Here is a 133,512-nt window from a genome sequence, read left to right as displayed (position 1 = left end):
GAAATGTATCTGGGCCCTTCTCCTTTTATGGAGACCAATCTACAGATATACATATTTTTTTCACAGTCTCCTCTCATTATATATATTGCCGCCCCTTATTACACAGTGCCCCCTCTTTATGTATAGTCAAAATGTATATATATAAAGCGCCGTCCCTTATCACATAGTTCCCTCTTGTTATGTACAGCACAATCCCTTACATATAAGATTCTTGTTATTTTACTTATTTAGGGTATGTGCACACGTTGCGGATTTCCTGTGGATGGATCCGTAGCATTTTTTGCAGTGCAGAAACACAGCCGATCCGCAAGTGATTTACAGTACAATGTAAATCAATGAAAAAAAAACCCCGCTGTGCTGATGTTGCGGAAAATTCCGTGCGGAAACGCTGCGGATTAAAAGAAGTAGCATGTCACTTCTTTTTTGCAGATCTGCAGCGTTTTTGTACCCATTCCATTATAGAAATCCGCAGGGGCAAAAAACGCAGTAAATCCGCAAAAAATCCGCACAAAATCTGCAGCAAAACCGCACAAAATCCGCACAAAAAAAAGCGTCAAATCCGCACCTGCGTTTTCTGCCAAGACATGCAGAATCCGCACAAAAAATTCCTACACCTAATCCGCAACGTGTGCACATAGCCTTATACCTCCCTGTTCTTCATTACATATCGGCCACTCTTGTTAGATATAAACTGAAGTGATGGCTGATGGAGCATGGGAAAGCTTCTTTTGTTATGGATGCGGCTGTCGGACTGGTCTTCTGGTCAGATGCTGCTCCAACAGCCGTCGTTTTACATTTTACAGGAGAGGACACTATGCAATAAAGAGAGGGCTCTGTGAATAACCAAAATAATGAGAATACTCAATGTAAGGGACAGTGCTGTAGAAGACAAGAGATGATACTTTGTAATAATGGATGGTGCTCCACAAAACAGGACGCTATATAATAAAGGATGGCACCATACTTAAATAGAGAGGATTTTACGTAATAAGGGACGGGAGGGTACCGGTACCATAGACGCGATTTCAGGATACAGACACCTTCGAAGCAGTCACAGGAAGCGAGCACTAATAACAGGACACAGGGTCTGGGATATGGGATACTATATCAAACTAGGGATGAGGGGCCTGGCAACATACAGTTGCATACACACAAACCACCTAACATACAGTGGGGGAAAAAAAGTATTTGATCCCTTGCTGATTTTGTAAGTTTGCCCACTGACAAAGACGTGAACAGTCTATAATTTTAAGGGTAGGTTAATTATAACATTGAGAGATAGAATATCAAAAATAAAATCTAGAAAATAACATTGTATAAATTACATAAATGTATTTGCATTTTGCAGTGAGAAATAAGTATTTGACCCCTCCGGCAAACAAGACTTAACCCCTTCACGACATGCCCCGTACTAGTACGGCGCATGTCGTGTCTCCCCCTTTGATGTGGGTTCCGGTGCTGAGCCCACATTAAAGTTGCGACATGGCAGCTGTTATGTACAGCTGACATGTGCGCGCAGTAGCGGCAAATGGAATCGCAATCAGCGGCATTTAACTACCGCTTCCGGTCACGCGGCAAGAAATGAGAGCATCGCCGACCCCGTCACATGATCGTGGGTCAGCGATGCATCAGGATAGTAACAATAGAGGTCCTTGAGACCTCTATGGTTACTGATGCCGGCCTGCTATGAGCGCCACCCTGTGGTCGGCACTCATAGCAAGCCTGCAATTCATAGCAAGCCTGCAATTCAGCTACATAGCAGTGATCTGATGTTCGCTGCTATGTAACTGAGCGGCTCGAGTTGTGCCAGCTTCTAGCCTCCCATGGAGGCTATTGAAGCATGGCAAAAGTAAAAAAAAATGTTTTTAAAAATATGAAATAAATAAAAAAAATAAAAGTTTAAATCCCGCCCCTTTCGCCCCATCCAAAATAAAACAATTAAGAAAACAAAATCAAACCTACACATATTTGGTATCGCCGCATTCAGAATCGCCCGATCTATCTATATATATAATTGTCTAAGGGTTTTTCTGTCTGCCTGTCTGTCTGTCTGTCTGTCCTGGAAATCCCGCGTCTCTGATTGGTCGAGGCTGCCAGGCTTCGACCAATCGGCGACGGGCACAGCATGACGACGATGATGTCATAAAGGTTGCCTCGACCAATCAGCGACGGGCACAGTCTGCCGCGAATTCGCCTCGACCAATCAGCAACGGGCACAGTATCGACGTAGATGTCATAATGGTTGCCATGGCGACGATGATGTCATAAAGGTTGTCTCAACCAATCAGCGACGGGCACAGTCTGCCGTGAATTCTGGAATCATCATTGTCCATATACTACGGGGACATGCATATTCTAGAATACCTGATGCGTTAGAATCGGGCCACAATCTAGTCTATATATATAATTGTCTAAGGGCTTTTCCGTCTGTCTGTCTGTCTGTCCTGGAAATCCCGCGCCTCGACCAATCAGCGACGGGCACAGCGACGATGATGTCATAAAGGACGTAGAAATCCCACGTTTCTGATTCAGCGACAGGCACAGTATCGACGTAGATGTCATAATGGTTGCCATGGCGACGATGATGTCATAAAGGTTGCCTCGACCAATCAGCGACGGGCACAGTCTGCCGCGAATTCTGGAATCATCATTGTCCATATACTACGGGGACATGCATATTCTAGAATACCCGATGCGTTAGAAAAAGCCAAACAAAAAAGCCAAACAAAAAACAAGTGTGGGATTGCAATTTTTTTGCAATTTCACCGCACTTGGAATTTTTTTCCCGTTTTCTAGTACAAGACATGGTAAAACCAATGGTGTCATTCAAAAGTAAGATTCGTCCCCCAAAAAATATGCCCTCACATGACCATATTGATGGAAAAATAAAAAAGTTATTGCTCTGGGAAGGAGGGGAGCGAAAAACGAAAACGCCAAAATGAAAAAGGGCCGTGGCGTGAAGGGGATAATACTTGGTGACAAAACCCTTGTTGGCAGGCACAGCAGTCAGACGTTTTTTGCAGTTGATGATGAGGTTTGTGCACAAGTCAGGTGGAATTTTGTTCCACTCCTCTTCCACTCATCTCTAAATCATTAAGATTTTGAGGCTGTCGCTTGGCAACTTGGAGCTTCAACTCCCTCCATAAGTTTAATATGGGATTAAGGTCTGGAGACTGGCTAGGCCACTCCATAACCTTAATGTGCTTATTTTTGAGCCACTCCTTTGTTGCCTTGGCTGTATGTTTTGGGTCATTGTCTTGCTGGAAGACCCAGCCATGACCCATTTTTAATGTCCTTGCGAAGGGAAGGAGTTTGTCACTCAGGATTTTACGGTACATGGCTCCATCCATTCTAGCATTAATGCGGTAAAGTAGTCCTGATCACTTAGCAGAGAAACACCCCCAAAACATAATGTTTCCACCTCCATACTTGACAGTGGGGATGGTGTTCTTTGGGTCATAGGCAGCATTTGCCTTTCTCCAAACACGGTGAGTTAATGCCAAAGACCTTAATTTTTGTCTCATCTGACCACAGCACCTTCTCCCAATCACTCACAGAATCATCCAGGTGTTCATTGGCAAGCTTCAGACGGGCCTGCACATGTGCCTTCTTGAGCAAGGGGACCTTGCGGGCACTGCAGGATTTTAAACTTTTAGGGTGTAACGTGTTACCAATGGTTTTCTTGGTGACTGTGGTCCCAGCTGCTTTGAGATCATTAGCAAGTTCCTCTTTGTAATTTAAGGTTGATCTGTCACCTTTCTCCAGATCAAGGATACTCCACGAGGTGAAATTTTGCATGGTGCCCCAGATCGATGGTGATTGAAAGTCATTTTGTATCTCTTCTATTTTCTTACTATTGCATCAACAGTTGTCTCCTTTTCACCCAGTGTCTTATTTATGGTTTTGTAGCCCATTCCAGCCTTGTGCAGGTCTATGATCTTGTCCCTGATATTCTTATAAAGCTCTTTGGTCTTACCCATGTTGTAGAGGTTAGAGTCTGACTGATTGAGTCTGTGGACAGGAGTCTTTTATAAAGGTGACAATGTAAGACAGCTGTCTTTAATGCAGGTAACGAGTTGATTAGGAGCGTCTAACTGGTCTGTAGGATCCTGAACTCTTACTGGCTGGTAGGGGATCAAATACTTATTTCTCACTGCAAAATGCAAATAAATATATATAATTTATACAATGTATTTTCTGGATTTTATTTTTGATATTCTATCTCTCAATGTTAAAAATTAACCTACAATTAAAATTATAGACTGTTCATGTCATTGTCAGAGGGCAAACTTACAAAATCACTATGGGATCAAATAATTACTGTAACTATAGGGATTGCTCAGGTACCTCCCTATTGCTGAGGGTGCTTTTTATACAAGATGTCTCCAAGCTAATGGCTGGGAGACACGTGCAAGTGAGCTCACATTTAACTAAATGCCTCCCAGCTGTTGCTAAGAGCATTTACCATGTGTGTGTGCTGCCTGTCTTAGAACAGGGGAGCGCGCGCACATGAACCCTAGGCACACCGTCAGGACACAGTGCAGTGTGGATAGTGGAGGGAGAAGACAAGAGCAGGAGCATGCTGGGACAGAGTCATGGGCCGGTGAGTAAGCTGGTGTCCCTGCATGGAGGAAGGAGGGGACACCATGTCGGGCATAGCGCTACATGCCCCTTTCTCTGATAATTTGTTTTGGTCTTCTGCAACACATGAAAAAAAAAAACAGATTCTACTCACATTTCTCCGCTCCCACGCCAAACGGCGTCCTCTTCTGCAACCGGTGCAAGAGCCACCAGCTGACATCGGCATCCCCACCATCACTCATGTCGTCACTGCCATATGCCCCCCAAGTCATGGACACACCGAAGTCAGATCCTGGACGCAAATTGGTCAGTGGCGTGTACTGCAGCGGAACTGGCGGATCCCTTGTGCTGCAATATATTTCAGCTGAATGCGCATCCGAGGAATATTCGCTGGTGTCAGTGGCCTCACTCCACTTCTGGGCCGGTGCAGCTGCATTAGCAATTTGTCTGGCCCTGGGAATGCCCCGTTAAAGGGCAGAGTAAAGTACTGCAGTGAGCAGGCATCGGGAAAGGTCAGAGAGGCCCAGCGCCTGCGCACTGCAGTGCTTTACGCTGCCCTCAAGAGGACCGATAAGTATGCCTGTGCTGGAGCGTGATGCTGGGAGGGCGATGAAGAAGAAGGACGGTGGTGGTGGCGCAAGAAGATGGGAGGCGCCGGACCCGGACTTGCGACACTGATCGGACCGGACCGCACCCCAGGGTGAGTATAATAAAAAAAAAATTTCTTATCTTTCAGGTCGGACAGGGGGCTTATCTACGGCATTATAGAATGCTGTAGATAAGCCCTGAAAGGCGGTGGCCGTATCTTATATCGGCCAAAACTGCTGACAGGTTTGCTTTAAGTGATATTTACCTTTACACGTACTGTCTACTGTGTCTCAGGTACTAATATATATATATATATATATATATATATATATATATATATTTAATGTAAGTGTGATAAAACAATCAAACTTACGCTAAGAAATGCATGCAGATGAGGCCAAAATATTGATAATTTACCTGGTGAGGAGGAGATTGCGCTAAAGGTAGTAAAGTTGGTAGTAAAGTTGCTAGCATATGATTAGGAATACACTACTCCAGGTCTAAAGGTAGTGACAAATAAATATATTAAGTATATTAAGGTATTGAGGAGCGTAAGTACCTATGAGCGGATGTCTGAAACAATATAAAAGTCTAACAATGAAGGAGTACCGTCCGCATAAATGCACACTCATAAGAAGTGGAGGAGGAATCGTACCTGCTACTGGGTACACACGCGGTAGATGTAGATAGTGTCTGCAGGAGCGATACACGTGAGTGCTGTAGGTTAAATACTTAACTTCGCTTTCCTTGCGGAGGTTAGAGATGCTGACGATTGTTCATGGCGTACTGTCCCGGCCAGTGACAGCCGCCTCTTGCAAGAGAAAGTGTGTAAAGAGCGCGGCGCTCTGTAGTGTTGCAGCTGGCAGGACCTGCGTTCAATTCGGGTCACGTGTCCAGTACGTCACGTGGTGCCCGTCGGCTGTACGGAGCACTTTGGGAGCCAAGAATAACCAATGGCAGCAATGACGCATCTCTTAAACTCCCCACAACTTCCTTCCGAAGCGGCTTCGGAAGGAAGTTGTGGGGAGTTTAAGAGATCAAATATACTTACAGAATTAAACTACAAAATATAAAAACACATATATATGGCAGATACAGATGAATGACAAATGGCAGCTATTTGAACTTTCTTTTCTTGGCTGATCTGTGATGTACAGCTTCTGGGTTGTCTCTCCTCAAGCTCCAGCAATAGTCAGCCATCATATGTGAGACCCACTGGCCTTGATACCATTCTTCCATTGTTTTAATGTCCTGATGAAAACACTCCCCTTGTTCCTCGCTCACATGCCCAAGGATCTCTGGAAAAAAGTCCAAATGGCTGTGTAAATAGTGAATCTTGATACTCATTCTACATCCAAGATTTCGCAGACTCATTAGTAGCTCTTCCACAATCTCTTCATAGTTGTCTGCTTTCTTATTCCCTAGAAAATTCTGCACCACATTACAAAATGCATTCCAAGCTATTTCTTCTGATGCCAAACTCTGTCGCTGAGGCTATTCAGTTTTCACCCAATGCTCTGCTGTAGCTCTACTGTCCCAGTAGCACAGAAAACAAGTGTGTTATCATAAGAAATGGGAATTATGCATGTTCAAAGAAAGCAAAGATATTCTCACATTTATTGGGAGACTAAATGAAAACTAAATTTACCTTAGTGAACCGCATAAACCGGCACTTTTCATACACTACTTATATTTATCATGGAATTCATGAAAATGGGCTATATACCTATAGCACAAAAACGTGATGTGATAGAGAAATAATAAGATCAGATTTGAATTCAGCACCCTCAAATTAGTCTAAAACTGTTCTTAAAGTCCATGCCAGAATTTTTTTTTTTGTAGACCAGTGTAATCTATAGATAGATATATCTATAGAGAAATTTATCTATAGATAGATCTATATATATCCATAGATATATCTATAGATATATCCATAGATATACAGTGGGGCAAAAAAGTATTTAGTCAGTCAGCAATAGTGCAAGTTCCACCACTTAAAAAGATGAGAGGCGTCTGTAATTTACATCATAGGTAGACCTCAACTATGGGAGACAAACTGAGAAAAAAAAATCCAGAAAATCACATTGTCTGTTTTTTTAACATTTTATTTGCATATTATGGTGGAAAATAAGTATTTGGTCAGAAACAAAATTTCATCTCAATACTTTGTAATATAGCCTTTGTTGGCAATGACAGAGGTCAAACGTTTTCTGTAAGTCTTAACAAGGTTGCCACACACTGTTGTTGGTATGTTGGCCCATTCCTCCATGCAGATCTCCTCTAGAGCAGTGATGTTTTTGGCTTTTCGCTTGGCCACACGGACTTTCAACTCCCTCCAAAGGTTTTCTATAGGGTTGAGATCTGGAGACTGGCTAGGCCACTCCAGGACCTTGAAATGCTTCTTACAAAGCCACTCCTTCGTTGCCCTGGCGGTGTGCTTTGGATCATTGTCATGTTGAAAGACCCAGCCACGTTTCATCTTCAATGCCCTTGCTGATGGAAGGAGGTTTGCACTCAAAATCTCACGATACATGGCCCCATTCATTCTTTCATGTACCCGGATCAGTCATCCTGGCCCCTTTGCAGAGAAACAGCGCCAAAGCATGATGTTTCCACCACCATGCTTTACAGTAGGTATGGTGTTTGATGGATGCAACTCAGTATTCTTTTTCCTCCAAACACGACAAGTTGTGTTTCTACCAAACAGTTCCAGTTTGGTTTCATCAGACCATAGGACATTCTCCCAAAACTCCTCTGGATCATCCAAATGCTCTCTAGCAAACTTCAGACGGGCCCGGACATGTACTGGCTTAAGCAGTGGGACACGTCTGGCACTGCAGGATCTGAGTCCATGGTGGCGTAGTGTGTTACTTATGGTAGGCCTTGTTACATTGGTCCCAGCTCTCTGCAGTTCATTCACTAGGTCCCCCCACGTGGTTCTGGGATTTTTGCTCACCGTTCTTGTGATCATTCTGACCCCACGGGGTGGGATTTTGCATGGAGCCCCAGATCGAGGGAGATTATCAGTGGACTTGTATGTCTTCCATTTTCTAATTATTGCTCCCACTGTTGATTTCTTCACTCCAAGCTGGTTGGCTATTGCAGATTCAGTCTTCCCAGCCTGGTGCAGGGCTACAATTTTGTTTCTGGTGTCCTTTGACAGCTCTTTGGTCTTCACCATAGTGGAGTTTGGAGTCAGACTGTTTGAGGGTGTGCACAGGTGTCTTTTTATACTGATAACAAGTTTAAACAGGTGCCATTACTACAGGTAATGAGTAGAGGAAAGAGGAGACTCTTAAAGAAGAAGTTACAGGTCTGTGAGAGCCAGAAATCTTGATTGTTTGTTTCTGACCAAATACTTATTTTCCACCATAATATGCAAATAAATTGTTAAAAAAACAGACAATGTGATTTTCTGGATTTTTTTTTCTCAGTTTGTCTCCCATAGTTGAGGTCTACCTATGATGTAAATTACAGACGCCTCTCATCTTTTTAAGTGGTGGAACTTGCACTATTGCTGACTGACTAAATACTTTTTTGCCCCACTGTATAATACCAAGGCCAATTTTTATTAATGAACAATATGCTTACCGTAATTTTGAAAAAAAAAGGGGGAAAGCCGACGGCAGGGGGCCAATATTTGTAGCCTGGGAAGGGGGTAATAGTCATGGCCACTTCCCAGGCTATGAATATCAGCCTTTACTGACAATTAAAATAGGGGGACCCCCTAAGAAAAATGACATGGGGTCCCCCTATATAATATAGCCAGAAAGGCTATGCAGACAGCTGCAGGCTGATATTCATAGCCTAAGAAGGGGCCATGGATATTGGCCCCCCGGCTACAAATACCAGTTCCCCGCCACCCCAGAAATGGCGCATGTGTAAGATGCACCAATTCCGGGACATAGCCTCTCTCTTCCCACTGCCCTGTAGCGGTGGCATATGGGGTAATAAGGGGTTAATGTCACCTTTGTATTGTAAGGTGACATTAAGCCAGGTTAGTAATGGAGAGGCGTCAATATGACACCTATCCATTACTAATACTCTAGTAGTGAAAGAGTTAAAAAAAGACACAGCCAGAAAAAAGTATTTTAATATTCTTAATTTCACCATACTTACAAGCACTCCTAATTCCTGCATACCCTCGATCGCCTGTAAAAAATAATAAACCGACTGTATACTCCCTGTCCGACGCAGTCCAATTAATTATGAGTGTCCCACGTTGATCTCCCCTATAGAACTGTCACATCAGGAGATGTGACAGCTCTATAGACCTTCAGTGACACACTGACAGGAGACAATGGCTTGTGCATTGCGTCACTGAAAAGGTTACTTTAGCCGGATGATGGGACTACTACTATCCCATCATTGGCTAATGTGTAAATCACTGTCACTGTAGCAGGCATAGCCGGATGGGACATATAGTCTATCGGACGATGCCTGCACAAACACACACACACACACACTGACACAGCCCCGGCAGACCCATGGACAGCTGCGGAGACCCCCCGCACCACCCAGGCAAACCCCTAAACAGTCCGCAGCCCCACAGACTCCCGCACCCAGTACCTCCGACCACGCACACAGCCCCGCCGACTCCGCACACAGCCTCGCAGACCCACACACACAGACACCAAGACCCCGCCTGCACACACAGACACGCACAGTCACCGCCACACACTTCCCTCCCCTCGGGCCGCAGCATTTCTCGCAGGGTGCTCTGTCCGCGGAGCCGGGACACGGTGCCAGAGATCGCGGTATGCGTTCAGTGCTTATGCATACCGCGATCTTCTGGGCCACGATCCTCATCCCTGGATGCGTAACTCTGAAGGGTCCAGACTGCGCAGGTGCGTCACGCTTGCGCAGTCTATAAAGGCTTCGGACAGATTGATGCTCCTAGCAGTATATTATACAGTAGAAATGGAAGGAGTATCATACCACTGCAAATCTACCAAGACCCGGCCGTCCCTCTAAACTTTCATCTCAAACAAGGAGAAGACTGATCAGCGATGCAGCCAAGAGGCCCACAATCACTCTGGATGAACTGCAGAGATCTACAGCTGAGGTGGGACAGTCTATCCATAGGACAACAATCAGTCGTACATTGCACAAATCTGGCCTTTATGGAAGAGTGGCAAGAAGAAAGCCATTTCTCAAAGATATCCATGAAAAGTTTTAAAGTTTGCAACAAGTCACCTGGGAGACACACCAAACATATGGAAGAAGGTGCTCTGGTCAGATGAAGCCAAAATGGAACTTTTTGGCAACAATGCCAAATGATATGTTTGGTGTAAAGGCAACACAGCTCATCACTCTGAACACACCATTCCCACTGTCAAACATGATCGTGGCAGCATCATGGTTTGGGCCTGCGTTTCTTCAGCAGGGACAGGGAAGATGGTTAAAATTGATGGGAAGATGGATGGAGCCAAATACAGGACCATTCTTGAAGAAAACCTGTTGGAGTCTGCAAGAGAACTGAGACTGGGATGGAGATTTATCTTCCAACAAGACAATGATCCCAAACATAAAGCAAAATCTACAATGGAATGGTTCACAAATAAACGTATCCAGGTGTTAGAATGGACAAGTCAAAGTTCAGACCTGAATCCAATCGAGAATCTGTGGAAAGAGCTGAAAACTGCTGTTCACAAATGAACTCCATCAAACCTCACTGAGCTCGAGCTGTTTGCCAAGGAAGAATGGGCAAGAATTTCAGTCTCTCGATGTACAAAACTGAGAGAGACATATCCCAAGCGACTTGCAGCTGTAATCGCAGCAAAAGGTGGCACAACAAAGTATTAAGTTAAAGGGGCTGAATAATATTGCACGCCCCACTTTTCAGTTTTTGAATTTCAACAAAATTTAAAATAACCAATAAATTTCATTCAACTTCACAATTTTGTCCACTTGTTGTTGATTCTTCACCAAAAATTTACAGTTGGTATCTTTATGTTTGAAGCATGATATGTGGGAAAAGGTTGAAAAGTTCCAGGGAGCCGAATACTTTCACAAGGCACTGTTTAGAAGTCTACTTCTAAAGCAGATAGATGAAGCTGCAACCCATAATGAGGTCCTGGTTATGGGGGACTTTAACTATCCGGATATTAACTGGGAAACAGAAACCTGTGAAACCCATAAAGGCAACAGGTTTCTGCTAATAACCAAGAAAAATTATCTTTCACAATTGGTGCAGAATCCAACCAGAGGAGCAGCACTTTTAGACCTAATACTATCTAATAGACCTGACAGAATAACAAATCTGCAGGTGGTCGGGCATCTAGGAAATAGCGACCACAATATTGTACAGTTTCACCTGTCTTTCACTAGGGGGACTTGTCAGGGAGTCACAAAAACACTGAACTTTAGGAAGGCAAAGTTTGACCAGCTTAGAGATGCCCTTAATCTGGTAGACTGGGACAATATCCTCAGAAATAAGAATACAGATAATAATTGGGAAATGTTTAAGAACATCCTAAATAGGCAGTGTAAGCGGTTTATACCTTGTGGGAATAAAAGGACTAGAAATAGGAAAAACCCAATGTGGCTAAACAAAGAAGTAAGACAGGCAATTAACAGTAAAAAGAAAGCATTTGCACTACTAAAGCAGGATGGCACCATTGAAGCTCTAAAAAACTATAGGGAGAAAAATACTTTATCTAAAAAACTAATTAAAGCTGCCAAAAAGGAAACAGAGAAGCACATTGCTAAGGAGAGTAAAACTAATCCCAAACTGTTCTTCAACTATATCAATAGTAAAAGAATAAAAACTGAAAATGTAGGCCCCTTAAAAAATAGTGAGGAAAGAATGGTTGTAGATGACGAGGAAAAAGCTAACATATTAAACACCTTCTTCTCCACGGTATTCACGGTGGAAAATGAAATGCTAGGTGAAATCCCAAGAAACAATGAAAACCCTATATTAAGGGTCACCAATCTAACCCAAGAAGAGGTGCGAAACCGGCTAAATAAGATTAAAATAGATAAATCTCCGGGTCCGGATGGCATACACCCACGAGTACTAAGAGAACTAAGTAATGTAATAGATAAACCATTATTTCTTATTTTTAGGGACTCTATAGCGACAGGGTCTGTTCCGCAGGATTGGCGCATAGCAAATGTGGTGCCAATATTCAAAAAGGGCTCTAAAAGTGAACCTGGAAATTATAGGCCAGTAAGTCTAACCTCTATTGTTGGTAAAATATTTGAAGGGTTTCTGAGGGATGTTATTCTGGATTATCTCAATGAGAATAACTGTTTAACTCCATATCAGCATGGGTTTATGAGAAATCGCTCCTGTCAAACCAATCTAATCAGTTTTTATGAAGAGGTAAGCTATAGGCTGGACCACGGTGAGTCATTGGACGTGGTATATCTCGATTTTTCCAAAGCGTTTGATACCGTGCCGCACAAGAGGTTGGTACACAAAATGAGAATGCTTGGTCTGGGGGAAAATGTGTGTAAATGGGTTAGTAACTGGCTTAGTGATAGAAAGCAGAGGGTGGTTATAAATGGTATAGTCTCTAACTGGGTCGCTGTGACCAGTGGGGTACCGCAGGGGTCAGTATTGGGACCTGTTCTCTTCAACATATTCATTAATGATCTGGTAGAAGGTTTACACAGTAAAATATCGATATTTGCAGATGATACAAAACTATGTAAAGCAGTTAATACAAGAGAAGATAGTATTCTGCTACAGATGGATCTGGATAAGTTGGAAACTTGGGCTGAAAGGTGGCAGATGAGGTTTAACAATGATAAATGTAAGGTTATACACATGGGAAGAAGGAATCAATATCACCATTACACACTGAATGGGAAACCACTGGGTAAATCTGACAGGGAGAAGGACTTGGGGATCCTAGTTAATGATAAACTTACCTGGAGCATCTAGTGCCAGGCAGCAGCTGCCAAGGCAAACAGGATCATGGGGTGCATTGAAAGAGGTCTGGATACACATGATGAGAGCATTATACTGCCTCTGTACAAATCCCTAGTTAGACCGCACATGGAGTACTGTGTCCAGTTTTGGACACCGGTGCTCAGGAAGGATATAATGGAACTAGAGAGAGTACAAAGGAGGGCAACAAAATTAATAAAGGGGATGGGAGAACTACAATACCCAGATAGATTAGCGAAATTAGGATTATTTAGTCTAGAAAAAAGACGACTGAGGGGCGATCTAATAACCATGTATAAGTATATAAGGGGACAATACAAATATCTCGCTGAGGATCTGTTTATACCAAGGAAGGTGACGGGCACAAGGGGGCATTCTTTGCGTCTGGAGGAGAGAAGGTTTTTCCACCAACATAGAAGAGGATTCTTTACTGTTAGGGCAGTGAGAATCTGGAATTGCTTGCCTGAGGAGGTGGTGATGGCGAACTCAGTTGAGGGGTTCAAGAGAGGCCTGGATGTCTTCCTGGAGCAGAACAATATTGTATCATACAATTAGGTTCTGTAGAAGGACGTAGATCTGGGGATTTATTATGATGGAATATAGGCTGAACTGGATGGACAAATGTCTTTTTTCGGCCTTACTATGTTACTATGTTACTATGTATGTACTGTGGTTATCTGTGGGTGTATGTGTGTATACACACAAAGATAACCACAGTGTCACGCCTGCCGCATCTCCTCCCGGCTCCCAACATACTTACCCGTCCCAGCGCACTCCCGATGTGTGTGCGCGTCATCCGACCATTCAACTTCCTGTCTCGTTGCCGGCTATCGATTCTCGTCAGCTGCACATGCGCACTTCACTTACTAACTTCAGCAGCACACGTGCACCTCCTCGGGCTGGGCTTCAGTCGCTCCATTCCTCCTTTCTATGATCCTGGAGGTTCCTGACCTGGAAGTCCTGTGGTACTTTTCCTATATCATGTAGCCTCTCCCCCTGTTCTGTGCCTGTCATTTGGTTTTCACGCTTGATCCAGGTCCCTTGCTTCCCTGCGCTTTTCTGTCTACCTGCCTGTCACTCCGGTATTGTGCTCTGCCTTGTATCCTGTGCTACCCTACCCTGTTACCCCCGTTAGCTCTCCTAGTGCCATCATTCCGTACTTCTCTGCTCTTAGCCTGTCCCGTGTCTCCAGTTTTTCCTGAGTGTTCCTCCTCCATCGTTCCCTGTCGGATCCTTAGCAGTCCTTCCTGTAGTCTCAAGTATCCGCTACCTGTTCCCTCGTCTGCCTTTTTGTCTGTTTCCTACCTCCTGTCCCGTGGTATCAGCTTCCACGGCAATAGTCTCCCCTGGGCCTACCCTGTTATGACCTGGTGGTTAGGACAATAATGGACCTGGTGGTTAAGAGCACAAGGAATGACCTGATAGTTACTAATAATACAGGACAAGCTCTGGGACGTGGGAACTCTGCTGACCGCAATCCCTAATCCTATCACACACACTAGAAATAACCGTGGATTGCTCCTAACGCTCCCTATGCAACTCGTCACAGCCTAAGGAACTAGCTAGCCCTAAAGATAGAAAAATAAAGCCTACCTTGCCTCAGAGAAATTTCCCAAAGGAAAAGGCAGCCCCCCACATATAATGACTGTGAGTTAAGATGAAAATTACAAACACAGAGATGAAATAGATTTAGCAAAGAGAGGCCCGACTTACTGAAAAGACAGAGGATAGGAAAGGTAACTTTGCGGTCAGCACAAAAACTACAAAAAGACAACGCAGAGGGCGCAAAAGACCCTCCGCACCAACTCACGGTGCGGAGGCGCTCCCTCTGCGTCCCAGAGCTTCCAGCAAGCAAGACAAAAATCAAAATAGCAAGCTGGACAGAAAAATAGCAAACAAGAGAAAAACAAGCAGGAACTTAGCTTCTGCTGGGAAGACAGGTCACAAGAACGATCCAGGAGCGAACTAGACCAATACTGGAACATTGACAGGTGGCATGGAGCAATGATCTAAGTGGAGTTAAATAGAGCAGCCAGCCAACGAATTAACCTCGTCACCTGTGGAAGGAAACTCAGAAGCCGCAGCCCCACCCACAACCACCAGAGGAAGCCCATGGACAGAACCAGCCGAAGTACCATTCATGACCACAGGAGGGAGCTTGACAACAGAATTCACAACAGTACCCCCCCCTTGAGGAGGGGTCACTGAACCCTCACCAGAGCCCCCAGGCCGACCAGGACGAGCCAAATGAAAGGCATAAACCAGATCGGCAGCATGAACATCAGAGGCAAAGACCCAGGAATTATCTTCCTGACCATAACCCTTCCACTTGACCAGGTACTGGAGTTTCCGTCTCGAAATACGAGAATCCAAAATCTTCTCCACCACATACTCCAATTCCCCCTCAACCAACACCGGGGCAGGAGGATCAACGGATGGAACCACAGGCGCCACGTATCTCCGGAACAATGACCTATGGAATACATTATGGATGGCAAAGAAGCTGGAAGGGTCAAACGAAATGACACAGGATTGAGAACCTCAGAAATCTTATACAGACCAATGAAACGAGGCTTAAACTTAGGAGAGGAAACCTTCATATGAACATAACGAGACGACAACCAAACCAAATCCCCAACACGAAGTCGGGGACCCACACAGCGTCGGCGGTTAGCGAAACGTTGAGCCTTCTCCTGGGACAATGTCAAATTGTGCACCACATGAGTCCAAATCTGCTGCAACCTATCCACCACAGTATCTACACCAGGACAGTCCGAAGACTCAACCTGCCCTGAAGAGAAATGAGGATGGAAACCAGAATTGCAGAAAAACGGCAAAACCAAAGTAGCCGAGCTGGCCCGATTATTAAGGGCGAACTCAGCCAAAGGCAAAAAGGACACCCAATCATCCTAATCAGCAGAAACAAAGCATCTCAGATATGTTTCCAAAGTCTGATTAGTTCGTTCGGTTTGGCCATTTGTCTGAGGATGGAAAGCCGAGGAAAAAGACAAATCAATGCCCATCCTAGCACAAAAGGATCGCCAAAACCTCGAAACAAACTGGGAACCTCTGTCCGAAACGATGTTCTCCGGAATGCCATGTAAACGAACCACATGCTGGAAAAACAATGGCACCAAATCAGAGGAGGAAGGCAATTTAGACAAGGGTGCCAAATGGACCATCTTAGAGAAGCGATCACAAACCACCCAAATGACCGACATCTTTTGAGAGACAGGGAGATCCGAAATAAAATCCATAGAAATATGCGTCTAGGGCCTCTTCGGGACCGGCAAGGGCAAAAGCAACCCACTGGCACAAGAACAGCAGGGCTTAGCCCGAGCACAAGTCCCAGAGGACTGCACAAAAGAACGCACATCCCGTGACAAAGAAGGCCACCAAAAGGATCTAGCCACCAAATCTCTGGTACCAAAGATTCCAGGATGACCAGCCAACACCGAACAATGAACCTCAGAGATAACTCTACTAGTCTATTTATCAGGGACAAACAGTTTCTCCGCTGGGCAACGGTCAGGTCTATCAGCCTGAAATTTTTGCAGCACCCGCTGCAAATCAGGGGAGATGGCAGACAAAATTACCCCATCTCTGAGAATACCCGCCGGCCCAGGAACACCCGGAGAGTTGGGCACAAAACTCCTTGACAGGGCATCAGCCTTCACATTCTTAGAGCCCGGAAGGTACAAAACCACAAAATGGTACAAAACCACAAAATCAAAACGGGAGAAAAATAGCGACCAACGAGCCTGTCTAGGATTCAACCGTTTGGCAGACTCGAGATAAGTCAAATTCTTGTGATCCGTCAAGACCACCACGCGATGCTTGGCTCCTTCAAGCCAATGACGCCACTCCTCGAATGCCCACTTCATGGCCAACAACTCTCGATTGCCAACATCATAATTGCGCTCAGCAGGCGAAAACTTTCTAGAAAAGAAGGCACATGGTTTCAACACCAAGCCATCAGAACTTCTTTGCGACAAAACAGCCCCTGCTCCAATCTCAGAAGCATCAACCCCGACCTGAAACGGGAGCGAAACATCTGGCTGGCACAACACAGGGGCAGAAGAAAAACGACGCTTCAACTCCTGAAAAGCTTCCACAGCCGCAGAAGAACAATTGACCACATCAGCACCCTTCTTGGTCAAATCAGTCAACGGTTTAGCAACAATAGAAAAATTACTGATGAAGCGACGATAAAAATTAGCAAAGCCCAGGAACTTTTGCAGACTCTTCACAGATGTCGGCTGACTCCAATCATAAATGGCCTGGACTTTAACAGGGTCCATCTCGATAGTAGAAGGGGAAAAAATGAAACCCAAAAATGAAACCTTCTGAACTCCAAAGAGACACTTTGACCCCTTCACAAACAAAGAATTTGCACGAAGGACCTGGAACACCATTCTGACCTGCTTCACGTGAGAGTCCCAATCATCCGAGAAGACCAAAATATCATCCAAATATACAATCAGGAATTTATCCAGGTACTCTCGGAAGATGTCATGCATAAAGGACTGAAATACTGATGGAGCATTGGAAAGCCCAAATGGCATAACCAGGTACTCAAAATGGCCCTCGGGCGTATGAAATGCTGTTTTCCATTCATCGCCCTGTTTAATACGCACAAGATTATACGCACCACGAAGATCTATCTTGGTGAACCAACTAGCCCCCTTAATCCGAGCAAATAAATCAGACAGCAGCGGCAAAGGGTACTGAAATTTGACTGTGATCTTATTAAGAAGGTGGTAATCAATACAAGGTCTCAAAGAACCATCCTTCTTGGCCACAAAAAAGAACCCTGCTCCAAATGGTGACAACGACGGGCGAATATGACCCTTCTCCAAGGATTCCTTTATATAACTCCGCATAGCGGCGTGTTCTGGCACAGATAAATTGAACAGTCGGCCCTTAGGGAACTTACTACCAGGAATCAAATCAATAGCACAATCGCAATCCCTATGAGGAGGTAGGGCACTGGATTTGGGCTCATCAAATACATCCCGGTAAATCCGACAAAAACTCCGGGACTTCAGAAGGGGTGGATGACGAAATAGACAAAAATGGAACATCACCATGTACCCCTTGACAACCCCAGCTGGACACAGACAGAGATTTCCAATCCAATACTGGATTATGGACCTGTAGCCATGGCAACCCCAAAACGACCACATCATGCAGATTATGCAACACCAAAAAGCGAATATCCTCCTGATGTGCAGGAGCCATGCAGATGGTCAATTGGGTCAAGTACTGAGGCTTATTCTTGGCCAAAGGCGTAGCATCAATTCCTCTCAATGGAATAGGATACTTCAAGGGCTCCAAGAAAAAACCACAGCGCCTAGCAAACTCCAAGCCCATCAAATTCAGGGCAGCGCCTGAATCCACAAATGCCATAACAGAATAGGATGACAAAGAGCAAATCAGAGTAACGGACAAAAGAAATTTCGACTGTACCGTACCAATGGTGGCAGACCTAGCGAAACGCTTAGTGCGCTTAGGACAATCGGAGATAGCATGAGTGGAATCACCACAGTAAAAACACAGCCCATTCCGACGTCTGTGTTCTTGCCGTTCAGCTCTGGTCAAAGTCCTATCACATTGCATAGGCTCAGGTCTATGCTCAGATAATACCGCCAAATGGTGCACAGCTTTACGCTCACGCAAGCGTCGATCGATCTGAATGGCCAAAGACATAGACTCATTCAGACCAGCAGGCATGGGAAATCCCACCATGACATCCTTAAGGGCTTCAGAGAGACCCTTTCTGAAAATTGCTGCCAGGGCACATTCATTCCACTGAGTGAGTACAGACCACTTCCTAAACTTCTGACAATATATCTCTACCTCATCCTGACCCTGACACAGAGTCAGCAAGATTTTCTCTGCCTGATCCACTGAATTTGGTTCATCATAAAGCAATCCAAGCACCAGAAAAAACGCATCAACATCACGCAATGCCGGATCTCCTGGCGCAAGGGAAAATGCCCAGTCTTGAGGGTCGCCACGTAACAAAGAAATAATGATTTTCACTTGTTGAACAGGGTCACCTGAGGAGCGAGGTTTCAAAGCAAGAAACAATTTACAATTATTTTTGAAATTCAGAAACTTAGATCTATCCCCAAAGAACAAATCAGGAATTGGAATCCTAGGCTCTGACATCGGATTCTGAACCACAAAATCTTGAATGTTTTGTACCCTTGCAGTGAGATTATCCATACAAGAGGACAGACCTTGAATGTCCATATCTACACCTGTATCCTGAACCACCCAGAGGTAAAGGGGAAAAGAGAGACAAAACACACTGCAAAGAAAATAAATGGTCTCAGAACTTCTCTTATCCCTCTATTGGGATGCATTAATACTTTGGCCACCTGTACTGTTATGACCTGGTGGTTAGGACAATAATGGACCTGGTGGTTAAGAGCACAAGGAATGACCTGATAGTTACTAATAATACAGGACAAGCTCTGGGACGTGGGAACTCTGCTGACCGCAATCCCTAATCCTATCACACACACTAGAAATAGCCGTGGATTGCTCCTAACGCTCCCTATGCAACTCGTCACAGCCTAAGGAACTAGCTAGCCCTAAAGATAGAAAAATAAAGCCTACCTTGCCTCAGAGAAATTCCCCAAAGGAAAAGGCAGCCCCCCACATATAATGACTGTGAGATAAGATGAAAATTACAAACACAGAGATGAAATAGATTTAGCAAAGAGAGGCCCGACTTACTGAACAGACAGAGGATAGGAAAGGTAACTTTGCGGTCAGCACAAAAACTACAAAAAGACCACGCAGAGGGCACAAAAGACCTTCCGCACCGACTCACAGTGCGGAGGCGCTCCCTCTGCGTCCCAGAGCTTCCAGCAAGCAAGACAAAAATCAAAATAGCAAGCTGGACTGAAAAATAGCAAACAAGAGAAAAACAAGCAGGAACTTAGCTTCTGCTGGGAAGACAGGTCACAAGAACGATCCAGGAGCGAACTAGACCAATACTGGAACATTGACAGGTGGCATGGAGCAATGATCTAAGTGGAGTTAAATAGAGCAGCCAGCCAACGAATTAACCTCGTCACCTGTGGAAGGAAACTCAGAAGCCGCAGCCCCACTCACAACCACCAGAGGAAGCCCATGGACAGAACCAGCCGAAGTACCATTCATGACCACAGGAGGGAGCTTGACAACAGAATTCACAACACTGCCCCTGATGCTCCCTGTATAGGGGGTGATCTACTAGGCCAGCTCACCCTTGGGAGGTTCGTTGTCACGGTCCTGCGGGTTCACTTTAGGAGTTCCACTAACCTTACAGTACAGTCACGCCATGGACCCCACTAGTACCCCATCCCCAACCCAAAAGGAACTTGTATTTTTATGGGAGAATCAAACAAGGATGTCCTTCCTGAAAACCATGGAATCCCATCTGTCGGCCCTTCAGACCTCTGATCCAGGGAGCGCTGCCTAGCTGGCCATTCTCCAACAGGAGCTTGCCCAGCAGCGTGATACCCAGGCCTACATCCTTAATTATATGGCATCTGTGGATGACCGTCTTCTTGCCCTTCAGTCCACTGCCTCTGCCTTAACCCAGGCCACAACTCCTCACCCGCTACCCCGTTTGGCAAAACCGCTGCGGTACAGCAGAGATCCCAAGTTGTGTAGGGGGTTTCTTAACCAGTGCCAACTAAATTTTGAGTTGCTGCCACAGCAGTACCCCACTGACCGTGCTAAGGTGGCCTTTGTAGTATCCCATTTAGAGGGGGAGGCTTTGGCCTGGGTAAACTATCTTTGGGAGCGTGATGATCCCCTAGTATTTCAACTCTCCACCTTTCTCGATACCTTCCGTAAGGTATTTGACGAGCCTGGTCGCTTGGTCTCAGCTACGGAGTCGCTCTTTAACCTCCACCAGGGTAAGCTCTCTGTGGGTCAATACATCATTCCGTTCCACACCATGTCTTCCGAGTTAGGTTGGAACAATGAAGCCTTGATGGGAGCTTTTTGGCATGGTCAAGGACCAGTTGGCGGTTCGGGATACTCCGACATCTTTGGAGGACCTGATCTTCCAGGTGACCCGCATAGACTTGCACTTCCAGGAGCATTCCCGTGAGGTCGCTGGGGAGAGAAGATTTCCCCGTGTTCCTCCGGCTACCCGTAGTCCCTCTTGCTCATGCACTGTGACAACTTCGGCAGTTCCTGTTCCAGAACCTATGTAGGTGGACAGACTCAAGCCTGTAGAGCAGCATCGAAAAGAAAGACGCACACAAGGTCTCTGTTTCTACTGTGGCAGTGCATTTCATTTTCTGCGTTCCTATCCTCTGAGGCCGGGAAACGCCTACGCCTAGGACAGGTAAGAGAGGTCTCCCTAGGTGTTTCTGATTCCTCTCTACCTTTGACCCTTTCTGTTCTTTTACTCTTGGGTCCTAAGCATTTTTCTGAATTAGCTTATATTGATTCAGGTGCGGTAGGAAATTTCATCTAGCTCGACGTGGTTAGATGACTTCGGATTCCTGTCAGATCCCTGGAGAATCCTCAGCAGATAGCTTCGGTCAATGGTCAACCCCTGCGGGAGTCTGTTACTCAGGTCACCGAAGAGCTGGAATTACAGATCGGAGCCCAGCACCAGGAGAGGATTGTCTTCTATGTGCTACCCTCATTGTCTCATACGATTCTTCTCTTCTTCTCGGTCTTCCTTGGCTGAGAACGCACGAGCCTACTCTCGACTGGCGGTCTGGGGACATTCTGCATTGGGGACAATTCTGCCAAAATAAGTGCTTGCTTCCTGTCCAGCTAAAGAACTCTTCTTGGCCAACTTCCGTCTGCCTATGTGGCCTTTGCTGATGTCTTAAAATATAGGGAGGCGGAGACCCTGCCTCCACATCGTCCATATGATTGCCCGATCGAACTTGTTCCAGGTTCCACTCCACCTAGGGGCCGGATTTACCCCCTGTCCACTACTGAGACCCAAACCGTGACCGAATATGTCCAGGAGAATTTAGCCAAAGGCTTTATTTGTAAATCTTCTTCTCCCGCTGGTGAAGGTTTCTTTTTCGTCAATAAGAAGGATGGTTCTCTTCGTCCCTGCATCGACTACCGAGGTCTCAACAATATCACGATTAAAAACAAGTACCCACTTCCAATCATTCCGGAACTGTTCGACCGCCTCTGGGGAGCACGGATCTTCACTTAATTGGATCTTCGTGGGGCCTACAATCTCATCCGTATCCGTCCCAGAGATGAGTGGAAGACCGCGTTCAACACCCGAGACGGCTATTACGAGTATTTGGTTATACCTTTTGGTTTGTGCAATGCTCCCGCAGTGTTCCAGGAGTTTGTGAACGATGTGTTCCAGGATCTACTTTATTCTTGCGTGGTGGTGTACTTAGATGATATTCTTATATTTTCTCCAGATCTCTCTACCCACAGAAGAGATGTCCGCCAAGTCCTCTTACCTCTTAAGGTACCGTCACACTAGACGATATCGCTAGCGATCCGTGACGTTGCAGCGTCCTCGCTAGCGATATCGTCCAGTGTGACAGGCAGCAGCGATCAGGCCCCTGCTGTGCTGTCGCTGGTCGGGGAAGAAAGTCCAGAACTTTATTTTGTCGCTGGACTCCCCGTAGACATCGCTGAATCGGCGTGTGTGACACCGATTCAGCGATGTCTTCACTGGTAACCAGGGTAAACATCGGGTAACTAAGCGCAGGGCCGCGCTTAGTAATCCGATGTTTACCCTGGTTACCATCCTAAAAGTAAAAAAAAAAAAACACTACATACTTACCTACAGCCGTCTGTCCTCCAGCGCTGTGCTCTGCACTCCTTCTGCTCTGGCTGTGAGCGTCGGTCAGCCGGAAAGCAGAGCGGTGACGTCACTGCTCTGCTTTCTGGCCGCTGTGCTCACAGACAGTACAGGAGGAGTGCAGAGCACAGCGCTGGAGGACAGACGGCTGTAGGTAAGTATGTAGTGTTTGTTTTTTTTTACTTTTAGGATGGTAACCAGGGTAAACATCGGGTTACTAAGCGCGGCCCTGCGCTTAGTTACCCGATGTTTACCCTGGTTACCGGCATCGTTGGTCGCTGGAGAGCGGTCTGTGTGACAGCTCTCCAGCGACCAAACAGCGACGCTGCAGCGATCCGGATCGTTGTCGGTATCGCTGCAGCGTCGCTAAGTGTGACGGTACCTTTAGAGCGAATCGTCTTTATGCCAAGCTTGAAAAGTGCGCCTTCGAACAGTCTTCCCTACCGTACTTAGGGAATATCATATCAGACTCTGGTCTACATATGGATCCGGGAAAAGTGTCCGCCGTGCTGAACTGGCCGCGTCCTCAGGGGGTTAAGACGATCCAACGGTTCCTTGGTTTCGCCAATTACTACCGCCAGTTCATCCCACACTTTTCCACACTGTCCGGCTCTATTTCCTCTCTAATATGCAAGGGAGCCAACCCTCACTCCTGGTCACCAGCAGGCTGAGAACGCTTTTCAGTCCTTGAAACAAACCTTTGCTACAGCTTCCATTATCCATCGTCCTGAGATTAACAAGCCCTTCATTCTGGAGGTAGATGCTTCTGTCATCGGAGCCGGTGCGGTTCTTTCTCAGAGGTCTTCCTCCAGACGGCTGGTCACCTGCAGCTTCTTTTCTAAGACCTTCTCCGCATCTAAGATTAACTATATTATTGGTGACAGGGAGTTGCTGGCTATCAAATTGGCGCAGGAGGAATGGCGGTATTTGTTAGAGGGAGCAGTACATCCTTGCAAGATCTACACTGACCACAAGAATCTGGCATACATCCGTTCTGCACAAAGACTTAATCCTCGGCTAGCTAGGTGGTCGCTGTTCTTTGCCCAATTTGATTTTGAGCTACATTTTCGCCCTGTCGATAAGAACTTCAAAACAGACGCTTTATCCAGGTCCTTTCTGACAGCCGATATCGAGGAGAAACCTTCACATATTGTGGATCCAAGCAAGGTCATCTTGGTTGCTCCCGTTACTTTGACTTCGTTGCCTCCTGGTAAGACTTTTGTTCAAGAGAGCAACAGGAAGCAAATTTTACATTGGGGTCATGCATCCAAGCTGGCAGGTCATGTCGGTTTCAAGAAGACCCTTACTCTGGTGTCACGATAATACTGGTGGCCATCCCTTCCTCAAGATGTCCAAAGTTTTGTCGTTCCTGTCTGTCCTGTGCCAAAAACAAAGTTCCTAGGCATCTACCCTCAGGTCTATTGCATCTTCCTCAAGCTCCCGACATATAGTGGGGCAAAAAAGTATTTAGTCAGTCAGCAATAGTGCAAGTTCCACCACTTAAAAAGATGAGAGGCGTCTGTAATTTACATCATAGGTAGACCTCAACTATGGGAGACAAACTGAGAAAAAAAAATCCAGAAAATCACATTGTCTGTTTTTTTAACAATTTATTTGCATATTATGGTGGAAAATAAGTATTTGGTCAGAAACAAAATTTCATCTCAATACTTTGTAATATATCCTTTGTTGGCAATGACAGAGGTCAAACGTTTTCTGTAAGTCTTCACAAGGTTGCCACACACTGTTGTTGGTATGTTGGCCCATTCCTCCATGCAGATCTCCTCTAGAGCAGTGATGTTTTTGGCTTTTCGCTTGGCAGCACGGACTTTCAACTCCCTCCAAAGGTTTTCTATAGGGTTGAGATCTGGAGACTGGCTAGGCCACTCCAGGACCTTGAAATGCTTCTTACAAAGCCACTCCTTCGTTGCCCTGGCGGTGTGCTTTGGATCATTGTCATGTTGAAAGACCCAGCCACGTTTCATCTTCAATGCCCTTGCTGATGGAAGGAGGTTTGCACTCAAAATCTCACGATACATGGCCCCATTCATTCTTTCATGTACCCGGATCAGTCGTCCTGACCCCTTTGCAGAGAAACAGCCCCAAAGCATGATGTTTCCACCACCATGCTTTACAGTAGGTATGGTGTTTGATGGATGCAACTCAGTATTCTTTTTCCTCCAAATACGACAAGTTGTGTTTCTACCAAACAGTTCCAGTTTGGTTTCATCAGACCATAGGACATTCTCCCAAAACTCCTCTGGATCATCCAAATGCTCTCTAGCAAACTTCAGATGGGCCCGGACATGCACTGGCTTAAGCAGTGGGACACGTCTGGCACTGCAGGATCTGAGTCATGGTGGCGTAGTGTGTTACTTATGGTAGGCCTTGTTACATTGGTCCCAGCTCTCTGCAGTTCATTCACTAGGTCCCCCCACGTGGTTCTGGGATTTTTGCTCACCGTTCTTGTGATCATTCTGACCCCACGGGGTGGGATTTTGCGTGGAGCCCCAGATCGAGGGAGATTATCAGTGGTCTTGTATGTCTTCCATTTTCTAATTATTGCTCCCACTGTTGATTTCTTCACTCCAAGCTGGTTGGCTATTGCAGATTCAGTCTTTCCAGCCTGGTGCAGGGCTACAATTTTGTTTCTGGTGTCCTTTGACAGCTCTTTGGTCTTCACCATAGTGGAGTTTGGAGTCAGACTGTTTGAGGGTGTGCACAGGTGTCTTTTTATACTGATAACAAGTTTAAACAGGTGCCATTACTACAGGTAATGAGTGGAGGAAAGAGGAGACTCTTAAAGAAGAAGTTACAGGTCTGTGAGAGCCAGAAATCTTGATTGTTTGTTTCTGACCAAATACTTATTTTCCACCATAATATGCAAATAAATTGTTAAAAAAACAGACAATGTGATTTTCCGGATTTTTTTTCTCAGTTTGTCTCCCATAGTTGAGGTCTACCTATGATGTAAATTACAGACGCCTCTCATCTTTTTAAGTGGTGGAACTTGCACTATTGAGACTAAATACTTTTTTGCCCCACTGTACTTACCCGTCCCGATGTGTGTGTGCATCATCCAACCTCTTCACTTCCTGTCTCGTCGCCGGCTCCTGATTCTCGTCGGCTGCGCATTCGCACTTCGCTTACCAACTTCAGCAACGCATGTGCACCTCCTCGGGCTGGGATTCGGTCGCTCCATTCCTCCTTTCTATGATCCTGGAGGTTCCTGACCCGGAAGTCCTTCGGTACTCTTCCTATATCAGGTAGCCTCTCCCCTTGTTCTGTGCCTGTCATTTGTGTTTCGTGCTTGATCCAGGTCCCTCGCTTCCCTGCGCTTTTCTGTCTACCTGTTTCTCTCTCCTAGTGCCATCCATCCATCCTTCTCTGCTCCTAGCCTGTCTCGTGTCTCCAGCTCCTCCTGAGTGTTCCTCCTCCGTCGTTCCCTGTCGGATCCTTAGCAGTCCTTCCTGTAGTTTCCAGTCTCTGCTACCTGTTCCCTTGTCTGCCTTTTCGTGTGTCTCCTACCTCCTGTCCCCGGGTATCAGTTTCCGAGGAAATAGTCTCCCCTGGGCCTGCCACTGGCGCTCCCTGTATAAGGGGTGGTCCACTAGGCCAGCTCACCCTTGGAAGGTTCGTTGTCGCGGTCCTGCGGGTTTACTTTAGGAGTTCCACTAACCTTACACACAGTACACTATATATATATATATATATATATATATACTAGATGGCAGCCCGATTCTAAAGAATCGGGAGTCTAGAATCCATATATACTTTATTTATTCAAATGTAAGAATAATACAATTAATAAATAATAGTAAGAAAGAACAAAAATAATAGGCAGTATATGGAGAAAACACCAAACAAAAGTTCAAAATTGGTGTGAAAATGTCACTGAACCACTTCACAACTAAATATATATAGTTTTGGTAAATGGTATTATCATTTTTTTGACGAAATTCGGCAGGAGCTTGAAGAGCAACGTCACTGGGCCCGCCTCCACGCAGTAGAAACTTGCTGTGAGGTAAAAATTCAAAAATCACACCAAAATGGCGGGCGGAGTGTGTCACAGTACGGCACGTTTCTGATTGGTCGCTCGCAGCAGGCGGCAACCAATCAGACACTGGACACTGTTGACGTCACTTATCTCCGGACATTAGCTCCGGACAGGAAGTTGGCACAAATTGCAGGAAGTAGTATTCTAGGCAATTATATATTATATATATATATATATATATATATACACTGCTCAAAAAAATAAAGAGAGAAGTTAAACAACAGAATATAGCTCCAGGTGAATCAAACTTCTGTGAAATAAAACGGTCCACTTAGGAAGCAACACTGTTTGACAATCAATTTCACATGCTGTTGTGCAAACGGAATAGACAACAGATGGAAATTATTGGCAATTATCAAGACACACTCAATAAAGAAGGGGTTCTGCAGGTGGGGACCACAGACCACATCTCAGTACCAATGCTTTATGGCTGATGTTTTGGTCACTTTTGAATGTTGGTTGTGCTTTCACACTTGTGGTAGCATGAGATGGACTCTACAACCCACACAAGTGGCTCAGGTAGTGCAGCTCATCCAGGATGGCACATCAATGCGGGCTGTGGCAAGGTTTGCTGTGTCTGTCAGCGTATTGTCCAGAGGCTGGAAGCGCTACCAGGAGACAGGTCAGTACATGAGGAGACATGGAGGGGGTCATAGGAGGGCAACAACCCAGCAGCAGGACCGCTATCTCAGCCTTTGTACAAGGAGGAACAGGAGCACTGCCAAAGTCCTGCAAAATGACCTCCAGCAGGCCACAAATGTGTATGTGTCTGCACAAATGGTTATAAACAGACTCCATGAGGATGATCTGAGTGCCCGACGTCCTCAGATGGGGGTTGTGGTCAAAGCGCAACACCGTGCAGGATGCTTGGCATTTGCCACAAAACACCAGGATGGGCAAATTCGCCACTGGCGCCCTGTGCTCTTCACAGATGAAAGCAGGTTCACACTGAGCACATGTGACAAATGTGACAGGAGTCTGGAGATGCCGTGGAGAGCGATCTGCTGCCTGCAACATCCTTCAGCATGACCAGTTTGGCAGTGGGTCAGTAATGGTGTGAGGTTGCATTTCTTTGGAGGGCCGCACAGCCATCCGTGTGCTAACCAGAGGTATCCTGACTGCAATTAGGTACCGGGATGAGATCCTCAGACCCATTGTGAGACCATATGCAGGTGCAGTGGGCCTGTGTTCCTTCTGATGCATGACAATGCTAGACCTCATGTGGCTGGAGTGTGTCAGCAGTTCCTATATGATGAAGGCATTGATGGTATGGACTTGAATCCAATCGAGCACATCTGGGAGACAATACCTCATTCCATCCACCAATGCCACGTTGCACAACAGACTGGCCAAGAGTTCACTGATGTTTTAAACCAGGCCTGGGAGGTGATCCCTCAGGAGACCATCCGCGGCCTCATCAGGAGAATGCCTAGGCATTGTAGGGAGATCATACAGGCACGTGGAGACCACACACACACTACTGAGCATCATTTCCTTGTCTTGAGGCATTTCCACTGAAGTTGGGTCAGCCTGTAATTTGATTTTCCAAAAGAAGAAAATGTAATTTGATTTTCTACTTTGATTTTGAGTATCATTCCAAATCCAGACCTCCATGGGATTTCATTTTGATTTACATTGATCCTATTTATGTTTTATTATTCTCAACTCATTACACTATGTAATGAGTAAAGAATTGCAATTAGAATAGTTCATTCAGTGACATCTAGGATGTGGGATTTTAGTGTTCCCTTTATTTTTTTGAGCAGTGTGTATCAAGTGTTGGGGTACATATGATGCTGTGATTGCTTCTTAATGCATTTTTTGTGGCATTGTGACCACAACCCCATAATTCTGGCAGTTTTTTTTGCTTTTAGAGTTTTTACAGATCATGCTAATTTTAGATTTAAATAGATTGTACTTTTGTGGACACGCTTATATTTAAAAAAAAAGAAAAAAAAATCGCACATCTTTATTGGGGCTCTTTCACGCGTCATTACTTCCTGTATCGCCTGGTGACAGATTCCACACGTACCAGTGACACTGAGCCATTGAAATGACTCTGCGCACATGTCAAGTGTGTTTCCACAGACTGTGTGTTGTGGACGACAGCATGGATCACACAGACCCATTCAAGTCAATGACACGTACCGCACACGGATGCTATCCGTGCAACAAGTATCGGAGCCTGGGAATCAGTGTACAGTTTGCTCTGTTTCCAAGTGCCGAACGCCGCCCTCATCATAGTTCCCAGCACCAGCAGGGGATAATGGTTAGAGTAGTAGTCTGCTCCACCTGTAAAAATAAGGATAAAATTAAAAAAAAATCCTTATACTCACCCGTCCTAATTGTCCCCCTGCAATGCTCATGCCGCGGAGAATGTCGCCTGCAGAGAGCAGGCCCCGGACCTCAGTGACAGGACGCCACTCGCTAAGCACAGCAGAGGTTCAGGGCCGCTGTCCGCAGGCGTCATTCTCCCCGACTCCGCCGCATTACGGGGGATGAGTATAAGGCTAGGGTCACATTGCGTTAGGGCAGTCCGTTTAGCGCATAGCGCTACGGACTGCGCTAACGCAACGTGCAAGCAGCGTTCGCGGTCTGTCACTCAAATGACAGCACATCGCTGGCGCACGCTAGCGATGCGTTCGCCATTACTAGCAATGGCGGCGTTAGCGGACTACGTAACACCGCGTTATGCCACGGTGTAACGTAGTCCGTTAAACGGGGTCACATAACGCAATGTGTGCCCAGCCTAACAGGTGAGTACATGGATTTTAGAAAATAACACAAGTCACACTACAGACTAGGAGGGAGGGCCAGTTCCCAGGAGCTTACAATCTGAGAACATGGCAATGCTAAAAACCTTCACTAGACACCTGCCCGGAGTAAGAAAAGTGGGCAAAGTAGCACTAGGTGCAAGAAGAGCCGGCCTGCCCATCACCAGAACACATGGCGGTTCAGTCAGGGTGATTGTGACACGTCAGTCTGCGCCTTCCCCCCTGCAGGGCTGGGCGCCCGCCCGTGCACGGGGTTTCCCCGCCTGTCCCTGCCAGCCAGCGCAGGACAATGCAGCCGCTGCCGCCCGGGGACCTGTCCCAGCTGGAGCTGGTCGGCTACGGCGGCTTTGGGGTGGTCTACAGGGGGCGCAGCGCGAAGCTGGGGATGGACATCGCCCTGAAGAACACCCTGAGAGATGACGCGTGAGTCAGCCAGGCGGCGGCGGGAGGGCGGAGCCTGGGGTCACGTGTCCGCATCTCCTGCAGTAGTCACCCTCTCGGCTCAGTGACAGGGGCCGGCGCTTTATTAGCCCCTCCCCCAGGACTAGCCATAGTCTCCACCAGGTTACCTGACACTGCTCTTTATGATTGGACACAAGACAACTTTTTTTTTTTAATTTTAATTTTTATAAATGTTTTTTTTTCTGGGCTTTGGTACAAGTATGATTTTTCTCCCCATAGCCACGAATCCTTTATCTTTGTCTCCTCTGTTCCATTTTTACACCTGTCAGACCAAGGTGCGCACTGGTGTCTCCTGCTTTGGTGGTCTCTGGATCCCCTCAATCCATCAGTATAAGGGCAGAGACAGATTGCTGTATTTCTCGTGTGAGAATCTCATCGTAAACCTCGTACTAGCTGTCGGCTCTCTTGTGCCAGGCCAGTGCGTGCAGTGCGATGTCAGGTATCGTCTTTCCACAGGACCCCCTGCCATGCGGTGAACGGGGGCTCTGCCCCATCTTCAGAGGGGCTACGAGACTGCTCCGAGTGGAGGAGCGCTGGTCGCGGCTTTGTCTGACCGGCTCATGGAGGTTACGTGCTCAGGACCAGCCTGCAGCATCTGTTTCCTGGTAGTGATGGCCAGTCCGGCTGTTTTGGTGACCTGGATCATCTTTCTCCGCTTTTTTGGATCCCGATGCAGTAGAAACTGCCCACCTGTAGCTAGCCAATGGCAGATCTTGGTTTAGGTTAGGTTGGTGCGTCCACTGCCAAGTCATACTGGTCATTCAGAAACACTAGAGTGCTCACTTCGATGCTGGCTCCCAATGCTCAGCGAAAGGAGCCAATAGTGCCATATTCACTGGGGTTCCCAGGAGTCAGACGCCAAACTATCAATGAGCTATCCCAATCCAAGAAGTAATAACCCTTTAACCCCTTTACCCCCAAGGGTGGTTTGCACGTTATGGACCGGGCCAATTTTTACAATTCTGACCACTGTCCCGTTATGAGGTTATAACTCTGGAACGCTTCAACGGATCCCAGTGATTCTGACATTGTTTTCTCGTGACATATTGTACTTCATGATAGTGGTAAAATTTATTTGATATTACCTGCGATTATTTGTAAAAAAAACGTAAATTTGGCGAAAATTTTGAAAATTTCGCAATTTTCCAACTTTGAATTTTTATGCAATTAAATCACAGAGATATGTCACACAAAATACTTAATAAGTAACATTTCCCACATGTCTACTTTACATCAGCACAATTTTGGAACCAAAATTTTTTGTTAGGTAGTTATAAGGGTTAAAAGTTGACCAGCAATTTCTCATTTTTACAACACCATTTTATTTTAGGGACCACATCTCATTTGAAGTCATTTTGAGGGGTCTATATGATAGAAAATACCCAAGTGTGACACCATTCTAAAAACTGCACCCCTCATGGTTCTCAAAACCACATTCAAGAAGTTTATTAACCCTTCAGGTGTTTCACAGGAATTTTTGGAATGTTTAAATAAAAATTAACATTTAACTTTTTTTCACAAAAAATTTACTTCAGCTCCAATTTGTTTTATTTTACCAAGGGTTACAGGAGAAAATGGACCCCAAACGTTGTTGTACAATTTGTCCTTAGTACGCTGATACCCCATATGTGGGGGTTAACCACAGTTTGGGCGCATGGCAGAGCTCGGAAGGGAAGGAGCGCCATTTGACTTTTCAATGCAAAATTGACTGGAATTGAGATGGGACGCCATGTTGCGTTTGGAGAGCCACTGATGTGCCTAAACATTGAAACCCCCCACAAGTGACACCATTTTGGAAAGTAGACCCCCTAAGGAACTTATCTAGAGGTGTGGTGAGCACTTTGACCCACCAAGTGCTTCACAGAAGTTTATAATGCAGAACCGTAAAAATAAATCTTTTTTTTTCACAAAAATTATTTTTTGCCCCCAATTTTTTATTTTCCCAATGGTAAGAGAAGAAATTGGACCACAAAAGTTGTTGCACAATTTGTCCTGAGTACTCTGATACCCCATATGTGGGGGTAAACCACTGTTTGGGCGCATGGGAGAGCTCGGAAGGGAAGGAGCGTCGTTTGACCTTTCAATGCAAAATTGACAGGAATTGAGATGGGACGCCATGTTGCGTTTGGAGAGCCACTGATGTGCCTAAACATTGAAACCCCCCACAAGTGACACCATTTTGGAAAGTAGACCCCCTAAGAAACTTGGAAACAGGAACACATGGGCTACTTGCACAGTGAACAAGTCTGTATGATCATGTTCACACACCACCAAGAAACCTGAAGACACAAAAGAGAATAGTAAAACCAAAAACACTCAGTTTGAAAAAATGTTGCAGTAATCCGCAAGTGCTAGTAAAAGATGTAAAAAACAGGGTATTTGGTTGATACGTTTTTTGCAAAAAATGTATACTAAGCTGCTCTACCAATCTTCACGGTATACCCTTATCAGAGCAGTCCTAACTAATGTATGCAATCCCTATCTGATGTATTTAAAAACCTGATCATCTGTATATAACCTGTGTGAACAGGGTTCAGAGAGGAAAAATCCATGTGTGCATACAGGGTAGAACAGCTTTTGTGCAGATAGCCCAAGAGGAGTGGTGGAACTCCCCAGTCTTGTAGACACAAGAGAACAATTATGGAAACAGGAACACATGGGCTACTTGCACAGTGAACAAGTCTGTATGATCATGTTCACACACCACCAAGAAACCTGAAGACACAAAAGAGAATAGTAAAACCAAAAACACTCAGTTTGAAAAAATGTTGCAGTAATCCGCAAGTGCTAGTAAAAGATGTAGAAAACAGGGTATTTGGTTGATACGTTTTTTGCAAAAAATGTATACTAAGCTGCTCTACCAATCTTCACGGTATACCCTTATCAGAGCAGTCCTAACTAATGTATGCAATCCCTATCTGATGTATTTAAAAACCTCCTCTTGGGCTATCTGCACAAAAGCTGTTCTACCCTGTATGCACACATGGATTTTTCCTCTCTGAACCCTGTTCACACAGGTTATATACAGATGATCAGGTTTTTAAATACATCAGATAGGGATTGCATACATTAGTTAGGACTGCTCTGATAAGGGTATACCGTGAAGATTGGTAGAGCAGCTTAGTATAAATTTTTTGCAAAAAACGTATCAACCAAATACCCTGTTTTTTACATCTTTTACTAGCACTTGCGGATTACTGCAACATTTTTTCAAACTGAGTGTTTTTGGTTTCACTATTCTCTTTTGTGTCTTCAGGTTTCTTGGTGGTGTGTGAACATGATCATACAGACTTGTTCACTGTGCAAGTAGCCCATGTGTTCCTGTTTCCATAATTGTTCTCTTGTGTCTACAAGACTGGGGAGTTCCACCACTCCTCTTGGGCTATCTGCACAAAAGCTGTTCTACCCTGTATGCACACATGGATTTTTCCTCTCTGAACCCTGTTCACACAGGTTATATACAGATGATCAGGTTTTTAAATACATCAGATAGGGATTGCATACATTAGTTAGGACTGCTCTGATAAGGGTATACCGTGAAGATTGGTAGAGCAGCTTAGTATACATTTTTTGCAAAAAACGTATCAACCAAATACCCTGTTTTTTACTAGCACTTGCGGATTACTGCAACATTTTTTCAAACTGAGTGTTTTTGGTTTTACTATTCTCTTTTGTGTTTTCCCCTAAGAAACTTATCTAGAGGTGTGGTGAGCACTTTGACCCACCAAGTGCTTCACAGAAGTTTATAATGCAGAACCGTAAAAATAAAAAATCATTTTTTTTCACAAAAATTATCTTTTCGCCCCCAATTTTTTATTTTCCCAATGGTAAGAGAAGAAATTGGACCACAAAAGTTGTGGCACAATTTGTCCTGAGTACTCTGATACCCCATATGTGGGGGTAAACCATTGTTTGGGCGCATGGGAGAGCTCGGAAGGGAAGGAGCGCCGTTTGACCTTTCAATGCAAAATTGACAGGAATTGAGATGGGACGCCATGTTGCGTTTGGAGAGCCACTGATGTGCCTAAACATTGAAACCCCCCACAAGTGACACCATTTTTGAAAAGTAGACCCCCTAAGGAACTTATCTAGATGTGTGGTGAGCACTTTGACCCAATAAGAGCTTCACAGAAGTTTATAATACAGAGCCGTAAAAATAAAACAAAATTTTTTTCCCACAAAAATAAGTTTTTAGCCCCCAGTTTTGTATTTTCCCGAGGGTAACAGGAGAAATTGGACCCCAAAAGTTGTTGTGCAATTTGTCCTGAGTGCGCTGATACCCTATATGTGGGGGAGAACCAGCGTTTGGGCGCATGGGAGGGCTCGGAAGGGAAGGAGCGCCATTTGGAATACAGACTTAGATGGAATGGTCTGCAGGCGTCACATTGTGTTTGCAGAGCCCCTAATGTACCTAAACAGTAGAAACCCCCCACAAGTGACCCCATATTGGAAACTAGACCCCCCAAGGAACTTATCTAGATGTGTTGTGAGAACTTTGAGCCCCCAAGTATTTCACTACAGTTTATAACACAGAGCCGTGAAAATAAAAAAAAAAAATTCCCCTCAAAATTATTTTTTAGCCCCCAGTTTTGTATTTTCTCGAGGGTAAAAGGAGAAATTAGACCCCAAAAGTTGTTGTCCAATTTGTCCTGAGTGCGCTGATATCCTATATGTGGGGGAGAACCTGCGTTTGTGCGCATGGGAGAGCTCGGAAGGGAAGTAGCGCCATTTGGAATGCAGACTTAGATGGAATGGTCTGCAGGCGTCACATTGCGTTCGCAGAGCCCCTAATATACCTAAACAGTAGAAACCCCCCACAAGTGACCCCATATTGGAAACTAGACCCCCCACAAACTTATCTAGATGTGTTGTGAGAACTTTGATCCCCCAAGTTTTTCACTACAGTTTATAACGCAGAGCCGTGAAAATAAAAAATCTCTTTTTTTCCCACAAAAATTATTTTTTAGCCCCCAGTTTTGTATTTTCCCAAGGGTAACAAGAGAAATTGGACCCCAAAAGTTGTTGTCCAATTTGTCCTGAGTACGCTGATACCCCATATGTTGGGGTAAACTCCTGTTTGGGCACACGGGAGAGCTCGGAAGGGAAGGAGTACTGTTTTACTTTTTCAATGTAGAATTGGATGGAATTGAGATCGGTCGCCATGTCGCGTTTGGAGAGCCCCTGATGTGTCTAAACAGTGGAAACCCCCCAATTATAACTGAAACCCTAATCCAAACACACCCCTAACCCTAATCCCAATGGTAACCCTAACCACACCTCTAACCCTGACACACCCCTAACCCTAATCCCAGCGGTAACCCTAACCACACCTCTAACCCAGACACACCCCTAATCCTAATCCCAACCGCAAATGTAATCCAAACCCTAACCCTAACTTTAGCCCCAACCCTAACTGTAGCCTTAACCCTAACCCTAGCCATAACTCTAGCCCCAACCCTAACCCTAACCCTAACCTTAGCCCTAACCCTAGTCCTAACCCTAGCCCTAACCCTAGCCCTAACCCTAACCCTAGCCCTAACCCTAATGGGAAAATGGAAATAAATACATTTTTTTAATTTTTTAATTTTTTCCTAACTAAGGGGATGATGAAGGGGGGTTTCATTTACTTTTATAGCGGGTTTTTTAGCGGATTTTTATGATTGGCAGCCGTCACATACTGAAAGACGCTTTTTATTGCAAAAAATATTTTTTGCGTTACCACATTTTGAGAGCTATAATTTTTCCATATTTGAGTCCACAGAGTCATGTGAGGTCTTGTTTTTTGCGGCACGTGACATTTTTTGATTGCTTTTTATTCCGATTTTTGTGAGGCAGAATGACCAAAAACCAGCTATTCATGAATTTCTTTTGGGGGAGGCGTTTATACCGTTCCGCGTTTGGTAAAATTGATAAAGCAGTTTTATTCTTCGGGTCAGTACGATTACAGCGACACCTCATTTATATCATTTTTTTATGTTTTGGCGCTTTTATACGATAAAAACTATTTTTTAGAAAAAATAATTATTTTTGCATCGCTTTATTCTGAGGACTATAACTTTTTTATTTTTTTGCTGATGTTGCTGTATTGCGGCTCGTTTTTTGCGGGACAAGATGACGCTTTCAGGGGTCCCATGGTTATTTATATCCATCTTTTTGATCGCGTGTTATTCCACTTTTTGTTCAGCGGTACGATAATAAAGCGTTGTTTTTTGCTCGTTTTTTTTTTTTTCTTACGGTGTTTACTGAAGGGGTTAACTAGTGGGACAGCTTTATAGGTCGGGTTGTTACGGACGCGACGATACTAAATATGTGTACTTTTGTTTTTTTATTTAGATAAAGAAATGTATTTATGGGAATAATAATTTTTTTTTTTTCATTAATTAGGATTTTTTTTTTTTTTTTTTACACACTTGGAAATTTTTTTTTTAACTTTTTTACTTTGTCCCAGGGGGGTACAATACAGATCGGTGATCTGCCAGTTTGCACAGCACTCTCTGAGCAGGCACTTGGTAAGCCACCTCCCTCCCTGCAGGACCCGGATCCGCGGCCATCTTGGATCCGGGACTTGCTGCAAGGAGGAGGTAAGAGACCCCCGGAGCAACGCGATCACATCGCGTTGCTGCGGGGTCTCAGGGAAGCCCGCAGGGAGCCCCCTCCCTGCGCGATGCTTCCCTGCACCGCCGGCACATCGCGATCATCTTTGATCACGGTGTGCCGGGGGTTAATGTGCCGTGGGCGGTCCGTGACCACTCCTGGCACATAGTGCCGGATGTCAGCTGCGATAGGCAGCTGACACCCGGCCGCGATCGGCCGCGCTCCCCCCATGAGCGCGGCCGATCGCGCTGGACGTAATATTCGTCCTTGGGAATTAAGGCCCACCCCACATGGACGGAATATTACGTCCAATGGCAGAAAGGGGTTAAGGTATTGTTCAATCAAGACAAGCCCTTTTCATGAGTCTAGGTTTCCAATGGTGTTTTGGTTACACGATGGTCAAGTCTTTCGTGAAGTAACTCACGGGAAATTGTGAAATATTGAGGCTTCGTGATATGTAAAAGTTACCATGGACCAGTGGTCTTACAGCTTTTTCTGGGTCACGGAAGGGCCGAGTGTGGGATCTCCTTGTATTACACTCTTATGTCTCATTTGGGCACATGGCCATGGCTTGTCCTCAACAGACAGTTCATTAAAGGGAACCTGTTACCTCGTTTTGCCACTATAAGATGCGGCCACTGCCTTTCAAGGCTTATCTACAGCATTCTGTAATGCTGTAGATAAGCCCCTTGTCTGACCTGAAAGAGAAGAAAAACAAGTTTTATTATACTCACCCCGGGGGATGGGACAGTGCGGTCTGGTCTGATGGGTGTTTCAGGTCCGGGTCAGGCGCCTCCCATCTTGATGCGATGTCATCCTGCTTGCTTCGTGCCGCGCTCTTGTGCAGGCGTACTGATCTGTCCTGTTGAGGGCAGAGCAAAGGACTGCAGTGCGCAGGTGCTGGGCCTCTCTGACCTTTCCCAGCACCTGTGCACTGCAGTACTTTGCTCTGCCCTCAACAGGACAAATCAGTACGCCTGCACAGGAGCGCGGCACGAAGCAAGCAGGATGACGACATCACATGAAGATGGGAGGTGCCTGACCTGGACCTGTGACACCCATCGGACCGGACCGCCCCCGGGTGAGTAAAATATAACTTGTTTTTCTTCTCTTTCAGGTTGGACCGGAGGCTTATCATTATCTTTACAGCATAAAGGATGCTGTAACTTGTAGCATTCAGGGAGAAAAAGATGTTTCCACCACCAGGAGAAAAACAGTAAAAATGCAGTAACATGACAAGAATCTGCATAACTAATCATATGCTAAATAGTTGCAAGTCACATTTATGTATAAGACAACCAAAACCTAAATTTTTTAGGAAAAAATTCATTTTTTCATTTTCACAGTTCAGTGATATACACTTCTGTGAAGGACCTGTGGGTTCAAGGTGCTCTCCACAAATCTAGATACATTCCTTGACAGGTCTAGTTTCCAAAATGGGATCACTTAATTCCAGCACATTTTGCATTCAAAAAGTCAAATGGCGCTCCTTCCCTTCTGATCCCTGCTGTGCACTCAAACAGTAGTTTCCCCCCACAAAAGGGGTATCAGTGTACTCAGGAGTAGAGATGAACGAATTTGCTCGGGTTCTCTCTTACTCGGCAAGCTGCAGAGGGAACCTGGCTTCCTGGATCATGCATGTGACAGTGATGACAACACATGTATGGAGTGCCCAACAAACAGACTGACCATGCATGTGTCATGACTGTGACAAAGCCACGACACATGCAGCTGCGGCGCCAATCAGGTGATCAGCCAGCGAGATCCAGGAAGCCAGGTTCCCTCTGCAGCTTGCCGGATAAAAGGGAACCCAAGCAAATTCGCTCATCTCTACTCAGGAGAAATTGGACAACAAATTGTATTCTCCTTTTTCTCCTGTTGCCATTGTGAAAAAGCAAAATTTGGGGTTACGTTTTAAACTTCTATGAAGCACCTGGGGGTTTCAAGGTGTTCACCACACATCTAGATACACATCTTGATGGCTCTAGTTTCCAAAATGGGGTCACTTGTGGGGGGGTTTCCACTGTTTAGGCACACCAGGGGCTCTCCAAATGCAACATGGCGTCCACTAATTATTACAGCAAATTTTTCATTCAAAAAGTCAAATGGCGCTTCTTCCCTTCTGAGTCCTGCCATGCGCTCAAACAGCTGTTTTTTCCCCACATATGAGGCATCAGCATACTCAAGAGAAATTGCACAACCAATTTTGGGGTCCATTTTCTCCTGTTACCCTTGTGAAAATAAAAAAGTTGGGGCGAAAGAAAAATGTTTGAGAAAAGTAAAATGTTCATTTTTCCTTCCACATTCCATTAATTCATGTGAAGCACCTGAATGGTTAATAAACTTCTTGTATGTGGTTTTGAGGGGTACAGTTTTTAGAATGGTGTCACTTTTGGGTATTTTTTATCATATAGGCCCCCTAAAGTCACTTCAAGTGTGATGTGGTCCCTAAAAAAATATTTTTTGTAAATTTTGTTGGAAAAGTGAGCAACTTTGAACCCTTATAACTTCCTAACATAAAAAATGATGTTTCAAATATTATGAAGATGTAGACATGTGGGAAATGTTATTTATTAACTATTGTGTGTGGTATGACTATCGGATTTAACCCCTTAACGACCGCTGATACGCCTTTTCATGGCAGCAATTAAGGGTACTTAAACCACAGCTCCGCTGTGGAAAATGTGTACAGCACCACCCAGAGTCAGAATTTCTCTGGGGTCTCGGCTGCTGGCACCAGGCAACAAGAGAAACATTTTCCTATTTTTTCATTTTGATAACTGTGATAGACACTATCACAGTGATCAAAATAAAAAAAGTAGACAAAAACCCCCTTTTTCAACCTTCTTAGAAAGGGAAAAATAATTAAATAATAATAAAGAAAATCCATTTTTCCATTTGGCTATGTGCACACGTTCAGGATTTCTTGCAGAAATTTCCTGAGCAAAACCGGATATTTTCTGCAAGAAATCCGCATGCGTTTTTGACACCTTTTTGCGTGTTTTTTTGCGTTTTTTCCCGGAGCTTCCCAATGCATTAAATAGCAGGAAAAACGCAAAAAATCCAGAAAATTAATGAACATCATGCGTTTTTTACCGCGATGCTTTTTGTCTGCGGAAAAAACGCATCATGTGCACAAAAATTGTGGAATGCATTCTAAATGATGGGATGCATAATGTATGCGTTTTTTATGCATTTTTATAGCGGAAAAACACGAAAAAACCACAACATGTGCACACAGCCTTAGGGTTAGAGTTAAGGTACCGTCACACTAAACGATATCGCTAGCGATCCGTGACGTTGCAGCGTCCTGGCTAGCGATATCGTTCAGTTTGACACACAGCAGCGATCAGAATCCTGCTGTGATGTCGTTGGTTGCTGCAGAAAGTCCAGCACTTTATTTGGTCGCTGGACTCCCTGCAGACATCGCTGAAACGGCGTGTGTGACACCGATTCAGCGATGTCTTCACTGGTAACCAGGGTAAACATTGGGTTACTAAGCGCAGGACCGCGCTTAGTAACCCGATGTTTACCCTGGTTACCAGCGTAAAAGTAAAAAAAAAAACAAACACTTCATACTTACCTTCCGCTGTCTGTCCCTCGGCGCTCTGCTTCTCTGCCCTGTGTAAGCCCAGAGGCCAGAAAGCAGAGCGGTGACGTCACCGCTCTGCTTTCCGGCCGCTGGGCTTACACAGGGCAGAGAAGCAGAGCGCCGAGGGACAGACAGCGGAAGGTAAGTATGAAGTGTTTTTTTTTTTTTTTACTTTTACGCTGGTAACCAGGGTAAACATTGGTTACTAAGTGCAGCCCTGCGCTTAGTAACCCGATGTTTACCCTGGTTACCGGCATCGTTGGTCGCTGGAGAGCTGTTTGTGTGACAGCTCTCCAGCGACCAAACAGCGACGCTGCAGCGATCCGGATCGTTGTCGGTATCGCTGCAGCGTCGCTCAGTGTGACGGTACCTTTAGGCTAAAGTAAGTTGGGCTAAAGTTAGGGCTAGGGCTAAGTTTAAAGTTAGAATTGGGATTAGGGTAAAGGAGTGTGTTATGGTTAGGTTTGTGGTTAGGGTTATGTTTAGGGTTGGGATTAGGGTTAGGGGTGTATTGGGGTTAGGTTTGTGGTTAAGGTTATGGTTAGGTTTGTGATTAGGGTCAGGGGTGTGTTGGGGTTAGGGTTGGGATTATGGTTAGGGGTGTGTTGGGGTTAGTGTTGGGATTAGGGTTAGGGTTGTGTTGGGGTTAGGGTTGGAGTTAGAATTGGGGGTTTCCACTGTTTAGGTGCATCAAGCGGTCTCCAAATGTGACATGGTGCCACCATTGATTCCAGCCAATTTTGCGTTCAAAGAGTCAAATGGTGCTCCCTCCCTTCTGAGCCTGCCATGCACCCAACAGTGGTTTTCCCCCACATATGGGGTATAGGCATACTCAGGAGAAATTGCACAACAAATTTTGTATTCCATTTTCTCCTGATACCCTTGTGAAAATAAAAAAAAATTAGTTCCAAAGTAAATTTTTTGTGAAAAAAGTAAAATGTTAATTTTTTCCTTCATATTGCTTTACTTCTCGTGAAGCACCTGAATGGTTAATAAACTTCTTGAATGTGGCTTTGCGCACCTTGAGGGGTTCAGTTTTTAGAATGGTGTCAGTTTTGGGTATTTTCTGTTATATTGACTCCCCCAAAGTGACTTCAAATGTGAGGTGGTCCCTAAAAAAATGGTTAGATTTTGTTGGAAAAATGAGAAAGCAATGGTCAACTTTTAACCCTTATAACGTCCTAACAAAAAAATGTTTTTTCCAAAATTGTGCTGATGTAAAGTAGACATGTGGGACATGTTATTTATTAACTATTTTGTTTGACATATCTCTGATTTAAGGGCATAAAAATTCAAAGTTTGAAAATTGCAAAATTTTCTAAATTTTCACCATATTTCTGTTTTTTTCATAAATAAACGCAAGTCATGTCAAAGAAATTTTACCACTAAAATGAAGTACAATATGTCATGAAAAAACATTCTCAGAATCACTGGGATCCGTTGAAGCGTTCCAGAGTTATAACAGGGAGCCGAATCCGTTCGCAAGGCACTGTATATTTCGGTCAATATTTAGACCAATTTTTGATTTTTTGTCTACCCCAGCTTTAAACCCTTACTGACCGAGCAAATTTTGTCCTAAATTATGAGGCCAATTTTTTCAATTCTGGCCAGTGCCATTTTATGAAGTAATAACTCTGAAACACTTTGACAAATCCCACTCAGAATCTGAGAATGTTTTCTCATGACATATTGTACTTCTTGAAAGTGGTAATTTTTTTTCGATATGACTTGCGTTTCTTGTAAAATTATTGTAATTTTGGTGAAAAGTTTGAAGAAAAACACAATTTTAAAACTTTCAATCTTTATATAATTAAACCAGTTAGTCATGCGGTATAAAATATATAATAAATAACATTTGCCATATTTCTACTTTACATCTGCATAATTTTTTTTACAGAATTTGATAACAGTACATAACATAGCATTAGTGTTGAATAGGGTTGAGCGACCTTGACCTTTTTAGAGTCGAGTCGTGTTTCGCGAAACCCGACTATCTTAGAAGTCGAGTCGAGTGGAATCGGCCGATTATGCCGAAAAGTCGGGTATCGCCCGAAACACGAAACCCAATGCAAGTCAATGGGGGAGCATAGTCGGCAGTGAGTGGAGGCCAGGAAAACACCTACACTGCCCATTTTAATGGCAAAAACATCCATTCTTGTTACAGAAGCTTGTCAATCGTAATTTAGCTTATAATAATTGGAAGGCATTTGAAATTGGGGGTCATTTGGCTAACGTTGTGGGGGGTAGGGCTGGTTCAAGTAATTAGTGGGCCCAGTAAATCTGGACCACGTCACGGCAGTGGAGCAGGGAGAGGTAAGTATTTCAACTTTGCAAGTGGTGTGATCCTGAGCAAGCAGGGGGGGCCCACTCGTTGGCATTGGCACTGGCACAGGGCCCCTCAAAGTACAGCGGTGTGTTTGCACGGCGGGGCCGCCTCCCACCGGCAGCAACACTTTTGCGTACTATGAGAGGCCCTGTGCCAGTGACGTCGCCAACTAGTATTCCTCCCCCCACCTGATGAAGGAACCTGCACTTTCATCTGCACCTTCCTCTTTGTCCCCGTGTAAGGTGGTATGGTATGCGGGAAGAGGAACCTGACTTTCAGCAGGGTCACAATCTTGCTGTGTAGCGTGCACGGGGAATTTTGCGTTATGGGTCAATGTACCAGCAGACTCATCTATCACTGGCTGGGCAATGGGCAGGATGAGGAGGAAACACAGATATAGGCCCAAAGAATAAAGTTGGCTAAATGCAGTTCAAAATTGGTAACACAGGACTAACCAGGGGGCATTGCAGTGGAGGACAACTGGAATGAGAGGCTGACACAGAGAGTAGGCCCAAATCAGTAAGTAGTCGAAATGCAGTTCAAAATTGGCAACCGTAGTAAACAGGCGGCACAGCTTTGTTCAGTGGAGGAGAACAGCAAGGAGTGGCAGACACCGATAGTAGGCCCCAACCCAACTAGTAGGCCAAATGCAGTCTAACATTAACAACTACTTAACGAGAGCCTGAAAATGGAATTTCAGGACAGGAAACCAGGAGAACAGCAAGGAGTGGCAGACACCGATAGTAGGCCCCACACCAACTAGTACGCCAAATGCAGTTGTTCCATTTAACCACAATTTAATGAGAGCCTGAAGATAGAAGTTCAGGAAAGGCAACCTGGGGAACACCTTGGAGTGGAACACACCATCTCTCTACACCCCATACCCAATTTGTAGGCCTAATGCAGTGTAGCTTCCAACAACTACTAAACGAGAGCCGGAAGATCGAAGCTCAGGAAAGGCAACCTGGAGAACACCTTGGAGTGGAACACACCATCTCTCTACACCCCATACCCAATTTGTAGGTCTAATGCAGCGAAGTTTCCAACAACTACTAAACGAGAGCATGAAGATCGAAGCAATGGAGAGGAAACCTGGGGAACACCTTGGAGTAGAACACACCATCTCTCTACACCCCATACCCAATTTGTAGGCCTAATGCAGTGTAGTTTCCAACAACTACTAAACGAGAGCCGGAAGATCGAAGCTCAGGAAAGGCAACCTGGAGAACACCTTGGAGTGGAACACACCATCTCTCTACACCCCATACCCAATTTGTAGGTCTAATGCAGCGTAGTTTCCAACAACTACTAAACGAGAGCATGAAGATCGAAGCAATGGAGAGGAAACCTGGGGAACACCTTGGAGTGGAACACACCATCTCTCTACACCCCATACCCAATTTGTAGGCCTAATGCAGTGTAGTTTCCAACAACTACTAAACGAGAGCCGGAAGATCGAAGCTCAGGAAAGGCAACCTGGAGAACACCTTGGAGTGGAACACACCATCTCTCTACACCCCATACCCAATTTGTAGGCCTAATGCAGTGTAGTTTCCAACAACTACTAAACGAGAGCATTAAGATCGAATTAATGGCGAGGAAACCTGGGGCACACCTTGGGGAGGCAGACACCGTTAGTAGGCCCTACCAAAGTTGTACCCCCAATGCAGTTTTAAAATTCCTAGAGGCTGAAAACAAGACTATTGACGCTCAGCTTCTTTCAAAGGAACACAGCTGAATTGAGTGACAGACTCAAGGTAGTAGGACTTAACCCAAAAATGTGGCTCACTGCAGCTTAAAAAAGTTACAGGGGTACACAAGCAGCAGTGCTCTGGGCAGTGGAGGACAATTTCAATAGTGGACCGCAGACAGACTTTGTATGCCTACTATTAAAAAAAGGATGCTCTATGCAATTAAAAATAGGTTCCAGGGGTACACGGGCAGCAGTGGTGTGGTCAGTGGACGAGTATTGGAAGGAGGGACCGCAGACAGGCGTAGTAGGCCTAACATAACAAAATTAGGCTGTAGACACTGTAAAATTGGTTCCAGGGGTACACGGGCAGAAGTGGTGTGGTCAGCGGAGGAAAATTGGAATTAGGGACTGCAGACAGACTTTGTAGGCTGTCCCCTGTGGACCATGCATCCAACACATTAACCCAGTGCGCCGTAATGGACACGTAACTTTTTGTGGACATGCCTACTGGTCCATGCGTCTCGTCAGGTGCACCTTTCTACTGTTTGATTGCCTGAGTGCTATGACAATGCAGACTTTTTCATGCCGGTGGAGGGCTGGGATGGCTTTTCTCGCAAAAGAAATGTCGACTGGGTAGCTTGAACCGTTGCACAGCGTAGTTCATCTGGGCTTTCTAAATATAAAACAAAGAAAAAAAGGAGGCTACATGCACTTTCAGCTGGGTTCCAGGGGTACACGGCCAGCATTGGTCTGGTCAGTGGAGAACTATTGGAAGGAAGGACCGCAGACACGCTTCGAAGGCCTAACATAATAACAGATGGCTGTAGGCAATTTTAAATTGGTTCCGTGGGTACACGGGCAGCAGTGGTGTGGTCAGTGGAGGCCTAGTGGAAGGAGTGACCGCAAACAGGCATCGAAGGCCTAACATAATAACACATTGCTGTTGGCAATTTTAAATTGGTTCCAGGGGAACACGGGCAGCAGTGGCCTGGTCAGTGTAGTAGTAGTAGAAAGAAGGGACTGCAGACAGGCTTCGAAGGCCTAACATAACAAAATTGGGCTGTTGGCAATTTAAAATTGGTTCCAGGGGTACACGGGCAGCAGTACAAGGTCAGTGGAGGCCTAGTGGAAGGAGGGACCGCAGACAGGCTTCGAAGGCCTAACATAACAAAAATGTCAATACAATGGTATTGTCAGTGCCAGGCATTGAAGGATGTCAGCGCATAGACTAAACATTGGTGGAGCTGTGAGAGATAATTTTGCAAGTGGTAGAGCACTGTTTGAGCTGGGGGGGGGGGGAACTGTCTTGTGGCCGGCGGTACAGGCCCAGGGCCCCTCATATTACAACGGTGTGTCTGACGTTGGATGCACACCACCACCGCCAGAGACACTTTATTGTACTATGAGGGACCCAGTGGCAGTGCCGTCGACCAAAAGCGGGCACACCCACCTCTTCAGAAAAAAAACAGCCCTCTCACGGGTGCTGGCGCCAAGTGGCGATACCACGGCCCCCTGTGGGGAGTTTGGCCATTTAGGGAGGTGTAAACATGTCGTATGCTGGACAATCAGGTGCAGCAAATTACGATATTGGAAAAGTCATTCATAATAGTCCACAGGCAAGACCTTTTCATAGGAAAGCTAGGTGTCAGCCGGGCAAGGTGGGGCAAAAGATTTCGAAATCCAGTTGTGGTTCATTTTAATGAAGGTTAGATCATCTACATTTTGGGTAGCCAGACGAGTCCTTTTTTCTGTTAGTATTGAACCTGCAGCACTGAATACTCTTTCTGATAGGACACTAGCTGCCGGGCAAGCAAGCTCCTGCAATGCATATTCTGCCAATTCTGGCCAGGTGTCTAATTTGGATGCCCAGTAATCAAATGGGAATGACGGTTGAGGGAGAACGTCGATAAGGGATGAAAAATAGTTTGTAACCATACTGGACAAATGTTGTCTCCTGTCACTTTGAATTGATGCTGCAGTACCTGTCCTGTCTGCGGTCATAGCAAAATCACTCCACAACCTCGTCAGAAAACCCCTCTGGCCAACGCCACTTCTGATTTCTGCCCCTCTAACACCTCTGGTCTGCTGGCCCCTGCAGCTCGTGTGAGAACGATCACGGGCGCTGTGTGCAGGGAATGCCAGAAGCAAACGGTCAACAAGAGTTGATTGTTTGGTTGCTAATATTAGTTCCAAGTTCTCATGTGGCATTATATTTTGCAATTTGCCTTTATAGCGAGGATCAAGGAGGCAGGCCAACCAGTAATCGTCATCGTTCATCATTTTAGTAATGCGTGTGTCCCTTTTGAGGATACGTAAGGCATAATCCGCCATGTGGGCCAAAGTTCCAGTTCTCAAATCTGCGGTTGTGCTTGGTTGAGGGGCAGTTTCAGGCAAATCCACGTCACTTGTGTCCCTCCAAAAACCAGAACCCGGCCTTGCCGCGCCAACAATTTCCAGTGGCCCCGGAAAAGCTTCCTCATTAGAAATATAATCATCCCCATCATCCTCCTCGTCCTCCTCCTCCTCTTCGCCCGCTACCTCATCCTGTACACTGCCCTGGCCAGACAATGGCTGACTGTCATCAAGGCTTTCCTCTTCCTCAGCTGCAGACGCCTGATCCTTTATGTGCGTCAAACTTTGCATCAGCAGACGCATTAGGGGGATGCTCATGCTTATTATGGCGTTGTCTGCACTAACCAGCCGTTTACATTCCTCAAAACACAGAAGGACTTGACACATGTCTTGAATCTTCGACCACTGCACACCTGACAACTCCATGTCTGCCATCCTACTGCCTGCCCGTGTATGTGTATCCTCCCACAAAAACATAACAGCCCGCCTCTGTTCGCACAGTCTCTGAAGCATGTGCAGTGTTGAGTTCCACCTTGTTGCAACGTCTATGATTAGGCGATGCTGGGGAAGGTTCAAAGAACGCTGATAGGTCTGCATACGGCTGGAGTGTACGGGCGAACGGCGGATATGTGAGCAAAGTCCACGCACTTTGAGGAGCAGGTTGGATAACCCCGGATAACTTTTCAGGAAGCACTGCACCACCAGGTTTAAGGTGTGACCAGGCAAGGAATGTGTTTCAGTTGGGAAAGGGAGATGGCAGCCATGAAATTCCTTCCGTTATCACTCACTACCTTGCCTGCCTCAAGATCTACAGTGCCCAGCCACGACTGCGTTTCTTTCTGCAAGAACTCGGACAGAACTTCCGCGGTGTGTCTGTTGTCGCCCAAACACTTCATAGCCAATACAGCCTGCTGACGTTTGCCAGTAGCTGCCCCATAATGGGAGACCTGGTGTGCAACAGTGGCAGCTGCGGATGGAGTGGTTGTGCGACTGCGGTCTGTGGACGAGCTCTCGCTTCTGCAGGAGGACGAGGAGGAGCAGGAGGGGGTGCGGACGGCTACAGCCAACTGTTTCCTAGACCGTGGGCTAGGCAGAACTGTCCCAAAATTGCTGTCCCCTGTGGACCCTGCATCCACAACATTCACCCAGTGTGCCGTGATGGACACGTAACGTCCCTGGCCATGCCTACTGGTCCATGCATCTGTTGTCAGGTGCACCTTTGTGCTCACAGATTGCCTGAGTGCATGGACGATGCGCTCTTTAACATGCTGGTGGAGGGCTGGGATGGCTTTTCTGGAAAAAAAGTGTCGACTGGGTAGCTCGTAGCGTGGTACAGCGTAGTCCATCAGGGCTTTGAAAGCTTCGCTTTCAACTAACCGGTAGGGCATCATCTCTAACGAGATTAGTCTAGCTATGTGGGCGTTCAAACCCTGTGTACGCGGATGCGAGGCTAAGTACTTCCTTTTTCTAACCATAGTCTCATGTAGGGTGAGCTGGACTGGAGAGCTGGAGATCGTGGAACTAGCGGGGGTGCAGGTGGACATGGCAGACTGAGAGACGGTGGGAGATGGTATTGTTGCCGCCGGTGCCCTAGATGCAGTGTTTCCTACTACGAAACTGGTGATTCCCTGACCCTGACTGCTTTGGCCTGGCAAAGAAACCTGCACAGATACTGCAGGTGGTGCGGAAAATGGTGGCCCTACACTGCCGGAAGGGATGTTGCGTTGATGACTAGCTTCATTGGCCGAGGGTGCTACAGCCTTAAGGGACGTTGGTAGTTAGTCCAAGCTTGCAAATGCATGGTGGTTAAATGTCTATGCATGCAACTTGTATTGAGACTTTTCAGATTCTGCCCTCTGCTTAAGGTAGTTGAACATTTTTGACAGATGACTTTGCGCTGATCAATTGGATGTTGTTTAAAAAAATGCCAGACTGCACTCTTTCTAGCATCGGATACCTTTTCAGGCATTGCAGACTGAGCTTTAACCGGATGGCCACGCTGTCCTCCAACAGGTTTTGGCTTTGCCACGCGTTTTGGGCAAGATACGGGCCCGGCAGTTGGAACCTGTTGCGATGTTGATGCCTGCTGCGGCCCCTCCTCCTCCGCTTCAGAACTGCTGCCGCCTGCACCCTGTTCCCCCAATGGCTGCCAATCGGGGTCAAGAACTGGGTCATCTATTACCTCTTCTTGTAGCTCGTGTGCAACTTCGTCTGTGTCGCCGTGTCGGTCGGTGGTATAGCGTTCGTGATGGGGCAACATAGTCTCATCAGGGTCTGATTCTTGATCATTACCCTGCGAGGGCAATGTTGTGGTCTGAGTCAAAGGACCAGCATAGTAGTCTGGCTGTGGCTGTGCATCAGTGCACTCCATGTCAGATTCAACTTGTAATGGGCATGGACTGTTAACTGCTTCACTTTCTAAGCCAGGGACGGTATGTGTAAAGAGCCCCATGGAGTAACCCGTTGTGTCGCCTGCTGCATTCTTCTCTGTTGTTGTTTTTGCTGAAGAGGACAAGGAAGCGACTTGTCCCTGACCGTGAACATCCACTAACGACGCGCTGCTTTTACATTTACCAGTTTCACGAGAGGAGGCAAAAGAGCTAGAGGCTGAGTCAGCAAGATAAGCCAAAACTTGCTCTTGCTGCTTCGGCTTTAAAAGCGGTTTTCCTACTCCCAGAAAAGGGAGCGTTCGAGGCCTTGTGTAGCCAGACGACGAACCTGGCTCCACAGCTCCAGACTTAGGTGCAATATTTTTTTTCCCACGACCACCTGATGCTCCACCACTACCACTACCCTCATTACCAGCTGACAATGAACGCCCCCGGCCACGACCTCTTCCACCAGACTTCCTCATTGTTTTAAAAACGTAAGCAAACTAACGGTATTTGTTGCTGTCACACAACTTACACGGTGAGCTATAACTTCAGTATGATTTAGCTACCCCTTTACAGGTGGGTGAGACCGCAAGGAAAATCAGGCACAATGTTACACACTCTGTTTTTGGTGGCAACAAATGAGAGAGATGCCACACACGCAGGACTGTCACTGAAGCACAAATGTAAATATTAATCACCCACTGATTTGTTTTTTTTTTGTTTTTTTTAGGGAGACTTTAGAAAAAAAAATAATAGAATAAAATGATTTTTTAAGGAAGAATTTAGAAACCAAATAAAATAAAATGATTTCTTCAGGGAGAATTTAGAAAACAAATAAAACAAAAAATAGGCTTTCTATGGCCCACTGAGTGAGAGATGACGCACACAGGAGTCAGGAGTGGCACACAAGCCCAGAGGCCAATATTGTTCTCCCAATGATTGATGTAGTGATTTTTTCAGGTAGATTTTGGAACCAAAATCAAGCAAAAAAAATAATAGGCTTTCTATGGCCCACAATTGGAGAGAGAGAGAGATGGCACACCCAGGAGTCAAGACTGGCACACAAGCAGAAAGGGCAATATTAATCTCCCACTGATTTGTTTTTTTTTTTTTTTCAGGGAGACTTTAGAAAAAAAAAAATAATAAAAAAAAATGATTTTTTCAGGAAGAATTTAGAAACCAAATAAAATAAAACGATTTTTTCAGGGAGAATTTAGAAAACAAAAAAAACAAAAAATAGGCTTTCTATGGCCCACTGAGTGAGAGATGACGCACACAGGAGTCAGGAGTGGAACACAAGCCCAGAGGCCAATATTTATCTCCCACTGATTGATTTATTGATTTTTTCAGGTAGAATTTAGAACCCAAATCAACCCAAAAAATAAATAGGCTTTCTATGGCCCACTATTTGTGAGAGAGATGGCACGCTCAGGACTGGCACACAAGCCCAGAGGCCAATATTAATCTCCCTTTTTTTTTTCAGGGAGAATTTATAAAACCAAAAAAAAAAATAATAAATAGGCTTTCTATGGCCCACTATCTGAGAGAGAGAGATGGCACACTTAGGACTGGCACACAAGCCCAAAGGCCAATATTAATCTCCCTTTTTTTTTTCAGGGAGAATTTATAAAACCAAAAAAATAAAAATAAATAGGCTTTCTATGGCCCACTATTTGTGAGAGAGATGGCACGCTCAGGACTGGCACACAAGCCCAGAGGCCAATATTAATCTCCCCCTTTTTTTTTTTTTTCAGGGAAAATTTATAAACCCAATAAAAAAAATAAATAGGCTTTCTGTGGCCCACTATCTGAGAGAGAGAGATGGCACGCTTAGGACTGGCACACAAGCCCAAAGGCCAATATTAATCTCCCACTGATTGATTTATTGATTTTTTCAGGTAGAATTTAGAACCCAAATAAAGCAAAAAAAAAAAATAGGCTTTCTATGGCCCACTGAGTGAGTGATGATGCACACAGGAGTCAGGAGTGGCACACAAGCCCTGAGGCCAATATTTTTCTCCCACTGATTGATGTAGTGATTTTTTCAGGTAGATTTTGGAACCCAAATCAAGCAAAAAAATAAATAGGCTTTCTATGGCCCACTGAGTGAGAGATGGCACAGACAGGGATGGCACTCTAGCAGAAATGCCAATCTTAATCTCCCACAAAAAAAAAAAAAAAAAAAAAAAAGGAACTGTCCTTCAATTACTATCTCCCTGCAGTAATCTCAGCCAGGTATGGCAGGCAGCAATAAGGAGTGGACTGATGCACAAATTAAATAAAAAGTGTGGACAAACAAACAAGATAGCTGTGCAGAAAGGAAGGAACAAGAGGATTTGTGCTTTGAAAAAAGCAGTTGGTTTGCACAGCGGCGTACACACAGCAATGCAGCTATCAGGGAGCCTTCTAGGGCAGCCCAATGAGCTACAGCGCTGAGGAAGAAAAAAAAAAAAATGTAGCTTCCACTGTCCCTGCACACCGAAGGTGGTGTTGGACAGTGCAAATCGCTACAGCACAAGCGGTTTGGTGGTTAATGGACCCTTCCTAACGCTATCCCTGCTTCTGACGAAGCGGCAGCAACCTCTCCCTAAGCTCAGATCAGCAGCAGTAACATGGCGGTCGGCGGGAACGCCCCTTTATAGCCCCTGTGACGCCGCAGACAGCAAGCCAATCACTGCAATGCCCTTCTCTAAGATGGTGGGGACCAGGACCTATGTCATCACGCTGCCCACACTCTGCGTTTACCTTCATTGGCTGAGAAATGGCGCTTTTCGCGTCATTGAAACGCGACTTTGGCGCGAAAGTCGTGTACCGCATGGCCGACCCCGCACAGGGGTCGGATCGGGTTTCATGAAACCCGACTTTGCCAAAAGTCGGCGACTTTTGAAAATGAACGACCCGTTTCGCTCAACCTTAGTGTTGAACGCAAGTGCTCGCTAATCAAGTTTGCATTGAGTGTTCAGGTATGCTCCAAGTGTAGCGAGTACTCGAGTGACATGCTCGAGTCCCCACCCCACATATTTCATGGCAGTTAGCTAGCCAAAATACATGCGGGAGTATAGCAGGCAATCCACGCATGTTTTTTGGGTGTCTAACCTGCAAAATATACGGGGCAGGGACTCGAGTATGTCACTCGAGCACCAGTGATATCCGATGCAAACTTAAGTAGCAAGCACTTGCACACAGCAGTAGTCATATTTTAATTTTTTTAAACTTTTGAAAAACACCTATCCCCAACCCTAAGCCCAATCCTAAACCTAAATCCAACCCTAACTTTAACCTCTTAGTGACGGAGCTAAGTCTGACCTGAAAGCGAACCTTGCTAAATAAACTACAGTGTTAGGCCGGGGTCACATTTACGAGTTCAATGCATGAAACTCACACGAGTCTCTCATCAAGTCCCGCCACTGATGCCGGCACTCGGGACTAGAGTTTGCGGCTGCATGTATTTCTATGTAGCCCCACGCTCGGGTCTTGAGTGCCGGTGGCAGTGCCGGTACTTGATGCGAGAGACTCACGCGAGTTTCCCGCATTGAACTAACAAGTGTGAACCCAGACTTTGGTTGACGCTGTTATATTGATTAAAATGATGCCTGGGGTGAAGAATTCTGTCATGTTGTTGTTTAGTCTGTATTTGTAGTTTTCAGTTAATGAGATTCTCGTGTTCTGGGGCGGGCTATGGACGGGACTGTGGGTGGGGCGTTTATTGGTGCTCTGTTCACATATTAATCTTTATGGGCTTATGACAGATCACTGATCCTTGAGTTACCTGCCTCCTATTTTACATACTACATATAAAAGTGTTTGACTTTGAAAAAAAAAATAATGTAACTTCAGCAAAATGGTGATGCTACTGCACAAGCATCACTGCCATTTTGCTGCAGCCAATCTTATTTTTCTCCAACAAAATGGCAGAAAAAAAATGGCTGCAACAAAATGGTGGGTGCAAGCAATAATGCTACTGTGCATGCGCCGCCACCATTTTGCTGAAGTAATTTTTTTTCAAAGTCATACACTGTTATATGCAGTATGCAAAATAGGAGGAAATGAATATGTGAACAGAGCAGCAAATAAAACCCTGCCCACAGGCCACCTACAGCCCCAACCACAGGCCACCTGGAGCACAAGAATCTTGTTCTTGTTTAAAGGGACACTGTCACCTGAATTTGGAGGGAACAATCTTCAGCCACAGAGGCGGGGTTTTCGGGTGTTTGATCCACCCTTTCCTTACCCGCTGGCTGCATGCTGGCTGCAATATTGGATTGAAGTTCATTCTCTGTCCTCCATAGTACATGCCTGCACAAGGCAATCTTGTGGATGACCCTAATGTTATTATTCCTGGAGTGGACCCACTGGATCACGGTGACGACTGTTCCCAGGTGAGCTGACCAGGTAGAACCGACCCCTATACAAGGACCATTAGGGGCAAGCCTAGGAGGGAGATACACCACGATAGCTTGTGCCAGAGGGGTGGCTCGAGGACAACGAGGAGAATCAGGGTACTTACCGAGGACCAGACAGACAGAGAACAGCCACAGAGAAAACCCGGGACTCAGGACACGTCAGGGTTCACACAGAGGGTACTGGATCCTGGACGGAGCAGAGCATGTAATGGAAGGGTACAGGGACTGAGCAGAGTATGCACACACTGGAAGCGTACAGGGACTGAGCAGAGCACGCACGCACTGGAAGCGTACAGGGACAGAGCAGAGCACGCACTGGAAGCATACAAGGACTGAGCAGAGCATGCACGCACTGGAAGCGTACAGGGGCAGAGCAGAGCATGCACACACTGGAAGTGTACAGGGACCTGAGGTACTGAAACCTAAGTGGACCTGGAGGGAGCACGGTAAGGCACAATAATAATCAAGGCGCTTCCTTTAGCAGGAAGCGACCTGATATACCCGGAGGCCGCCGTCCAGGCAGGACAACGCTTCTGGGTCCGTACAACCCTGCATCATAAAGAAGCCGGGAGTCTGCGCAACTGCGGCCTAGCGCACATGCGTGGGGGATGGGACCCAAGCACGGCCGAGGACCCAAAAGAGGAGGAGGAGGGATGCGGTGAGGGACCCAGGAAGCAAGGTGAGTATCGCAGGCTGCCGTAATACCCAACTTCATCTCCCTAGCTAAGTACACACTATATCAGCTTCAGAAGGGAGACCGACCGGCGGAGAAGTATTGCTCCAAGTTTCGGAGGTGGTCCACTGACTCTAAGTGGATCGACCCCGCACTCTGTAGCCAATTTTATGAAATGCAATCAGTAAGGGTGAAGGATGCCTTAGCCCTGCATGAGACTCCAGTTTCCCTTGAGTCGGCCATGTCCCTGGCTATCTGGGTGGATCTACGTCTACGTCAGAGACATAAAGAGACACCACAATGTGCGGGAGGTCCAGGGCCAAGGGAAACCTGGTCTTAGTCATCTGAAGAACCTACATAGTTGGATGGGGCTACTCGTTCTGGAAAGCAGTCTGTTGTTCAGTGCAAAGGGGGTGTATGTTTTTACTGTGGTAGAATGGGCCATTCCATGGGCATGTGTCCTGCCCTATCTCACTGTAAACAGCTGCCAGAAAACGAAGGAACATGGATTGTGGGGAAGTTAGCAACATGGGTGTACAGATCTCCTCCTTGGGTAGGACACAATTCTTTCTACCTGCTGAAATCCATCTGGGCAAAAATAAGGTGGTTGTTTCTGCTTTTCTGGACAGTGGTGTGGCGTTTAACTTGATCAACGCTTGGTTCATCCAGGTCCAGGGTCTCAAACCACATGCACTGTCCAGACCTATACCAATAATCTCCATGGACTCTGCACCCTTGAGACAGGGGTATTTTACTCAAGTCGTCCGAGGGTTACATCTACAGGTAGAGGTCAGGCACTCGGAAGGTATTGACTGTTATGTGAAAGCTGGGTTCTAGTCAGTAAAACGCACGTCGTGGTCCAACATCCGGCCAGGGGTCACCATTATATTGCCTCATTAGCATTGGTAAACCTTTTCTTTTGTATTTATGTATACCACACTTTGTGATTTTCTTTTTCACATGTCTATTTATTTGTAATGGCTCCTTTAGAGGTGATAATCTGACTATGGACATACATTGGCAAATAATCTTTTTACCTTTAATGGGTGACCCTTACCTTCTTGTATTGTCTTGAAGTTCATGTCATAGTGTTATATTGTTTTTAAAAAAACTTTTTTGATACACAGTAAAAATTATATCGTATTTTATAAATTATCACCTTGTGCTCCGTTTTCTCCTTATTTCTCATGTATTTTGGAGTGGGTGTAGATCTTTAAGGAGGGGGGGTCCACTTTGTTCCCTCTCCCCTGGCATTGATTATGCAGCTGGATTCATTATTACTGGGTTAATCTTCGGTTAAGCTCATTTAATAGGAATCATTCTTCTGGAATACCTGAAGAAAAACGATTTTCATCATCAATTCCGACTGTGTGGCAAGGGGTTATTGATGATTTGAAGAAGATGGGGTCCAAAATATAAGAGTGTGGCTGATCTGAGACGTTTGGTTCGTCCGGACCTGTGTGTTGGTGACTTGGTGTGGTTGTCCTCAAGAAACATTAATTGAAGGTTCCCTCTTGGAAACTGAGTCTCAGGTTCATCGGTGCTTATCAATCAATCCCGTAGCATTCCACCTTCCGTTGCGGCCTACTTTTAGGATCGATAACGTGTTTCAATCGATCTCTACTCAAAAAATATGTTGTGTCCTCTGTGCCATCCCTGCTACCACCAAGGGGTGGTACTGTCACGAGTTTACCAAAACAGAGAGGAGCCAGAAGACAGCTGTGTCTGATTTCTCTTACTCCTGCACTGATTAGAAGTACTTCACTTTTCTATTAAACAGTGTAAGTTTCTTTTAGCAGTACAGGGGTTAATCTGCTCAGTTTAGAACTCCTGGAAGCTTTCCTGCATTAAGGCTCTCAGTTGTGCACTGTTAGCCACTCCCCTCTCCTATGTAATCTGGGTCCTGGCTAGCATTCATTGTCAGTGTAGCTTTTGCTGTATGGCTGGAGGTCATTGGTTGTTGTTATTGGAAAAGTTGTTTGGATTTATCTGTGACTGTTGCTAGGTTTTGAGTGTGTGATAATACCCTTTCTTTTCCTACTTTTGTTTAACCCCATCCTCCACTCCCCGGTGTTTACCTCTATTGTTTATGTGTATATATTTGTATGATTGGTATATTCCTTTATCCCTGTTCATATTACCTTGTTAGTCTGGTTGGTGTATTACAGTACACTGCTACTCCCCTCTTCCCTGGGTGGGGGAAGGGTACAGACTGAGAGTGGATTCAGGAGCTAGGCAAGGAAGGTGGCCCTGGTGTTTTCACCATCAGAAGTATTCAGACGAACAAAGCTAGCTCGGGCACTAGCGTTTGGGACAGGGAAGGTGCCCCAGATCCTGGGACACCCGACAACAGAGTTGTGACAAATGCCAAGCCAACTGCCAGTAAATAAAGGTATTAGTACTTCTCTTTTTTTTGTACTCTTTTACACTTTGTTTTGCACATGCAATAGAGTGATTATGTTGCAATTTATAATATGTTTGTTAAAATGGAAATTTAGCAGTTTTTAAGTTCCCATATTGCACAATGTCATGTCCTCTGCTGAGCAATAAAAAAGATTCCACTGGAGCAAGAAAAATAATTTAGTTACATTAGCTACTGTTTCTTGTTAATAAAAGGTTATTAAAAAAATCGGTAAATGATCACTCAACACTGTGCCTGTTGAACACTGGTACTAGGATCTGCAGAGTCCCTACTTTAATTTAGTGCAGGTCCATATGCTCCACCTCTACTCCATTCACGAATTATAGTTGTGCTCAAAAGTTTACATACTGCAGCAGAGTTTTTGCTTTTTTGGCCTTTTTGCAGAGCATATGAATGATAACACCAAAACTTTTTCTCCACTCATAGTTAGTGGGTGGGTGAAGCCATTTATTGTCAAACTACTGTGTTTTCTCTTTTAAATCATAATGACAACTCAAAACATCCAAATGACCCTGATCAAAAGTTTACATACCCTGGTGATTTTGGCCTGATAACATCCACAGAAGTTGACACAAATGAGTTTGAATGGCTACTAAAGGTAACATCCTCACCTGTGACGTGTTTGTTTGTAATCAGTGTGTCTGCATAAAACCTGAGTGAGTTTCTGGGATAAAAAAAAACAAACCAGAGAACTGACAAAAGACCTAAAACAATAAATTTTAATATAATAATTAAAAATATATAGAAAATATCAAATAGACCAGAAAGGGGGATCCTATGGAAAAACAGGGTCTCTGGTCTATATAGCCAGAAAAAATATATATATATGCACAGGAAGAGACTAGGGAAGATAGATGTGCCTATCCCTAGGAGAATTCCCTTCCTGACAGCGGAGGTTGGCACCCTGGGAAACGATATGGCGCCCCCGCTCAACGTCGACTGACCCTGAAGTCCCTAAAAAAGGAATCCCTAAGAAAAAGCCACCACCAACAATAACACCACAACAAAACAAAAAACCAAACTAGTGTAGAAGTGAAAAATTAAAATTAGAATACCTGTGCTGTTATAGGCTGATTATAGGCTGATTATAGGAGTAACAATATCTCGATGAGACTGATATATATATATTCTGACATATATTGTGTGCTAGAGATGTACTCTGAGAGGAAAAAAAAAAAAAAAAAAAAAAAAAAAAAAAAACACCTCTCACAAAATATATATTTGTGATACTGAAAAAAATAATAACAATAGTGCAGGGAGATACTAAATAGATACCTCCATAAATAGTGGGTACACAAACAGGAGATCCCTGCTATGTAATAAGGCAGTATCACTCGAGTACCGGACACCACAAAAAGAGTATCCCAACAGATGGCCACAAATAGATGGTCACAAACACTAGCCACTGAAGGTATAAATCTTAATGACCTATCTTCAACATTCCTTTAAGACATGCTATATGATACAGAGTCTTTTATTGACTTAATTTAGTTATAATGAGCGTCACCATCAAGCAGAGCTCTGCGCATAGAGTGTTAGATATGCTCTAGTAGCTCATTGAGGAACGCACCTGATAGTGAATTGTCTCTTATCAACCTATGATCAATAGTGCTGTAATAAGAACAACCGTAGAGAATTATAGATGTGATTCTGATAACCTCATGACATAACTGCTAGAAAGATCAGGTTGATATTATTCTTATGTCTCTAAACATCAATAAGACACGTCTTAAAATACAATAACTCTCATCAAACTTAATTCAGTGGTGTCACGTATTTAGATGGATAAAGAGAGTAGATATGCCTGTACATATTCAGTGACCTAATGGTATCGCCGCCGAACAGGGCATAGGCATATGAGAAAATATAATAACCATACTCTCAAAGCTCATTTTAGAACGTCCTTTAGTAAGTAGTGACAATTATTAAATCAAGGCAAATCCCTGAGATAGACAGTTCCAGGTTACTTAATGACCACATAAGCATGTCACTACAAAGGAAGCCGTTCTTGTCAGAATACACAATATAGAAAAGGAATTAAAAAAAAAAAAAAAAAAAAAAAAAAAAAAAACGCCAGAAATACATTAAGCGTTGTACTCATGTGCAATATAAGTAAACAGGAGTAAACACTCCATCAGCCTCACAGCATACAGGTATTGATGAAGAATCACTTATCTCATAGAGACAGATGTCTCATCCCTACGCGTTTCGCCCCACATGGTAATTCAAGGGGGCTCATCAGGGGAAATGCCATTAATGGGCGCGGAAGCAGCAGGTAATAGGAGCGCCGCACGCGGTCCGGAGAAAGCTTTCTCCGGACCGCGTGCGGCGCTCCTATTACCTGCTGCTTCCGCGCCCATTAATGGCATTTCCCCTGATGAGCCCCCTTGAATTACCATGTGGGGCGAAACGCGTAGGGATGAGACATCTGTCTCTATGAGATAAGTGATTCTTCATCAATACCTGTATGCTGTGAGGCTGATGGAGTGTTTACTCCTGTTTACTTATATTGCACATGAGTACAACGCTTAATGTATTTCTGGCGTTTTTTTTTTTTTTTTATTCCTTTTCTATATTGTGTATTCTGACAAGAACGGCTTCCTTTGTAGTGACATGCTTATGTGGTCATTAAGTAACCTGGAACTGTCTATCTCAGGGATTTGCCTTGATTTAATAATTGTCACTACTTACTAAAGGACGTTCTAAAATGAGCTTTGAGAGTATGGTTATTATATTTTCTCATATGCCTATGCCCTGTTCGGCGGCGATACCATTAGGTCACTGAATATGTACAGGCATATCTACTCTCTTTATCCATCTAAATACGTGACACCACTGAATTAAGTTTGATGAGAGTTATTGTATTTTAAGACGTGTCTTATTGATGTTTAGAGACATAAGAATAATATCAACCTGATCTTTCTAGCAGTTATGTCATGAGGTTATCAGAATCACATCTATAATTCTCTACGGTTGTTCTTATTACAGCACTATTGATCATAGGTTGATAAGAGACAATTCACTATCAGGTGCGTTCCTCAATGAGCTACTAGAGCATATCTAACACTCTATGCGCAGAGCTCTGCTTGATGGTGACGCTCATTATAACTAAATTAAATCAATAAAAGACTCTGTATCATATAGCATGTCTTAAAGGAATGTTGAAGATACGTCATTAAGATTTATACCTTCAGTGGCTAGTGTTTGTGACCATCTATTTGTGGCCATCTGTTGGGATACTCTTTTTGTGGTGTCCGGTACTCGAGTGATACTGCCTTATTACATAGCAGGGATCTCCTGTTTGTGTACCCACTATTTATGGAGGTATCTATTTAGTATCTCCCTGCACTATTGTTATTATTTTTTTCAGTATCACAAATATATATTTTGTGAGAGGTGTTTTTTTTTTTTTTTTTTTTTTTCCTCTCAGAGTACATCTCTAGCACACAATATATGTCAGAATATATATATATCAGTCTCATCGAGATATTGTTACTCCTATAATCAGCCTATAATCAGCCTATAACAGCACAGGTATTCTAATTTTAATTTTTCACTTCTACACTAGTTTGGTTTTTTGTTTTGTTGTGGTGTTATTGTTGGTGGTGGCTTTTTCTTAGGGATTCCTTTTTTAGGGACTTCAGGGTCAGTCGACGTTGAGCGGGGGCGCCATATCGTTTCCCAGGGTGCCAACCTCCGCTGTCAGGAAGGGAATTCTCCTAGGGATAGGCACATCTATCTTCCCTAGTCTCTTCCTGTGCATATATATATATTTTTTCTGGCTATATAGACCAGAGACCCTGTTTTTCCATAGGATCCCCCTTTCTGGTCTATTTGATATTTTCTATATATTTTTAATTATTATATTAAAATTTATTGTTTTAGGTCTTTTGTCAGTTCTCTGGTTTTTTTTTTTTTTTTTTTCCTTTATTAATAATAAGACTTTGTTATTGTTATTTTGGTTTTCTTTTTGAGTTTCTGGGATACAGACAGACTCTTGCATCTTTCATCCAGCCACTGACGTTTCTGGATTGTGAGTAATGGGGAAAGCAAAAGAATTGTCAACAGACCTATAGGAAAAGGTAGTTGAACGGTACTAAACAGGAAACGGATTCAAAAATATATCCAAGGAATTGATAATACCAGTCAGCAGCGGTCAAACTGTGATTAACAAATGGAAAATCAGGGGCTCTGTAAAAACAAAACCACAGTCAGGTAGAGCAACAAAAATGTTGTGCACAAATGCCAGGAAAATTGTTTGGGATGCAAAGAAAAACCCACAAATAACATCAAGTGAAATACAGGAATCTCTGAAAACTAGCGGTGTGGCTGTTTCAAGATACACAATAAGGAGACACTTGAAGAAAAATGGGCTGCATGGTTCGAGTTGCCAGAGGAAAGCCATTACTGCGCAAATGCCACAAAGTATCTCACCTAGAATACGCAAAACAGTACAGAGACAAGCCTCAAAACTTCCGGAACAAGGTTATTTGGAGTGATGAGACCAAATTGAACTTTTTAGCTGCAACCATAAATGTTACATTTGGAGAAAGGTCAACAAGGCCTATGATGAAAGGAACACCTTTCCTACTGTAAAGCATGGAGGTGGATCGCTGATGTGTGAGCTACAAAGGCACAGAAAACTTGTTCAAAGCTGAAGAAAAGATGAATGCAGCACATTATCAGCAAATACTGGAGGCAAATTTGCAATCATCAGACCGGAAGCTGCGCATGGGACGTACTTGAACGTTCCAACATGACAACGATCCAAAACGCAAGGCCAAGTTGACCTGTCATTGGTTACAGCAGAACAAAGTGGAGATTCTGGAGTGGCCATTTCAGTCTCCTGACCTCAATATCATTGAGCCACTCTGGGGAGATCTCATTCGCGCAGTTCATGCTAGACAGCCCAGGAATTTACAGGAACTGGAGGCTTTTTGCCCAGAAGAGTGGGCAGCTTTGCCATCTGAGAAAATAAAGACCCTCATCCACAGCTACCACAAAAGACTTAAACAATTAGCAATTTTCAAACTTTGAATGATTATCCCTTTAATCCAGATAGTCATGCCACAGCAAACCATTAATAAATAACATTTCCCTCATGTCAGCTTTACATCAGCACCATTTGTAAAATGTTCTTTTATATTGTTAGCATTTTAGGAGGTTTAAAAATGTAGCAGTAATTTTTCATTTTTTCAAGGAAATTTACAAAATGTATTTTTGGGGGACTTAGCCATGTTTGAAGTGCCTTTAGGGGTCCTATATTTGGAAACCCCCAAAAGTGATACCATTTTAAAAACAGCACCCCCTGACATATTGAAAACTGCTGTCAGGTTGTTTATTAACCCTTCGGGTGCTTTACAGGAATTAATGCAAAGTGACATGACAGGAATGACAATGTGCATTTTTACCACCTAAATGCCTCTAACTTCTGAACAGATTACTACAGCCGTCAGACTCTAAGGCCAGAATTTGGTCATGACTTGCCAATCGCAAACATCAGGACCACAAAATCATGATCTGGGGGCACAAATTGGGATTAGGAGGAAGCCCCCACCGTCTGTTAACCATTGATAATGATGTAGTCACTATTGACAGCAGCATCTAAGGGGTTAAACAGATTTGGACCGTGCAAACACTGATCGTGGCTAATACAGCAACTTGTCAGCTATAGTGGACAGCCGACAGCTGCTGGATTGTCACCTGTATGGGGAGGCTATTCCCTTATATGTCAGGTCAGTTAAAAGACGTATTGGCTGTCATTAAGAGTACTTTCACACTAGCGTTTTTTGTAAATCCGTCACAATGCGTCGTTTTGCAGAAAAAACGCATCCTGCAAAAGTGCTTGCAGGATGCGTTTTTTCCCCATAGACTTCTATTGGCGACGCATTTGCGACGGGTTTGCACACTTCGCATCCGTCTTGCGACGGATGCGTCGTGCTTTGGCGGACCGTCGGGAAAAAAAACCCTACATGTAACGTTTTTTTCTCCCGACGGACCGCTTTTTCCGACCGCGCCCCCACCTCCCCGCACCTTACAATGGGGCAGCGGATGGGCCGGAAAAATGCATCCGCTGCACCCATTGTGCAAAGCGTTAAACGCTAGCGTCGGAATCTCTCCCCGACGCATTGCGACGGGGAGATTCCGACGCTAGTGTGAAAGAAGCCTAAGGGGTTAAAAAGAGAAAACACAGTAGTTTGACAAAAAATGGCTTCACCGACCACTAACCATGAGTGGAGAAAAAGTTTTGGTGTTATCATTCATATTCTCTGAAAAAAAAAGGCCAAGAAAGCAAACATTCTGCCTGGGTATGTAAACTATTGAGCACAACTGTATGGAGAATGCTGAGCTTAGCACGCCTCTATTTCAAGCAGCCACGTAGACAATGAATGAAGTGATGATTGAAAGTGTGCACCACCGCTCCATTCAAGATGGGAATTTCCAGAGTCCTGTTCTTAGGATAATTGGTGAACCCAATTGTCTATACTGTAAGGATCAGTAAGTTATCCCATGTCTATTGAATAGGGCATTACTCTTAATGGGGATATCCACGGCTTTAATAAAAAGTATGCAGGTGCTAACAGAGGCAACTCCCTGTCTGTTGTGCCTGGCATTGGTCATTGACACCTCCTGCCAGAGATTCAGCTACTCCCTGCCAACAAAGCAGCAGTTACTCTTCCAGTTGACAGGGCTGGACTACTGATGTCATCCTGATTTACAGCCGGCTCTCTGCTGCCTAATTGGGGGAAGCCTGCTGTCAAGACAAAAAATAGCTTGTATATCTGTGTAAGTTCCACAGAGTAGACAAGGCTTGAGTAGGAATGTCCCATAAAATGCATAGATATATACTTTTAGGAATCCAATTTTTTTTTCTTTTTTTTTCTAGTGACGATTTTAAGAGTCTCATGAAAGAGAAAGAGATGATGGCCCAAACAAATTACACCTATGTTCTTCGTCTACTTGGACTGTACGAGACACAAGGAAGAACAGTCTGTAAATATGGCCTGGTCATGGAATACATGCCCTACGGTTCTATTTGCACCCTTTTTGACCGCATCAAAGAAGTTCCATGGGCATTAAAGTTTCAGATTCTTCACCAAGTGGCGCTAAGTATGAATTATCTCCACCATGTTCTTGAGCCGCCCATTATTCACCGTGACCTGAAGCCGCATAATGTTTTATTAAACAAGTCCTTAGATGTTCAGGTTGGTGTGTGATCATACTCTTGTATGTCATGTTCCTTCTAATGTGCATGAATTAGGTTATCATCGGTTAGAGTACAACTTTACATTAGTTTACCCCCCAAAAACAAGCGATTTTTTTGTTATTGGTCTTTCACTTTTTTCCCCCCTTTTCTTCCAAGTGTCATAACTTTTTTAATACCGGTATTTATAATTTTTCAGTGACCTAGCTGTATAAGGCCTAGTTATTTTTGCAATTTTGATTGACATAGTTATATTGTAAATGTGAAAAAATGTTCAGATTTGGTAAAATGGTGAAGAAAAAAAATGCAATTCTGCCACCACTTTTTTGGGTTTCATTTTCAGTGTTCTGATTTGTGGTTAAAAAGACCTAGCAACATGATTTTCCATGTCAGAATCATTATGTCGATGCCAAACTTGTAAAGTTATTTTTTTATTTATGTTATAAAAAATTGCATATTTGCTAAAAAGAAAAAATGTTTTTTGTCTCCATTTCCTGAAACCCATAACTCTTTTATTTTTGTATCAATTTACCTGTGTGAGGCCTGTTTTATTTTTATTGATACCAGTCTAGGTTTTGTACAATATTTGTATTGCTTTGTATTAGGAAGTGCGCTAACCGAAAAATTGCAATTTGTTTCATTTTACCATATATACTTGAGTATAAGTCGACCCAAGTATAAGCCGAAGCACCTAATTTTGCCATGAAAAACTGGATAAACTTATTGACTCAAGCATAAGCCAGGTATGCATTGTCCCCTCATCCCTATCCTGGTTTGCATGGCTCCCCTGTTCTGTCCTTGTATGCATGGCACCTTATCCCCTATCCTTCTATGCATGGTTACTTTAAAAAAAAAAACATCATACTTACCTTGCCTGTGCGCCCTCACTGCATCTCTTTCCGTCGCCAGCAGCTCTTCCTGCCAAGCGATAACGTGGCTCCGCTCATTAAGGTAATGAATATTCACTCCATGCCTATGGGAGTGGAGAGGCGTGAATATTCATTACCTTAATGAGTGGGGCCATGTGATCGCTCGGCTGGAAGAGCTGCTGGCGCCGTAACAAATGAGATGCAGCGAGGGCGCTCAAGAAGGTAAGTAGGATGTGTGCTGGCCCGCTGCTCCATTGCTACCCCTTCCCCGGCGTCTTTTTAGGACAATTGACTCGTGTATAAGCCAAGAGGGGCGTTTTCAGCACAAAAAAATGTGCTGAAAAACTCAGCTTATACCTGAGTATATACGGTAATTGTTTTTCCTTATGATATTTACCATGCACGTGAATTATTTATTTTTGCTATTTTTTATTCCCTTTAAGCGACTTGGACCTTTTATCACTTGTACCATACACTGCAATATCACCATATTGCAGGATATAATCAAAATAATGTTCTCTTGTGAAGTCCAGCCACAGGTCAAAGGCACTACTTTATAGGAGGAGTAAATGGCAGCCATGGTGGCCTTTGTTAGGCTTCCAGCAGGTATGGCAATTTATCGGCACATCTGATCACATTTTAATAATTAAACAGCCATTAGCAGACCTTGCTCCATTTGCTGATGTTACATGAAGCTGTGTAAGGCCTCCTTCACATTTCAGTGTCTCTGGAGACACTTACAGACGTACACAAATTATAATCTGTGCGTCTGTGCACATGTACATGCGTTCACATGGACCACGTGTCCGTACGCAAAACATATAGACATGTCCTTTTTGTGACGTTAAATAGACATGTGACACGTACCAATACCTTGGAAAAGCAGTACAGTTAGCGTTATTTCCAGACGTCAGGTGCTGAATGCAGCTCATCATTTTCGCGAGACCAGGTGACGCTGATGGAAGTTGGAGTCAGCACCCGATGTCTGTGTAGTGTGTGTTGCATAAATAATTAAATTTAAAAAATGGCATGCTGTGCTCTGTAATTTTTCTAACCAGCTGAGGGAAAGTCGATGGCTGGGGGTTCATGTATATATTCTTGGAAGGGGCCAATAACCATTAAGGTTTCCAGGATATTAGCATCAGCTCACAGCTGTTTGCGTAACCTTTACTGGTTATTACAGTCTTGCCTTGCGCAGGCCTTGTGCAGGCATGTACTATGGAGGACAGAGAATGAACTTCAATCCAATATTGCAGCCAGCATGCAGCCAGCGGGTAAGGAAAGGGTGAATCAAACACCCGAAAACCCCGCCTCTATGGCTGAAAATTGTTCCCTCCAAATTCAGGTGACAGAGTCCCTTTAAATTGATCAGCCATAACATTGGTGAAAAGTAATGCTGTACTTTAAATGCGACAGGAGAGTTGCTAGGCAGAAACGGACTAGTTAGTTCTTGAAGTTGACAACTTGGAAGCAGGAAAAATGAGCAAGCAGAAGGATTTAACAACTTTGTCAAAGGGCAAATGGTTCTGATTAAATGTCTGGATCAGCTGAGATGCTTGTACTTTGTTGGCCAACCACAAGCTCATCTTAGATGTTGTAATCTTCTTCTTATTCTAGTTAACAGATTTTGGCCTTGCTAAAAATGAAACATCTATCGCATTGAGTCAGTCTATGGTGGGTTCTCTGCCTTACATGCCACCTGAAGCCCTACAGTCCTACACTTGCAAGCCTACAAAAGAGTTTGATGTTTATAGGTGAGGTTTTCTCTTGTAATTTGCAAGTTTCATTTTCTTTATGTGTGCCCCAAAGGGCAATTTTTCTCTTTCAAAGATAAGTGGGTCAAGTAAGCCTTAAAGGGGTTGTCCCACCTTGAATAATTATGGCATATTTCATGCCATAAGTGGCTATTAGAAGCGTGCCTTATAGATCTTGAGATTAAATTGCAATACCAAGAAGGAAAAGATGGTATGATGATGTGCAAATGATGGAAACATAATTTTCAAAACACCTTGATTTATTCAGTATGGAATATGAGGTTCACACGTAGGTTATTCATTTTTATCTATGGAATGGTCTGCCACACTAAATGCACTTAGACAAAAAAATCAAGATTCCCAGCTGGCAGCCCTCTTTGCAGTTGCCGACTAATAATGTCACAGATGTGCTTGATGAGAGACAAGTCCAGAAATGCAGGCCGTCGAAGCACACAGGCTGCTCACAGTGGCATCAGAAAAATGCGGCCTGGTGTTGTGTTGAAAAATGGGGCAATTCCCAAAAGAATAACTCTTCATGGTGGTCTATGTGGTCCCCTGACCAATCTCTATCATTGCAACCAAAAGAAAATCAGAACTCATCACTGAAGATGATAGTCCTCCATTCCACCCTTCATTGCCGGCTTACTCTGCACCAGGATAGTGTTTGAAAGTGGTATGTGAGATCTTGATCATTGTCCAATGTCATGCAAACACCTTCTAACAGTGTATGACTTGGTATGTCTTGTCTAATTTTACTTGTAGTACAAAATGGTCCAATGCAAGCCACTCTTGAAATCTTACAGGATCATGTGGGCTACACCATGAAGAGACCTTAACGAAGTAACTCTACTCCAGTCCTAATTTTGAGATTATTGTGTGTGGTACCACATGACCCCACTCCATCTTAAAACCACCATAACTACTGTAAACCTAGGTATTAAATTAAATGCACAAAACACATTATTTTGGTTAACAAAATGGCCACAGCTTTTATTCAAATCACAGGATTAAATAATCACAGTAGGAGTCAGGTGGAGTGCGGGTACATTGGGATTCACAAGTACTGCGATATCCCCAGCTGTCTGACATACAGCACCAGGACAGACAGCCATAAAGGGGCGGCACGCACTGGCTTGCCATTCAAGCAGAGCCAGTAAACTTTCAGGGCACCAATGACCCTATTATCATCACTCCTGTGCTTAACCACTGTGCCCGCCCCTGATTGATGTTACCATTACAACGTCCTTGAGGCTGGCCACCAAAGCCGAGCCTGCTCACCACCATGAGGTTTTACATCCTCTATTAGTTAAAATGAGTCCACGTTAACTTGTCTTCAACTTCCACCTGACTCCTAAACCGCAAAGCTGTGACGGGTTATAAATTCCAAGTCTCATTTGACACTTTTTTTTTTTTTTTTTAAATGATTAAATCATTTTTGTAAACTTAAAAACTAGAAGTCCCTGCAAAAGCATTAATGGGACTAAACTTGGCAAAAATCCGACTCACAAAGAGTCATCCTACAGCGCTCAGGAGAGGAAAAAACCCCTGTGGGGGAAACCTCCAGGGAACCATGGCTTAAGGATTGCCCTTCCCTTGGGCTTAGAAGGTTACTGCAAATAATAACTCTTTATAGCCAATATACAATTGAACCTGGTACAATATACACAATGACAAATTCAAAAATACAATAAATCATCTATCATTATACAAGCAATAATAAAAAAGTTTTAGGACAGAGATTATAAACAGATCGGGAGGGCGGGTAATGTTTCCTCCTGTCCATCCTGTGAGAGAAAGAGGGAGAGCCAGAGTTGCCTCCCCTTTATAAGCCCCACCCTCCTCACAGTAATACAACAGGCACAAACATCTAAACTCCTTCCTCTTAAAGCAACAACACTCTTTTTTAAAATCTACACTGCAAAACAAACAAAAGCTGCAGGAGTTCTCGGTCTACCCATCCCCAAGTCATGTCCACCTCCGTCTAGTCTCCGGTGGTTTCTATATTGTAGCAGGACCTCTCTAGTCTTTATTCCAGGTACACTAACAGCTAGTGGTACCGGCATTTCTCCTAAGAGTCCCTGCAGCTGTTTTTCAACAAACCAACACCAAATCGCAAATTGCTTGTACCACTCTAAGCAGCCTGCATGACGTTAACATGCAGTGTCTCCAGCCTTGTCTCCCATCGAGCAAATCTGGGACGTCACTGGTTGGCAGTTGCAAAGGGAGTGTGATGATGTGTGCGACCAAGTGAATTCAACGTGGCAGAATATTGCTTGAACAGCTATTGGTAACCTCATTCAGGGCTGCCACTATAAATTTCGGGGCCCCATACTGGCAAAATTTTCGGGGCCCCCTTGAGACTCTGCCCAGGCTCCACCCCAGCCCCACCTCCAGGCTCCACCCCTCGAACTGTCCACAGTCCCACCGCTCTCTCTTGGAAAAACTCCACTTCTCACCAATCACACATTAACAGTTCCCATCACCAGATCACATACATAGCAGGCAGCTTTTGTTTTGGCCAAAAGATTTTTTAAGCCGCCACCATAACACGGTAGACACTTTTGGCCAGGCCCTACTCTACTGTAACCTATTAAATATTTGTTAAAATATGCAATACAATTTAGGTATATTTTTATTTATTTTTCAATTTTTAAAATGACCAATAATATCACATAGAAGGAACAAATACCACAACACCATGACCAGATGACATATTACCACCACAGTGATCGAATAATATCACATACAAGGAACAAATACCACAACACCATGACCAGACCACATATTACCACCACAGTGATCGAATAATATCACATACAAGGAACAAATACCACAACACCATGTCCAGACCACATATTACCACCACATAGTGACTGAATACTACAATTCTGATCAGTAATTTAAAAAAAGCACCATACTATCACCATAAGTGCCATTATACACAGTAGATCTGTACTTAGTATGCAGTGTCTGTGTACAGATAATATAGTGATCACTAGTGAAATTATACACAGGAGCTCTGTATACAGTGTATAGTGTCAGTGTATAGGTAACACACTGACTCACCAGTGACGTCTCTAGGTGAAGTCCTTCATCTTTCATCCAGCACAGACCGCCATCATTTCATCCAGCCAGGACTTCTCTCTGCAGGAAATAACACAGTTATCTCGAGCTCCGCTTGCAGAACACATTACTTAATTTTTCACAACTTCTACATTACACCACATGAAGAAGGCGACATAGTATCACTCTATACAGTAACAGGACCGCCCCCCATTTAAAACAGTATGCTCAAAAAATAAAATAAATACATCACTGCAGTAATAATATCCCTAAATTAGCCCCTATGGTATTAATAATATCCCCCAGCCTGGCCCCGTGTGTCTCATTCCTGGCGTCAGCCAGATGTTCTCCCATCCTGCCCTCATGAGTATCCATTCTGCCCCATATGATCTCCCCATCCTGCCCCATATGATCGCCCCATGTGATCTCTCCATCCTGCCCCATCTGTCTCCATCGTATCCATCCTGCCCCATGATCCTGCACGATCTGTCTCCAATTCTGCCCCCAGTGTCTCCAATCATGCCCCATGTCTCCATTCTGCCCCCTATGTCTCCAACCATGCCCTCATGTCTGCAATCCTGACACTTGTCTCCAATCATGCCCCCTGTGTCTCCATTCTGCCCCATCTGTCTCCAATCCTGCCCCATCTGTCTCCAGTCATGCCCCCATGTCTTTCATCCTGCCCCGTGTCTCCAATCATGCCCCGTATCTCCATTCTGCCCCGTGTCTCGCATTCTGCCCCAATGTCCAGCATTCTGCCCCTGGGTCTCACAGTCTGCCCCTGTATCCAGCATTCTGCCCGTGTCACTGTGTCCAGCATTCTGCCCCTGTCACTGTGTCCAGCATTTCTGCCCCACTGTGTCCAGCATTCTGCCCCATTGTCTCCAGCATTCTGCCCCACTGTCTCCAACATTCTGCCCCACTGTGTGTCCAGCATTCTGCCCCACTGTGTCCAGCATTCTGCCCCACTGTGTGTCCAGCATTCTGCCCCACTGTGTGTCCAGCATTCTGCCCCACTGTGTGTCCAGCATTCTGCCCCACTGTGTATCCAGCATTCTGCCCCACTGTGTGTCCAGCATTCTGCCCCACTGTGTCCAGCATTCTGCCCCACTGTGTCCACCATTCTGTCCCACTGTGTCCAGCATTTCTGCCCGTGTGTCCACCATTCTGTCCCACTGTGTCCAGCATTTCTGCCCCTGTGTCCAGCATTCTGCCCCACTGTGTCCACCATTCTGTCCCACTGTGTCCAGCATTTCTGCCCCTGTGTGTCCAGCATTCTGTCCCAGTGTGTCCAGCATTTCTGCCCCTGTGTGTCCAGCATTGTCCCACTGTGTCCTGCATTTCTGCCCGTGTGTCCAGCATTCTGCCCCACTGTGTCCAGCATTTCTGCCCGTGTGTTCAGCATTCTGCCCTACTGTGTCCAGCATTCTGCCCCACTTTGTCCAGCATTCTGCCCCACTGTGTCCAGCATTCTGCCCCACTGTGTCCACCATTCTGTCCAACTGTGTCCAGCATTTCTGCCCCTGTGTGTCCACCATTCTGTCCCACTGTGTCCAGCATTTCTGCCCCTGTGTGTCCAGCATTCTGCCCCACTGTGTCCACCATTCTGTCCCACTGTGTCCAGCATTTCTGCCCCTGTGTGTCCAGCATTCTGTCCCACTGTGTCCAGCATTTCTGCCCCTGTGTGTCCAGCATTCTGCCCCACTGTGTCCAGCATTTCTGCCCGTGTGTCCAGCATTCTGCCCCTGTGTGTCCACCATTCTGTCCCACTGTGTCCAGCATTTCTGCCCCTGTGTGTCCACCATTCTGCCCCACTGTGTCCAGCATTTCTGCCCCACTGTGTCCAGCATTTCTGCCACTGTGTGTCCAGCATTCTGCCCCACTGTGTCCAGCATTCTGCCCCACTGTGTCCAGCATTTCTGCCCCTGTGTGTCTACCATTCTGTCCCACTGTGTCCAGCATTTCTGCCCCCACTGTGTCCAGCATTTCTGCCCCACTGTGTCCAGCATTTCTGCCCCACTGTGTCCAGCTTTCTGCCCCACTGTGTCCACCATTCTGCCCCACTGTGTCCAGCATTTCTGCCCCTGTGTGTCCAGCATTCTGCCCCACTGTGTCCAGCATTCTGCCCCACTGTGTCCAGCATTCTGCCCCACTGTGTTCACCATTCTGCCCCACTGTGTCTAGCATTTCTGCCCCTGTGTGTCCAGCATTCTGCCCCACTGTGTCCAGCATTCTGCCCCACTGTGTCCAGCATTCTGCCCCACTGTGTCCAGCATTCTGCCCCACTGTGTCCAGCATTTCTGCCCCTGTGTGTCCACCATTCTGTCCCACTGTGTCCAGCATTTCTGCCCCTGTGTGTCCAGCATTCTGCCCCACTGTGTCCAGCATTTCTGCCCCTGTGTGTCCAGCATTCTGCCCCACTGTATCCAGCATTTCTGCCCGTGTGTCCAGCATTCTGCCCCACTGTGTCCAGCATTCTGCCCCACTGTGTCCAGCATTTCTGCCCCTGTGTGTCCAGCATTCTGTCCCACTGTGTCCAGCATTTCTGCCCCTGTGTGTCCAGCATTCTGCCCCACTGTATCCAGCATTTCTGCCCGTGTGTCCAGCATTCTGCCCCACTGTGTCCAGCATTTCTGCCCCACTGTGTCCAGCATTTCTGCCCCACTGTGTCCAGCTTTCTGCCCCACTGTGTCCACCATTCTGCCCCACTGTGTCCAGCATTTCTGCCCATGTGTCCAGCATTCTGCCCCACTGTGTCCAGCATTCTGCCCCACTGTGTCCAGCATTCTGCCCCACTGTGTCCACCATTCTGCCCCACTGTGTCCAGCATTTCTGCCCCTGTGTGTCCAGCATTCTGCCCCACTGTGTCCAGCATTCTGCCCCACTGTGTCCAGCATTCTGCCCCACTGTGTCCACCATTCTGCCCCACTGTGTCCAGCATTTCTGCCCCTGTGTGTCCAGCATTCTGCCCCACTGTGTCCACCATTCTGCCCCACTGTGTCCACCATTCTGCCCCTGTGTGTCCAGCATTCTGCCCCACTGTGTGTCCACCGTTCTGTCCCACTGTGTCCAGCATTTCTGCCCCTGTGTGTCCACCATTCTGCCCCACTGTGTCCAGCATTTCTGCCCCACTGTGTCCAGCATTTCTGCCCCTGTGTGTCCATCATCCTGCCCCCCGGGCCCCCCTGGATCGCAGCTCTCAAAGAAAAAAAAAAAACCACGACTTCTTACCTGGCCATGCTCCTGCGCCGGGCGAAGATCCCCCCAGGCTCCACACAGACGCACTCGCCGGGCCCGGCGGCTGACAATGACGTCAGACGCCGGCGACGCCGGCGAGTGCGCACTGCGGCCCTATTCAGCTGCCAGCCTCAGACTGGCTGGCGGCTGTTAACTATTGACGTGCGGGCACGGGCCCGCACGTCAATACTGTGCAGCTGCCGCAGCGCCTGCAGGGGGGCCCGGTGACCAGATGAGACGCCAGTCACGGCTGTCATGCCCTGATGGCGGCCCTGACCTCATTGGTAGTGTCCATTGATCATATGATCGTCATGCAGCTATTACTTTATCCTAATGGTGTTGCAATTTCAAAGTCCAAGAGTGTATATTGTTATATATCAAAATAAAAATAGTTAATTACAATAAAGGGGTAATCCAATAGCAACAATGTTAGCTGTGGGTTTAAATAATTACCGTATATACTCGAGTATAAGCTGAGATTTTCAGCCCAAATTTTTGGGCTGAAAGTTCCCCTCTCGGCTTATACTCGAGTCACGGTGTGCGGCAGGGTCGGCGGGTGAGGGGGAGAGGGCGCTGAGGCATACTCACCTAGTCCCAGCGCTCCTGACGCTGCCCCTGCCTGTGACACAGTCTCCGGGTGCCGCAGCTCTTCCCCTGTTCAGCGCTCATTAGAGAAATGAATATGGACTCCACTCCCATAGGGGTGGAGCCACATATTCATTCCTCTGAGCGGTGCCAGTGACCGCTGACAGGAAGAGCTGCGGCACCCGAAGACAGTGTGACAGGCAGGGGCAGCGTCAGGAGCGCCGGGACTAGGTGAGTATTTTATATTCACCTGTCCGCGTTCCACACGCCGGGCGCCGTTCTGTCTTCGCGTCCTCTTGCAGTGACTGTGCAGGTCAGAGGGCGCGATGACGTATATAGTGTGCGCGCTGGACTCTGCCTGATCAGTCAGTGCAGAGAGATGCCGGGATGAGACGCCGGGAGCTGCAAGCAAGAGAGGGGAGTATGGCACTTTTTTTTTATTATTGCAGCAGCAGCAATGGCACAGCTTTATATGGAGCATCTATGGGGCAAAAATAAACGGCGCAGAGCACTATATGGCACAGTTATGGGGCAAAAATAAACGGTGCAGAGCACTATATGGCACAGCTATGGGGCAAGAATGCAACGGTGCAGAGCACTATATGGCACAGCTATGGGGCAAGAATGAACGGTGCAGGCACTATATGGCACAGCTATGGGGCAAGAATGAACGGTGCAGAGCACTATATGGCACAGCTATGGGGCAAGAATGAATGGTGCAGAGCACTATATGGCACAGCTATGGGGCAAGAATGAACGGTGCAGAGCACTATATGGCACAGCTATGGGGCAATAATGAACGGTGCAGAGCACTATATGGCACAGCTATGGGGCAAGAATGAACGGTGCAGAGCACTATATGGCACAGCTATGGGGCAATAATGAAAGGTGCAGAGCACTATATGGCTCAGCTATGGGGCAAGAATGAGCGGTGCAGAGCTGTTATGTAGGCAATCCAGTAACACAGTGTGCAGCAATCAGAGCACATACAGTGATCTGACAATAACCCAAAAACAATAGAACGAGCTCTGAGACGTGGAATCTTTGTAGACCGCAATACCTGAACCTATCCTAACACAACTAAAGGCAGCTGTGGATTGCGCCTGTCACTACCTATGCAACTCGGCACAGCCTGAGGAGCTGACTAGCCTGAAGATAGAAATACAAGCCTGACTTGCCTCAGAGAAATACCCCAAAGGAAAAGGCAGCCCCCCACATATAATGACTGTTAGCAAGATGAAAAGACAAAACGTAGGGATGAAATAGATTCAGCAAAGTGAGGCCCGATATTCTAGATAGAGCGAGGATAGCAAAGAGAACTATGCAGTCTACAAAAACCCCTAAAGCAAAAACCACGCAAAGGGGGCAAAAAGACCCACCGTGCCGAACTAACGGCACGGCGGTACACCCTTTGCGTCTCAGAGCTTCCAGCAAAAACGAATAGACAAGCTGGACAGAAAAAACAGCAACAAAAGCAAAGAAGCACTTATCTAAGCAGAGCAGCAAGCCACAGGAAAGATCCAGGAGCTCAGATCCAACACTGGAACATTGACAAGGAGCAAGGAAGACAGAATCAGGCGGAGTTAAATAACAAGGCAGCCAACGAGCTCACCAGAACACCTGAGGGAGGAAGCCCAGAGGCTGCAGTACCACTTGTGACCACAGGAGTGAATTCAGCCACAGAATTCACAACAGTACCCCCCCCTTGAGGAGGGGTCACCGAACCCTCACCAGAGCCCCAGGCCGACCAGGATGAGCCACATGAAAGGCACGAACAAGATCTGGAGCATGGACATCAGAGGCAAAAACCCAGGAATTATCTTCCTGAGCATAACCCTTCCATTTAACCAGATACTGGAGTTTCCGTCTAGAAACACGAGAATCCAAAATTTTCTCCACAATATACTCCAATTCCCCTTCCACCAAAACAGGGGCAGGAGGCTCAACAGATGGAACCATAGGTGCCACGTATCTCCGCAACAACGACCTATGGAAAACATTATGTATGGAAAAGGAGTCCGGGAGGGTCAGACGAAAGGACACAGGATTGAGAATCTCAGAAATCCTATACGGACCAATAAAATGAGGTTTAAATTTAGGAGAGGAAACCTTCATAGGAATATGACGAGAAGATAACCAAACCAGATCCCCAACACGAAGTCGGGGACCCACACGGCGTCTGCGATTAGCGAAAAGTTGAGCCTTCTCCTGGGACAAGGTCAAATTGTCCACTACCTGAGTCCAGATCTGCTGCAGCCTGTCCACCACAGAATCCACACCAGGACAGTCCGAAGACTCAACCTGTCCTGAAGAGAAACGAGGATGGAACCCAGAATTGCAGAAAAATGGAGAGACCAAGGTAGCCGAGCTGGCCCGATTATTAAGGGCGAACTCAGCCAATGGCAAAAAGGACACCCAATCATCCTGGTCTGCAGAAACAAAACATCTCAGATATGTTTCCAAGGTCTGATTGGTTCGTTCGGTCTGGCCATTAGTCTGAGGATGGAAAGCCGAGGAAAAAGATAGGTCAATGCCCATCCTACCACAAAAGGCTCGCCAGAACCTTGAAACAAACTGGGAACCTCTGTCAGAAACAATATTCTCAGGAATGCCATGCAAACGAACCACATGCTGGAAGAACAAAGGCACCAAATCAGAGGAGGAAGGCAATTTAGCCAAGGGCACCAGATGGACCATTTTAGAAAAGCGATCACAGACCACCCAAATGACTGACATCTTTTGAGAAACGGGAAGGTCAGAAATGAAATCCATCGAAATATGTGTCCAAGGCCTCTTCGGGACCGGCAAGGGCAAAAGCAACCCACTGGCACGTGAACAGCAGGGCTTAGCCCTAGCACAAATCCCACAGGACTGCACAAAAGTACGTACATCCCGTGACAGAGATGGCCACCAGAAGGATCTAGCCACTAACTCTCTGGTACCAAAGATTCCTGGATGACCAGCCAACACCGAACAATGAAGTTCAGAGATAACTTTACTAGTCCACCTATCAGGGACGAACAGTTTCTCGGCCGGACAACGATCAGGTTTATTAGCCTGAAATTTTTGCAACACTCGCCGCAAATCAGGGGAGATGGCAGACACAATGACTCCTTCCTTGAGGATACTCGCCGGCTCAGATAAACCCGGAGAGTCGGGCACAAAACTCCTAGACAGAGCATCTGCCTTCACATTTTTAGAGCCCGGAAGGTACGAAATCACAAAATCGAAGCGAGCAAAAAATAACGACCAACGGGCCTGTCTAGGATTCAAGCGCTTGGCAGACTCGAGATAAGTAAGGTTCTTATGATCAGTCAATACCACCACGCGATGCTTAGCTCCTTCAAGCCAATGACGCCATTCCTCGAATGCCCACTTCATGGCCAGCAACTCTCGGTTGCCCACATCATAATTACGCTCAGCAGCAGAAAACTTCCTGGAAAAGACAGCACATGATTTCAACACTGAGCAACCAGAACCTCTCTGTGACAAAACCGCCCCTGCTCCAATCTCAGAAGCATCAACCTCGACCTGGAACGGAAGAGAAACATCTGGTTGACACAACACAGGGGCAGAACAAAAACGACGCTTCAACTCCTGAAAAGCTTCCACGGCAGCAGAAGACCAATTAACCAAATCAGCACCCTTCTTGGTCAAATCGGTCAATGGTTTGGCAATGCTAGAAAAATTACAGATGAAGCGACGATAAAAATTAGCAAAGCCCAGGAACTTTTGCAGACTTTTCAGAGATGTCGGCTGAGTCCAATCCTGGATGGCTTGGACCTTAACCGGATCCATCTCGATAGTAGAAGGGGAAAAGATGAACCCCAAAAATGAAACTTTCTGCACCCCAAAGAGACACTTTGATCCCTTCACGAACAAAGAATTAGCACGCAGTACCTGGAAAACCATTCTGACCTGCTTCACATGAGACTCCCAATCATCAGAGAAGATCAAAATGTCATCCAAGTAAACAATCAGGAATTTATCCAGATACTCACGGAAGATGTCATGCATAAAAGACTGAAAAACAGATGGAGCATTGGCAAGTCCGAACGGCATCACTAGATACTCAAAATGACCCTCGGGCGTATTAAATGCCGTTTTCCATTCATCTCCTTGCCTGATTCTCACCAGATTATACGCACCACGAAGATCTATCTTAGTGAACCAACTAGCCCCCTTAATCCGAGCAAACAAGTCAGATAACAATGGCAAGGGATACTGAAATTTAACAGTGATCTTATTAAGAAGGCGGTAATCAATACACGGTCTCAGCGAACCATCCTTCTTGGCTACAAAAAAGAACCCTGCTCCCAGTGGTGATGACGATGGGCGAATATGTCCCTTCTCCAGGGATTCCTTCACATAACTGCGCATAGCGGTGTGTTCAGGCACGGACAAATTAAATAAACGACCTTTAGGGAATTTACTACCAGGAATCAAATTGATAGCACAATCACAATCCCTATGCGGAGGTAGGGCATCGGACTTGGGCTCTTCAAATACATCCTGAAAATCAGACAAGAACTCTGGGACCTCAGAAGGAGTGGATGACGAAATAGACAAAAATGGAACATCACCATGTACCCCCTGACAACCCCAGCTGGATACCGACATAGAGTTCCAATCCAATACTGGATTATGGGTTTGTAGCTATGGCAACCCCAACACGACCACATCATGCAGATTATGCAGCACCAGAAAGCGAATAACTTCCTGATGTGCAGGAGCCATGCACATGGTCAGCTGGGCCCAGTACTGAGGTTTATTCTTGGCCAAAGGTGTAGCATCAATTCCTCTCAACGGAATAGGACACCGCAAAGGCTCCAAGAAAAAGCCACAACGTTTAGCATAATCCAAATCCATCAGATTCAGGGCAGCGCCTGAATCCACAAACGCCATGACCGAATACGATGACAAAGAGCATATCAAGGTAATGGACAGAAGGAATTTGGACTGTACAGTACCAATGACGGCAGACCTATCGAACCGCTTAGTGCGCTTAGGACAATCAGAAATAGCATGAGTGGAATCACCACAGTAGAAACACAGACCATTCAGACGTCTGTGTTCTTGCCGTTCAACTCTGGTCATAGTCCTATCGCACTGCATAGGCTCAGGTTTAATCTCAGACAATACCGCCAGATGGTGCACAGATTTACGCTCGCGCAAGCGACGACCGATCTGAATGGCCAAAGACATAGACTCATTCAAACCAGCAGTCATAGGAAAACCCACCATGACATCCTTAAGAGCCTCAGAGAGACCCTTTCTGAACAAAGCTGCCAGCGCAGATTCATTCCACAGAGTGAGTACAGACCACTTCCTAAATTTCTGACAATATACTTCTATATCATCCTGACCCTGGCACAAAGCCAGCAAATTTTTCTCAGCCTGATCCACTGAATTAGGCTCATCGTACAGCAATCCGAGCACCAGGAAAAACGCATCGACACCACTCAATGCAGGGTCTCCTGGCGCAAGAGAAAATGCCCAGTCCTGAGGGTCGCCGCGCAAAAAAGAAATAATAATCAAAACCTGTTGAACTGAATTACCAGAAGAATGAGGTTTCAAGGCCAGAAATAACTTACAATTATTTTTGAAGCTCAGAAACTTATTTCTATCACCAAAAAACAAATCAGGAATAGGAATTCTTGGTTCTAGCATAGATTTCTGATCAATTGTATCCTGAATCTTTTGTACATTTATAACGAGATTATCCATTGAAGAGCACAGAGCCTGAATATCCATGTCCACAGCTGTGTCCTGAATCACCCTAATGTCTAGGGGAAAAAAAAGACTGAACACAGAGCTGAGAAAAAAAAATGATGTCAGAACTTCTTTTTTCCCTCTATTGAGAATCATTAGATTGGCTCCTTGTACTGTTATGTAGGCAATCCAGTAACAGTGTGCAGCAATCAGAGCACATACAGTGATCTGACAATAACCCAAAAACAATAGAACGAGCTCTGAGACGTGGAATCTTTGTAGACCGCAATACCTGAACCTATCCTAACACAACTAAAGGCAGCTGTGGATTGCGCCTGTCACTACCTATGCAACTCGGCACAGCCTGAGGAGCTGACTAGCCTGAAGATAGAAATACAAGCCTGACTTGCCTCAGAGAAATACCCCAAAGGAAAAGGCAGCCCCCCACATATAATGACTGTTAGCAAGATGAAAAGACAAAACGTAGGGATGAAATAGATTCAGCAAAGTGAGGCCCGATATTCTAGATAGAGCGAGGATAGCAAAGAGAACTATGCAGTCTACAAAAAACCCTAAAGCAAAAACCACGCAAAGGGGGCAAAAAGACCCACCGTGCCGAACTAACGGCACGGCGGTACACCCTTTGCGTCTCAGAGCTTCCAGCAAAAACGAATAGACAAGCTGGACAGAAAAAACAGCAACAAAAGCAAAGAAGCACTTATCTAAGCAGAGCAGCAAGCCACAGGAAAGATCCAGGAGCTCAGATCCAACACTGGAACATTGACAAGGAGCAAGGAAGACAGAATCAGGCGGAGTTAAATAAGGCAGCCAACGAGCTCACCAGAACACCTGAGGGAGGAAGCCCAGAGGCTGCAGTACCACTTGTGACCACAGGAGTGAATTCAGCCACAGAATTCACAACACAGAGCACTATATGGCACAGCTATGGGGCAATAATGAACGGTGCAGAGCACTATATGGCACAGCTATGGGGCAAGAATGAACGGTGCAGAGCACTATATGGCACAGTTATGGGGCAAGAATGAACGGTGCAGAGCACTATATGGCACAGCTATGGGGCAATAATGAACGGTGCAGAGCACTATATGGCACAGCTATGGGGCAAGAATGAACGGTGCAGAGTACTATATGGCACAGTTATGGGGCAAGAATGAACGGTGCAGAGCACTATATGGCACAGCTATGGGGCAAGAATGAACGGTGCAGGGCACTATATGGCACAGCTATGGGGCAATAATGAACGGTGCAGAGCACTATATGGCACAACTATGGGGCAATAATAAATGGTGCAGAGCACTATATGGCACATCTATGGGGCAATAATGAACGGTTCAGAGCACTATATGGCACAGCTATGGGGCAATAATGAACTGTGCAGAGCACTATATGGCACAGCTATGGGGCAATAATGAACGGTGCAGAGCACTATATGGCACACCTTTCTATGGTACATCTATGGGGCAATAATGAACGGTGCAGAGCACTATATGGCACAGCTATGGGGCCATAATGAATAGTATGGAGCATCTATTTTTATAATTGAAATTCACCGGTAGCTGCTGCATTTTCCACCCTAGGCTTATACTCAAGTTTTCCCAGTTTTTTGTGGCAAAATTAGGGGGGTCGGCTTATACTCGGGTCGGCTTATACTCGAGTATATACGGTATATAGAGGCTTTTGGGCTTGATCTCGAGCTATGGCGACTTGATGATGAATGCTCTGTAGGAAAATCTATCTTGCCTATATACCGTAGGTCCACTAGGGTCTTCTCCACCGTTATCTTGATGATCATAGATGATGGTCACGAAGTGTGGAAACTTTCAGGCAAAAGAGTTTTCCAGGCAACCCTCCCGCATGAAAAAGCAATTTGGGTGTCCCAAAAATGAGTCCTTAAACTCTTTGTTACTTTTGTCTTCGTTTCTTAGTTCCCATTAATTTCCCCTGCAGCCATCCTTGCGGTTTGTTATTATTTGCATCCTGAACTTTTTGCCAGCGCTCCCTCTGTGCCTTTTGACTATATTTTCCAAAATGCTAAGTTGTATCTGTTCCACACACTTCCCAACATTAGTGCCTGCCCACTTCACCTACAAAGCACCTTCCTGAGACTTCTATACAGTCTTAAGATGGATACATTGCTGAAGGTACAGTTTTCTCCTTCCTAATATTCATCCCACTTTACCTAGGATGTGTTAACCGGACACTCTCCTGCAGTCAGTAATCTTACATGGGCTGACAATGGCTGGCACAGTGTACTGTAGTGGAAATTACTCATATAATGTAGTCATTTATTCTAATGTAATCCAGTACTGTGAACCTTCCAGCATCATCGCTTCAGGACATGTTTTAATGAATACCATTTCTTTTAGCCACAAGATTACTTTTTTAATCTAGTACATATGATCTTCAGGAACCAAAAAACGGCCATACACATTAAAGTTGACTGAAACTGAGATCAGCTACCTATTCAATGAGGAAGTCTACAGCCCACAGATGACATACCACATCCAGTTTTAGGGACACTAAGGTTTGAATTTGCTGTCACTTTCCATATATTAATTCCCTCTCATTATATTGCAGTTTTGCAGTCTTGTTCTGGTCCGTCTTGTCTGGTCAGGAGCCTTATAAAAGTAAGTCCCAGACTTTGCTATTGCTTTACTTTTTACTCTATTAGGCTCCATCATTCCTGGAAACATCTCTGAGCTCATTGTTTATGTTCTTCTTTTGTCTGGTTTGCATCAGTTTTGACATACACTCTGCATCATCTGGGATTTTCCACATATACAGTTCAAATTCAGAGAATAGGACTGCTTGAAAGTTAATGGTGTTGCTTATCTGTTCAATGGTCACCTTTTACAATCTTGTTTTTCATCAGGCACTTTTCGATTTAGGAGTCCAGCATTTTTTTTTTATCAGAATTGGTCCTAGTGGTGATATTAACAGCTTCACCCCTCAAGCCTGTTTTCACCTTCATGACAGACCAAATTTTAAAATTCTGACCACTGTCATTTTATGAGGTAATAGCTGTGGAATGCTTCAACGGATCCCACTTATTCTGAGATATTTTTTTTTCTGGCATATTGTACTTCATGTTAGTGGTAAAATTTGTGCGATTTGACTTGCATTTATTTGTGAAAAAAAAGGAAACTTGGCAAAAATTCTGAAAATTTCACAATTTTCAAACTTTTTATGCCCTTAAACCAAAATGTTATGTTGCACAAAATAGTTAATACATAACATTTCCCACATGTCTACTTTACATCAGCACAATTTTTGAAAACACAAGTTTTTTTTGTTAGGAAGGTTATAAGGGTTAAAAGATGACCAGCAATTTCTCATTTTTCTAACAAAATTTGCAAAACCATTTTTTTTTTTTAGGAGCCACGTCACATTTGAAGGGACTTTGAGGGGCCTTTATGACAGAGATTACCTAAAAGTGACACCATTATAAAAATTGCAACCCTCAAGGTGCTCAAAACCACATTCAAGAAGTTTATTAACGCTTCAGTTGCTTCACACGAATTAATGCAACGTGGAAGGAAAATTTTTTTTTTTTTTTTTACAGAAAGTTTACTCTAGCCCCAAATGTTTTATTTTCACAAGGGTAACAGGAGAAAATGAACCCCATGATTGTTGTGTCATATTTTTCCTGAGTACGCCAATACCCCATATGTGGGAGAAAAGTACTATTTTATGCATTGCAGTGCTTGGAAGCCCCTGATGTGCTTAAACAGTGGAAACTCTCCACAAGTGACCACATATTGAAAACTAGACCCCTCAAGGAATATATCTTAAACTTTCAGGTACTTCACAGAAGTTTACAATGTTAAGCTGTAAAAATAAAAATCACATTTGTCCCACAAATTTTTTTTCTATCCCCAATTTTTTATTTTCACTAGGGTAATAGGAGAAATTGCACAATACAATTTGTTGTGCAATTTCACCTGATTATGCCGATACCCCATATATGTGGGGGAAAACTACTGTTAGGGCGCACGGCAGGGCTGAAAAGGAAAGGAGCACCATTTAACTTTTTGAATGCAAAATTGTCTGGAATCATTAGTGGACTCCATGTCACATTTGTAGAGCCTCTGATTTGCCTAAACAATATAAACTCCCCCACAAGTGATGCCATTTTGGAAACTAGAGCCCTCAAGGAATTTATCTAGACATGTTGTGAGCACCTTGAACCCCCAGGTGCATCACAGAAGTTTATAATGTTGAAGTGTGAAAATGAGAAAATATTTTTTTCCCACAAAAATGTTGTTTTTTTCCCCAAATGTTTCAAGTTCACAGGGGTAAGAGGGGAAAATGGGCCATACATTTTATTGTGGAATTTCCCCTGTATACCCCGATACCCCATGTGTGGTCGAAAACCACTTCAGCGGCATGGTGCAGCGCAAAGCTCAGGAGGAAAGTAGAGCCATATTGGAGTTCATAATCCCCACAAAGTTATCGTTCAGTGAAAAGTTTATTTTTAACTGGTGGTCTACCTCAATGAACTCAACATCTGGTCTTGGCCAACCAAAGTCCTAAGTAATATGCGGCCTGCAAAAGCATACTGTCCCCATAACACTAATCCATACAACCAGATAGGACCCGCATCTTCATGTAACATGCGAGGACGAAAGAGATGAGTACCTTGCCTATGGCTACTGCCATGCGCCACATTACGAAATTATTAGAGACCACCGGTAGTTGAACTGTGTAACTGAACATCCGGAATTTTGGAATTTTGCTGAGAATTTTCATTTCCTTAAGGGCTTGCATATGGCTTGATAATGTCTTGAATAATATTGTTTCAGTAGTGTCGATGGTACACATTTTTATTAAGAATATTTATTTTCATGTTTTAGATGCAAACAGAGAATTGATTAAAGTTCTGGTTCCCCAAAACCATCGACCAGATATGAATCTTCTCAGTCGGTTGACATCTCAGAAGAACGTTCCTGAAGCTATACAACTGATGCAGGAGTGTTGGGATGCTGATCCTGGCAAAAGACCCAGCTTCTCCAGTAAGGATTTACGACAACTAGAGATGGATGAATTTATTAAGTGGCACTTATTTCTACTCGATTTGAACCAAAATCCATAATTTCAGAATACAGAATTTTTTGCATTTCACTCTTCACAAATTTGGCAAAATAGTACCTAGTTGGCTTATATTTTGCTGAGCTATAAAAGGCCAGTACAGTGTTAGCAAACAAAAGAAATACTAATGCTGACCTGACCACTCAACTCTCCAACTGTCTCTGATGCTCACTGCACCCTGCCATCTCTATTCACCACTGCCGTGCACTGAAACATTGGGCCTCTTCAAGTTTGGCTGGGACTTCCTGGACATCAATAAGTCGCGACCAGATAAGTATTGTCCCTGCGCATGCTCGTCATAAGGTCACAGCACACATCACGACATCACAACTTTACCATATGCAGGGACGTTTCTTGCCTGATTACAGCGGAAGGCCCGGCTTAGCGTGGAGAGGCCCTGGCTTTCAGTGCCTGATGGTAGTAAGAAAAGACCGGAGAGGTGAGTGGTGAGGTGAGTATTAGATATTTTTTTCTTACATCTTATGTTTATTATACTCTAATATATTCAGAAACCCCAGTGATTAAGAATCAAATTTTCTGGTAAAATCTGCACGGTTTGGTGAATTCACCATGACAACATCAGTCTGTTACTGGTGTGTGATGAAATAACCTGTGGTAAGAACCAACCAATATCTATGCTTTACTGATGGGCAACCAACAGTAAGCAGGCTCCTGCTGCGCTAATCATAGGCAACTTATTACCTATCCACAGGATGTGTACTAGAAGCAGGTACCCCACGTCATCTCTAAGATAGTGCCTAGTCTCGCAGCCTTAGAATTGCAGAAGTTGCCTGGCATGTGTAGCTCTCTCCTATATGAAAAATGGGGCCCATTGGTGAGACCTTCATCTATCAAGATAGAAATGTCCGAGATGGGACTACCACCACTTGAAATACTGTCTGGTGCCCACGTTACAAAGATCTATTATTTATTCTATTATTTACTACTGTATCCAAGATACACAAGGTTCCTTCTAGCCAATGTGTCTTTGGTGATCACGAATTTGCCTGGCTTTGATAGGGCTTTGTAACTTATGGCAAATGTCTATGTTTTGTAGAAATTATTGAACAGACCAGAGACATGAACACTGCCTACACTGCTGAGATCCAGGATGAAATTGATAACGTCTTGGTTCGACTCCGAAAACCTACCAGTAACACTTCCCAGGTGGTGCATAATTTGCTCAAATGTCATATATGTCACAAACTATGATTAGTCTTGATAAAAAATGTGTTACCATTTTGTGTCTACAGCTTCTATACTTACATAAGCATCTCCATGGTAACAGACTACAAACAAGCTCTGTGTAGTCAGCTCCTCCCATTCAACACGTAATTCTTCCCTATCCAACCTGCTTATAGTTGGCTAGAAAGAAGTAGAGTGCTGATGGAACAGCATTTGCTTGTAGTCCACCAGCTGTAGACATTTGCTTTCCAACAATTTTCTCCTTCGGATTGTTCCAGCAGAATATGGACAGCCCTGATGGTGGCGCAGAGATGAATCCGTGGATCCCAGGTGAGTGACTATGGTGTATCACTCATTCTCATCATTTATTAGTATCATATTATGTGTTAAAGATAGAAATAAGCGAATCTGCCCAGATTCAAATTTTGCAGTTAAGAGTTAAGTTATTCCGTGCAAATTATATATTCCTTATAATACTATTATCAATACTCAATACAGACCTGAAAGCATAATAAAGGTGGGGTGTTAAAAAAAAATACTCACCTGTCCCTTTGCCGTCCCTCTTTTTTTTTCCACCTTCTCCAACTGTGCAACATCCTATTTGTCCTTCACTTAGCTATGAGTAGGCCTCGGATGCAAGGGCACATGCGTCACTCGAGACCTACGCAGCACCTCAAGTGACTCAATTGATAATGCATGATTAGGGCCGTGGGAATACTCGGTGCCGGGTTCGGTGGTCGTTAAAGGGGTGGTCACGGTGGCAGCGACCCGGTCCGTGGCCCTAGACGTCCATGTTAAAGGGAAGGACTTTAAAGGGGTTGTGGAATAAAGAATGTTTATGACTCCACCTGTGGTATTCTGTCAGGGATGACCGACGCTGCCTAAAGGGATCCCCTAGGGTGATGTTATGGCAGCAGGGATGGTATGGCTTCCCACAGGTGAAGCTTGGTCCCCAGGGCTCCCAGTGTAGTAGATAAAGATGGCATAGTGCCAGAAAGAACTAGAGGACACAAGGTTGCAGTCTCTTTACCTTTTTACTGGTGTAAGGCAGCCACAGTTCATGGTACGGATCACAGGTGCTGGTGTGGTCCAGCCGGCTTGGAAGCAATTCGGGAATCCCCCTAGCCAGGTGGGGTTGGAAGCCTTCCTCTCTGCACTGTGATGTAGTCCCTTGCTGCCTAAGGCTTTTTTCACACTTCGTTCGGCAGTGTCCCATCCTAATGCGCCGGGAAGATGTGCCGTACGGATGTTGATAAAATAGTGATGCAATGGAGGCAACGCATCCAGTGTTATGTGTAGCCACACAAAGAAAAAGGAAAAAAGCACGTCCGCACAGCTGCGCTAACTCACAATGCCGAATCATAGAGCCTTAACCATGCTGCCGGTTCCTGCTGACTAGTTGGTGGTGCGGTATCCGGTAAGCTAGCAATAAATGTCCATATATAAGAAGAAAAAGAGGAACGCACTCACCAAACTTGTAAAATCCAGTCCTTTAATTAGCACATGGACAAACTTAGCAGGGAGGGGTGTGGAGGATGACGGACGACGGCCGTTTCGCGCTGCCGAGCGCTTCTACAGGTCCTGGTAATGGCAGGAAGTGGGAAGGTCTCTTTTCACCTGTCCAGGTTCAAGGTAAACTCCCACACAACCTGCGTCTTAACCATAAACTCCGCCTTACGAAATAGCATACATGTGACTTTAAAATAAAAAATAAAAACAATAATACAAAAGACAGATCCCAGAAGCATAACAAAACTGTCTATAAGGACATTTCACAAAAATACTGCCATGTCGACCTTGTCATTGAGTCCCACGGGTCCAGTGGCATTTGTGCGTAATATCCATTTGGCTTCTCTTCTCAAGAGAAGCCGATATCAGTCTCCTCCATGGCGCGGTGTGTCTACACGTTCTAGACCAGCGAAACGTAATATATTTGTGTCCCCTGCGTGTGCCTGCTTTACATGAGAGATCAAACGAGGGACCCCCTTACCGGTGCGTATAGAGTTTATATGCTCTCTGATCCTTATAAATAAGGGGCGTATTGTTTTACCAATGTAGAAAAACCCACATGGGCAAAAGATTATATATACTACATGTGTGGTACGGCATGAGATAAAATCTCGAACTTGGTGACTAATGGGACCTACCCGTATCTTGTCCCCTGTGAGATGTAATGGACAAAAACTACACTGACCACATTTAAAATTACCCCTGGGTACACTAGCTTCCAACCAACTATCCCTTTGAGTTTCAAAATGATTCCGTACCAACAAATCTCCAATGTTTTTGCCACGTCTACAGGAGAAGAGGGGACCTTTTTCCACCATTTCTTTTAAATCTGCATCCCCCCCAGGATGTGCCAATTTTTACTTATCGCCGATCTAATATGGGCATCCATAGGGCTGTACCTGAAGCTGAAAACAAATTTTTTTGTCATCTTTTTTTGTCATTTGTTTATTCCCTGCTTGATACCTCGGGGAATCTCCGGTATTAGATTTAGCTTTACCTAGTGCCTTATCCAGGACTGTACGGGGATAGCCCCGTTGGACAAATCTAGCATATAATTCCTGCGATTGACGCACAAAACCCTCTTCACTGTTATTGACCCTCTTAACCCTTAAGAATTGGCTATAAGGGAGAGCATGCCTAGTGTACACTGGATGGGCACTATCATAGTGCAACAGGGAATTGGATGCAGTGGGTTTGCGATATATTTCTGTGCAGATGTTACCCGAATCCACCCCCAATTTTACATCCAGGAAACCCAATTCATTTCCCCCAAAATTAGAAGTGAATCTCATATTCATGGTGTTGGATGTGCCCAGGTGGAGGACAAAAGCTTCAAACTCCTCCCGGGTACCATCCCACACCATGAAAATATCGTCCACATATCTTAAATACAGCTTAATGTGTTTAAGAAACGGGTTGTGGATGGAGTAGATGTATTGGTCCTCAAAAACGGCTAGAAACAGATTGGCCAGCGTACATGCGACCGGCGTGCCCATTGCCGTGCCCTCTGTTTGTGTGTACCAAGTCCTGTCGAATTTGAATGCATTGTGGCTCAAAATGAAGGTCAAACCTTCACAAATAAATTTTACCGTGTTTTGATCAGTGGGTGTATTTACCAGAATTTTTCTAACCGCCTCTACTCCCAACGTTTGCGGTATTCTGGTGTATAAGCTTTCAATGTCAATAGATGTTAAGCAAAACCCCTCCTGCCACACAAAGCCTTTAATAGCCCTCAAGAAATCTTTCGTGTCCTTTATAAAGGATGGCATATCTAATAAGAGGGGATTGAGTAACCAGTCCAAGTAACAAGAAAGGGGCTCGGTGACTGAGCCTACCCCTGACACGATAGGGCGGCCTGGCGGTTCACTCATAGACTTGTGGATTTTTGGTATCTGATACCAGTGAGGTTTTCTTGGAAATTCTGGTAATAATTTTACCACTTGGCGTTGAGATAAAATACCCAATTCCACATAGCCTCAGTAAAAACCGCAGTTCACTTTTTATTTTATTCGTTGGATCTCCTTTCAAAACCACATAGGTGTTCCTATCCGAAAGTTGTCTTAAACATTCTGCCACATAGATCTCCTTCGACAACAGCACAGTATTCCCACCCTTGTCCGCCGGTCGCACGACTGTGTCTGACCAGCTCTGTATTTCTTTCAGGGCGGCAAACTCGGTGGCACTCAAATTACGTGGAAGTCTATCATAAATAAGAGCCTCCACCTCTCTGATGACTTGAGATTCAAACACATCAATAAGATTACCTGGGGAACTGGGAGGCACATAAGTAGACTTAACTCCCCCTAGAAAAGGTGTGATGGGTACTGCAACTCTATGAACTCTGGCTGCGCCAGGAGATTGCGTGAGGCTCAATAATAACTGTGCATCCTCTTCCATATTGCTTAGTGACTCCTCATTAACCATAAAACCCAATGGGCCGACATGACAAGGGATTTCTCCCGGATAATCTGTGGTTTTAGACTGTTGGGAGGAAGAAAAAGATTTAAACAAATGAATTTTTCTAATTGCTTTAAACAAGTCTATTTTGAAATCTACTAATTCAAATTCTTCAGGCAGACAAAAACTTAAACCCTTAGATAGGGCGGACAAGTGAGACGTGCCAAGAACGTGATCCGTCAAATTGACGACAGTGTTAGATGTCAAATCCGTTGCTGGGATGATCTCCATGAGACCTGCTTCCTCTTTCGGTCGTTGTTTGTAACCATTTTGCCTACCCCCACGGCGCGTCCTGCGTCTAAAGGGGTTAATGCTCCTACTGTAGAGGCAGATGCTGTTATGACTGATGCATCGACTGAGTTTTTCCGGTGTAGATATGGGACTTAGTATTCCGGGGACGAGAGAGAGTGTGAGAGAGGATTCCTGTGTGTGTCGGTCAGTGATGGATCCTGCGTCCATAGGCTACCATTATAGCTGACGACGGACAGCACAGGACCCGTCGCTGACCGATTTTCCGACGTGCAGAAAAAACGTTTTCTCTCCACAGCGGACCGCTATTTTCCAATGGATCCAGTGCACGATGGATGAAACGGATGGCCATCCGTCACAATCCGTCGCTAATACAAGTCTACGGGAAAAAACAGGATCCTGCAGAAAAATTTGCAGGATCATGTTTTTTCAAAACTCGATGGATTTTGACGTGAGACAAAAGACGGAAGTGTGAAAGAGGCCCTAGGCCTCACAAAAAGTCCTCAGTTTCTCTCTGTCCCTTTCAGTAGGACACTACCCGCATGGCAGGTAGCACAAGCCTTTTTACAGGGGTCTCTCAGGATGACTCTGGGCTCTATGTGCTGCTGTGCCTTCGAGTGTTATGGTGGACAGGCGACTTGCAATCTCCTATCTGCTGGTTTCTGCTGTGGGGCATAGAGTTACCCACACAACCTCGGTCAGCCACCGCCTGCTGTCTCTTTTGTCACTTAAATGTAACTCTAATCAATCGCCGGCCTAGCAGAGGGGAGAATGATGAGAGCTGTGTTCAGCACCCGGCTCCGGGTAATAGCTCTTACTGTAACGCTTTATCCCCTGTTCTGCCCATCTTAATGTGCAAAGAGTTAATTATCATGTTATTCAAGTTGTGGCCACTGGAGGTCATCAGTTGCCTACTTTTCATGTTGTTTACCAACCTTTCCCTCCTAAGAGCAATGTCTTATGGGTTAGTTCCGCCCACATTCTTCTTGTGAAGACAAGCTTCAGTAGCCATTTTTCCTGAGATCTGCAGAGAGGCACACGTGCTCCTGTCTCGCTTACTTTCTTACCCCTGTCCTAACGGATCTCGGTACGTTTATAAAGGTTTAATGCATCTTATGTTTGTGTTAGTATTTAAGCCTTATGCAGCTCCTATAGTCAGATATAGTTAGGCAGATGTCCGTTGCAGCTTGCAGTTAGGTTCAGGTGTACTCTGCATGTAGATAGATGCATTCTTGTATAGAATAGGGCAGTGCTGTTAGAATTACTGTGTAATGCACTCTGTATAATTCTTGCTGTAATGTCCCAGTTATTTATGTGATTGCACCCTGTATGTGCATATACTGAAATGCTGTTATTCTTTACAGTTTTTCACCAGTCATCCACTATGATCAGTCATCCACTATGATCAGTCATCCACTATGATTATTCACTGAACATCCACTTTGTACATCAACATCATTCACTATTCGATCATCTACTATGAATACTGTCCACCATTGTTGTTCAACGTTATAGTTTTGGTTATCATCACCCTAATAAATAAGACTTAAGCATCAACACAGTCTGTTTACTGGGATGTGGATGAAGGTTTAGCCGTATGTTGGAATCCACACAGCATCCTACGTGGAGGAAGACAGAACAGTGAAAAACGAGACCGCCAGTCGCAGGCGGTGATTGTAAAGTAAGAACAGATTAGCTGCCTTCAGCGAAACTGATAGCCGGTCGCAGGCTGTAGTTGTTCAGACTGTACGGAACCGCTAACACCCACACTGCTCCGCATTCGGGTATCACAGCAGCCGCCATACAGCCGCGGGACTATACTGCAGCCCGCCAAGAGAAGCTACATCATTCCCGCCACGCGGAAGCTCACCGCACCTAGACTCAGTTTCCCGCCAAAACACTCAGCAGTACGCAGCTAAGCGCACAATGTCTCGAAACAGCACATCCTCACTCAAGACGAGGTCACGAGCAAGCTCTAACAGGTCATCATTAGCCGAGCTGGCCGCTGTCGCTCGTGCTGAAGCTGAAGCAGCCAAAGCGAGGTCCTCCTTTGCCGAGAAAGAAATGCATCTAAAGCTGAGACAAGCAGAGCATGAAGCAGAAAATGCACGTTTGCAGGCTGAAACCACACGTTTGCGGGCAGAGCAAGAAGCAGAAGGTGCGCGCCTGCAAGTGTCTCTAGAAAGACTTATGGTAGACAAAGAGGCAGCAGCTACAAATATTCTCATAATATTGCTAAGATCCCTCCATTAATATATAATGGGCATAAATAGAGAAAAAATGAAGAGACTGGATCATAAGTAATTTAAACTATAAAAACCATCTATTTATTAATTACAAAAATATAAAAACAACATGACATAACACTTACAATAACAAAGTGAGAAACGGTCACACAAACGGAGTCTTCACAGAGCCAAAGGCTGACATCCCCTCCCTCCAAATAGAGTGACTACAGGTTAAGGTATAACTAGTCCAGCTGCACACTAGTAGCATACTGTCATAACGAGTCACTGGTGCAATGGCGCAGCTAAATACATACACCACATGTAACGCCTAAACCTAATCTAAATATAATAGCTCATACAAGTTGATAGAGTACTAGGTGCGTGGCAAAGGCTGCACATATGGTGAAGTAAACGCGGTGATAATACCTGTAGTCATGTTGGTCAGACCCAGAAGAGAGGGGACACACAACCTGGAGCGCACCTCGACGCGCGTTTCGCCGGGCTACCGGCTTCGTCAGGAGGAGCAAGCTCTAACAGGTCATCATTAGCCGAGCTGGCCGCTGTCGCTCATGCTGAAGCTGAAGCAGCCAAAGCGAGGTCCTCCTTTGCCGAGAAAGAAATGCATCTAAAGCTGAGACAAGCAGAGCATGAAGCAGAAAATGCACGTTTGCAGGCTGAAACCACACGTTTGCGGGCAGAGCAAGAAGCAGAAGGTGCGCGCCTGCAAGTGTCTCTAGAAAGACTTATGGTAGACAAAGAGGCAGCAGCTGCAATAGCTAAGGCAGAGTACTTGGAAGCCATGAAGGATCCTGATTATGAGGGACGCAGCAACGTTCTTGGAACAGATCTAGAGCAGCAAGATCCAGCTCAGCGCGTCGCAGAGTACGTTCATCGACACTCCAGCATGGACAACACCCTCGACAGACTACAACGATCAGCCTACGCCGATTATCATCGATCTAACCCCGAACTTCGCTACTACAAACAAGAAGACGTCCAACACAGAGGAGTCGGCCACAGCTATCGTTCCACTGAGAAGAAGGTACAGCTCCCACCTCACCTTAAAGAGACATCTTCTTCACCAGAAAGGTACTATGCAGACTGTCCGAAGCCAAGAGCGTCTCACAGGTATGGTGATGCACCACACACTAGACATGGCTATAACATACCAGCTTGTACCAACACTGATCAAGCCACCATAGACTTGGCAAAGTTCTTTGCCCGCCGAGAACTGGTAACAAAAGGACTTGTAAAGTTCACTGACAAAGCCGAAAACTACAGGTCATGGCGAGCTTCGTTCCAGAACGCCATTCAGGGACTGGACCTTTCTAGTAGTGAGGAGTTAGATCTCCTGGTAAAGTGGCTTGGAACTGAATCGGTCGAGCATGCTAAAAGACTAAGAGACATTAACATAGAATACCCACACATAGGTTTATGTAAAGTGTGGGAAAGACTTGACGAATGCTATGGGTCCGTAGAAGTAATAGAGAATGCTTTATTCAAAAGAATTGATGATTTCCCTAAGATAGGGCCCAAGGGTTATCAAAGACTTAGAGAATTGAGTGATTTATTGATAGAGTTACAGGTCGCCCAGAAGGAAGGTCACTTGGCTGGATTGGCATTCTTAGACACTGCTAGGGGTGTCAATCCAATAGTACAAAAACTTCCTTACAATCTTCAAGAAAGGTGGATTATACATGGTTCACGGTATAAACAAATTCATAACGTACCATTCCCTCCTTTTACTGTATTTGTTGAGTTTGTCACCCAGCAAGCCAAGATCAGAAACGACCCTAGTTTTGATTTCACTCTGTCATGTTCCACTACCCCTGGTGTCAAACCCAGTAAGACACCCGTGGCAGTCCATAAAACTGATATTGATTCCACAGGTCCTCCACACAAGACAACTAAGCCCCCTACGGAAGAGAGCAAACCTCAGGATGTCAGTAAGCAGTGTCCTCTACACAGGAAACCACATCCTCTACTAAAGTGCAGAGCCTTCAGGGAGAAGACTTTAGAGGATCGCAAAGGTTTCCTCAAGGAAAACAACATCTGTTTCAAATGCTGTGCTACGACCTCTCACTTCGCCAGGAACTGTGGAGCTAGCGTGAAATGTGCAGAATGCAGCAGCACGGATCACAATACAGCCTTGCATCCTGGACCACCTCCAGGAGTGTTATCACAAGCAGAGGAGCATGATGAGAAACAGAAGAACACCGTCGAAGACACCCCTGCGGTCACCTCTCAATGTACGGAGATCTGTAAGGGACTCAAGGGAGGAAGATCCTGCTCAAAAATCTGCCTTGTCCGAGTCTATCCAACAGGCCACAGAGACAAAGCGCTCAAGATATATGCAATCCTAGATGACCAAAGTAATAGGTCTTTAGCCAGGTCCATCTTCTTTGACAACTTCAACATTGTAGGCCCCGGTTCTCCCTACTCCCTTAGGACATGTTCAGGTACCGTCGAGACGGCGGGGAGGAAAGCAACCGGATACAAAGTGGAGTCTATGGATGGCCAGACCTGTCTGTCACTACCGACCATCCTGGAGTGCAACCAGATTCCTGACAACAGGTCTGAGATACCTTCACCATAGGTGGCAACGTATCACCCCCACCTGAAGCATATAGCCCACCTGATACCTGAGTTGGAACCAGAAGCGCCAATAGCTTTACTTCTGGGAAGAGATATACTACGAGTCCACAAGACTAGAGAATATATCAACGGCTCACTGAATCCTCCATACGTGCAGAGGCAAGTCCTTGGATGGGTCATTGTAGGAGATGTCTGTCTAGGAGGAGCACACAAGCCGGTCTCAGTCAACAGTATGCTTACCAGCACACTAGAAAATGGACGTCCATCTCTCTTCCAGCCGTGTCACAATAGTCTGCTGGTAAAGGAACTACCGAGCAGCACTCCCCTACCTTGCCCTTTCTCAGTTCCTATCAACGACGACCACGCCTGTGAAGGTGAACAAGACCACATAGGATGTACAGTCTTCCACAGGACGAAGGAAGACAACAAGGTAGCGATGTCTATAGAAGACAAGATATTCCTGGACATCATGGACAAACAAATAGTCAAGGATACTGCGAATAGTTGGGTCGCACCTCTACCATTTCGACCTCAGAGGAGACGCCTACCCAACAACAAGGAATTGGTCTACAGCAGATTCATCTCCCTAAGACACAAGCTTCAGAAGTCACCTGAGACGAAGGAACATTTCTTTACCTTCATGGGAAAGATATTCCAGAACAACCACGCAGAGATTGCACCTGCACTTCGACACGGAGAGGAGTGTTGGTACCTGCCCATCTTCGGAGTGTACCATCCTAAGAAGCCAGGTCAAATTAGAGTGGTATTCGACTCAAGTGCCAAATGCGAAGACGTGTCATTGAATGATGTCCAGACCTCAACAATAGACTTCTGGAAGTATTACTCTGTTTCCGTAGAGATTCAGTGGCATTTATGGCCGACATACAACAGATGTTCCACTGTTTTCTCGTCAAAGAGGAACACAGAAACTACCTGAGGTTCTTCTGGTACCGTGACAACCCGGACGAAGACATCGCAGAGTACCGGATGCGGGTACACATCTTTGGGAACAGTCCTTCCCCAGCGGTCGCAATCTACGGCCTCCGACATTCTGCCAAAAAGGGTGAAGAAGAGTATGGCTCGGACGTCAGGTCCTTTGTGGAAAAGGATTTTTACGTGAATGACTGTTTGAAGTCCACACCGACAAGTGAGGCCGCAATCAGTCTACTAAAGAGGACTTGTGACATGCTCGCTCAGTCTAACCTAAGGTTACACAAGATTTCTTCCAACAGCCGAGAGTTGATGGAGGCCTTTCCCTCTGAAGACTATTCCAGCGATCTAAAGGATTTAGACCTCAGCATCGACCCCCTTCCTATGCAGCGGAGCCTTGGATTGCTGTGGGACCTGAAGACAGATACCTTCACCTTTCAGATCAGCAAGGATGAGAAACCCTTCACGCGCAGAGGAGTTCTTTCCTTCGTGAATAGTTTATACGACCCCTTGGGGTTCGTAGCTCCAGTAACCATCCAAGGAAAGCTGATGCTCAGGGACTTCACCCAAGACACTACTGATTGGGATGATCCACTTCCAGCGGGAAAGGCTGACCTGTGGGCAGAGTGGAGGAAGTCTCTTGAAGCCCTGACCAACCTTCATGTGAAACGACCGTATGCTCCTGTGCCATCCACAGAGGTCAAAACGCAAACACTTTGTATTTTCTGTGATGCATCAGTCAAAGCGATTGCAGCAGTAGCGTACCTCAAATCCACAGACGTAAGCGGACAATGCCATATCGGGTTCGTTATGAGCCGGACGAAATTGGCGCGACTTCGTGAACACACGATACCCAGACTGGAACTTTGTGCTGCTGTCCTCGCAGTTGAGTTGGCTGAGCTGGTCTCGGATGCGATGGGCCTGAAGATCGGGGATGCAGAGTTCTACACCGATAGCAAGGTGGTACTGGGGTACATCTGTAACGAGACACGACGCTTCTACGTCTACGTCAGCAACCGGGTACTTCGGGTAAGAAGATCCACCGACCCTAATCAGTGGCACTACGTACCTACTCATCACAATCCTGCGGACCACGCGACTAGATCCGTTGCACCCAGTCATCTGAAGGACACTTCATGGTTCACAGGTCCTACCTCTTTGTACCGTTCGATGTCCCACATCAGCAGGCCTGAAACTTTCAAACTAGTGGGTCCAGACACAGACGAAGAGATCCGACCTCAAGTGTCTGCTCTACATACAGAGATTTCAAGCTGCCACCTCGAATCTCACCGGTTCAGCAGGTTCTCCACATGGAAGTCACTTGTTCGAGCTATAGCTTGTCTATTTCATGTAACCCAGTCCTACAAGTCAGCACTACCTGATAGCCAGAGACGTTGTAAAGGTTGGCATCACTGCAGGCTTGCGTTTACTGCTCCCGACCTGGAAAGAGCCAAGGTTATGATACTTCGTGCCGTACAAAGAGAAACCTATGGCAGAGAAATAGACAACCTCAACAAGGGACAACCCATTCCTGAGGTCAGTGGGCTGAGGAAGCTCGATCCGATTGTCGATCAAGAAGGGCTGCTGAGAGTCGGTGGTCGTCTTCAAGAAGCTGAGGTAGAAGTTTCAGAGAAGCACCCGGTGATAATTCCTGGACATCATCACGTAACAACCCTGCTGATTCAACACCATCATGTCTTGGTGAGACACCAAGGCCGTTTGTTCACTGAAGGAAACCTAAGGGCAGCTGGACTATGGATAGTTGGAGCTAAGAGAAGAGTGAGCAAACTCATCTTCGACTGTGTTACGTGTCGCAAACTCCGGGGCACATTCCAAAATCCGAAGATGGCCAATCTTCCACCCGACAGACTCAGTTCTGAACCTCCCTTCACCAACGTTGGACTAGATGTATTCGGTCCTTGGTCTGTGGCTACACGACGGACTAGAAAAATACTTACGGAAGCAAAGTGTTGGGCGGTTCTATTCACGTGTCTGTCCGTCAGAGCCGTTCATATCGAAGTAATCGAATCGATGGACACATCAAGTTTTATAAACGCACTTCGACGCTTCATCGCAATCAGAGGACCTGTGAAGCATATTCGTTCTGACCGAGGTACGAATTTCGTCGGAGCGGCAAGGGAACTCCAAATCCCTTCCAATCTGGACATTGATAATGTGGAAAGGTATCTAGGTGAGCAAGGATGTACCTGGACCTTCAATCCACCACACTCTTCGCACATGGGAGGTGCGTGGGAAAGGATGATAGGGATAGCACGCAGAATATTAGACTATCTTCTTGCAAGCTAACACCAGACTTACACAAGAGAGTTTATCCACGTTCTTGGCAGAGGTCTCAGCCATCATGAATGCCAGGCCACTGACAGCACTTTCTAGTGATTCTGGAGATCCATCCATCCTTACTCCTGCAATGTTACTCACACAGAAAACCTGTGTCCCGAAAGCTCCACTCGGAGAATTCAATGACAAAGACCTCTACAGACGACAATGGAGGCAGGTACAAAGCGTGTCCAACGTCTTCTGGAATAGATGGAGGAAACAGTATCTCTCCACTCTGCAAAGCAGGACAAAGTGGCAGAAAGACCGCCCAAACATTCAATCTGGCGATGTTGTACTCATCAAAGACAGTCAGTCACATCGGAACGAGTGGCCACTCGGCCTAGTCATTAAGACCCTGCCCAGTAAAGATGGGAAAGTGCGGAAAGTAGAGGTCAGAGTGTGCAAGCTTGGAGAAAACAAACTGTTCCTCAGACCCGTTACCGAGCTTGTATTATTATTTTCCCCAAAAGAACCTAATTGTGGCATCTGTTGACGCCAAGCGGGGAGTGTTCTGACCATCTTAATGTGCAAAGAGTTAATTATCATGTTATTCAAGTTGTGGCCACTGGAGGTCATCAGTTGCCTACTTTTCATGTTGTTTACCAACCTTTCCCTCCTAAGAGCAATGTCTTATGGGTTAGTTCCGCCCACATTCTTCTTGTGAAGACAAGCTTCAGTAGCCATTTTTCCTGAGATCTGCAGAGAGGCACACGTGCTCCTGTCTCGCTTACTTTCTTACCCCTGTCCTAACGGATCTCGGTACGTTTATAAAGGTTTAATGCATCTTATGTTTGTGTTAGTATTTAAGCCTTATGCAGCTCCTATAGTCAGATATAGTTAGGCAGATGTCCGTTGCAGCTTGCAGTTAGGTTCAGGTGTACTCTGCATGTAGATAGATGCATTCTTGTATAGAATAGGGCAGTGCTGTTAGAATTACTGTGTAATGCACTCTGTATAATTCTTGCTGTAATGTCCCAGTTATTTATGTGATTGCACCCTGTATGTGCATATACTGAAATGCTGTTATTCTTTACAGTTTTTCACCAGTCATCCACTATGATCAGTCATCCACTATGATCAGTCATCCACTATGATTATTCACTGAACATCCACTTTGTACATCAACATCATTCACTATTCGATCATCTACTATGAATACTGTCCACCATTGTTGTTCAACGTTATAGTTTTGGTTATCATCACCCTAATAAATAAGACTTAAGCATCAACACAGTCTGTTTACTGGGATGTGGATGAAGGTTTAGCCGTATGTTGGAATCCACACAGCATCCTACGTGGAGGAAGACAGAACATCCCCGGTGCCGATGCGTGTCACACAGATGACATCCATGTGTGTTACACGTGTGCACTGATATGTGCACAGACCCATTCACTTGAATAGGCAAATAGTGCTCCGCTCCTCCCGAGTCTCTCTGTATGGCTAAGTAGTACTGTACAGCCACATATGGGGTATTGCGACATTCAGTAGAAATTGTGGGACAAATTTTGGTTCCTTTTTTACTACTTTTTGTGTGAAAATGTAAAATCTTTGGCTAAAACAAAATGTTGGTGGTAAAAATGGAATTATTTTGTCTTCACTTCCCAATGGTATAAAATTCTGTGACACACGCATGGTGTCAATATGACCCCTAGATATATTTGTTGAGTGGTGTAGTTCTGCTGTTCTGGCACCTCATGTGCTCTCCCAGTGGGTCATGGCACCTGCAAACCATAACCGTAAAATCTGGTACTCCTTGCCTTCTGAGCTTTGCACTGTGCCTGAAAAATATTTCCCGATTACATGTAGGGTATTGGCGCACTAAGGAAAAAATTGACCTCAGTTTGTTATAAAAAAAATTCCTTTTAGCCCTTAGAAAAATTAAAAACTTGGGGCTAAAACAACATTTTAGTGATAAAAATGTAATTTATTCTTTCTTCATTGCTCAGAGATATAAAATTCTTTGAGGCACATGTTGTATTAATATAATCACTGCACTCCTAGATGAATTAATTGAAGAGTGTAGTTTGTAAAATGAGTTCACATATGGGGAGTTTCTGTTGTTCTGGCATCTCAGGGGTTCTGCCAATGTGACATGGCACCCTCAAACCATTCCAGCAAAATCTGAACTCCAATATGGCGCCTCTTCCCTTCTGAGCTTTGCACTGTGTCTCAAATGTAGTATTCCCCTACATATGGCGTATTAGCATACTCAAAAAAAAATTGCAGAACTTTTGGCATCTGAATTCTCTTGTTCCCCTTGGAAAAATAAAATTAAAATTGGGGGCAAAAAGATCATTTTTGTGGAAAAAATATGATTTTTTATTTTCTACGTTATAAACTTCTGTGAGGCACTTGGTGGTTCAAAATGGTCATCACACATCTAGATAAGTTCCTTAGGGGGTCTACTAGTTTCCAAAATGGTGTCACGTGTGGGGAGTTTCAATGTTTAGGCACATCAGGGGCTCTCCAAACGCGACATGGCGTCCTTTCTCAATTCCAGTCAATTTTGCATTGAAAAGTCAAACGGCGTTCCTTCCCTTCCGAGCTCTGCCATGCACGCAAACAGTGGTTTACCCCCACATATGGGGTATCATCGTGCTCAGGACAAATTGCACAACAACTTTTGGGGCCCAATTTCTCCTGTTACCCTTGGTAAAATAAAAAAAATTGGATCTGAATTACATTTTTTGTGAAAAAAAGTTAAATGTTATTTTTTTTTAAAACATTACAAAAATTACTGTGAAGCACCTGAAGTGTTAATAAACTTCTTGAATGCGGTTTTGAGCACTTTGAGGGGTGCAGTTTTTGCAATGGTGTCACTTTTGGGTATTTTCTGTCATATAGACCCCTCAAAGTTACTTCAAATGTGATGTGGGGAAATGTTAATTATTATTATGACATATCTCTATGATTTAAGGGCATGACAATTCAAATTTGGAAAATTGTGAAATTTTTAAAAGTTTTGGCAAATTTCCATTTTTTTTCACAAATAAACGCAAATCATATCAAAGAAATTTTACCACTAGCATGAAGTACAATATGTCACGAGAAAACATTGTCAGAATCACCAGGATCCATTTAAAATTTCTAGAGTTATAACCTCATAAAGGGACAGTGGTCAGAATTGTAATAATTGGCCCGCTCATTAACGTGCAAACCACCCTTGGGGGTAAAGGGGTTAAATATTTGCTCATTTCTAGTCAAAGATAACCTATATCTAACTTCTTGAATTTTTCTCCAGATACCAATTCCATCAACATAAGTATCTTCAGAGAAATTTTTATGCAAGCTGAAAATGTAGAAGCACAGGTGAGTGTGATGTTTGTTACACGTGCTTTGTGCGGCAGCCGTCAACATGACGACTGCTACATCTGAATTAATTGTATTTGCAACTATTAAGTAAATGTTTAAATGGACAAATATATTATAGTTAATGCATCTGATTATTGTGATTTTTTTTCAGGTCCCTGCCAGCTCTGTTACCCCTGAATCCACCACTCAGGACATTGTGGATGCAGAAGGTAGGCGTTTTGTTCCATGTTTTTTTGTGCGGCTTTTCATAGTTTCTGTGGATAGTCTTGTACAAGGGTTTTTATTTTGCGATGCGAGCTGTAGTTTTTATTGGCGCCATTTTGGAGTACATACAATTTTTTAATCTCATTCTTTCCATTTTTAATGGGGACATGTCATTACCAAAGAACAGCAAAACTGCCATTTGATTTTTTATTCCTGTTCAACGCTGGATAAATATTTTAATATTTTATTGGTTTGGATACTTGCACGCACTACTATACCAAATAAATCTATTTTTTTATTCTTGTATTTTTTTAATATTTGTTATGTGTTTGCTTTTCGTTATTAGTTTTGTCAGGTAATTACATGACCCTGGTAATGTCGAGCGATTGGGGTAAGGGGAACCCACCCCACCCCCACCCATCATTGCACATACCTCAAAGTGCAAACCCGTTAACCACCAATAAAACGCATACAACAGATTCTTTTGGAATAGTATCGGCCACAGCAGCCTTTTATTTATTTAACATAAACAACAAACATTGAAATATATAAAACCACCAACAATTAAAACTGTGAAGGAGTCCTTGGAGCTCCCAAGAATCTGGTGATCCACACAGCATAGCGTGACTTATCAAAAATCAAATTACTCCCAGCCATTACCACACTGGCTCAGGAGCACCAAAAAACCCCAGCGGGTTCACTGTTCACGCTAAAATCCAGGCGAACCGACCACCCCTGCCGGAACCCCCACCCCAGTCACCAGATCCAAAACCAATTGACCTCTAAATACAGAGGAGCCATCAGCCAATGGCTCCCCCAACCCAATTTCCACCAACTCCAAGGACTCCCCCAGCCACCACGGCCACAATGACCCTTGTTAACAAAATTAAATAGTACCCCATCAAAATAACATACCACCCGTAAATAACCGTAAACAAATAGGGCGGGAGGGCGGGACTCAAGCTGCCCAGAGAGCAGGATCTGCCTGGCCCCACCCCCTCACCTCTATTTAAGCTACCGCTCTTTCTAACCCCCCACCAGTTAACCCCAACCCCTCCCTCCATCCCATGGTCATGTTTTATCTCCACTTACGCCCCTGGGGGGAGAGGGCGGCTCCAGCTCCGGTCACTACTTGACCCTGGTAATGTCGAGCGATTGGGGTAAGGGGAACCCACCCCACCCCCACCCATCATTGCACATACCTCAAAGTGCAAACCCGTTAACCACCAATAAAACGCATACAACAGATTCTTTTGGAATAGTATCGGCCACAGCAGCCTTTTATTTATTTAACATAAACAACAAACATTGAACTATATAAAACCACCAACAATTAAAACTGTGGAGGAGTCCTTGGAGCTCCCAAGAATCTGGTGATCCACACAGCATAGCGTGACTTATCAAAAACCAAATTACTCCCAGCCGTTACCACACTGGCTCGAGAGCACCAAAAAACCCCAGCGGGTTCACTGTTCACGCTAAAATCCAGGGGAACCGACCACCACTGCCGGAACCCCCACCCCAGTCACCAGATCCAAAACCAATTGACCTCTAATTACAGAAGAGCCATCAGCCAACCCAATTTCCACCAACTCCAAGGACTCCCCCCAGCCACCACAACGAGGGACTTTGAATACCTCAAAGGCCCGAGACCCCACCAAAATGAAACGCTATGGCCTTCTCAACACCTTCCTGCAGCCCAAGTGCCCAGAAATCCACTCCCACCGCATTTAGGTGCACCCTATCGACCAGCCAAAAGGCCCCCTCACCTTTCTCCAATTCAAAATGCCGTACGGCAACTCCACCATTCCGAACAACAAAAGCAGACACCGCTCTGTTTACCTTGATCCTCGCTTTATTAAGCTTGTCCAAAGACCGCATATTCCGCCAGCGCTTCCTCGGACCAAACCACTGCCAGACCCGGATATAAAAGCCATAACCATAGCAAATCTTGTTTTATATCCCTAATTAACTCTCTAAAGGGTCTCACCCCCAAGTCATTACCCCCCACATGCAACACCAAAATATCTGGTGACTTATCCAAAATGACCGCATTGTGAATTTCCTTCAGAACCCTGCTCCAGGCCATGCCCCTAAAGCCAATCCATCGGACCACCGCCATCGACCGATCGAAGCCCAGTTGTCTACCCTCCAACCGCACGTCCGCTCTCAGGGCTCCCCAATGGACATAGGAATGACCGAAAATCCACACAAGCAGTGGCAGGGAATCTGAAAAATACAAACACATGCAGTTAAACCACTGCTAAAGAGATCCAAACCACAAACAACTGATGCCACCAGGCACCCGGATAACCCTCCCATCATCACCTAACGTAACTGCGATATCTGTTAGACTTCCATCTACCAATACGCTTGATAACCTCGGAATCCAAACCACCCTCAGCAGCAGCAGTCGCTGCCCCAATACGAAACGAATGAGGAGCGAAACGAGAATCATCCAAACCTAAGGCTCTAATCGCCCTTTTGAAAACCATATGAAACTGATATCGCAACAGCGAGGAACCATCCACGTGGCAAAGTAACGAACCCGCTCTGGAAGGAACCCGCCCCCAAAAACCTCTCAAACAATCGACTGGGCACATTCTCAACCCAGCGACCGGACCGAGCACAACCTTCCTACCTTGACCTAGCTGGTCCGTCTTAGAGCGACATAACCAAAACTCCACACGCCCGTCGGACAAAAATACATCGCGCGCCAAAATTCCCCCCGCCACTCTCTTGCTGGGAGACACCAACTTCCCAATTCTCATTGCGCCGAAAAAGGCAAAAGAAAACGCCAGTCTAAACAAACAGTGTTCAAAATCCGACTCACAACAATCTCCCAACACTTCGCCTAACCGCTCCAACATCACGAAAGACACGGGACGCCGTGAATCCAAACGACTATACTGTCTACGGAAACCTTTAACTGCCTGCTTTACCAAAAACACTTTAGACAAATCCCACTGTCCCCTTAGTTTAAAACCAAAAGCCAGAGCAGCTAACAAACGCGACACTTTGGACACCAACTTGCAGATCGAAATCACCCACACCAGGGTAAGACGACAACTCCCTTTCCCATGACAGCCAAGCCACCTGATAAGCCTCCCATGTTTTGGGAGCCAACGACGACCTTATCAGATCTTCTGCATCCCGGATACCACAAGCCAAAGTTCCGCCGGGCATTCCAAACCGCAGATCTCTGCTTCCGGAGCCAAGGACCGAGAACGGTCGAACTGAAAACGAGAAAGAGAGTCAGCTATTGAATTACACACCCAAGGCACATGAGTCGCTGTAACCTGTGAATTCAATTCCAAACAACGAAGAACCAGCTGTCGCAGAACCCTCACAACCGGAGGTGACGATGCTGTGAGACCATTCACTGCACAAACCACCCCCACATTATCACAGTTGAAACGAATGCGCCTGTTACAATATTCATGTTTCCACAAATGGACTGCCACCAAAATCGGAAATAGTTCCAATAACGTGACATTACGCACCAACCCCGCCGAAAACCATTCCTCAGGCCAGGGTGCCGCACACCACTGCCCTCTGAAGTACGCTCCAAAACCACTGCTGCCAGCTGCATCCGTGAACAAATCCAACGACTCGTTACCCACTACCTCCTCCATCATCAACGAACGGCAATTGTAAGTTTCAAAAAAAGTGCTCCAAACCTCCAAATCCTCCTTTAAATCGGCTGACAACCGAACAAAATGATGCAGAGCGCGGACTCTAGCCGTGGCACTCGCCAACCTCCTGGAGAAAACTCTCCCCATCGGCATCACCCTACAAGCAAAATTGAGTTTCCCCAGCAATGATTGCAGATCCCGCAATGTCAGTTTCTTCACACGACGCGCCCGAGCCAAATCCTCACACAATCCCTCTATCTTCTCCACAGGCAGCCGGAACTCCCAAGCCACATTATCTATGACAATGCCCAAAAAACTCAAACACGTGCACGGGCCTTCCGTTTTCCCAGGGGCCAACGGAACCCCAAACTGCTCCGCCACCCATTCAACCGCCTTCAAAAGCCTACTGCAACGATCAGACCCAGCCGGGCCCACACACAAAAAATCGTCCAGGTAGTGTATCACCGAATCACAATCCGAAACGTCCTTAATTGCCCATTCTAAAAACGAACTGAAGTTTCAAACAAAGCACACGATAAAGAGCAACCCATGGGCAAACATCTATCCACGAAGAAACCCCCCTCCCAAAAACAACCGAGAAGTCTAATACTATCTGGATGAACTGGCAGCAACCGGAATGCCACCTCAATATCCGTTTTCGCCAACAGAGCCCCCTTTCCAAACTTGCAAACCCACCCGATGGCCTCATCAAATGACGCATATACCACTGAGCAAAGCTGCGGAGCAATACCGTCGTTAACAGATAACCCGCGAGCATAAGACAGGTGGTGAATCAAACGAAACTTGCCCACCTCCTTCTTGGGCACCACACCTAGGGGAGAGACTACCAGATCCTCAAATGGAGGAGACAAAAACGGGCCGGACATCCTCCCCAAAGCCACCTCCTTATTCACCTTTTCCGAAACAATCTCCCTATGCACCAAAGCTGACCGAAGGTTCTTAATGACCTGAGGCACCTCAAACGACGGGGCCGAGATAACAAAACCAACCTGAAAACCCCTGAATAACAAATCCGCCCCCTCTCTCTTTGGATATCTACTTAGATAGGGGGCCATCCTTTCCAGACTCACCGGCGTCACCCCCATGGGAATTCCCTGCCCCTGACTTCGACTTAGCTTTCTTAAAGCATTTTGAGGCCCCGTGTGAGGAGCCACTGCAATGGGAGCACAAGTGCTTAAACTTGCAGTTAACCCCGAACTTACACTGTCCATCATTGTATTGCCAACACAAACCCGCTTTGTGCCCCCCTGACTGACTAGACTGACCTGACTCCCCCGTATTGCTGGACTGACTACCCTGACCGGAAGATCCGGTCCCCCCCTGAAAGGAATGACCAAATTTATACTGCGCCATCACCCATAGCCAAAGCCCTATGTTCTTTTGGTCCCAACGCAATGTCGGACGAATCGCTTTCCGCTGCCGAAATTGTTCGTCGTACCTCAACCACGCCTGCCCCCCATACACTCTATGAGCTTCCCCAATAGAGTCCATATAGCAGAACAGGCCCGAACAATTCTCCAGCGCCTTCTCACCAATCACACTAGCCAATATAGCAAAAGCTTGCAGCCAATTGACAAAAGTCTGAGGAATTAGACGCCATCTGCGCTTTTCCTCCTCCTCCTTCTTGATGTCCTCCTTCTTCCCCTTATCCAGGTTAAATTTCTCCAGGGGAAGCAACGAAAAAATCTCCACATACTCGTCTTTTACAATTTTTTCCTTCACCTCTTTTTTAAGGTGCGCCCTCAACGGGCCCTCAAAACAGACATATACCTCCCCATGCGCCCTATCATCCAAGTGAATGTGACATTCTTTTTCTTTCTCCGTCTGAACTGAAACCGAAACAGGAGCCACAGGGCTAACCACCACTTACCTCGCACCAATACCCCCCCCCCCCCCGCCCGCCAGCACCAATCCAGGCTGCCAAGTGCCTCTGATAATTCATACCACTCTCCAGCCTCACCAATAAATCCCTAACATTTGCTAATACCGCACCTACACCCCCCGTATCCCCCACACTCGGGACCACGGCCCCATAAACAGACCCCGCATCCCCTTGCAGCCCCTGAACCACTGGAGGGGATAACAATTGAGCAGATAACAAAGACAAAGACGCACACTCACCAGGCTGCGAAGGAACTGTGATCCCTCCAGCCAGAGTACCAGGGTCCTGACAACTCCGTCCCGTGGAAAATGATCCATCTGAGGGGGATGACCAGAAAGGCTCTTAGCTTGAATCCAGCTGCAATCCGTGCGACACTCCAGCAGTTGATGATGAAGTATCTGGTGCCAGCCGCCCACCAAACGGCTGCACCGACGTAGATGCGGAGCCACCATCAGGCCCTGATGAGACCGCCATAACGTCCTGCACTCTCGGTGCAAATGAGAGTCCTGCCGCAGCAAATGGGCCCGGCCCCAATACATGGGCTCCGGGGCCGCCCGTTCTGTAACCGCCACTCTGCCCGCTCCTAGGTGAAGTTGAGGCAGGCCGCGTGGCAGGGACATCACCGCCGCGGCCCCCCGTCACACGAGGCCTTCCACGCTGCCCGGCTCGCACAGGCTCCGCCCCAACACGCTGCGAGGCGAAGACCTAGCAGCCGAAGATGGACCCCTCCTGGCTACCGGATTCCTCCCAGGCTGGGGCCCACTGGCACCGCGAATCGATGGCGCCCGGCCTGGAGGGTTCCTAGAGGGGCTCCTACGCCTACGGGGGGCCCGGGGAGCTGAATCGGGGGAGAGTCGTTCCGGGGGCCTGGCCCTATAATGCCCGCCACCTGTTGTTCCAGCCAGTCGGGAGGGTGCGAAGCCGCCGCAGCCCTCAGGCTCTCCAGGATCCTGTCGACAGCGGACATTGGTGAGGTGCACTCAAGCTGCCCAGAGAGCGGGAACTGCCTGGCCTAACCCCCTTCATCGCTATTTAAGCTCCCGCTCTTTCTACCCCCCCACCAGTTAACCCTAACCCCTCCCTTCATCCCATGGTCATGTTTTACCTCCACTTACGCCGCTGGGGGGGGGGGGGGAGGGCGGCTCCAGCTCCGGCCACTACTTTGTTGTTGCCTATGTAGCTGAGTTTTAGAGTTTTAGGCTGCGCTTTATAGGTTTACAAACATGGCAGATACCGGTCAAGTGTGTATCTGGGACATTTATGGATGTTGGTAGTGCCCAATCCCCCGTTCCTAACCTCTTAAATGCCTCTCATTATTGTCAGCTGCATCTATAAGGTTCACGAAAAAAGAAAGAAAAAGAAAAGAGCGCACTCACCGGTAGTGAAACGTCAGGTTTATTCGGACAATGACATAAAGAACGCAGGGAGGGTAGTGGATGCACACGGACTACGGCCGTTTCGTGCTCAATGCACTTCAACTGGTCCCATCATGGTAGGACCAGTTGAAGTGCATTGAGCACGAAACGGCCGTAGTCCATGTGCATCCACTACCCTCCCTGCGTTCTTTATGTCATTGTCCGAATAAACCTGACGTTTCACTACCGGTGAGTGCGCTCTTTTCTTTTTCTTTCTTTATTCGTGGATTTATATGGACTGTTGCAAGAGGAGCACCCCGGTATGTGATGTTTTTTATTAGGCTGTGTACGGCAGTGTGGCGTAGCAAAGGAGTTTTTATGAGGGTCTAACGGATAACAGCGGTGCGGATGTTTTGCTGCTTTTTTCTTACATTGTGGGCATCTATGAGGTTAAAGTGTTGTGATCTGAGCTAGCTAGTCCACGCCTGCACTGTATGGGGTGTGATGAAATCTTCAGCATTATCCATACATGAAATGCGTTACACCCCACTTATGTGTTTTCTTTACATGTTTATTGATTCTCCCCATAACACATTTTCTTCTTTTCTCAGATTTCCTACTATCACGTTTTTCTCGGATCGTTCAAGCCAAACCCGATCTGAGTGAAGTATTAGATGTCCTCTTCTCTAAACGTATGATTACACAAGAGGAACTGGACTTCATAACAGTTGGCTCCGTCCAGGGACAAATCCGAAACACTTTACGCATGATCATGAACAAGGGACCGGAAAGCTGTATGGAGTTTCTTCAGCTCATGAACCGTCTCCATGCACAATTGATGAGAACACTGCAGGAAGATGTCATCTGAAGGACAGTCTGAAATAATAGACTTGTTGCTTGGTAAGGATCTGAGTCCAGATAACAATAGTACAAATAACAAAAAACTGACTGGCACATCCAAGCTAGTGTGAATAGGTGCTAACTTAGGAGCAGCTACCTCCATATACAATATACAAAAAAGTTGTGCTCTATTGTGCTAAAGAGTGTGAAATATATAAAATATGAATAGCTATACGGCTTCTGAGTACTAGAAAAAAAATGAAACGCTTTGCACACAATTTGGCCAAGTTATGTCTGCCTATCAACCATTGTCAATGTGGTTTCAGAAAAAAACTGATGAGTCCCTACATGTATAAATTCCTCTCTTAGGCTGATGTCTGAATTCCTGGGTTAATGTGTACACCTCTCTTAGCAATGCCTGCATTTATGGGTAAGTAGGAACCTGCTGTGATTAAAATCACCACAGGGTAAAGGGCAGAGTGCTCAGTCAGAAAGCTAACATAGAAATACCAAAAAATTGACTGGCACATCCAAGCTAGTGTGAATAGGTGCTTAACTTTTCTGAGACCACCTTGACGATGGTTGATGGGCAGACATAACTTGGCCAAATTGTGTGCAAAGCGTCTTATTTTTTTCTTGTATTCAGAAGCCTGTACAGCTATTCATATTTCATATATTTCATATTTACATGCTTTAGCACAATAGAGTGCAACAATAATACAAGGACATCTGGCACTCTCATGATGCTGAACGTTTTATAGGAAACAATCCAAAAGAATATATAATGTTTTGGTCTCACATTAGACCTTCATCATATAATTTTTCATAATGTTATAGTATCTACTTCTGCTACTCCTTAAGGTAGGATATTTCCACTACCCTTACTGTAAAGAACCTTTTCTTATGTAGAGGTCTAAATTCTGTTTTCTTCAAGAATACCATGGTGCAAATGTGTCAGGTAGTTCCCAACATCTTGGAGAATTAACCTTCTGTGGATTTATGCTTGTGCAGGGCTCTATGGTGCCGGATCATCACTGCCAGGCTTCTCGTTCCTTCTTACCCTAATGGTATTGGCTGTATATTTGAGGTCATCATCATGCATAATGAAACCTTTGACATGGAAACAATGATTTTTACATGTTAATGGTTGCTACTTTGTTAGTAAAATTGCAGTTTCAGTTTATAATCTTCATTCTTTTCTTCATCTATAGACCCCTGAGAAGTAGTTCACAGCCTGATCTAAGTTTTAGATTTTTTTTCTCTTAGGAGTTTCCCTCCCAGTAATACAGGCTAGATGTTGCCATGCTCATGCTCGCATATATTAGTACAGCTTCTATCCTGCTCTTATTTTTTTTTCTTTCTTTCCTGCCTATTGACTTTCTTCCGCAGTCTACATACATTCTTAGATTCTTTCTCCTTTCTTCACAGCAGACAAGGGAGTGGGTGAGCAAGTAGAGAGCAGTCAGATCTGAGCCGGAGATCTCTCACATTTGTGACATTTGTACAGAGGATTTAACTAAAAAAGGACTTACAGACCCTCTGAAGTAAGAAAAATGGAAGAAAATTTCTAATGAAGACTATTAGAAAGGTGCTTAACTTTGCATTTACTTAGCAAGCGAATGAGCAGTAAAAAATGATTAGTCAGGCTGTATAAAGTCTTTAAATGTCTTCTTGAAAACTATTGCACAATGTCATTATTCCATCAGGATAATATACTAGAAAGCCTAATGTTATCCAGACATCTCCATTGTACATGTGTACTGTACGTTTAAGTTGTTCTTACAGAGTTGTCCACAAGAGAGCAGTGTAGCAGTATTCTTTCGAAATCAAGCACAATTGATGTTTCCAAGGTGTAATGAGGAGTCTGCGTCGTATGTGCTTATTCTCTATGGCCGCGACGTCAGTGAGTGTGAAAATGCTGGATACATACACTACACTACGGATATAGAGCATGACATGAAAGGTAAAGGATAACAGTTCATAGATTGTAGCTTGCGAGCAGCAGGGCCCTCGCGCCTTTTTCATATCTGAGTTATGCTTATTCTGTAATGTCTTTATTGTCTGTACAAGTCCCCAATAAAATGTAAAGTGCTGCGGAATATGTTGGGCCTATAAAAAATAAAAATGCTTAATTATTAACAGACTCTCCCTCAATTTATTACACGTCACACTATATAAATGTGAAGATAGATAATGATCATTCTTATGCATAATGCATCTAGATAATGGTCAAAAATAGCATTTGTGTAGAAGGGGAGGATTCCAGCAAGAAATTATTTATAAAAACATCATTTCTTAATTTTCTGTTAACCCCTTCCCGACCTGTGACGCCACATAGGCGTCATGAAAGTCGGTGCGAATCCGACCTGTGACGCCTATGTGGTGTCATGGAGGGATCGCGTCCCTGCAGATCGGGTTAAAGGATTAACTCCAATTTCACCCGATCTGCAGGGACAGGGGAGTGGTACTTTAGCCCAAGGGGGGTGGCTTTGCCCCCATGTGGCTACGATCTCTCTGATTGGCTGTTGAAAGTGCAACAGCCAATCAGAGCAATTTGTAATATTTCACCTATGAAAAGTGGTGAAATATTACAATCCAGCCATGGCCGATGCTGCAAAATCATCGGCCATGGCTGGAAACCCTAATCTGCCCCCTGCCACCGCCACCGATCTCCCCAGTCCTCCGTTCTGTGGTTCGCTCCCCTCTGTCCTCCTGTCCGCTCCCCCGTCCTCCTGTCCGCTCCCCCCGTGCTCCGATCCCACCTCCCCGTGCTTCGATCCCCCTCTGTGCTCCAATCCCCCCCCCCCCTCATACTTACCGTGCCTCCCGGTGTCCGTCCGTCTGTTCCATGGGCGCCGCCATCTTCCAAAATGGCGGGCGCATGCTCAGTGCGCCCGCCGAATCTGCCATGTACATTTTGATCACTGTGATAAAACCTATCACAGTGATCAAAATAAAAAAAAAATAGTAAATGAACCCCCCCCCCTTTATCACCCCCATAGGTAGGGACACTAATAAAATACAGAAAATATATTTACTTTTATTTTTCCACTAGGGTTAGGGTTAGAACTAGGGTTAGGGTTAGATCTAGGGTTAGGGCTAGGGTTAGGGTTTCGGTATGTGCACACTTATTCTGGTCCTCTGTGGATTTTTCCACAGCGGATTTGATAAATCCGCAGTGCAAAACTGCTGCGGATTTATCGTGGATTTACCGTGGTTTTTCTGCGGATTTCACTGCAGTTTTACAACTGCGATTTTCTATTGGAGCAGCTGTAAAACCGCATCGGAATCAGCAGAAAGAAGTGACATGCTGCGGAATGTAAACCGCTGCGTTTCCGCGCAGTTTTTCCGCAGCATGTGCACTGTGTTTTTTGTTTCCCATAGGTTTACATTGAACTGTAAACTCATGGGAAACTGCTGCGGAAACGCTGCGGATCCGCAGCGTTTTCCACAGCGTGTGCACATACCCTTAGAATTAGGCTATGTGCACATGGTGCGAATTTGGCTGCGGATCCACAGCAGATTGGCCGCTGCGGATTCGTAGCAGTTTTCCATCAGGTTTACAGTACCATGTAAACCTATGGAAAACCAAATCCGCTGTGCCCATGGTGCGGAAAATACTGCGCGGAAACACTGCGTTGTATTTTCCACAGCATGTCAATTCTTTGAGCGGATTCCGCAGCGTTTTACACCTGTTCCTCAATAGGAATCCGCAGGTGAAATCCGCGGTAAATCCGCAGGTAATCAATCGTAAAGAGATCAGGTGCACCACTATAATGTAGTAATATATAATATATTCTAATAAACATTAAAACAGGGTGCTACTAAATGCATGGAATATGCAATATAGGACCAAAGAAAGAGAAAGCCCATGCATAAAAATGTGCACACCTGTTCCAAGAATACTGAAAATATATAAATTTATTTATATGAACACCAAAAAGACACAAGAATATAAAACCAATTAAAACCACAATACACCCATCCCCATATAAAGATGTACAATATAATGCTCTCCAAGTACATGCATGTTAGAGTTGCAATATGCAGGGAAATAATCCAAATTGTACTGTAATAACAATCATGTACACAAAATTCTCCCAGAAAAATATACCAAACAATTATACATTTATATATTTTTTGTATTATTGTTTTGGTATATTTTTCTGGGAGAATTTTGTGTACATGATTGTTATTACAGTACAATTTGGATTATTTCCCTGCATATTGCAACTCTAACATGCATGTACTTAGAGAGCATTATTTTGTACATCTTTATATGGGGATGGGTGTATTGTGGTTTTAATTGGTTTTATATTCTTGTGTCTTTTTGGTGTTCATATAAATAAATTTATATATTTTCAGTATTCTTGGAACAGGTGTGCACATTTTTATGCATGGGCTTTCTCTTTCTTGGTCCTAAATCCGCAGGTAAAACACAAAAATCCCTGCGGATTTTTCAAAAATGGGGCGGAAAAATCTCACACGAATCTGCAACGTGGGCACATAGCCTTAGGGTTAGGGTTGGAAATAGGGTTAAAATTAGGCTTGTGGTTAGGGTTATGGTTAGGGTTGGGTTAGGGTTGGGATTAGGGTTAGGAGTGTGTTGGGGTTAGGGTTGTGGTTAGGGTTGTGTTGGGGTTAGAGTTGTGTTTAGGGTTATGACTAGAGTTGGGATTAGGGTTAGGAGTGTGTTGGGGTTAGAGTTATAATTGAGGGTTTTCCACTGTTTAGGCACATCAGGGGTCTCCAAACGCAACATGGCGCCACCATTGATTCCAGCCAATCTTGCGTTCAAAAAGTCAAATGGTGCTCCCTCCCTTCCGAGCCCCGACGTGTGCCCAAACAGTGGTTTACCCCCACATATGGGGTACCAGCATACTCAGGACAAACTGGGCAACAACTATTGGGGTCCAATTTCTCCTGTTACCCTTGCGAAAATAAAAAATTGCTTGCTAAAACATCATTTTTGAGGAAAGAAAAATTATTTTTTATTTTCACGGCTCTGCGTTGTAAACTTCTGTGAAGCACTTGGGGGTTCAAAGTGCTCACCACATATCTAGATAAGTTCCTTGGGGGTTCTAGTTTCCAAAATGGGGTCACTTGTTGGGGATTTCTACTGTTTAGGCACACCAGGGGCTCTGCAAACGCAACGTGACGCCCGCAGACCATTCCATCAAAGTCTGCATTTCAAAAGTCACTACTTCCCTTCCGAGCCCCGACGTGTGCCCAAACAGTGGTTTACTCCCACATAAGGGGTACCGGCATACTCAGGACAAACTGGGCAACAACTATTGGGGTCCAATTTCTCCTGTTACCCTTGTGAAAATAAAAAATTGCTTGCTAAAACATCATTTTTGAGGAAAGAAAAATTATTTTTTATTTTCACGGCTCTGCGTTGTAAACTTCTTTGAAGCACTTGGGGGTTCAAAGTGCTCAACAGATATCTAGATAAGTTCCTTGGGGGATCTTGTTTCCAAAATGGGGTCACTTGTGGGGGGGTTTCTACTGTTTAGGCACATCAGGGGCTCTGCAAACGCAACATGATGCCCGCAGACCATTCCATCAAAGTCTGCATTCCAAAATGCCACTACTTCCCTTCCGAGCCCCGATGTGTGCCCAACCAGTGGTTCCCCCCCACATATGGGGTATCAGCCCAGGACAAACTGGAAAACAACTTTTGGGGTCCAATTTCTGCTGTTACTCTTGTGAAAAAAAAATTGCGGGCTAAAAAATAATTTTTGAGGAAAGAAAAATTATTTTTTATTTTCACGGCTCTGCGTTGTAAACTTCTTTGAAGCACTTGGGGTTTTAGTTCCATGGGAGGTCTAGTTTCCAAAATGGGGTCACTTGTGGGGGAGCTCCAATGTTTAGGCACACAGGGGCTCTCCGAATGGGACATGGTGTCCGCTAAAGATTGGAGCCAATTTTTAATTGGAAAAGTCAAAAGGCACTCCTTCCCTTCCCAAACAGTGTTTTCCCCCCACATATGGGGTATCGGCGTACTCAGGACAAATTGTGCAATAACTTTTGGCATCCAGTTTCTCTTTTTACCCTTGGGAAAATAAAAAAATTGTTGCTTAAAGATCATTTTTGTGACTAAAAAGTTAAATGTTCATTTTTTCCTTCCATGTTGCTTCTGCTGCTGTGAAGCACCTGAAGGGTTAATAAACTTCTTGAATGTGGTTTTGAGCACCTTGAGGGGTGCAGTTTTTAGAATGGTGTCACTTTGGGTATTTTCAGCCATATAGACCCCTCAAACTGACTTCAAATCTGAGGTGGTCCCTAAAAAAAAATGGTTTTGTAGATTTCGTTGTAAAAATGAGAAATCGATGGTCAAATTTTAACCCTTATAACTTCCTAGCAAAAAAATGTTCTTTCCAAAATTGGGCTGATGTAAAGTAGACATGTGGGAAATGTTATTTTTTAACTATTTTGTGTCACACAACTCTCTGGTTTAACAGAATAAAAAATCAAAATTTGAAAATTGCGAAATTTTCAAAATTTTAGCCAAATTTCCATTTTTTCCACAAATAAACTAAAAAATTATCGACCTAAATTTACTACTAACGTGAAGCCCAATATGTCACGAAAAAACAATCTCAGAACCGCTAGGATCTGGTGAAGCGTTCCTGAGTTATTACCTCATAAAAGGATACTGGTCAGAATTGCAAAAAACGGCAAGGTCATTAAGGTCAAAATAGGCTGGGTCATGAAGGAGTTAAAAAACATAAGAAGAAAAATAAATAAGAGAAACACTCTGTGTACATGTGTCATGCACTATGCCTAAGAGCCTTAGTGCTCGAAACGCGTAGGCGACTGTTTCTCTTTTTTAATTTTTCTTCTGATATTTGTTAAGAGAAAATTTATAAATTATGTTTTTATAAATAACTTCCCTGCGGTTGCTGGAAAGGAACTCTTCTACACACAGTTGCTTCTTACCTGGGAACCAACCCATGGTCTTGGACCGTGCATCGCACTATGAAAGTATTATCCAATTACTGGATCTGTGGAGCAGATGTGATTTCCCTTTTTTGGTTCAAGTTCAAAAACAGTATGTCACTTGTAGGGGGAAAAAACATTGTAAAAATTGCTGTTACGCTCCACAGCTAAAAACATGGGTGACGCACCGTTCAAATCCCCATCAATGTGGGTCTCTGCTACCCAGTGGCTGCACATTTAACCCTCCAGCCACACCCTTGAGGTGGAGATATGGGGAGTGGGTGTCCCGCCCATCTCTTACACCTACTCACATAAACCAAGACCCTTGTAATGGCTGGTTAACCCCTTCAGCACATTGCATGCTGGAGAGAAACTTATGGTTTTCAGATCACGGAAGAAAGCAATCAGCGTAACTCATATCTCCCCTCACATACAGTGCCAGTGACCCTGTCACACAAGTTGCAAACTCGTGATATATATATATATATATATATAGAAAAAAAGAGGCAGCACTCCATAATAAAGTGAAAAAAAGTGGAAGGTTTTAATCGACCCACATAGCCGGGCGACGTTTCAGCTCCATCTGAGCCTTTCTCAAGCCTTGAGAATGCTTGAGAAAGGCTCAGATGGAGCTGAAACGTCGCCCGGCTATGTGGGTCGATTAAAACCTTCCACTTTTTTTCACTTTATTATGGAGTACTGCCTCTTTTTTTCTTTGTGAATTTGGTGCAATCGTTGGACTGGTTGCCTGGGGCCTTGCACCCGAAGATAAGTACCTAAGTTGTGCTGTTCCCTTTTTTTCCTATTAATAATATATATATATATATATATATATATATATATATATATATATATATATATTATTATTTATTGTTATAGCGCCATTTATTCCATGGCGCTTTACATGTGAGATATATTACTTCTTTCTTGGTGCTATCAGAAACTACAATTCTACTGCTCCTGTGGTTAATTGCATCCCTGCTGCAAGATACCTAAGTGCACCTATGTCTCTGCTATTACTGTGGTTAACTGTCTCCTTGCTGCAAAAACAGATTGCATATAGTATACAGCTCTACTATTCCTGTGGTTAACCATATTTTGTTGCTTATGGTGTGACATGGGACTCATGGTATTTCTTTTCCGAGCAATCATTCTTCCAGACGTCCTAAACAGCGTGCAGTGGGCTTCATGAGATAAAATTGCTTTACCCCAGTCCTCTGAACCCAATCCCTATACTTCCCGCAGACTGACATTGCAAGACTGATAAGTAACGAGACTGACCTGTAGACACATGTTGCCCAGTCATTTAACCACGCACTTAGACAATTTTTTTACCCTAACCCTCCATTTGTATTTTGTCAATATATCTCAGCATAACTGTATAGTGAAGATGGCAACATGCAAAATTACGACTCGCCTCACAAAAAACAAACCCTCATGGCTATGTCGAAGGAAAAAAGGCTGTGTGTCAAGAAGGAGATAAAACTTTGACTGGAATGAAACAGACCATACAGGCTGGGTAGTCATCTGACTAAACATTGCAATATGATATCTGCATTTCCAATAATGTGACTCTTTTTTTGTAGGATTTCATAGATTACAGAAGAAAGAACAAGTGCAACATTTTGCTTTATTACTTGTCTTTATAAAGGGGTTGTGCAGTAAAAACAAGTTATCACCAACTAGTGAGGTTTCAACTGCTGGAACCTGAACAGATTGGCAGGGCTCATCAGTCAGACCCCAATTGCAATGGCGATGCAGTGTCGTACTCGACCATTGCTCTATTCTCTTTTTATGGGCTGACAAGTGCTATTCAAATTTTTTTCTGGAAGACCTATAGGGAATGAATGGATTGGTGGCTGAATATATACAGTGCCACTGCACTCCATAACTGGAAAAAAACTGGGGATAAAAATTCTCTTTTCTGGCAATCGGTGCTGGTTTTAGCGCTCAGATTGTCACCCATTAGTAAGATATCTATTTTCTGATAAATTACCGGACATTTAATTTAAGTAAGCTTGCTTCTGTATTGTATGGATCTTAAATAAAAGGAGTCAGGTTATTGGAAAAAAGCTGATCTCATGTTGAACTTTTAGAGTATAATGATTTAAAAAAAAAAAAATGATACAGTACAAGCAACCAAGACGATCATTTTTTTTTTAAAATGCAAAATCACATTTGTTAAGGCTCAATAAACCACCTCCCAAAAAACCTTAAATCATTTTTATTTCTATTATCACTTGATTTTTATTTATTTTTTATTATTGGTAGTATTGGTAATTGTTTTATTAGTATTGCATTTACAGTATCTATTATTTTAGAATATTATTTTATTATTCTATGTAGAATTTGTTTGCTTTGTCGTCTATAGGTGATGACATCTCTGTGCATTAATTGCGTTTTATTAAATCTCAGGAATCCAGTCTGGTTAAGTGTAATTCTGCTTGTTTACCTGGCGAACCACAATATTATCTAATATAATGAATCATTATTTTACTTTGCTTTCAGGGCCCAAGAGGTTTTCATAAAGGGAAGACAGATAATTATTTCATTCAGATTGACTGGGGAATTTGAGAAATGCTAAGGGATGACTTGTAACACATACACCAGAATTACGGTAGCTAAAGGATGAACAGTAGGCTTGTGTCACCGGTCTCTCTAGAATTTACTTTTTATTTTTAATTAAAATTAATGGACAGATGCTCAGAGTTCAGAGCACCTGTGATCTCGATCCCAGAAGTCAAGAGAAAGCGCAGAGGGACAAGTGTTGTACAATGTGCAATTAAAGTATTATGAAAAGCAGCCAGAGAGAATCCCAAAGGGCTGCTACTAATGTAACCAAATGTCTCTCAGGTCCCTTAGGTATCTTAGGTTTACTAAGTGTCAATTTTTGAGCCTTGTTAATGACTCCTTATTGAGTCAGCAACATACAAAAATTGTCTTTCTACATAAGCTATTTAGTATCACTTTGATTTTTCATATGTATTATGTCATATTTTTATGAATATTAATCAGGATCAGCAATAGTAAAAATATACAATGCAAGAAAAGAAAAATAATAAAAAATAAAAAAAGTCATAAAATACTACAGGAAAGTAGTTATGTTATTGATAAAGTCACAGAATTGAACAAATGTTATGATTTTATAATCAGTTTTTCTAGTTGCCCTCCTTTGCGTGGTAATACTAATAATTGATGAAATAAAGAAAATAACAGAAAGATGTATGTATATGGTCACATTCACAACTTGCGTTGTATGCCTAGTCTGAGCTAATGTTTACCTACACTTTAATTTTTGAAATAAAAAAGATTTGCATTTGACACAAGAGTGTGCAGTGATTGTACCTCACTAGATGTCACTAGATGTCCCAGGAGCTCACTACCCCCTTCCACTGGCATCTCTACCACTGTGTACACACCAATTCTCCTCCACTGCTATTGCAGAGGGACAGCATAAGTGAGCAGGGCCATCACTTCCAGTTTAAACATACGGTAGCGGGGCCGGCTGGGGTCAGGAAAGCAGGTTGGGAGGGGGAGCGGTTGGGGCGTTGGAGTCTCAAAGTGCTTTAATAGACTTTGTCAGAAAGACTTGCGGCCTAGCAGAAAAGCCCGTCGACCCCCGCTTGGGCCAGGGTTAAAGAGAGAACCTACATGGCGACTCCCATGAATGGTTGTACCACTTTCATAGAGACGACATTAGTATTATATAATGAAGAACTTTTGTTGCTAGTGCGGTGCCCCAGGGTCCTGGTCGTCGCAGTGGTATTGCTTTCCTCTCAGGAGAGTGATACTGCGTTTGGAGGCAAAGAAGGATACCTGCATCCAGGTATCACAAACATGCAACACATTTCACACTCCAGGCCACCAGGGGGAGCTCTTGCTCCTATTTATTAGGTCACTCCCCACATTGGTAAAACTGGTCGCTTGTAGGGAAAGTTAGTCAGTTGCTTGCTGAGCTCTGCTCAGTTAGTTGGTCCCTGGCAGGGGTGGGATCCTGTCAAAGAACAAAGGACAAGGCCACAGAGCTGTGCATGCCCTCAGAGCTGCAGCTCCTAGAAAGAGACATCGAAGGCAGAATTGTATTGCAGCGAGCGTGAAGGAAGTCGTAGCAAAGGAGTGGATACCAGAGGGGGACCAGCGCTACAAAGGCTGCCTCCTTCTGAGGCGCAAAATCCCGGTAGCCAGAACACTGAGGGAGTAACGACCTTCATGCCTTGATCCAGAGACCGGCAGGACAGCTAATTTCACGTTACCTGTCCGACCTACAACCAGGAGGCACGGTGGCACCCCTTAGAGGCTGGGGCATGATAGAGTCCCTATAAACCGCCTCAAGCCACCAGTCATACAGGTTTGTCCTATCCTATATGGGGGACAGAGAGACATTACATCTGTGAGGACCTTATGTGAAGCCTTAGGCAGTAAGGAACTACAACACTGCAGCGCAAAGGGAAGGCTACTGATTTTCACGTGGACAAGGGGACTCTGGACTTGCCTTCAAACCGGCCGGACTCTTCCTGCCCTGTGATCTGGTGCCCTGGACTGGTTATGCTGAAGTCTTCAGTAAAGGTATAAAGAGACTGCAACCCTGGGTCCTCATTCTTCACTGCGCCATTCATCATCCACCATCTACACACTGGGAAGCCCTGGGGATACACTTCACCTTTGGGAAGGTATACCATCTAGCTGCCATAACATCACCCCAGCGGACCCCTTAAAGCAGCTTCGGTCACCCTGACCGAATACCACAGGTGGTGTCATGAACACAAACTTTATCCCTTTAAAGACCTTTCCCTTTTACACAGATGTCCCAGGGTCATGGACCGGGTCAGCCACTGTGGCCCCCCCCCGTGAACCGATGGACCCAGTACCGAGTACCCCACGGCCCCATGGGGGCGATCCACTATTTCACTCGTATCGTTATTTGCTTTATCGTTTATTTGCCTTTTTATTATCACCAACTGTTAAGAAATACTGTAAAAGATGCTGCTATCAGGAAGTGAATCAGTGTGTGGCTGAAGCCCCTTTATTAGTGGAGCTTCCTATTGTGGGGAGACAAAAAAGCTAGGTGGGAAGTACGGAGAACTGCTCTTTTTTGGCACATGTCATTGGCACCTTGAACGGGAAACCAATTGCTCTTTTATGAGGGTAACTAGGAGCAAGCAATTGACAATGCCACGTGGCATGGAGCGCATGTCATTGGCGCTGTGTTTGGTATGATATGTTGAAGAAATTGTTTCTTGTGGCTATCAGGGGGTTAGGTTATTTTGTATTTTATTGCTGACTGTTCTGCTTCCAGTTTCCCTTGTATGCTGTTTTGCTAACCCACTGCAACAGCATTTCCCTCCTCTCCCTGGCTCTAATCCATTCTCTAATTTCTGTTTTACATGACAGACACTTGGGAAACTGAGGAGACTGGAAGATGATGATTTCCCTGATATATTAGATAGTTTTATCAGGTCACATTAGCAAAAAAAATTGTCAGAAGCCTGATTCAGGAAACACTATGGTGGTCCATAGCCACTGAACCACAACCATGCAAACTTACTCTTACTTATTGGCATTCCTAGTGTTTCTTAAATGGTCTACTAATTGGAGGAGCACCGTGAATGTGTTAATGCCCAAGCGAGGTAGACGTGGGCGAGCTTCTGTTCCCACTTGCTCCGGCATTCTACAGACAACATGTGTCTCTGTCCTAGTGTACTGCTGTGTGTGGAGTCATCGCACTTACTTAAGGGGTGCGGTATATGAGGAAACAGTACAGGAGAATGGGGGGCATATCTGAGGAAACAGTATGGGGGATGGGTGCAGACAGCATGAGGAGCGAACGGGGGAATGTATGTGGACACAGTATGAGTAGCGATGTGAAAAATGTATGTGGACAGAGTACGGGGAGTGAGGGTGATGGGATGTGTGCAGACACAGTATGGGGAGTCAGGTGAGCAGGCAGTATAGAAAGTGAGGGGGGTAAATATATGAGAAAGACAGTATGGTGAACAGGAGGGATGTGAAAGGAGACAGTATGAGGAGGGAGGGGAATAGTGTGAGGAGACAGTATGGGGGAGAAAAGTGAGTGGGCACAGAATAGAAACTGAGTAGTGAGGGCGTAGCATGGGAGGACAGTGTAAGGGCACAGCCAGGAGGGGACAGTATACCAAGGATGGAGAGTGTTATGAGAGAGAATAGTATAAATACTGGGCCATATAGAGGGGGACACAGTGTGAGAGGACAGTGTGAAGAGGGGGGCTGGTATGGAAAGGAGAGGTCAGTGTGAAGAGAATGACTTCAGAGACGATAACATCTATAAGGTACCTGGATGTAAATGTTATTTGTGATACTAACTAACTCTCATGTTTTTATTTATGTTCGGAGCATTAAAGGGGATGTCCAGGTTTGTAATGAGTCTGCAGTCATTCTTTGCGACTGCAGACTTCTGACTTCTCACAGTGCGCCCTGCAGGCTGTCAGGATTCTCTCATGCTGGCGATTTACATTATTGCGGTCACATGCTGACTAGAAATGTGTGGCCTCGGTCAATGAAAATGAACTGAGCGAGGCCGGGCACGTCTAGTTGGAATGTGGTCAGAAGTGTGCTGCCTACCTGGCGCTCGAGTCTGGCACATCGCTGATCGGGATGGAAAGATTACTGGGAGGGGCTGGTGAGGACCCAGCGGTCATGGTGCACATTGGCACAAATGACGAAGTTAGAGGTAGGTGGAAGGTCCTTAACCCCTTACCGGCATCGGACGTACTATACCGTCCGATGCCGGCTCCCCTGCTTTGATGCAGGGCTCCGCGGTGAGCCCGCACCAAAGCCGGGACATGTCAGCTGTTTTGAACAGCTGACATGTGCCCGTAATAGGCGCGGGCAGAATCGCGATCTGCCCGCACCTATTAACTAGTTAAATGCCGCTGTCAAACGCAGACAGCGGCATTTAACTACCGCTTCCGGCCGGGCGGCCGGAAATGACGTCATCGCCGACCCCCGTCACATGTCCGGGGGTCGGCGATGCGTCTCCATTGTAGCCATAGAGGTCCTTGAGACCTCTATGGTTACTGATTGCCCGTCGCTGTGAGCGCCACCCTGTGGTCGGCGCTCACAGCACACGTGCAATTCTGCTACATAGCAGCGATCAGCAGATCGCTGCTATGTAGCAGAGCCGATCGTGCTGTCCCTGCTTCTAGCCTCCCATGGAGGCTATTGAAGCATGGCAAAAGTTAAAAAAAAAAGTTTAAAAAAATGTGAAAAAAATAAAAAAAACATAAAAGTTTAAATCACCCCCCTTTCGCCCCAATCAAAATAAATCAATAAAAAAAATATCAAATCTACGCATATTTGGTATCGCCGCGCTCAGAATTGCCCGATCTATCAAATAAAAAAAAGTATTAACCTGATTGCTAAACAGCGTAGCGGGAAAAAAACTCGAAACGCCAGAACTACGTTTTTTTGGTCGCCGCGACATTGCATTAAAATGCAATAACGGGCGATCAAAAGAACATATCTGCACCGAAATGCTATCATTAAAAACGTCATCTCGGCACGCAAAAAATAAGCCCTCAACCGACCCCAGATCACGAAAAATGGAGACGCTACGAGTATCGGAAAATGGCGCAATTTTTTTTTTTTTTTTTTTAGCAAAGTTTGGAATTTTTTTTCACCACTTAGATAAAAAATAACCTAGTCATGTTTGGTGTCTATGAACTCGTAATGACCTGGAGAATCATAATGGCAGGTCATTTTTAGCATTTAGTGAACCTAGCAAAAAAGCCAAACAAAAAACCAATGTGGGATTGCACTTTTTTTGCAATTTCACCGCACTTGGAATTTTTTTCCCGTTTTCTAGTACACGACATGCTAAAACCAATGATGTCGTTCAAAAGTACCACTCGTCCCGCAAAAAATAAGCCCTCACATGGCCAAATTGACGGAAAAATAAAAAAGTTATGGCTCTGGGAAGGAGGGGAGCGAAAAACGAACACGGAAAAACGAAAAATCCCCTGGTCATGAAGGGGTTAAAGATGATTTCAGGGAATTAGGCTGCAAGCTGAAAGCAAGGACCTCCAACGTGGTATTTTCCGAAATACTGCCTGTACCACGTGCCACGCCAGAGAGGCAACGGGAGATTAGGGAGGTTAGTAAGTGGCTCAAGAATTCGTGTAGGAAGGAGGGTTTGGGGTTCCTTCAGAACTGGGCCGACTTCTCAGTTGGCTACAGGTTCTACGCTAGGGACGGGCTGCATCTCAATAGTAGAGGTGCAGCTGTGCTGGGGTAGAAAATGGCTAGAAGGTTGGAAGAGTGTTTAAACTAGGAATTGGGGGGAGGGTATTCATTTTATAGGAGGGGAAGATAGTGCAGATAGAGACCTGGGCACAAATAACGAAGTTGGGGGTGGCGGTGGCATGGGGGGTGGGGTTAGAACAGTTAATAATTTAAGAAAGAATAGAGGTACAGAGAGGAACATCAAGTGCATGTATACTAATGCTAGAAGCCTCACCAACAAAATGGACGAATTAGAATTAATGTTGTTGGAACATAATTATGACATGGTGGGGATATGTGAAACATGGCTGGCTGAGAGCCATGACTGGGCTGTTAACTTGCAGGGCTATAGCCTTTTCAGAAATGACCGTACAGGTAAGCGAGGGGGAGGGGTGTGTCTGTATGTAAAATCGTCCTTAAAACCCATCTGGCGTGATAATATAGGTAAATTTAATGAGAATGTAGAATCCCTGTGGGTGGAGATAAGGGGAGGGGGAAAAAAATAATAAATTACTGATAGAGGTTTGTTATAAATCTCCAAAAATAATGGAAGCAATGGAGAATATCCTCGTAAAGCAAATAGATGAAGCTGCGACTCAAGGAGAAGTCATTATTATGGGGGACTTCAACTATCCTGAAATAAATTGGGGAACAGAAACTTGCAGTTCCAGCAAAGGTAATCGGTTTTTGACAACTATGAGAGACAATTACCTTTTACAACTGGTTCAGGACCCAACAAGAAGGGGGGCACTGCTAGATCTAATATTAACCAAAAGGCTGACCGCATAGCAAATATAAGGGTTGGGGGTCACTTGAGGAATAGTGATCACAACAGGGCCGTATTTGCCACTAGGCACTTGAGGGCACGTGCCTAGGGCGGGGACAATGCAGGGGGGCGGCACCTGAGCAAGTTTAAAAAAAAAAAAATTTTAATTTTTTTTTAACCCCTTCATGACCCAGCCTATTTTGACCTTAAAGACCTTGCCGTTTTTTGCAATTCTGACCAGTGTCCCTTCATGAGGTAATAACTCAGGAACGCTTCAATGGATCCTAGCGGTTCTGAGATTGTTTTTTCGTGACATATTGGGCTTCATGTTAGTGGTAAATTTAGGTCAATAAATTCTGTGTTTATTTGTGATAAAAACGGAAATTTGGCGAAAATTTTGAAAATTTCGCAATTTTCACATTTTGAATTTTTATTCTGTTAAACCAGAGAGTTATGTGACACAAAATAGTTAATAAATAACATTTCCCACACGTCTACTTTACATCAGCACAATTTTGGAAACAAAATTTTTTTTTGCTAGGAAGTTATAAGGGTTCAAATTTGACCAGCGATTTCTCATTTTTACAACGAAATTTACAAAACCATTTTTTTTAGGGACCACCTCACATTTGAAGTCAGTTTGAGGGGTCTATATGGCTGAAAATACCCAAAAGTGACACCATTCTAAAAACTGCACCCCTCAAGGTGCACAAAACCACATTCAAGAAGTTTATTAACCCTTCAGGTGCTTCACAGCAGCAGAAGCAACATGGAAGGAAAAAATGAACATTTAACTTTTTAGTCACAAAAATGATTTTTCAGCAACAATTTTTTTATTTTCCCAATGGTAAAAGGAGAAACTGAACCACGTACGTTGTTGTCCAATTTGTCCTGAGTACGCTGATACCTCATATGTGGGGGTAAACCAATGTTTGGGCGCACGGCAGGGCTTGGAAGGGAAGGAGCGCCATTTGACTTTTTGAATGAAAAATTGGCTGCACTCTTTAGCGGACACCATGTCACATTTGGAGAGCCCCCGTGTGCCTAAAAATTGGAGCTCCCCCACAAGTGACCCCATTTTGGAAACTAGACGCCCCAAGGAACTTATCTAGATGCATAGTGAGCCCTTTAAACCCCCAGGTGCTTCACAAATTGATCCGTAAAAATGAAAAAGTACTTTTTTTTCACAAAAAAATTCTTTTAGCCTCAATTTTTTCATTTTCACATGGACAACAGGATAAAATGGATCCTAAAATTTGTTTGGCAATTTCTCCTGAGTACACCGATACTTCACATGTGGGGGTAAACCACTGTTTGGGCACATGGTAAGGCTCGGAAGGGAAGGAGCGCCATTTGACTTTTTGAATGAAAAATTTACCTCCATCGTTAGCGGACACCATGTCGCGTTTGGAGAGACCCTGTGTGCTTAAACATTGGAGCTCCCCCACAAGTGACCCCATTTTGGAAACTGGACCCCCCAAGGAACTTATCTAGATGCCTAGTGAGCACTTTAAACCCTCAGGTGCTTCACAAATTGATCCGTAAAAATGAAAAAGTACTTTTTTTTCACAAAAAATTTATTTTCGCCTCAATTTTTTCATTTTCACATGGGCAATAGGATAAAATGGATCCTAAAATTTGTTGAGCAATTTCTCCCGAGTACGCCGATACCTCATATGTGGGGGTAAACCACTGTTTGGGCACACGGCAGGGCTCGGAAGGGAAGGCGCGCCTTTTAACTTTTTGAATGGAAAATTAGCTCCAATTGTTAGCGGACACCATGTCGCATTTGGAGAGCCCCTGTGTGCCTATGCAATGGAGCTCCCCCACAAGTGACCCCATTTTGGAAACTAGACCCCCCAAGGAACTTATCTAGATGCATACTGAGCACTTTAAACCCCCAGGTGCTTCACAGAAGTTTATAATGCAGAGCCATGAAAATAAAAAATAATTTTTCTTTTCTCAAAAATGATTTTTTAGCCTGGAATTTCCTATTTTGCCAATGGTAATAGGAGAAATTGGACCACAAATGTTGTTGTCCAGTTTGTCCTGAGTATGCAGATACCCCATATGTGGGGGTAAACCACTGTTTGGGCGCACGGCAGGGCTCAGAAGGGAAGGCACGCCATTTGGCTTTTTAAATGGAAAATTATCTCCAATCATTAGCGGACACCATGTCGCGTTTGGAGAGCCCCTGTGTGCCTAAACATTGGAGATCCCCCACAAATTACCCCATTTTGGAAACTAGACCCCCAAAGGAACTAATCTAGATGTGTAGTGAGCACTTTGAACCCTCAAGTGCTTCACAGAAGTTTATAACGCAGAGCCATGAAAATAAAAAAAAAAAATTATTTTCTCAAAAATGAATTTTAGCCCGCAATTTTTTATTTTCCCAAGGGTAACAGGAGAAATTTGACCCCAAAAGTTGTTGTCCAGTTTCTCCTGAGTACGCTGATACCCCATATGTGGGGGTAAACCACTGTTTAGGCACATGCTGGGGCTCGGAAGTGAAGTAGTGACGTTTTGAAATGCAGACTTTGATGGAATGCTCTGCGGGCGTCACGTTGCGTTTGCAGAGCCCCTGATGTGGCTAAACAGTAGAAACCCCCCACAAGTGACCCCATTTTGGAAACTAGACCCCGAAAGGAACTTATCTAGATGTGAGGTGAGCACTTTGAACCCCCAAGTGCTTCACAGAAGTTCATAACACAGAGCAGTGAAAATAATAAATACGTTTTCTTTCCTCAAAAATAATTTTTTAGCCCAGAATTTTTTATTTTCCCAAGGGTTACAGGAGAAATTGGACCACAAAAGTTGTTGTCCAGTTTCTCCTGAGTACGCTGATACCCCATGTGTGGGGGTAAACCACTGTTTGGGCACACGTGGGGGCTCAGAAGGGAAGTAGTGACTTTTGAAATGCAGACTTTGATGGAATGGTCTGCGGGCGTCACATTGCGTTTGCAGAGCCCCTGGTGTGCCTAAACAGTAGAAACCCCCCACAAGTGACCCCATTTTGGAAACTAGACCCCCCAAGGAACTTATCTAGATATGTGGTGAGCACTTTGAACCCCCAAGTGCTTCACAGACGTTTACAACGCAGAGCCGTGAAAATAAAAAATCATTTTTCTTTCCTCAAAAATGATGTTTTAGCAAGCAATTTTTTATTTTCTCAAGGGTAACAGGAGAAATTGGACCCCAGTAATTGTTGCGCAGTTTGTCCTGAGTATGCTGGTACCCCATATGTGGGGGTAAACCACTGTTTGGGCACACGTCGGGGTTCGGAAGTGAGGGAGCACCATTTGAATTTTTGAATACAAGATTGGCTGGAATCAATGGTGGCGCCATGTTGCGTTTGGAGACCCCCTGAAGTGCCTAAACAGTGGAAACCCCTCAATTCTACCTCCAACACACCCCTAACCCTTATCCCAACTGTAGCCGTAACCCTAATCACAACCCTAACACCAACACACCCCTAACCACAACCCTAACCCCAACACACCCCTAACCCTAACCACAACCCTAATTCCAACCCAACTCTAAGGCTATGTGCCAACGTTGCGGATTCGTATGAGATTTTTCAGCATCATTTTTGAAAAATCCGCGGGTAAAAGGCACTACGTTTTACCTGTGGATTTACCGTGGATTTCCAGTGTTTTTTGTGCGGATTTCACCTGTGGATTCCTATTGAGGAACAGGTGTAAAACGCTGCGGAATCCGCACAAAGAATTGGCATGCTGCGGAAAATACAACGCAGCGTTCCCGCGCGGTATTTTCTGCACCATGGGCACAGCGGATTTGGTTTTCCATATGTTTACATGGTACTGTAAACCCGATGGAACACTGCTGCGGATCCGCAGCGGCCAATCCGCACCGTGTGCACATAGCCTAATTCTAAAGGTATGTGCACACGCTGCGGAAAACGCTGCGGATCCGCAGCAGTTTCCCATGAGTTTACAGTTCAATGTGAACCTATGGGAACCAAAAATCGCTGTACACATGCTGCGGAAAAACTGCACGGAAACGCAGCGGTTTACATTCTGCAGCATGTCACTTCTTTCTGCGGATTCCGCAGCGGTTTTAGAACTGCTCCAATAGAAAATCGCAGTTGTAAAACCGCAGTGAAATGCGCAGAAAAACCGCGGTAAATCCACGATAAATCAGCAGCGGTTTAGCACTGTGGATTTTTCAAATCCGCTGCGGAAAAATCCGCATAGGACCAGAATACGTGTGCACATACCGAAACCCTAACCCTAGCCCTAACCCTACCCCTACCCCTAACCCTAGCCCTAACCCTACCCCTACCCCTAACCCTACCCCTAACCCTACCCCTAACCCTAACCCTAACCCTAACCCTAGTTCTTACCCCAACCTTAGTGAAAAAAAAAAAAATTCTTTATTTTTTTTTATTGTCCCTATCTATGGGGGTGACAAAGGGGGGGGTCATTTACTATTTTTTTTATTTTGATCACTGAGATAGGATATATCTCAGTGATCAAAATTCACTCTGGAACGAATCTGCCGGCCGGCAGATTCGGCGGGCGCACTGCACATGCGCCCGCCATTTTGGAAGATGGCGGCGCCCAGGAAAGAAGACGGACGGACCTCGGGCGGCCAGGTAAGTATAAGGGGGGGGAGATCAGGGCACGGGGGGGCGTCGGAGCACGGGGGGGTGGATCGGATCATGGGGGGGGTGGATCGGAACACGGGAGGGAGGATTGGAGCACGGGGAAGGATTGGAGCACGGGGTGAGGGATCGCTGTGCGGGGGGGGTGGATCGGAGCACGGGGGGGGTGGATCGGAGCACGGGGGGGGGGGGTCGCTGTGTGCGGGGGGGGGATCGGAGTGCGGGGGGGTTTGATTGCAGCACAGGGGGTGTGATTGGTGCATGGGGAAGCGGACAGGAGGACGGGGGAGCGGAGCACAGGACGGAGGGGAGCGGACCACAGATCGGGGGGCTGGGGGGGCGATCGGAGGGGTGGGGTGGGTGCACATAAGTGTTTCCAGCCATGGCCGATGATATTGCAGCATCGGCCATGGCTGGATTGTAATATTTCACCAGTTTTTTAGGTGAAATATTACAAATCGCTCTGATTGGCAGTTTCACTTTCAACAGCCAATCAGAGCGATCGTAGCCACGAGGGGGTGAAGCCACCCCCCCGGGCTAAACTACCACTCCCCCTGTCCCTGCAGATTGGGTGAAATGGGAGTTAACCCTTTCACCCGGCCTGCAGGGACGCGATCTTTCCATGACGCATATGCTGCGTCATGGGTCGGAATGGCACCGACTTTCATGACGCAGCGTATGCGTCAAAGGTCGGGAAGGGGTTAAAGTCCGGGGGTCCCCCCGCCCACCCACCTCAGTCCCAGCTGCTGCGGGGGGAGGTGGTCTCGGGCGCAAGGCCGCCATCAGGGCATTGCTGCCCTGACTACTGTATGGGGCAGAAATGGGTGCTGTACCTTTAAGCAGCAGCAGCCCAAGTGCATCATGTTCCTCCTGAAGCCGGTCATGTGACAGGCTGCGCGCTCTTCTTACTTTAAGAGCACTGGAGCAGACTGCAGAGAAGCAGGTAATGTTTGTGGGAGAAGATACTGAAGTCGGCGGTGAGCAGGGACAGGAGGCGGGCAGTGTGTGAGGACTCAGAGGAAGCTGCAGAGAGGAGTAAGGTGAGAGAGGAGACGGGGGTCTGCTGATGTGAGTGAGTGAGGAGAGGGGAGGCTGCTAAGGGGAGGGGATGAGAGGCTGGTAAGGAGATGAGAGGCAGGAGAGGAGAGGCTGGAAAGGAGAGGAGAGGCTGGAAAGGAGATGAGAGGCAGGAGAGGAGAGGCTGGAAAGGAGATGAGAGGCTGGAGAGGAGATGAGAGGCTGGTAAGGAGAGGAGAGGCTGGAAAGGAGATGAGAGGCAGGAGAGGAGAGGCTGGAAAGGAGATGAGAGGCTGGAAAGGAGAGGAGATGAGAGGCTGGTAAGGAGAGGAGAGGCTGGAAAGGAGAGGAGAGGCTGGAAAGGAGAGGAGATGAGAGGCAGGAGAGGAGAGGCTGGAGAGGAGAGGAGAGGCTGGAAAGGAGAGGAGATGAGAGGCTGGTAAGGAGAGGAGAGGCTGGAAAGGAGATGAGAGGCAGGAGAGGAGAGGCTGGAAAGGAGATGAAAGGCTGGAAAGGAGAGGAGATGAGAGGCTGGTAAGGAGAGGAGAGGCTGGAAAGGAGAGGAGAGGCTGGAAAGGAGAGGAGAGGCTGGAAAGGAGAGGAGAGGCAGGAGAGGAGAGGAGAGGCAGGAGAGGAGAGGAGAGGCTGGAGAGGAGAGGCTGGAAAGGAGAGGAGAGGCTGGAGAGGAGAGGCAGGAGAGGAGAGGCTGGAAAGGAGAGGAGAGGCTGGAAAGGAGAGGAGATGAGAGGCTGGTAAGGAGAGGAGAGGCTGGAAAGGAGAGGAGAGGCTGGAAAGGAGAGGCTGGAAAGGAGAGGAGAAGCTGGAAAGGAGAGGAGATGAGAAGCTGGTAAGGAGAGGAGAGGCTGGAAAGGAGATGAGAGGCAGGAGAGGAGAGGCTGGAAAGGAGAGGAGAGGCTGGAAAGGAGAGGAGAGGCTGGAAAGGAGAGGAGAGGCAGGAGAGGAGAGGCAGGAGAGGAGAGGCAGGAGAGGAGAGGCTGGAGAGGAGATGAGAGGCTGGTAAGGAGAGGAGAGGCTGGAAAGGAGATGAGAGGCAGGAGAGGAGAGGCTGGAAAGGAGAGGAGAGGCTGGAAAGGAGGAGAGGAGAGGCTGGTAAGGAGAGGAGAGTCTGGAAAGGAGATGAGAGGCAGGAGAGGAGAGGCTGGAGAGGAGAGGCTGGAGAGGAGATGAGAGGCTGGTAAGGAGAGGAGAGGCTGGAAAGGAGATGAGAGGCAGGAGAGGAGAGGCTGGAAAGGAGAGGAGAGGCTGGAAAGGAGAGGAGATGAGAGGCTGGTAAGGAGAGGAGAGGCTGGAAAGGAGATGAGAGGCAGGAGAGGAGAGGCTGGAAAGGAGATGAGAGGCTGAAAGGAGAGGAGATGAGAGGCTGGTAAGGAGATGAGAGGCAGGAGAGGAGAGGCTGGAAAGGAGATGAGATGAGGGGCTGGTAAGGAGAGGAAATGAGAGGCAGGAGAAGAGAGGCTGGAGAGGAGAGGCTGGAAAGGAGAGGAGAGGCTGGAGAGGAGAGGAGATGAGAGGCTGGTGAGGAGAGGAGATGAGAGGCTGGTAAGGAGAGGAGATGAGAGGCTGGTATGGAGAGGAGAGGCTGGAAAGGAGAGGCTGCAAAGGAGAGGAGATGAGAGGCTGGAGATGAGAGGCTGGAGAGGAGAAGCTGGAAAGGAGAGGAGAGGCTGGAGAGGAGAGGCTGGAAAGGAGAGGAGAGGCTGGAGAGGAGAAGCTGGAAAGGAGAGGAGAGGCTGGAGAGGAGAAGCTGGAGAGGAGAGGCTGAAAAGGAGAGGAGAGGCTGGAGAGAAGAGGCTGGAAAGGAGAGGAGAGGAGAGGCTGGAGAGGAGAGGCTGGAAAGGAGAGGAGAGGCTGGAAAGGAGAGGAGAGGCTGGAGAGGAGAGGCTGGAAAGGAGAGGAGAGGCTGGAAAGGAGAGGAGAGGCTGGAAAGGAGAGGAGAGGCTGGAATGGAGAGGACATGAGGGGCTGGTGAGGGGAGGCTGCTGAGGAGAGGAGATGAGAGGCTGGTGAGGAGAGGACATGAGAGGCTGGTGAGGGGAGGCTGCTGAGGAGAGGACATGAGAGGCTGGTGAGGGGAGGCTGCTGAGGAGAGGACATGAGAGGCTGGTGAGGGGAGGCTGCTGAGGAGAGGACATGGGAGGCTGCTGAGGAGGGGCGATGAGAGGCTGGTGAGGGGAGGCTGCTGAGGAGAGGAGAGGGGAGGCTGGTGATGGGAGGATGTGAGAGGCTGGTGAGGAGAGGGGAGGCTGCTGAGGAGAGGAGATGAGAGGCTGGTCTCATGCTGTATATGGGGAGGCTGTGTGGGGCTCATGCTGTATTTAAGGGGCTGTGGGGGGTTTAAAGATATATAGGGGGTGTCAGCATACTTAATTCTGCTCAATATTAAGTGATACAATTAATATTAATTAATATTGAGTAGAATCATTTTCATGCTATTGGTTCGGCCTCCACAACAGTCATGGTCTTTCATCTGGCCCCTCGGAAAAATAAATTGCCCACCCCTGATCTAGAGACATGGAGTGAGAAGCCCACAGATTAGTCTGTTCTCTCACTAAATTACCCATCCAGCTCTTCAAACTATTCTCTCGAAAACGTCCCAGCATTGCAGAGATAAACTTCCCTGTTTGCAGTCTGAGTGATGCTGCCCGTGGTTTTGGTAGTATGAATCAACTGACAGGTTCCACTTAAAAACCTGTCAGCCAAACCTTGCAACCGTGGCAGAATCAACTGACCATGTACTGTGTATGAGATCCACCAGATTCTCACATGACAACTAATGGAAAGGTTTGCTAAGGCTCCTTTCACATCAGCGATTTTCTCCGTTCGCGGCAGATACTGCAGTTTTTCCGCCTCTGTCGTGTAACATATCACTTACAGGCCGGCAACACTGCGTTCGGCCTCATTCATTCCCTATGGGACTTGCGGACATGTGCGGTACTTGAGGTGAGACAAAAAAAAAAAAAACACTGCTAGCAGCATTTTTTTTCCTGTTGCTGCAAGTACCGCATTTGCCGGATCG

At 45.3% G+C, this 133,512-nt stretch overlaps 1 protein-coding gene across 4 annotated transcripts; it reads left to right on the top strand.

Moving 5' to 3' along the window:
• Nucleotides 1-29,929: 29,929 nt before the first annotated feature.
• Nucleotides 29,930-111,009, top strand: LOC138637922 (receptor-interacting serine/threonine-protein kinase 4-like). 4 transcript variants are annotated; one of them, XM_069726857.1, is made up of 11 exons: nucleotides 29,930-30,128; nucleotides 63,484-63,802; nucleotides 66,288-66,424; nucleotides 81,620-81,669; nucleotides 83,896-84,054; nucleotides 85,188-85,297; nucleotides 85,597-85,645; nucleotides 100,863-100,930; nucleotides 101,085-101,142; nucleotides 108,642-108,930; nucleotides 110,299-111,009. In XM_069726857.1, exons 1-10 carry the CDS (start codon nucleotides 29,995-29,997, stop codon nucleotides 108,896-108,898), a joined length of 1,341 nt encoding a protein of 446 aa, XP_069582958.1. In that variant the 5' UTR covers nucleotides 29,930-29,994; the 3' UTR covers nucleotides 108,899-108,930; nucleotides 110,299-111,009. The 4 variants fall into 4 exon arrangements, with proteins under 4 accessions (XP_069582958.1, XP_069582952.1, XP_069582945.1 ...); XM_069726851.1 differs by having other exon boundaries at nucleotides 29,943-30,128; nucleotides 85,594-85,645; nucleotides 110,302-110,440; XM_069726844.1 differs by having other exon boundaries at nucleotides 29,943-30,128; nucleotides 85,594-85,645; nucleotides 110,299-110,437.
• The last annotated feature ends 22,503 nt before the right edge of the window (nucleotides 111,010-133,512 follow it).

Source organism: Ranitomeya imitator, chromosome 1, assembly GCF_032444005.1.
Source record: "Ranitomeya imitator isolate aRanImi1 chromosome 1, aRanImi1.pri, whole genome shotgun sequence".
Lineage (NCBI taxonomy): Eukaryota > Metazoa > Chordata > Amphibia > Anura > Dendrobatidae > Ranitomeya > Ranitomeya imitator.
Note: the sequence above shows the minus strand (reverse complement) of the source record. Positions and strands in the feature narration are given on the sequence as shown.

What these genes read in the sequence shown, in the direction of transcription:
- LOC138637922 (XM_069726851.1), top strand. Translation starts at nt 29,995, where the DNA reads ATGCAGCCGCTGCCGCCCGGGGACCTGTCCCAGCTGGAGCTGGTCGGC. An exon ending in AAAGAGTTTGATGTTTATAG is followed by an intron (nt 66,425 to 81,619) that starts GTGAGGTTTTCT and finishes ATTATATTGCAG; the next exon opens with TTTTGCAGTCTTGTTCTGGT. An exon ending in CTACCAGTAACACTTCCCAG is followed by an intron (nt 85,298 to 85,593) that starts GTGGTGCATAAT and finishes GGATTGTTCCAG; the next exon opens with CAGAATATGGACAGCCCTGA.